Here is a 142,835-nt window from a genome sequence, read left to right as displayed (position 1 = left end):
GTATTATCCCCATTTTACAGCTGAGGAAACTGAGGCAGATAGAGGCGAAGTGACTTGCCCAGGGTCATACAACTAGTAAGTGTCTGAGGCTGGATTTGAACTCAGGGTCTCCAGACTCTGTGCACTATGGCGCCATCTAGCTGCCCTATGCGAAGGTATTATAGTGGCGGTAATGTTTTCCTAAGGATGTCTGTGTGGGAAAGATGTCATAGCAGCAACGGCACTATGGTGATGATGTCTCTGCGGCAGCATGACCTGTAGTGACGATGTCGTGGTGATGACATCACAGAGTTGATGATGTCACGGGGTGTGGCAACCTCACCATGGCATAATAAGGCACTCCCTAAGCAGCAAATACCATGGTCCTTGCAGCTTCTTGGCATTCAGGTCTCCATAGTGGGGAGGCCATTTGGGGAGCCCTCCCTAGGGGACATGGAAGCAGATGCTGAGCCCCTGAGCCGAGCCTGGCCAGCCGATTGGCAGCCGGAAAGAGCCTACTGTGTGTTGACTAAGGCAGGAGAGGGGGAGAACACAGCAGCCCAGCCTCAGATTGCATCCTTCTTTTTCCCATCAGCCTCTGGTCTTTTCATTCTCCCCCAGAGCAGAATTCTTCTCTAATTAATTGCAAAGACTCAATTATGTTCCCTTCTGACCTTTACTGTTCTATTTGGATTAATAATTTTGGTGGGAGCTTTGAAAGCTGGTGCTGAGGCCCCGGAGTGGGGAGTGGAGAGTTACACTGGGGACTGTGTTAATATTGACTTAAGATGGGATCCTGTTTGTTGGGAGGGCAGGCAGGAGGTTCAGCTCCCCTAACTCCCCTTTTCTCTACTTCAGAGAGATGGTCCCCCAGACAGGACCTGAGGCTTTGAGCAGCCCAGCCCTCCATGTCTGTTCTGCATTAAATAGGAAGAGGGAGCAGAATGACCCCAGCAGGGTCAGCAAGAAGTCCTAGTGATGCTGGGGGGAGGGGGAGCATCAGATGGGAAGGACCTGGGAGGCCAGTTCCCTGCCTCTCTGTTCCCCTCGATTCGATTTGCCCATCTGCTTGGTGGATTCTTATGGCATCATAAGATCATAAATTTAGAGCTGGAAAGGACCTTACCCCTCACCAAGGGACCTCAGCCCAACCTCTTCATATTACAGAAAAGGAAACTGAGGCACAGGGAGTTTAGGTGACTTTCCCAGAGTCACACAACTAAGATATGAGGTGGGATTTACATATAGGTCTTCCTGATTCCAAGTCCATCTCTGTCCATTAAAGCACCTCCTAGGTCGTATAATTTATTGATTATATTGTTGGTTAAGTAAAGTCATAGTTTCCAGGAGTGCCATTTTCCATGGTCTCTTTTGGTTCAGACTTCTTTGGGCTCAGAGAACAGTCAGAGCATGGCGAAGGGCATCTTCCTCTACCTTCCTCCTGAATTCCTCCCAAGTTGCCCATTCTGCCTAGGAGAGCAGAGCTTGGTTGATGGTTCTGTCCTCAAAATTAGAAACAGCTGCTAGTGGCCTGGAGTCAGGAAGACCTGAACTCAAATCCATTTCAGACACTTACTAGCTGGGTGTCCCTGGGCAAATAACCGCACCTCAGTTTCCTCATGGAAATAATAACAGCACATACATTCCAGGGTTGTTGTGAGGATCAAATAGGTTAATATTTCCAAAGTGCTTGGCATAGTACCTGCTACAGAGTAGGTGCTTAATAAATAAATGCCTGTTCCCTCTTTCCCTTCTCTGGGCTCCTCCCTCTCAAAAACTCCATTGTCCCATCATCCCCTAGGCTCTGTCCTGAGATGGTCCTCCTCCTGACCATCTCCTGAAATCCCCTACTCCCCTTCAAAACTCAGGTACCAACCTACATAGAGCCTTCCTGACCCCTTCCCCAGCTGTTGGTGCCCTTCCTCTCGATCCACTTTGAATTCATTTTTCTCATCTAGTCTGTATATACTGATGTGTCTATGTTTCCAGCCCCCATTAGAATATGGGCTTCTTCAGGGCAGCAAATGTTTCCCTTTTGTCTTTGTATTCCAAGCACAGAGCCTGGCATGCAGCAGGGGATTAATAAATGCTTGCTGATTGGAAATGGGCTTGGCCCTTGCTTGAATTCTATCCTCCCAGGCCTCCCAGAGCCTCTGTCATTCTAGAGTCAGTCAATCAGCATTTATCAAGTCCTTGCTACATGGTAGGCACAGTGCTAAACACTAAGGATACAAAGAGAGACAAAAAATCATAGTCCTTACCCTGAGAGAGCTTCCATTCTAACAGAAAGAATATGCACGCACTGACATATGGATAAGAAAAATACAGGGTAAAGTGGAAATAAGCAATAGAAGAAAGGCAATAGCCTTTATGGGGCATCTTACAAAAGGTGGGTTTTTAAAATAATATTTTATTTTTCCTCAGTTACATGTTAAGACAATTTTTAACATTCATTTGAAAACAATGTGTGAGTTCCAATTTTTCTCTCTCCCTCCCTCACTTCCCCTGTTCCTGAGACATTAAGCAATTTGATATAGGTTATACATTTTCAATCATGCAGAACACATTACCGTATGAGTCATATTGTGAAAAAAGCTACAGACCCAAAGGAAAAAAACCCAAAATACAGAAAATGGAAAATAGTCTGTTTTGATCTGCATTCAGTTTCCATCAGTTCTTTCTCTGGAGGTGGATGGCATTTTTAATCATGAGTCCTTTGGAATTGCCTTGGATCCTTGCACTGCTGGGAATAGCTAAGTCGATCATAGCTGATCATCATACAATGTGCCTGTTACTGTATACAGTGTTCTCCTGGTTCTGCCCACTTCACTCAGCATCAGTTCATGTACATCTTTATTGTTTTTCTGAAGTCCACCTGCTCATTGTTTGTTATAGCACGCTAGCATTCCATTACTTTCATATACCACAACTTGTTTCGCCATTCCCCCATTGATGGGCTCCCCTCGATCTCCAATTCTTTGCCACCACAAAAAGAGCTGCCAGAAAGATTTTTGTACGAATAGATCCTCCCCCCAAATTTTAAAAAATCTCTTTGGGATACAGACCTAGTAATGATATTTTTGATTGGGACTTGAAGGAAGCCAGGAGGCTGTCCCAGAGTCCATTCTCCCAAATACTCATCCACACAAGAGAGGGAAATGATAATAGCTCGGTCACTCTGTCACTGCCAGTGTGAGCCTGAGCACTTCACATAACCTCACTGTTTCCTCATCTCTAAGATGAGAGGGTTGAGTGAACTGGCCCTGAGGTTCCTTCCATCTTTACCTCTATGATTCTACGTATGTAACTTTGAACAAGGTCCAAGGTCTCAGTTATGTAATGAGTGAAGGTTTGAAGGATGCTCTGTTTTAAGTGACCTCATTCTAGTCTCTCAGCAACTCTGTATGGTGGGTGCTATTGCCATCCTCATTTTACAGATGAAGAGACTCCCTTAAATACAAAACCTTCTGTTAACAGAAAGAACACAAAACCAGACACTTATGAATAGGAGCTTTCTTGGAAAATCCTTATCAAAGAAGCAGAGATGTTGTGCTTTCTCTGAGGTGCTTTCCTAACTTGCAGTAGCAGTTGAAAGCTGGGGCTCCAGAGGGTGGCCACTCTCGTAGATTTCAAAGGTATAATCTGTGGGTTTGTACTCCTAAAACTCTAGTTCATGAGCCCCCACCAGTAAGCTTACCTTTAATAGTCAGCCAGTTGATCATTTAGCTCAAAGCAAAGGCATTGACTAAAATAACATAGTAACAAAAGTAGCTACAAAATATTCCTCCCTCTCATAAATCTGAGGTAATATACAAATAACTTCCATGGCAAGAGTGGTCACAAATTCAGAGTACTCTGGTAGTAAGGCCTCCTCATGCTACTCTTGCCTGGACTGTTTGAGTGAACTGCTTAGCTGGGATCCTTGAGCCTGTTCCTCTTCATAGGTCAACTCTCAACTGTCAAGGCTGGTTCTTTCTTCTCTGCTCCAAGTGGCTTTACCACTTGAAGCTTCCTTCCTGGCATGTGGTTCCTCTCTGTATTTATGTCTCCACAGAGAGTGTGTCCTCTGCTCTATGCTGGATAAATCTCCATGGAGCTGCTTTTTGGGTAACTGTATTATTAAAAACTATGGTTGATGGGACAGTAGGAGGGGTGGGAGAAATCCAGCCCTGACCTCATTCCTCTAGTGGATGCACATGTGTCCCACTCCCCCAAACAGTGGCCTGCCTGAACTGCCCACTCCTACCTGAACCCACATAGTGAGCTACCCTTTAAAGGGCCAATAAGAGTGCTGACAATTTTAACCAGCCAAGGATGGCTGTTCCTTCCAAAGCAATCAAGGAACTCATTCACATTTTGTAAAGGGATAAAGAGTGATACATATATATTAACACCAAGTTTCTTCCTTTTATCTTCTGTAATTATATTCTTGGCCTGTGAGGCTGGTCAGGGAGCCACAACACCCATACCCCTCATAATAATAACCGACATTTACACAATGCTATAAGGTTTGCGAAGCACCTAACAGTTATGACTTCATTCTATCCTAACAACAGCTCTGTGAGGTAGCTGCGAATGTCCCCATTTTAGAGATGAGCCAAGTGAAGCCAAGGTTACTTGCTTACCGTCACATCTACCACTTGGCAGGACCTGGATTCAAACCTTCTTGTCCAAATTCGGTGTTCATTCCCTTATTTGTTTCCTAAGTACATATAAGATCTGGACTGATCTAGTGAAATCTACTCTTTAACTACCCCCTCATGGCCAGAATGGGTCCTGCCTCCCCTTCCCTGTCCGGCCATCCAGATCCCTTATTGATAGATCAGGGAAACAAAATATTCACTTGTATTTCTTCCACAGAGGGAGAGCAAAAGGCTACCCCCCTGACCTTGCAAGGAAGGAGACCCTCCCCTTGGGAGGTTTAATCTGGTTGCCCATGGGATCTAGTCCCAGCTCCATCCTATAGAAGGGGCCAACTCATTCATCTTCAGCTAGCCTGGACATTTTTGTCCTTATCTGCACAATGAGGATATTGGAATAGATGGTCTGATGTCAGTTCCAGGTCTAGGTCTGTGAGCCCATGGTCTCCTCTCATTCTCCTCTTCCTCTCTTTCCTTTTCTTGCTCTGCTCTCTCGCAATTCTGACCCATGCTGACTCTTCCCAGTGCAGAGACCAATAGAGGTGATCTAACTCTCCCACTCCACCCACTTCCTTCCCATTACCAAATACTCCTTTTTTCCCCCTCCTGGGACAGGTCTCCCTCTTTACTTTCCTCCTCAGGTATGGTCTAAGGAGGTGAGTCACAGAACCCCAGAAGTAGAGTTGGAAGCCCCTTCAGCAGAGATCTGTACAATCTACAAGCTGACCAACAGCTGCCTCCCACAACACCCCCATTGGTGGTCACTTGCGTGAGGTCCTCTCCACCCATGGAGAGCCACCCCCTTCTCTTGTGGAGGCCCATCCTACTTAGGTCCTTTGGAAGTTTGTCCTTATCTGGAGCCAGAATTTGCACCTCTGCAACATCCCTTTCCCAAGCCTAGGGAGGCCAAGCAGAGCTAACTGATGCTTTTCCCGCACAGCAGTCCTTTAAATATGGGAAGACAACATCATGGCCCTCCTGAGGAGTCCTTTCAACCTGAGTCTTCGATGGCAAGACATGCAGAGGTCCTTCAGGAAGAGTCAGACAGGACTGAAAATGATGGAACAGCCACAAAATGTGGCCGCCTCTGTGCCAAGTACTGGAGATACCAAAGCAGCCTCTCACCTGCATGGAACTTTCATAGGGGCTGGGGAGAAAAGAATGATGGGGTGGGGCTGGGGAGACTAATAAGTATACAGATAAATACACTCATATAAGAGGAAGGGACTCTACCTGTGATTCTGTAGAGACAGGGAACTCCCAGGGGAGGAAACTCCTTTCACCAATGCAGGCCTGCACCTTTCCTACAACTTCTAGTCACAGAGAGAGGTCGAAAGGACTGAGAGGTCCAGTGTTATAGGATGTATCCCCGGGTCCCAGATCAGCTCTCTAGACACATGACACTTTGCCTCTCCAATCTGAGCAGGTCCCAAGTTGTTGTAGCTCAGGAGGATCAAGAAGGACTTCCTGGAGGGTGAAGCTTGAGATTCTAAGAGACTGAGGTAAGAAAGCTGGGAGGGAATGACTGAGAAAAGGCCTGGAAGCTGGAGATGGCATTTTATATACAGGAAATAGCTACAAGGCCAAGCTGACTGGGATGTAGGAGAACATGAAGGGGAATCAATGTATATAATAAGCTGGTGAGGGAGGGGGGATGCAGGAGTCAGTCAGTGAAAGGCTTTAACTGACAAACAAATGGCTTTGTCTGAGATTCTGAAGGCAAAAGGGCACTGTCAGAGATTTCTGAGCAGGAGAGGAGCACGGTTAGACCCATGGTCTAGGCACACTAACTTGAAGGAATCTCTGAAATCAGTTTCTCCAGGCTGTATGCTCAACCATAACTGTACGAGACACCTTTCTGACTTAAACCTTTCCAATTACCCTACTCTAAGTGGGTCATAGGAGACTTAAGGGCTAGGGAAGGATCCTGGATTCCGGGAGACCTGGGTCTAAGGGAGTTGAATGGATGGATAGGAGAGATAGATAGGTGTATGGATAAAAGAGGTGGATAAATGGATAGGTAGATAATAGATACAAAGATAGGTGGGTTGATAAATAGGTAGATAGGTAGGTAGGTAGATAGGTACAGGGATAGATAGATGGAGATAGGTCAATGAATGGATTAAAGGATAGAGAGATGGATAATAAAGATAGGTGGTTGGATGGGTAGATAGATATAGGGATAGATAGTTGGAAAGATATAGGTGGATGAATGGATAGATAGTTAGATAGATAGATAGATAGGTAGATAGGCCTCTCATTCTGGACTTATTCAAGCTAGAAGTCCTCCCAATCAAGGGTCTGAGCTGGAGGCTCTTCTGGGCAGGGAGGGAGGGCATCCTCTGGGGCTTCCAAGTCTGTAGTTCATTCAGATGGAAAATACTTACAGAGAGTGAAAGCTTCCCCCCAATTGAATAATAGAAGCTGAGTGGGGAGGCTTCAGGGATTTAGCACCCCCTTAGTAGGATCCTCCTCTTGGGGGATGACTATGATGGAAATGAGGCATGATGGGGCTCACAAAGATGGTGATGGTGGTGATGATGGCAGTGGTGACACAAGCTCATGACAAGGTTGTTGAAGAGGATGGGGCTGACAACAGTTGTCATGGTGGTGGGAAGAGGATGACAGCAATGAAAATGGCCATGGTGGTGATAGTTTTGGGAGTAACAACGATACCACTAATGGTGATGGTGAAGAGGGTGATGGTGACAGTGTTGAAAATTGTGAGGGGGAAGATGGTAGAGACAACACGGTGAAGGGGGCAGTCTGGCAGAGCAGTAATGATGAGATTGACCATCATGCTATTGGATTAGAATCAGTTCAGGGGGAAGACAGAAAAGACAGATTTCTTGAGAGCCCAGAGAAAGGGTCAGGGAGAGTATGGATGCTGGTGTTTGGTCAAAAGAGATTTCTGGATAAGATTTGCCTCCTCTCAGCTCCCGTGACAGCTCTGGACAGTCTCTTCTGGGTATGCCTCCACCCAATTGTGCCTAAGAGTGTACCCCAGTTTTGGATGAGGTTAAGAGGAGAAGTTCAGCTCCCCTTGCCCCAGAAATGGGGCCCCAGACCTCCTGATGCTGGCAGCAGCAAAGGCAGGGAGGCTGGCATTCCATCTCCATCCTGATCCAACATTAGGAGCAGGCGGCCAGTTCCTGTATTCACACCTGCTCAATATCTGGGAACAGCATCTCAGCTACCCTTCCAACTTGGACAGCTGTGCTTTCAGGATAGTTCATCAAGCTCAAAACAGGCATTCAGAAGATGCCAAGGGCATTCCAGGGGTGGGGGGAAGTGGAGGACAAATGCCATAGCCCTGTTGTCCACGTGTGGCAATGACTGTGGGGCGACTGCCACCTAAATGCATGTCCCACATCTTCCTGGGTAGAACCAGCCCAGAGGACTGCATTGAATCAGGGCCATGTGGTAGACATGTGCCAGAGGTCTCTAAGAGACCTGACCATTCATGGATCTGAACTGTAGATACTGGATCCTGGGGTCTAGGCTTGACAAACAGGTGCTGTGACCTTACCTCCATAGCATTTTCTGGTAATTGGTATGAACATTTGGCCAAGTCTTCCTGCTTCCTGGCTCCGCCTTTTCACACTGGTGAGCTTCCCTCCTCCTAGCCCCACTGTTATTCCTTTCCTGGTTCCAGCATTACTAGCATCTGGTATAGTCAACCATGCCAGAGAAACCTGGGCCCCATAGTTCCCTGCCTCTTTCTCCATCCAGGTCTTTCTCCAAGGGAAGCTGTTGGGGTTCAGAGCTCCCATTTCTTTGCCAAAGATTGGCTGGTCAATTCCCTCTCATAATCATCTGCTAATTCAAAATGGCCCATCCCTTCCTTTGCCAAATCCCTACTACACCAAGGTCAGGCTGAGGGCCTCAGTTTCCTTTTCTGTAAAATGAAAGGATTGGTCTTGATGGCTTCTAATACTCCATCTAACTCTACATCTATGATTCTATGATCTCAAAGATGCTAAGGTCATTGGTCCCTTAGACACCTAAAGTGGAACTGAGAAAGCCCCAGATTTTGAGTCAGAATCAATCAATCAGCACTTATTAAACACCTACTCTGTGCCCGGCACTATGCACTTATTAAGCACCTGCTCTGTGTCAGGCACTATTCTAAGTACTGGGGATACAAAGAAAGGCAAAATTCACCCCTGCCCTCAAGGAGCTTATAGTCTCATTAAGGAGGCAATATGAATAGACATAAATAACAACATCCATTCTGAACCTGGGGTAGGATTTGAGGCCTTGGACCTCTCCCAATGAGTTCTTCTCTAAGCTCATGAATAAACACATTGGTTTCTGGGGGAACTTGGCCTTTCAAGAGAGGGATCTGGCTCTTCTTCTCTCTCTAACTCTCTGGCTCCCCCATCCAGGAGCTCAAAGGGAAATCACTGAAAGCTTAGGTTTGCCTCATGTCCAAGAGAGAAGAAAACTTCTGTGTACCAGGTAGATTAGGTGTTGGTTGGACAGCTCTTTCTTGCCTCTATTATAAATGAAATGCTTAAAACACATGAAGATGTATTGACAAAGACTTGAAACATGGTACAGTAATTAATAACTACCATTATAGTCTCCTGGGAGTTTACTACTCAAAATATGGGGCCCTTAGTGACACCATGGATTAAATATAATGACCTTCACTTGACTCTATACTATCCAACCAACTCCCTCAAGGTTCATGTCTTCTGGCAAGCCAGGCCAGGCCTTGGGCTTATCCTTGTTGGTGGTTGACTTCTCTTTCAAGAAGCATTATAGTAGCTATAGGGTACAAAACAGGGACTCCCTGAAGAACCCAGCAACTCCTAAACTCCAGAGATAGCCACTCTCAAAATGTTTTTAATTCCTGTTTGATCACCTGTGCTCAGGAAAAGAAATCCAAAGCAGAGGGGGTGGCCAGAGGCTCTAAATGCCATGTTTAAGCAGGTACCGGATGTGTGTATGTGGGAGTGAGGGAAGGCTACCCTCCTTCCTCCACGGGAAGCCCCAGAGAGAAGGTTCCAGGACACACATTCCAGAGACAGGAAGAAAGGAGGAGAGTGGGTGCTGCCTCTCCTTTTAGATTCTTCTCTGTGGGCAGTTCTTTTAGTGGCCAATCCTCTTTGAGCCATCCCCATTCTCCTGCTCCCATTGCAGGGACTGAGGGATTGCTGTATCATCCTTAAGTCCTTCAGTACTGAGCTAGAGTCCGTTAGAAGTGGCCCAAGGGAGCTTAGCCCAATGGAGTATGCTTTAAGTAGGATGAGGGGTGATGGAGGAGGGAGACTTATTACCCTGATTACATAATTATATACAATACATACAGAGGAAGAAGGAGGTCATTCTAGGGGTAGGAGGGGAGCACCAGCAGCTGGTGGGGGATAAGGACAGACCCGATGCAGCAGGTGGGAATGGAGCTAAACTTTGGAGCAGAAGCTGAGTTCTGAGGGGTGCCAATGAGATGGGAGGAAGGGCTGAAAGGGAACGGAAAGGCACAAGAGAAGGGGATGAGTGAGCATCCAGTCTAAGATGTGCTACTTTGGAAATAGCATTCAGGGGAAGGTAACCAGGATGGTGACTGACATTCATGCCGTATGAGTATGTGTTGAAGGAACTGGGGAAGAGAAGACTTAGTGGAATGTGACAGCTGCCTTCAAATGTTGGAAAGGCTGTCATATAGAAAGGGGATTAGCTTTATTTTTCTTGGTCCAAGAAGTTGTGAAAAGGTAGATTCAGGCTTAATGTAAGGAAACACTGCCTAATGATGAAAGTAATTCAAATATGAAATGAGTTGTCTTGGAAAATCATAGTGGCAGAGAGTGCTGGGCCTAGAGTTTGGAAAACCTGATTTCAAATCCTGCCTTAGACACTCAGACACAGCTATATGACCCTGGAAGAGTCACTTTACCTCTGTCTTCCTCATCCATAAAATGGGGGTAATAATGACCTATCTCACTAGGTTCTTATGAGGATCAAATAAGATAATATTTGTAAAGCACTTGCCACAGTGTCTAGCACATAATTTTTTAATTCCCTTCCCCTTTTCTTTCCTTGGATCCTAGATTTAGAGCTGAAAGGAACCCAAGAGAACTCATTTTATAGATGAAAAAACTGAGTCTCAGAAAGGTGAAATAATTTACCTAAAGTCAAATGACTAACAATCGGAAGAACTAAGGTTTGAACTTGGCTGCTCTGATGCCAGATTCTTTGAATCTTTCACCATCATACCTTGCCTTTTCCTAGTGAGTTTTATATCACGAGATGTATTTTTATCTATCCTCACTCCCCACTTAGCACCCACAGACTGCAGTTTGCATCCCTAAGAAAGGAGACTCCTCGAAAGTTCAAGATATCTAAAGGGGCTGTACTCCTAAAAAAATAGCTCACAAGCCCCCACCAGTGAGTTTGCCTTTAATAGTCAGCCAGGAGTTGTAATTAGCTAAAAAAGGTATTTACTGAGAAGGCATCATATGGACAATATAAATCCCATAAACCTAGGACATATTTTCCCACAGTTATGCACAACATCAATAGGAGGAGTTGGGGAGGGGTCCATATAGATAGAATACACCAGTGGAAAGTTACACATATAGGGGACATACATGGCCCAAGCAATTCACACCTCTGGTAATTAAGGGCTCCAAAGATCTTTTTCTCCTCATAGTGTCCTCATATTTCTTCCCCTGGGTGTAGCATCTGCTGGATAGGTCAAGCAGATGGACTCTCTTGTCTTATTCCTCTCCACAGTTTGACTCCTAATGAACATGGCTATTTTTCTTTCAATTTACAAAACTCTTCCTGTCTTATACCTTGACTGACTATTTCTTCTCCTTATTGGGTGCGGTGTCTCCTACTGGGGAAATAGCTCCACTTAATATACTATGGCCCCTTGTGGGAGTGGAAGAGAGAAAGAGAAATCCCCTTAGGAGCAGATTTCCTTAAGGGTCAGGCTCTTTTTCTATAGATGGCTCTCTTCTTTGCTGCCAGACATCACATACCTGAGTTATCTCTTGCTCATTTCCTAAAGCATGAATGTTTTGGTTTTTAAGGAACTACAAGAACCCTGGCTCCTAGACAGTCAATGGCTGGCTATCCTTGAATTCCATCAAGCTTGCCTGAAGAATTTCTTCACACCTCATAAAGGAGTAACACAATATACCTTGGCATTTTGTTTGGGACCATAACACTTTGTTGTCTCTATTACTTGACTTTATTTTTTATAATTTCATCTTCTGGGCTGGATGGAAATGAACTGATCAAGGGTCCCCTGATCCATCCCCTCTACTAATACATTCAAGATAAAGTTGGATGACCAATTGGTAGGATATAGAGAAGATGATTGGACAAGATGGCTGCTGAGGTCTCTTCCTACTCTAAGATGATGCGATTTGTCTCCTCCTCCTGGCCTAGCTTAGCATCATGGATTTGTTTCCAGACACTGAGCCTTCAAGGTGGGAGGTGAAATCCATTAATCCATCAGCAGGTAATTTAATGAACTTACAAGGGAGGGCCCAAGGCCCAAGGCCTCCTCAAAGAACAGCCATTTCCCCTCTTCTCTCACCCCAAGGACTAAGCAAGAATTCGATTCCATTGTAGATCATTGCCTCAACAGACCTCAAGACCACAATGTGCCCCACACCTGAGGGCTTCCTCAATGGGCATCAGTACATTACACACTCAGTCTGCCATCTAGAGGCCAAAGTCGATCTCGGATCCAAGCTGGATTCTCTTAAATGAATCACAAGCTTAGTGGTTGTTTCTGCCTGGCATTGCTTAAAGGCAGTTTGTTAGGTGGCACGGTAGATAGAATGGACCTGGAGTCAAGAAGACCTGAGTTCAAATCTAGCCTCATACCCTTACTGGCTGTGTCATCCTGGGCAAAACACTTCACCTCTGTTTGCCTCAGTTTCTCCAACTGTAAAATGGGGATTATAATAGTAGCCACTTTTCCAGGATTGTTGTGATGACAAAATGTGATAATATGTGCAAAGTGCTTTGCACCCCTTAAAATGCTATGTAAATACTGCTGTTGTTATATGGACTAGTTTCCTCCCTCTACTTTTTAAAGCTTCACCCAATTTCACCTCCACTCCAGCTGTCTCTCCCTTAGCCCGGGTCCTGACAAAACTTGCTTCTTTCTGTCTGAGTCCTCAGCATGATCCCTGGTACTAAGTCTAAACTGTCCTCTCTCTAGCTACCTAAACCTTCAGGTTGATAATCTACAAAGAGAACACAGACAGGGGCTTTCTCACCAACCCTGGATCTTTTGTTTTATTTATGTACATGTCATGTTCCTGTAAGCTCCTTGACAGTAGGAACCATTTCTTTTTATTTTTTTTCTTCTGTCTTTGTATCCCCAGAGGCACCTGGCACATAGTAGTCATTAAATAGATAATAACATAATAGATAATAAATAGATAATAACTTATATAGGGCAGGAAGAGTTGAGTTCAAATCTGATTGTGTGACCTTGGGCAAATCACTTAATCCACTGGAGAAGGAAATGCAGACCACTCTAGTATCTTTGCCAAGAAAACCTCATGGACGCTAGGGTCCACAGGGTCATAAAGAGACACATATGACTGAACAACAGGAGAATTTTTATAAAGCATTACAGTTTGCAAAGCACTGTACATGGTATATCCTATTGGACACAACAATTCTGTGAGATGGTTATTATTTCTCACTTTACAGATGAAGAAAGTGACACTAAGACAGATCAAATGACTTGCCCAGGGATACACAACTTGTAAGTGTCTAAGACATGATTCGAACTCATCTTTTTTTTTAAAAAAAATTATTTATTTATTTGTTTTCAGTTTTCAACAATCACTTCCGTAAGTCTTAAATTTTCTCCCCCTCCCTCTCCCTTCCCTCCCTGAGATGGCATGCAATCTTATATGGGTTCTCACATACATTCTTACTAAACACATTTTCACATTAGTCATGTTGCATAGAAGAATGGGAGAAAGCATGAGAAAACCAAACAAAACATAACACAAGAGAAAGGAGTCTGCTTTGTTCCGTGTTCTGATTGAACTCAGGTCCTTTTAACTCCAGGCTTAGTGCTCTATCCACCCAGCTGTCCATGCTTGTTGACTGAACAGCTGATTGATGAAACTCAAACCTGCCCCTTCACCAGTTTCTATTACTCCTTATTGATGACCACCTAGGCTCAGCCAGAGCAGATCTGGTTCTTTGTTTTTCTATGACCTCATGAGAAGCTGTGTAACAATACAGTTCTGGGTTGGAGTCAGACCAGCCTGGATCCAACCCTTCGTTGGACACTTACTAGTTTTGTGACCCAAGTGGATCTGTCATTTAACCTCCAAGCCTCAGATAATTTGTCTACTAAATTTTAGGTAGGTAGCAAGTCAGTCTCTCATTAAAACCTCATGACAGCACTTTGTGGTGGGGAGGAGGGCAGTTTTGTGATCCCCTTGTTACGGGTCGTGAAATTTCTAACTGGAAGGAACCTTAGAAAAATAGTTTCTATTTCCCTGCCCAGGTCAGTGCTAAGTGATAATAAGCTCCATTTGTTTTTCTTGGACTCATCTGGGTCTTCCCTCTGGACTCCAATGAGGCTTAGCTCATGGGCTGAAGCTTCATTAAGGTAGGCACAGAGCCCAGCATCAGGACGGCAATGGTCCCATTGTGCTCTCCTCTGGTCAGGTCATGGCTGGATTGTTGTATCCAGTTTTAGGGGAGAAGGGGCAGAATTTGGAGAGGTCGTTGACAAACTGGAGCTCCTATAGAGGGGGGGATACCAAAACAATAAGAGAACTAGAGAAGATGGGACCCATGAAGACATGTTGAAAGCATTGGAGATGGTTAGCCTAGATGAGATTTGTGAAGAAGGGAAAGCTATCTTCAAGGCACCTTTTGTTAGTATTCATCCATCCATCCATCCACTCAACCATCCATCCATCCATCTACTCATCCATCCATTTAAGCATCCTTCCATCCATCCATCCACTCATCCTTTCATCCATCTACTCATCCATCCATCCACTCATCCATCTATCCAACCAACCACTGATCCATCCATCCATCCATCCACTCATCCAACAATCTACTCATTCATTCATTTTGCAAAAGTAAGCCTGCTGACTCTGGATGAGGGCTCAAATTGAAGTCCCACAATTCACTACTTTTCCAGAGAGGTCTTCAGGCAGAAGCTTGTCATGACTGTTGGGGTGGGGATTCCTTTCATAGATGAATTGGACCAGATGGTTGCTGAGGTCTCTTACAACACTCCAATTCTATGTCCTTGGGAAAGTCATTTCTGAGCCTTCTCTTGCTCTTCTATAAATTGAAAGGATTGGTATGGGTGATCTCTGAGGTCTGCTCTAGCTCTCCATCTTTGATCCTAGATACTAATGGTTTTTACAAAAACCCTTTACATACAGTAACTCATTTCAGCCTCTCAACAGCCCCACAAAGTATCAACCAATCAACATTTAGTAAGCATTTACTATGTGCCAGGCACTGGCTTAAGAGATCTAAAGAGAGGCAAAGGATACTTCCTGCCCTCAGAGAGCTTACAATCTAATAGATAATTATCCTTATTTTTAAATAAGGAAACTGAGGCTGAGAGAGGTGAAAGGACTTGTCTAGGGCCAAACAGTTAGGAAGTGTCAGAGTTGGGATATGAACCTAAGTCTTTCCTAGATCTAAGCTCTGTACTCTTTTCAGTACATCATACTACCCCTGATGTACAGGGCACAGCACTAAGACCTTGGGGCATAGTGACAGTCCCTGACCTCAAGGGTCCTGGGAGGAGAAAATCCTCCACCTGTTCATTCAGCAAGCCTTTAATAAACACCTACCACGTGTCACACATAGAGCTAAGCTCCAGAGGGAAGTAAAATCAATCCCCACTGGTGGAGAGTATTCTGCTGGGGAGAACAATCCATATAGAATAAATGCAAAGTAATAAGGGGGACCAAACAACCATGGGAGAGGGTCAGGAAAGATCCTTGAAGGGAGTTTGTGATTCTAAGAGCATCTAAGTGAGGAAACAGTGTCAGAGAAGTAGTCTGGGCAAAGATTTGGAGATGGAGATGGAATGTCACATCAGAGATAGTAAGGAGACCATTTTCACTGGCACTTAGTATGTGTGATATGAAACAATAACTCCTGCTGGCTGGAGATTGTGAAGGTTTTTAAATGCCAAATGGATGAGCTTTCTGAGAAACCCACTGATGGCAAGGATAGCACACAGGAGGTGGGCCAGGGGTGACAATGGTTAGCATTTGAGTATGGCTGATGGGGAAGGGACACAGCAGCTCTAAGCTTCAGCGGGCCAGAACAGCTGGTGTTTAGGGAGGTTTTTAGAGGGTCTTTCAAACAAGGGCACTAGGGAGCCATTGGAACATCTTGAGCAGAAGAGTTACGCAATGAGACCCATGTACTACAACATAAACTAAATAGTGATGGAAGATGAGAAGAACTCTAGACAAAGCACTCAAGAAAAATTTGAGGAGAGGGAACATATTCTACAGTAGGACCAATGACTGTATTCTGAGCCCCTTGCTACTCTGACCCCAGCTTGTTGTTGGGAAAGGGGTCTAGCCACCCCTAACGGAGGAGACACAGAAGCTGTTCTTATGTCTAGAGTTTGCTCTACATGCCAAGTTCATTGGGCATCTGGTTTTAGAAGGGCATAAAGTAATGAGAGGTCCCTAGATGTTTGACCTTGGGCCATTCACTTCTCCTCATTAGCTCTCCATTACCTTGTCTTACTGATGAGAAGGTTGGTCCCTCTTTAGTGCTATGTCTATAAGCTGGGAATGCTGCTTGAAGGCTAGGTACCTTCCTCAGATTTTTGCTATAAATAACAGCTCAGGGGATGCAGGAAGTCAGAGGACTCCAAGGCTCATCATGGCCTTTCCCAGCCTCTACTTTCAGCCTCTACCCACCTACCTCCTCACCTGGTACTTTCCCCAATTTCCTTGCATCTGAGATCTGGAAGAGCTTGGAGGTGGGGCTGGGGTGGGGATAGGAGAGGAGAAGCTGGTAGCTTGGCAAATGAAAATGTTTGTCTACTTGGGCCTTCCTTCACCATGGATGTAGGGCATGCCCATGGGCACAGTGAGGTGCCTGTTGGCCCATCCTTGGCTGGCATTGCTGCACACAGGTGAGCAGACCCAGGCTTGGGAGAGGCTCAGCAGTGACAATGGGCCTTTGTTGCAGGTAGATTTGGGGGAGAACCGGGTGCTCTGGGGCAATGAGTCACAGAGCCTCCCCTCCCAAGTTGGGGATGGGTTTCACTCCATTCCGAGGAGATAACATCGGTTTTGCAACAGCAGACATGTCTGTCTCTCCCACATGCCCCGAAGCTGTGGCTCTGACTGCTTTTAATTCAATAAGCCGTGTCAGTAGGGGGAGGCACAAAGGCTGCTGTCCTGGGTACCCCACTTGCCTTCTATGTCAGCCCAGGATGCAAAGTGGGCTGCCAGGACTGAGCTTCCAGAAGCCTCCTCATGCAACACTCAGAAGCAAGACCTGGAGGGATGCTCAGGCAAGAGTCACTCTGTGCTTCTGGGAAACCCACTGAGGGCAAGGGTAGCATATAGGAGGTGGACCAGGGTGGCAAGGATTAGCATTCCTTCATGGCTGGTGGGGAAGGGACAACAGGAACTCCAAGTATCATGGGGACAGATGATAAGGATGGCTGGTATTCAGAGAGGTTTTCAAAGGGTCTCTTAACAGCCCTATGAGGTGGATTCTACAGGGCTCAGGATCCCTGTTTTACAGAAAATAAAACTGAGTCTCCCCAGCCATATAGAGTTATAGAGATCATTGAGTCCACTCCCATCATTTTTATGGGATGAAATTGATTCTCATTGGGGGCAAGTGACATCCCATTTGATTCAAGGCCTTTCTGGCTCCAAGTCCAGAACTCTACCCATGATACACATGGATGGAATAAAAGGATGAGATCGTTTTGGAGCTGAGGAAGGCTGTTTGGAGTTGAGGAAGGCTTCCTGGTGTAGGAAATTGGATTTGAATTCTGAGAACCTGGACTTGAATCCCAGCTTTGCTTTGTTGTAGCTATGTGACCTTGAGCAAGTCACTCCTCTGAGCCTTAGTTTCCTCATCTGTAAAATGAGGAGTGGGCCTAAATGGTTTCTCAGGTCCCTCTCAGCTTCAAATCTATAATTCTCTAAATTCCAAGTTCCCTTCCACTTCCCAAATCCCCTAATTCTATGATCCTGCACTTGCTTGACCTTAGGAAAGTCTCCTGCCTTCTCTATGCCTCGGTTTCTATCTCTGTAAAATGAGGATAATTGAATTGGATGATCTCTATGGTTCTTGTCAGTTATATTGTCTTATGTGACTGGAGAATCCAGGGTTGGGGGCCAGCAGAGTTTTGAGGCTGAACTCTAGGGACTGAATAGTGGCAGCCTAGGACTGCCCAAGGTGAGGAGGAGGATGGAGCAGGTGTGAGTCCTGTGGTCCTGGGCTGGCCTTAAAGAGGAAGCCATTCTGAGCCCAGCAGAAGGGGACAGTGGTGATGACAGAAAACCCTTGGCATTTGACCCTCCTCTCCTTCCCTGGCACTGTGTGTTTGGGGAAGAACAGCTGCCACTGGCTGATGATTTGAGCTGAGAGCTGATGATGTGCTGGCTTGACCTCTCTGTTGACCTCCAGTCTCCCATCTCCAAATGCCATTCGGATACTAGAAATGCATGTCCAGTAGACAGCTTAAATCCAACATGTCTAAAATAGAACTTAGTCTCTTTCTTCCTGACTCCACTCCCTCAATTTGCCTGTCACTATTGGGAGCACCACCATCCTCCCAGTCCCCGGGCTCACAATCCTCACTGTCTCTCACCTCCCATATCCAGTCTATTACCAATGTCTGTAGATTTTGCCTTGTCAATATCTGTCCAATAAGCTTCCTTGTTTCTTCTGACACTGCCAACTACTCTTGGACAGACCCTATCATCTCTTTCTTGTTGTTCAGTTATGTCTGACTCTTTGTGACCCCATTTAAAGTTTCCTTGGCAAAGTTATTTCCTTCTTCAGTTCATTTTACATACTAGGAAACTGAGACAAACAGGATGAAGTGACTTACCCAGGGTCTGAGTTAGTGTCTGAGGCCAGATTTGAACTCATGAAGATGAGTCTTCCTAATTCCAAGTCCAGTGCTCTAACCACTACCTCACCTAACTGCCATTCACCTTCCCACTTCAGGCCTGGATTATTGCACTAGCTGCTGGGGGATGGGGGAAGGGGGCAAAGTGTCTGCCTGCCTCACTCTAAACCATCCTCTATTCAGCCACTAAAATGATTTTTTTAAAAAAAGTGCAGTTCTGACCATGTCACCCTCCCCCCACCCTCAATCAATAATATCCAGGGGTTCCCTATTGCTCTAGGATCAAATATAAAATCTTCTGTATTCAAAGCCCTTCATAACCTAGTTCCCTCCTATCTTCCCAGGTTTCTTATACCTTATCCTCCACAGGGTCTTCTTTGATCCAGTGACACTTGGCTTCCTGGCTTGTTCTACCAACAAGGCATTAATTCCACCTCTGTGCTCCTGGCGTTTTCTTCTCTTTCTGTCTCCCCTGTCCTCAACTCCCCAACCTCCTTATCACCACCTCCTGCCTTCCCTAGCTTCTTCAAGTCGCAACTAAAATCTCATGTCCTGCAGGAAGTCTTCTGTACTCCCTCTTAATTCTAGAGCCTTCTCTCTGTTAATTATTTCTTGTTTATCCTGTTTACAATTTGTTAATTTTTATCAGCATGTCATCTCTCCTTATAGACGGCCAGCTCCTTGAGGGGAGGGGCTATGTTTTGACTCTTCCTGTGTCCCCAGTGCGGGGCACATAGTAGGTACTTAATAAGTATTTATTACTGGTTTCTGAAAATAGCCCAGAAACAAGTCCTTTAGCTATTCAGATGATGTCAACTGAGCTCTCTCTCTCTCTTCCTCTCTCTTTCTCTCTGTTTGTCTCTTCCTTCTCTCTGTCTCTCTCTCTCTTCCTCTCTCTCTCTGTCTGTCTCTTCCTTCTCTCTGTCTTTCTCTCTCTTCCTCTCTTTCTCTGTCTGTCTCTTCCTTCTCTCTGTCTTCTCACTTTCTCTTTTCTCTCACTTTCTCTCTCTCTATCTCTCTGTCCTCTGTCTCTGTCTCTGTCTCTCCTCTCACTTTCTCTTTCTTCTCACTTTCTGTCTCTGTCACTCTCTTTGTCTCTGTCACTCTCTTTGTCTCTGTCTCTCTTCTCTCTGTCTCTATCTCTGTCCCTCTCTGTCCCCTCCACCTTCTGAGTATAGAATCATAAATTTGGACCTTGAAGAGGCCTAAAAGATTGTCTAGTTTAGTTTCATTATTGCACAGATAAGCCCCAGAGAGATTAAGTAATTTGCTCAAGGTAATGAGTGTTGGATCTGGGATTTGAACTCAGGTCCTCTGACTTTAAATCCAATATTTTTCTTCTTCTTCTTTCCAATAGTGATCCCCAGAGCCATAACTAGACATGAGAGCCCAGCACAGTCACCACAAACCCTGAAAATACAAGACACCAGGTAAGTGGCTCAACTGTGCTTTCTCTTGAGGGAGGGGGGAAGAGGGTTGGGTGGGGGAGGAGCCCACCCAAGTCTGTCATTTGGTAGCTTTTTACTTTAAGTAATTATTATTGCTAAGTAGGTGCTAAACTCTGTGGTTTATACTTGTAGAAGGACTACAAAGATTATGATCACCCTCTAAATTCAGTGCCCCTGGGGCAAAGCCCCAGTTTCCTGTCCTAGTTGTGTGTCTGTGGTTCCCTCCCCTCCCCACTTTCCTCTCCCAAATGCACTCAAACACAGCTTTTTATCTCTGTGTGGATCAAATTGGTCAGTGTTTAGGGGAAGGTCATGAGACCAAGGGCATAGATTTAATCCCATGTTGACTAGTTAATTTCATTCCCTTCCATGGTCACAAACTGAACTGTTATCTCACACCCATACTGAGCCCTGGCACTTACTCTGGTTCCTTTGGGAACCCTGACCCAAATCGTAGGCTGAGTCTTAACCCTGGATCCAGTCAGAGCCATGACTTTGTCTGCTGACCCTGGCCCTAGCCTGAGCTAGGCTCCTAGTTCTGGCTCCACACTCAATCCTGATTCTGGCTACAACCTGAGACTTGAGCCTGACCCGGACTCCAGCCCCAGATTGAACCCCCATTGGCCCATTTGAGTGAGCTCAGCCAAGGGCCATGTAGCCCAGGCACAGGGCCACGTGGCTTGTCAGGTTCAAGGGTGAAGCGAAGGCTCTCCCTGCTGGGAAGCCACTGGAGGAGTCGCTAGTTGGAATGCTCTCTGAGTGGCAGCAGTTTAGCCTGGGGCCTTAGTCCAGGGAGGGGGAAGTCAGGGCAGAGGAATAAACAGGAAAGTGGACGTCAGAGGATAAAATAAAAATCTATTTCTGAAATGAATTGTCTCCAAATGGTGCCGCACAAATCCTTCTGTTTGTAACCAAAATATTTCCTGCAACCCCACGTCCCAACAGATTCAGCATTATAGCCAAAGCTCAGCCCAGGAGCTTCAGCCCTTCCCCAGTTGTGTAGTCTGCTTCTTCCCTCTCGAAGGTCTTGAGGATGACAGGTTTCCCAGCATTAAGAAGGAACCCGCTAAAGAATTTCCCAGAAACAAAGACTTCTACACTCTGGGAGGGCTGACGGGAGAGGCTGTTTTGGGAGGTCTCAGGATTGTGTGTCCAGACTGGGTTAGATGAGTCTGCCAGGAGGCAGGAGGATGGACCTGCTGGCACCTGTTGGGCCAGCAAGCTTCAGCCTGATGGTCATGGACTCCCTAATCGGAGCTAGAAAGGACCCCAGAGGTCATCCAGAGCAGTCCCTTCATTTTAGAAAGCAGGAAACAAGCCAAGGAAGATGAAGGGACTTAGTCCAGAGCAGTTAATAGTGCCTGTATTCCTGGAAACTATTTTGCTGTCTACCTTGTAACTATTTTGTATTTACTTTTCAGTGGAAATGTGGTTTCCACCCAATAACAGAATAAATGTAGCAAGGCAACAAATTATATGAAAAAAGAGCCAGGGTTTTTGTAACTTAGTAACAGTTAAAAATGGGATCTGGAAGCCCTGAAGAGGGTAAGCCACTTCAGGGCAGGACAGTGTCAGTTTAGGCTTTGATCCTCAGAGCCTGTCAGTAGCACAGTAGGTGCATAAAATGCTTGTTGAATGAATGAACAAATCAATCTGTCCGCTAGTATTTAGTAAGCACCTATGATGTGCCTGGCACTGTGCCAGCTGCTGGAGATACAAAGCCATAGAATGAAACGAGGAATTGTCATTCTAATAGAGGAGACAAGTACATTTGTGAATATAGCTAACATTCTGTTTTATCACACTTAATTCTCACAGTCTTGGAAATAAGTGTTATTATTAGTACAATTTTACCAATGAAGAAACTGGGAGTCATAAAGTTAGTAAGTGTCTGAGGGAGGATTTGAACTCAGGTCTGCCTGACTCTATGTTCAGTTCTCTTTCAACTCTGCCACTTGCAGAATAAATGTGATGAGAATAAATACAAGTGAATAGAAGGGAGTTGGTCCTTTTCCTCTGGTTGTTCCCAACTTATCCTGCATACATTTGCACATAGTTATTTGTATGTAGTCTCCTTTATTGGGCTGTGAACTCCTTGAGGATACGTCTTTCTCTTTGCATACCCAACATGCTTAGCAAAGTACCTGGCATATTGTAGGCACTTAATAATTGCTTGTTGACTTGTCTTGGAAAGAACATTAGCTTTGGAATTGGAGGCTCGGGGTTCAAATCCCACCTCCAATGTCGACCACCTGCAAGACTTTGGACAAGACACTTTCAGCTTTAGATCTTTGACTTAGGTAGTTGGAATGAAACCCAGATCTTCCGACTCCAAAATCCAATCCTTCAGTGGGGAAGAGAATGGCATCCAAAGAGAATTTCCCATGGGGAACCTTAGGAATGGTCCAACCCAAGTTTACTGACTAGTGGTGACATGATCCCTCCCCCAAAAGCACCTATTCCTCTGTTTTCTAGACCTAGGATCCATCTGCTGTGTCTAAGATGTGGATCTCAAATCCCTGCTCTAGACATGGGCTCAGAATTTAGAGTCTGAACTGTCAACAGCCTGGCCCTTCACATTAGCTAGTCCACTGTGTAGTGACTGCATGTAACGAGAGGCATTGTGATTCAGGGATCAGAGTGTTTCATCTGAAGCCAGAGGCCCTGGGTGTGATTCCTGAATCTATGACTTCTTATCTTGAACAAATTCTTCCACTAATCTCAGTTTCCATTCTCCTCATCTGTAAAATGAAGACATTGAAGTAGAGGACCTTAGAAGTTCCTTCTGCCTTTAAATTTATGATCCCATCATCCTAATGAATTTCCTGCGTGACACCTGGGCTCTGCCTATCGGCTCTTCCTACAGGCTGAGAAATACTCACATTAGCAGAAGTGTCTGAAGTGACTGAGTGGGCCATCCAGGGTTGACCCTATATGGTAGGTCTTGGGGAGGGGAAGTTTTTAGGTGAGGAAAAACCCTGTAAATTCCCTTTCTCTACCCTGGTCTGCTTGCTGTGCCAAGGTGGTACAGAGATCGGTGCTGAGAACCCTCTTCCCCTCAGCCTACTTAGGAATTACCATTCCCCTCCCTTCCCTCCCAAGGGTCTCATCCATAAGCAAGACCAAGGAAAGCAGTCAGGATGAGCACCACTTCCCCAGTGTTCATTCATTTTCATTGATATTTAATTTTTTTTAATGAACAAACATCTATTTCCCCTCCCTCCCACCTCTCCCTCCACTGAAAGTAAAAGCTAAACAAAATAATTGTAATAAATACATGTTGTCAAGCAAATTAATATTCACATTGCCCATGCCTAGAAAGGCCAGTCTCTGTCTTCTTCTGCACCCTGAGTCTTAACAGAGACCATAGTGTAGGAGGTGGGGAGTATATTTCATAACTGGTCCTCTGGAAGCATGGCTGGTGATTGTGTTCATCAGAGTTTCTAAGTCTTTTGAGGAAGCTGGTCTTTACAATTCAATGTTCATTTACCAAGGGATGGAATGAAAGACAAAGGCCTTTCTGTCTCTCTTTGTCTCTCTGTCTTTCTCTGCCTCTCTCTGTGTGTCTGTCTCTGTCCGTCTGTCTGGTCTCTAACACAATGTCTGGAACGCAGGAAGTGCTTAACAGATTCTTGTTGGTGGATTGATTCTGAGAGAGTCAGAATTCAGAAGGACCTGAACAATGCTAACAAAAAGTGAAGAGGTTAAATCTTCCAGGCAGGTGATGACTGGATGGTAAGGTGCGAGTCATGTCTGAATCAACAGAGTACAATAAGAGCATTGATTGTGAGACCGAACACTGAACTCAGAGAATTGCCATATGACAGAATCACAAGACCAGAAGGGAGCTTAGATCCACCCATCAAGTCATCCTCACATCTGAAAAAGAATCACCCTTTTACAATATCCCGATAGTTGGGCGATCTGGATTTTACATGAACTACAATAAGGGGAACATGATAAATACCTAATAAATGTTTATGGACTGATGGTTGGTAGGTTGTTGTCCTCTGTTCTTCAAGAGGACCAAAATGACATCACCATGATAAAGTGAAGTTTCAATGTGTATGACTGTGACTGATCAGACCAATACAAGCTGAGAATGCTCTACCACAGATGGGGCACTGATAGTCCGTGTGAACATTTGGAGTGGTTACTCCAAATTTGCACATCCTATGTCTCCTTTGTGCTGTTTCAATTCTGTTTTGCTCATAGAGCATAGGACCCTTTCTGATGGGGGCATGCCATGACAAGTGGTCCTGTGCCAGTGTCTCCCAAGTCACACAATCAAATCCAAAGTTCTTGAGAGAGACCTTGAGAGTGTCCTTGTATGGCCTCTTCTGGCCACCGTGTGATCGTCTGCCCCACGAGAGTTCTTCATAAAATAGCCTTTTTGGCAAGCATACATTTTACATTCGAATAATGTGGCCTCACCATCAGAGCTGCGCTCTCTGAAGCATAGTTTGAATGCTTGCAGTTTAGTTCAAGCAAGGACCTCAGTGTGTGGTACCTTGTCCTGTCAAGTGATCTTCAGAATCTTCAATATGGATGGATGGATGGATGGGTAAATTAATTAATGGGTAAGTAACATTTCTATGATCAGAGCTAAGTTCTTGGGGTGGGATGCTAAGAAGTCATAGGTGGTCCCTTGTTTTAAAGAGTTCATAATATAATCAGGGAGAATCAGATAGAGTGCTATCACTTGCTGTGACCATTAGAAAAGTCAGTTCCCCTTTCTGAGCCTCAGTTTCCACTTCAGTAAATGAGGTCTCTTTCAGCTGCAAAGCTAGGATTCCTTGATCACTGTGGATGCTCTTTCAGCTTGAAGGATCTCTGAATCTCTGATTTGAGTGTGGAACCCTCCCTGTGAGGGCCTATCTCTATGTTCAAAATAGTCTGGGTGCTTCTGCCTGTGCAAAGTCCAGTATTAATGAGCCTAGTTCAGTTTCAGTCTCACAGAGGAATGAGTGGGCCTCCCCTTCCCTCCCCCACCGCCCCAACCCCTAAGCTTGGCCTCTCCTCCAGGCAGGGGTCTGGGATCTGGGCTGCCTGGGGTCAGGGTCACTTATGAGGGTCAATTCTCAATTCCAGCACTTTCTATTTCTTGACATTTAATGATTCAATTTATGTTGAAGTGAACTAGTCTCCCCATGTGGGTTCAGTTAAAAGCCCAGCAGCGCCCTCTTTTGTCCAGAGAGAGCATTACTCAGCCCTGCCTCTGCAGACCTGGTAGGGCAGGACCTTCTGATGTCATATAACACCTGGGAAAGGCCAGCTTACTCCCATCCCAGCATTCTCTCTGCTTATGATGGAATAATAAGAGCTGATATTGTATATTGCTTTAAGGTTGGCAAAGGGCTTTACAAAGATAGCCTCATTTGATCCTCAGAAGCTCATGATGAGGGCAGGGCTATTTTTATTTCCATTTTACAGATGAGAAAACAGAGGCTCAGGTCAGTGAATGAGTTGATCCAAGGTCACACAGCTAGTGAATATAGAAGGCCAGCTGGGAGATGTCTTCCTCTTTCCCCTTCACCTCCATTCTGTCATCATGTACTCTCTCCCTCTGCCCCTTGACCTCTCTGCCTCTATCCTATTCTGGTGTATATGTTTTCCTTTAAAAAAAAACAACTGTGAGTGACAGTGTACGTGTGTGTGCATGTGTGTGTGTGCGTGTGTGTGTGTGTGTGTGTGTGTGTGTGTGTGTGTGTGAGAGAGAGAGAGAGAGAGAGAGAGAGAGAGAGAGAGAGAGAGAGAGAGAGAGAGAGAGAGAGAGAACACTTTTCTTGGGACCTTTATCAGATCTGAGAGGCCTGGATTCTTCATGGCCAAGGTTTTTTATGCCCTCAGTGCCCAGGAAGCCTTGATCAGTCACATCTTGGAGACTGCTTTCCTGTCTTTTAGTTAAAAACAAACCCTGCTTACAAAGCAGGAACCTGGTAGATGCCACTCTTACTAAAATAACTCTCTCTGTATGAAAGAGGAAAGAGAGATAAATTTACTGCTTTCTTCTCCCTACCTGCCCTAATGGGCCAATCAGAAGGGCCTTTAGTAGGGCTCTGTGTCATGTCCGCAATTAAAGAGCCCGACTTCCTAAGTGGGGTTGAATTAGCCTTCAAAGTGCCTGTTTTTGACCCTCTCTCTCAGAGGAAGAATTTAATTTTGTTTTTTTTGTTTTAAATTAAATGTATTTTTTCAATGAACAAAAATGCATTTTCTTTCTCTTTGTTCTTCCTTCCTCCAATTGAAAAAAATAAACCTTTGTAGCAAAACGTATATAGTCAAGCAAACAAATTCCCACATTGGTCATGTGCAAAAAATAAAATAATAGCTAACATTTATACAGTGCTTACTATGTACCAGGCCCTGTGCTATCCATATTAACTCATTTGACCCTCACAACAACCCTGGGAGGTAGTTGCTATTATTATTTCCATTTTACAGATAAGCAAACTGAGGCAAACAGGTTGAGTGACTTGCCCAGGGTCACCAGCTAGTAAGTCTAAGGCCAGATTCGAACTTAGATCTTCCTGACTCTAGGCCAGACACTCTCTCCACATACCACCATCTGCCATCTCATTTGGTACACTGAATCCTTCAGTTTTTATCAGGAGGTGGGTAGCATGCTTCATCATTAATCCCCTGGAATTGTGGATGGTCATTGCACCAATCACAGTCCTCCGGTGTTTCAAAGTTATTTTTACAAGTTCAAGTATAAATTATGATTCTGGTTCTGGTCACTTCACTGCATCAGTTCATACAGAATCTTCCCAGGTTTCTCCAAAACTGAGCTCTTCCTTCCTCATTGATTGCATTGAGCTTACAGAAGAATAATAAAGCATTTTGCTGAAGATATGAGTTGGGAAAGATAGGGACTGAGTTTGTACATGAAACTAACAAGGGTGAACACCATTTTATGAGTCTCAACTCTATACTTCTTCACCTCTTTAACACTAGCCTTTTCCCCTTCTTTCCCCACCCTGAGTGTCCTCTTCTCTCCCACACCAACCCCTCTTCCCAGTTCCCCTTTATGTGTTGTCTTTCCCTATTAGAATATGAACTCCTCAAGGGTAGGGATTATCTTGACTGCTGTTATCCTCCAAACCCCCAAACCCATTGGTATGACATTCTCTCCTCATTGATGGAGATCTGTGCTCTGCCTGACATAAAAATGGCCTGAAGTTGGTAAGAGAAGAGAGATCTGGTGTCTTCAGTCTTTGCAGGTTATTTTGGCTTCCAGTTTTGAAAGAGAAGATGGGCTATGCCAACCTCTCTTCAGGTCACTGAAAGAAGAAAGACTCTGGGCGAGAAGCCAACATGTCAAATTTCAATTGTCTCCAATCCCAGCTTACACATTAGAGGCTTTGGGGAATTTCCCTTTTGGATAAAATATGGGACTCTCCCTCCTGGTTGAACTGAATTACTTCATCCCAATAGGAGAGCTCCTTTCTGTATTGTCTGGTACGTAGTCTCCTATGTATACTTTCTCTAATTTCTGTTTTGCTATCGACTTGGATAAATGGGTTTCTTTGCTACTTGCAAATGAGTTCATTGTGGAATTGGTATTTGAAGGGAAGGAATTTAAACCTTGGATACATAATGTGGGGCCCTCCTTCCTATTAAGGAAAAGTGATGAAGAGTACAGATTGAACCTAAAATACAATTTTCCCTAGACCAACAATACTTAAGAGAGCAGACTGATAAAATTCTAGCCCAGTACTTCCTCTCTTTGAGGAGAATAGAGTGGCCAGACTCTGGACCTAGTCTCTTGCTTCCTCTTCTGGAAGAACTAAACAGCTCCCTTGGAGAAGAGTGAGGGGAAGACAGGCTTTAGATATCTCTTCTTGCCTCCCTGTGAGCCACCTTCTGCTATATCTGTATTTCTGTCCTCAGTATGAAGTTGAGTATCAAATATGTAGGAAATACTTAAAAATACTTTCCCTTTCTAGAGTGGATCTGAGAAAACTGCTCCCTCTCAAGTTCCCTCTGTGCAGAAAAAAGATGGAAAGATGGAATAAGGCAGGCACTCTGGCTGAGCTTGGAGGAAGAAAAGCCTAGCCTGGAGAGCCCCTCTCAGATCTTTGAGCATTCTGTGAGAATCAGTACAAGGCTTCCCATCTGTTGCTTGTGCCTCACTCTCCAACCACGACTGGCTCGCTTCCTTTTCCAATTTCTGGGAGGGACCTGTGACACCCAATAATCCAAAACGACAGTTAATCCAATCATTGCTCTGGTCTTTGGAATTCATCACACATACACACGTATATATTTTCTTTTTGTTTGAAATTTCCCTTCCTTATTAGGAATTATTATAGTTTCCATGAGCTGAAATGAGGAAGAATTTATCTTTCCTGAGCTCAGAGTGTTGAGCAATCCAGCAAAGGGGTCCAGAATTAAGAATGTGCCACAGATAATCCTCAAAGTAGATAATTACATAAGTACTTAAGAAATGCTCTATCCATCTCTCTCCCTTCTCCCCCTCTCTTTTTCTTTCCCCTCCTTTTCTCTCTCTCTCCCCTCACTGAATTATTCCTCACCCTTAATGTCATAGTATCAAGACCCTGGACCATTCATTCAACAAGCATTTATTAAACCCCGACTGTGTGCCACTCATTGTGCTAGACATTGTAAATACAAAGAAAAAAATTAACCAGTCTTTGCCTTCATGGAGTTTCTATTCTACTAGAAGGAAGTAACATATTTGCAGATAAATGCAAAGTGCATACAATGTAAATACAAATTATTTGGGGGTCTAGAAAGAAGGGTACTAACGGTTTGCTGGGGAGGAGGGGATCAGAAAAGGCCAGGTGTAGGAGGCACCTGGGCTGAGCCTTGAAGGAGGGAAATCCCTTGGGGATCAGGCTGGGGTCGGGGGAGAGGGTGCTGTTCGGTGTCCAGGACAGACACATGCTTACTTTCTCCCCCAGGATCCCCAAGGGTTCCAGAACACTCTGACTTTCTCTTCTCTTTGGCTTTGGACCTGGTGAGTGGAAAGCCTATGTGAAGCTTGGTCTGGTCAGGCAAGAAGGACAGCAGTTCTGGTGGGCCTAGCAATCCTCCCTCCACCCTGGCCTCATCCTCTGGAGCAGGCGGATGTTACCAATTTTCATGTTTATATGTGTGTGTTCTGCCTCATTTCTTTGACAAAAGACAAAGCAGGTTTGATGGTGTTTGAGGGGTCAGGAGTTGCACATAGAGGCAGCCTCCTGCCCGCCAGCCCCTGATTAGCAGGGGTGCGGCCTTGCATGCTTTGGGCAGAGGACAATGAGTCATGGGTTAGGGCTGGCCGGCGTAGGGGAGCCAGGCCTGAATGGACTCCCTTGGGAAACGGTGGTTCTGGAGGGCAAGGAAGGGGAACTTGTCCAGTTGAGGCTGGGGGGCTGGTGCTCTTTATGGCCCTTGTCAGTGGGTTTGGGGATGGAGGTGGGAGACCTGAATAGATCTGGGGTTGGACAAGATCCATTACATGGGTGTGGCGCTATACTAGAGTCCTGGAATACAGATGCACAAGTCTCTGCCCTCAAGACACTTCCATTCTCCTGGGGGTAGGATACAACCCATATATATAGGTGAGTAAACACAAGATGTATAAATGTAGGGAAATTTTGGTCTCAGTCTCCCAGAGTAAAGCCTGCTGTAACTCCATCTCTCAGAGTTCTAGCAGTATTAGTACCCCTGAATATAGTTCAGGTGACTTATTGTAATGCTATCAGCTCAAGCTCCCATTCCAGTGTGTTTTCTCCACAGCGAGCATCAGTATATTAGCACTCCAGTTCCATTTAACCAGTTCTCATCAGTTAGATTTTCCAAAAGGATATTTACTGAGAAGTTACTACAAGAAAAAAAATACAGGCACACTTTTCCCTCTACCACATCTATTCCTAGGAAAATTGGGCTCAGACTTCATACAGTTTTCCATAGTATTTGACCCAATGGATTCACTTCCAAATGAGGCATGGTAGATGAGATCTCTGCTACTGTCAAACTGAGTCAAGAAAGTTGACTGGGATTTTGCTCCTTATTGTCTGACTTCTAGCAAATTATCAGCATAGACTCCAACTTCCAGGCTCCTGGTGTTTCTTTCTTCACCTCTGGTGTCCTTCATATAAAATAGGTTCGCTACCCCTGGATTGAGCAAACACACACAAAGGAAAGAGCAGAGGTCCATATCCATGACTAGATGTTGGCTTTGGATGGGGAAGGGCCAAGGCATCCCTTCATCCAGAGGCTTCCAGTGTGAAGGAAAAAAAAGAGTAATAGCGAGGTTTTCACTGCTGTGTCTGGTTTCTGCCTTGTGAATGGACCCCAGTTCTGGGGATGGGGCCAGTCAGTAGCCCCTCTGTCTATGCTCCAAATAGGGGAAAAAGAGCCTCCCTTATACTCCACAATGGCTCTTCCATGTGGGGATTGCCTGCAGTTAAAAACAAAATAAACTAAATTCAAAGAAATTGTATTTAGGTTGGGGGTGGGGGAAAGGGAGTCATTGGAGAAAGTAAGGGAGGCTTCTTGTAGGAGGTAGTCCTTGAGTATGGCCTTGAAGGAAGTTAAAGTTCCATAAATCACAGGATGACAGATTCAGACCTGAAAGGGACCTTCAAGATCATTGAATCTCATTTTATAGATAAGGGAACTGAGTCCCAGAGAGTTTAAATGTGTTGTCCAGACTCACATAGCTAGTAAGTATCTGAGGGAGGGTTTGAACTCAGGTCTTTCTGGCTTCCAGTCCAGTTTTCTATTCAATTAAGTCACTCTGTCTTTGAGAGGCAGAGGGGCAGAGTGGATAAGGCACAAGAGTCAGGAAGATCTGGGTTCAGATCCTCCTCAGACATTAGCTACGTGACTGTGCCCAAGTCACTTAACTCCTCTTTACCTCAGTTTCCACATTTGTAATGAGGAGACCAGATCCTAGTGGTTTCCAAGGTTCCTCCCAGCTCTAGATCTGAGATCCTTGGAGAGACGTCAGGATGGGCGGATCAGATGGCAGCACCCAGGCTCCATTCTTCTCCTTCCTGACTAGGGTCTTTGGAGTGGCTATGTTAACCATGCCAGGACTGGAACATGTCAGGCTCGCAGCAATCCCTCCCCTACTGCCGTCAAAGCATCATTGCCCCTGCTTTCCGACCAGACTTCAGCCATGAACCTTCAAAAGGTAGGAATGTTTCTTTTTCTTAAAAACTTCTGAGTGATCTTTATAGAGGTGGGAGACTATGGCTGTGAAACATGGCAGAGACAATCAGGCTCAGTTGGTGGGTTGTTTACATTTGACAAACTGCTTGTTTTTATCTCTTTTTAAAGTTTTTGTTACAAGGAAGATTCATAGGTAGGGACCAGGAAAGAAAGTTACTCAGAAACTACAGAGTTGAAAATGCAAAAGTTAGGACAGTTAGGTGGTTCAGTGGTCAGAGCATCAGCTCTGAAGTTGGGAGGACCTGAGTTCACCTCTGGCCATTTCCTAGTTATGTGACCCTGAGCAAGTCACTTCACCCTGTTTGCCTCAGTTTCTTTATCGTAAAATGAGCTGGAGAAGAAAATGGCAAGCCACTCCAGGATCTCTGCCAAGAAAATCCCAAATGGAGTCACACAGAATTGGACGCAACAGAAACAAAAGTTGCCAACAAAAAGTTTTGGGTTTTTTTTTTAAGAAAGCAACCTAAAAAGCAATCAGAGCAAGCTGAGGATGATGCTCCTTTGCTTTAGCTCTCGTTGCCCTCTGGACAGGACCCTGCCTCATGTTTCTTTCAGAGACCTTTTATTGTATGGAGCCACAGAGTATTTCCTCCCTAGCCTGTCCTCTGTGAAGGTGTAGACCTTGCAATCCCAGACACTGGGCCTGAAATCAGAGGGAGACCACAAAGTCAGAGAGCCCCAGCATGGCCTATTTCCTCCGCCCCACGTCCTTGCTCCAGGCAGGGCTCTGAGCCCTTTCCAAGCTGTGACCTCCCAATCTCTGCCTATGGAAGTCTCTCTCTTAAAGACCCAAGTCTTTCTTCCAGAAGTTCCTCCTGACTTGCCCCTTCCCATCCCCAGGTGACAGCAATCCCTTCCTCTTCAGATTTCTGAATCCTGGATGGCTACTTGACATACCTCACTTCCCTCACGTCGTGTCTCTTTAGCCTTTCCTATTATTAGACTCCGATCTCTTTGAGAGCAAGACCTGTGTCTTCATAGGTCTAGTATTGTCCATTTAGCAATGGAAGGGATCTTAGAGGCTGATGAAGACAAACTCCTCCCCTTTTACAGATGAGAAAACCGAAGCCCAGAGAGGTTAGCTCAACTGTGTTTCTTAGCTTAGCACAATGATTGCCTTGTATAATGTACGCTCTTAATTAATGTGTGTTTAGTTGATTTAATCCACCCTCCATGCTTGATTATTAGGGCATCCCTGGACTCCTATTGGATACCCCTCTCCTTCTCCTTCACTCCTCCCTTGGGTTCTGAATTCCTTGGAGGATGAGGCCCTGATGAGGCGCCAGCCTGGACTGAGAAGATAGACAAAGCTAAAGCTGGAGCATGCAGGCAATCAGAGACACAGAGGGCCGGAACACAGAACGTGGGACTGGCCCTTCCCCGCCTGCTCAGGCCACATGTGTTGGGCTTTGCCCTGGCCAGGAGGCTCTAGGGGTCAGGGATGGGGGTGGGGGCAGGGAGCTGGTCAGAGAGCCTGACTTTGATCTCCACTGGTCCCTTCCAAGGATCTGGAACCAAAGGAGACAAAAATAAACAGCCTGTCAGGCCCTGCATAAGGCAGCAGGACCCCTCACGCATGGAGGGTGGAGGCCAGAGGCCTTCTCCAGACCTTTGATGTGCAAGCATGAGTGTGTCTGGACATATGTGTCACTGGCATGCGCATTGTAGAGAGGCCCTGCTTCCTTCATTGAAATGATGTCATACTGCAACTGATCTATGCTGACAGAGTCTATATAGGTATGCTGTGTCATGACTAAGCTCCATGAGGGCAGGGATCATGTCTAATTTAATCTTCAATCAACCACTAATTGAGAAGCAGCCTTGGACTTGGAGGAAGAATTAAGTTCTAATCCTGTCTCAGCCATTTACTAGTTGAATGACCCTAAGCAAGACATTTATGTCTCTGTGCCTCAGTTTCTTCATTTGTAAAATGATGGAGTTGGACTTGACAGTCTCCCTTTGAGTGCTAAGTCTAAACATGGATTCACCCTCTGTTATGTGTCAGGCAAGCCACATGCTCAGCACTGGAGACACAAAGGAAGAAAGGAAACGGTCCCTGTCTCCAAAGAGCTTTAATGCTAACAGGTAGAGAGTGAAGATGTATATAAAGAGATCTAAGATTGATTTATTGTTGCTGAGTCATTTCAGTCGTGTTTGACCCTTTGTGGCCCCATTTGAGGTTTTCTTGGCAAAGATACTAGAATAGTTTGCCATTTCCTTCTCCAGCTCATTTTACAGATGAAGAAACTGAGGCAAACTGGGTGAAATGACCTGCCCAGGGTCACACAGAATTTGTTGTTCAGTTGTTTCCATCATGGTTAACTCTCCACGACCCCATTTGATATATTTTTCAATTTTTAAAAGCATTTTTTTTTAAATTTTGAGTTCCAAATTCTGTCCTTCCCTCTCTTGTTCCCTCCTTCCCTTCCTCAGATGGTAAGCAGTCATATATAGGTTATACATGTGCAATTATGTAAAACCTTTCTGTATTAGTAATTTTGTACAAGAAGACTCAAATAAAAGAAAAAATGAAAGAAAGTGAAAAATAGCATGCTTCAGTCTGTAGCCAATCAATATCAATTCTTTTTCTGGAAGTGGATAGTAAGCTTCCTCGTTAGCCCTTTGGGATTGTCTTGGATTTTACTGAGAATAGCTAAGTCATTCACAGTTCTTCATCAGATAATGTTGCTATTACTGTGTATAATGTTCTCCCGGTTCTATTCATTTCAGTTTGCATCAGTTCGTGTAAGTCTTTCCACGTTTTTCTGAAATCATCCTGCTTGTTCTTCCTTATAGCACAATAATATCCCATTACAATCATATACTACAGCTTGTTTAGCTGTTTCTCAGTTGATGAGAATCCCTTTGATTTCCAATTCTTAGACACCACAAAAAGAACTGCTATAAATATTTTTGATAGGAATAAGTCCTTTTCCCTTTTTTGGGGGGATGTCTTTGGAATATAGACCTAGCAGTGGTATTGTTGAATAAAAATGTATGAACAGTTTTATTGTCCCATAGTTCCAAATTGTTTTCTAGAATGGTTGGATTAGTTCACAACTCCACCAACAATGTGTTAGTGTCATTTGGGGTTTTCTTGGCAAAGATACTGGAGTGATTTGCCATTTCCTTTTTCAGTTCATTTTACAGATGAGGGAACTGAAGCAAGCAGGGTAAAGTGACTTGCCCAGAGTCACACAGCTCATGTCTTAGGTGGGATTTCAACTTAGTTCTTCCTGACTTCAGGCGCTCTGTGCACTGCAAAATGAATACAAGGCAGTTTTGGGAGGGAGGGCACCAGCAACTGGAGGAACCAGGAAAGCCTTCACATAGTTTATGCTTGAGCCGAGTTTTGTCTAAGCTTTGTATCCTCCAAAGAGCTAAATGTGGATCTTGACTTTATTCTTTGTGACTTTGAATGTCCACTTCTCTGGGCCTCAGTTTTCCCACCTGCTAAATGAAGGAGTTGGAGGAGATCATCTCTCCGGTCCCTTCCAACTCTCAATGAATGAGTCTGATTCATCAATGTCCGTTGAGTCGGATTGAATTCATTTAGAACCTCACTGACTGCATTCCTCCCATTGCTATGGGTCTATGACTAGCATCCCAGCTCTAATTAACCACACACTTAACCCTGGGTAACTTTTATAAGGGGACATTTACTTCAAAGACAGAACCAGAACAAAGTACAAATATTTTTCCCAGTATGTTTGGGGTGGACTCTCCCTTATACCACCTCAGGCTCAGGGGAAGTCAGCTCAACACCAACCTCAGTTTCTCCGTCACAATGATCCTACAAATTCATGTGCAGTCCAGATGTGACATGACATCTGGATAAATTCTCCTTCTGCTGGGGTCCTGAAGGTGACTCTCAAAAGTCAGTCCTGGCTCCTTGTGGAATCAATGCTGTGTTAGCTTCAAAGCCCAGCCTGAATTCTAGTTCCCAAATTCCTGTGGTCTACTCTCCTCTCTGTTAAAACACCCTTCATTTAGAATGTAAAAGAATGAATGAAAAGTCCAAAGAGGAGCCATTTCTTAGGAGCCATATGTAGTTTTTTACTGAATGATGCAAGAGAGTCCTTGAGTTCTCCCAGGTGTCAAGGGAGCAAAGAGAGGAAAAGGGTGAAAGTTGACAAGCTTTTTTTGAATACTGCCCAACCCCTCACCCCCTTTATCACAGCTTCTTAAGCCTTCCTGTTCTCCCATGAGCAAGCTTCTCATATTCTCCATGTAGAGAGGTTGCATTGTTCATGTAAGTGGATGGGGTCTTTTGCATTGTTCCAGGTTTCAGTTACAAAAATAACTTAATACATATAAGCTCTATAAAGATTAGATAAAAGTTAATCTCTAAGGAGTAGCGCTAATCATGAAAATCTGCATGCATAATCCTACCCAACAAGCGTTTATTAAGTTCTTACAGGTGTGAAGATATGAAGATTTTTTTTTTGATCAAATGGTTCTTGCCCTCTGGAAACTGGCATACTACTGGAAAGGACTAAGAATGACTACTTGTATAGTCAACATTGGAGTGGCTGCATAAAGACAAGCCCACTAACATACTGTCGATGGAGCTGAGAATTGGTCCAACCATTCTGGAAAGTCATTTTGGAATTACGCTTCCAAAAAAGTCATTACAATGTCTGTGTCTTTTAACCCAGAGATTCTATTGCCAAGCATATACTCTAAAGAGGTCAAAGACAGAAAGAAAGTCCCCATATACCTCAAAATATTTGTACTAGCCCCCTTTTGTGGTAGCAGAGAAATGGAAACAAAGTAGGTGCCCATCAATTGGGGAGTGGCTAAACAAGATGTGGCACATGAAAGTAACAGGATATCATTATACTATAAGAAATAATGAATATGGAGAATTCAGAGAAGCCTGGGAAGATTTATATGAACTGATGCAGAGAAAGGTGAGCAGAGTTAGAACAATAGACACAAAGCCTACAATGATGCAAATGGCATTTATTAATTTCAACTATCTGCCAAGCTCTGGGCTGATTTGACTCTTACTGTGTTTCATATTGACTGTATTGGGAAGTTAGGTTGTCCAGTGGGTAGAGTGCTGGGATTGGATTCAGGAAGACCTGAGTTCAAATCGGACCTCAGACCCTTCCTGTGTGACCCTGGGTAAGTCACTTAACTTCTGTCTGCCTCAGTTTTCTCAACTATAAAATGTACCTTCCAAGGTTATTGTGAAGATTAAGTGAGATGATATTTTTAAAGCACTTAGCACACTGCCTGGCACATAGTAGGTGTTTAATAAATGCTTGTTCCCTTCTCTTTTGGTCTACCAAAATTTAAATACTCTTGGTAGAGATGGAAAACAGTCATTTCTCAGCACCATGGCCAGTGATGAAGTATACTTCAAGCTCACAACCTCTCCCTCCTCTTCCTCCTCCTCCTCCTCCTCCTCCTCCTCCTCCTCCTCATAACTAACATTTATATAACCCTTACTATACATGGCAGCCACCAAATGGAAGATTTTTGGGTTGTGTTAAGAGAAGTTGAGTTTCCAGGACAAGGGAGGGAATAGTTCCTTTTTCCTCTATCCCCATCAGACTACCTCTGCTCCTATTATGGTCAGTTCTGGGGGCAAGATTTTAAGAAGGATATTGAGAAGCAGGACAGTGTCCAGGGAGAGATGATTAGAATGGGGAATGGCTTTGAATCCAGGCCACATGAGGATCAATTGAAGGGACCAGTGATGATTAGCTTGGAGAAGACTCTTCTCTGGTGGGGGAAGTTGGCTGGCCAAGATCTATGTCTTCAAGGATTTGAAGAGTGAGCGGTCACATGGAAGGAGGATTCGATTTAATCTTTGAGAACAGAGCCAGAAACAATGGGTGGAAGCTAGAGAGAAGCAGATTTTGGGCAGGAAAAACCTGCTAGGACAGCTGTCCCAAGTTGAACAGGCAGCCTCCCTCAAGATAGAATGGGTCCTTCTTCACTAGAAGACTTCAAACAGAGGATGGATGACCACTCATCAGGTATATTGCAAAGGGGAATTTTGGTTAGCTATGGGTTAGAGAAGGTGGCCTTGGTGGTCTCTCCCAAATCTGACATTCTATGATTCTGCAATTATTAAACCAATTCACTTGTCTTTGATATTTGAAAGATCATGGAAAACAGGAGAGGGGCCATAAGGCTGAAGAAAGGTAAAGTATGTCCTAATTTCCATAAAAGGGAGGATGATAGAATCAGCAATGATAGGGCAGTGAGTACGGCTTGGATTCCTGGGAAAATTTGCATTCAAATCATAGAAGAGATGATTAGTGAGCACCCTGAAAAGGGAGCAGCAAGCACCAAGAGCCAGCAGGGCTCCATCAAAAACAAGCCATTCTAGACTAAATGCAATGACTTTTTTGACAGGATTGCTAAACTGGTAGATGAGGGTAATGTGGATATAATTTATCTAGATTTTTGTAAATATTTTGATAAAGCATTTCATTCTATCCTTGTGGAGAAGAAGAGATATAGATTAAGCAGTAATACAGTCGGATGGATTCCAGGCTTCATGGAAGCCCAGATTCAGAGACTGATGGTTAACGGTTTAATGTCAACATGGAAATAAGTCTCCAATGGAGTGCCCCAGGGATCTGTGCTTGGTCTTATTCTACAGAACATTGTTGCTATATGTTGGTTGGGCACCTAGATGGTGCAGAGGATAGAGTGTGGAGCCTGAAGTCAGAAAGACCTGAGTTAAAATCTGGTCTCAGACACTTATTAGCCCTATGACCTTGGAGAAGTCCCTTAACCTTGTTTGTCTTAGTTCCTCATCTGTAAAATGGGCTAGAGAAAGAAATGGCAAATCACTCTAGTATCTTTGCAAAATAGGGTCACGAAGAGTCAGACATGACTGAGATGTCCAAACAACAATAACAAAATCAAAATATATTGGTTTAATAAAGACATTGATAACCCGGAGAATGTCCAAAAGAGGACAACCAGAATGGTTTGAGTCAATGTCATATGAGGATTAATTGAAAGAGTGGAGATATTGAATCTAGAATACCAAGAGTGATTTGAAGAAGAGATTTCCTTTTGCCTATGGATTATACTAGATGGCTGCCCAGCTGCCTCCCATCTCTGAAATTCTGTGATTCAGTCTATTTGAAAGTTTTCTTTAGGTTATATTTCTCTGTGCCAAGCCCTCTGGGCACTAGAAAGATATAGCATCCTCCCTATCCACCCCATCAAGATTGAAAAAGAGCAGAACCCTACTGACCCTCTTGATACCCTGCTGCTTGCCAAGGTCCCTGCCTGGGCTGGGAGTCACGCATGACAACTCTTTTGAAAAAACCTCCAACAGTCTTGCACAATATTTCACAAGGGAAGAGTGGGAAACACCCTTTGAGACTATACACCGTTCTGGGAATAAAGCTATTTGGGTAACTTTTAGAGGAAAAATCCCCCAATAACAACCTCGTGTGAGGGTCCTGGGATGATAGCTTGAGAGCCTGGGAGAACCTGGGAATGGAGGATCTTTTGACTCTCAATCAGGGCTCTCTCTACCATCCCACACTTCCTGAAATGAATCACCCACATTCTCTTTCTCTTCAACTTTTGGGTGAAGGGAGTGGGGTAGTATTTGGAAACCAAACTGGTGTTGAATGGGTGTTCCCTGCCAGGGGAGCAATGGGGCCCCTAAGGCTTCCAAGGGAATGGGAATCCTTGAGGGAACCCTTTGCTCTAAGGTCCTTGGACCTAGGGCCAAGCTAAGGATGTTCTAGCCTGAGAAGGGATCACTCAGTGAAGGGGCTGGGCCTTCCATCTCTCCCTGGCTTGGTTTCAGCCCTTATCACTCTCAGGCCTTTGGGTGATTAGGAAAGTGTTGGCACAGACAAGATGTTCTCATTCCTTCTGCCATAAAGGACAGATGGATGTTTAATTAAATCCGTAGTCTCCCCTCCCCCCTGCCCTTGTCCCCACCCCAAGAGAATCTCCCTGGAGAAAGCTCCAAGGGAAGGAATCTGTTGTGATTCAGGGTTCAGTTACTGGACTGGACAAAGAACTGGACTTGAGCTGCTGAACTCTATTAAGGGTGCGGCTTCCCTAACATTGTGTCTGATGGGGCCTCATTGGGTTGGATGGGTGTAGTAGCTTTTGACATTGGCACCACTGATTGTAGAATGGCTGGGCTTGGTGTTGCTGCTACCATAACAATTCCTGTAGACTTTTGTATAGAATGTGTGCATCTTGAGGTCAAGGACTATCTTTTGCTTTTCTTTGTATCCCTAGTGCATGGCACAGTGCCTGGCATGTGGTAGGCAGGCCCTTAATAAATAATTTATTGACTGACTGCCTAGTGTTGGTGCCCATCTACCAAGGGGCTGTTATAAAAAGGATTCCCAGTGTGTTCATATACAGGGCTGTGCGATGGGGGGATTATCAGACTAGATCACCTCTAAGTTTCTTTGTGGTACAGCCAGGGAGAAAGGTAAGAAGGAAGGAAGGAAGATGGGGAAGAAGCATCTGAAGAGGGGTGAGTACATGGTCAACCTATATCAGATGCTTGCTGTCTTGGAGAGGAGGGTAGGGAGGGAGGGAGAACAATTTGGAATGCAAAATCTTATAAAAAATGAATGTAGAAAACTACCTGTACTTGGAATTGGAAAAAATAAAATGTTCTTTAGAAGAAAAGGGGGGTGAGTAGATAGAAATTGTTGACTCACTTCTCTTCCTCACTAAGGATGGAACCAAAGGGGATAAACCTTTACCAAAGTGAAATTAGGCCCAAGTAAGAACTTCTTTTGGACCACTGGGGTTGTTTGGATTCTAATGGCATCCCAATGCCTAATCCCTGAATAATGAGAAGTGAGGGAAGGAATGGATGAGCAGAAGATAGATCCCTTAGGTACTTCCCTGCCTGGAAGGATCTGGAGGTTGGGGAGGGCAGAGACATTTGGAAGAGGAATTTGGTTTGTGGGAAATAGAATTTTTATTACTTTTGGTTTTATTTTGAATATGTTGAGTTTGAGACAGAGAACACCTTAAGGGCAGGAATGATTTCCTTCTTGCCTGCCTCTCTCATGTCTGAGCCAAGTGCTTGGGGCCTGCTGAATGAATGATTAGTGATTGATATTGGAAAGGTATCATTCAATGGAAAGAAACCTGGATTTGGAGTCAATGAACCTAAGTTGAGGTTGTTCACTAACTGTGTTACCTTGGGCTAGTCACTTCACCTGTTTGTCCCAATTTCCCCAACTATAAAATAAGGATAATAACAATACCTACCTCCCAGAATCACATGAGATGGTATCTGTAAAGTACTTAGCACCATGCCTGGCATGTGGTCAGTGCTATATCAATGATAGTTTTCACTACTTATTACTATGATCTGCAAGGTATGGGAAGGGTAGCTGATTTGTCCAAGACCAGGAGCTGCCTCTGCTTCTTTTGTGTTAATTTGTTCCTGTTCTTAGGCAAATTCACATTCCAGGGTAGGCTGATGAGACTGATGAGGTCTCCCATCAGGGACCAGATGCAGCAGCAGGAATGGCCAAGGACAGAGAAAGTCCCACAGACAGATGTGCCAAGACAGCCCCATGGTGATGATGATGGCTTTAGGGAAGCAAAACCCTGGTGGTAGATAGAGAGAAGGGTTGTCTGTGGGTTCCTGCAGGACCCAGAAGGGATGCTCACCTAACAAAGGGCTAGCTTTAGGGGAACATCATGATGTCTCCACAAAGGAAGAAAAGTGGATTTCCAGTGCAAAGAGTTCAGAGAGATCTCTTTGCCACATGTGTTGTCTATGCATGTGGGGAGTTTGAGTTCATTCTCCCCAGGGACCTTGTGTATCTAAGGGTCAATGGGCCACCCCCAGTTTGGGTCGAAAGTTTTGTACCAACTATTTTTACCTCTTTGTAATTATCTCTCATTGTCAGGAAGTTTTTCCTTGCATTAAGCTGAAATTTGCCTCTCAAAATCCAAACCAAGGTAGTGAATTTCCTATTCCTGTAGGAATTCCAGTACAGCCAGGGTGGGTGGGTAGGTAGGGAGGTAGTATTTGCTGAGGATGTTACTAAGAGAATTCTTGGTCAAGCATGGTTTAGACAAGGTGGCTTCTGACATCAAGGCTAACTGAGAATCTAAAACCTATTATAAGGTCCCAAACCAACCAAAATAGATGGGTTTAAAAATATCCAGTGAAACGATTTTTGTCCCCCACCCTACCCCTACACTTCCTGGCATGAGGTTTGGCTGTTAGTATAAATACATGAGAGTAAGACCAAGCTTAAGCCTGGTTGTGGGCAATTAGACATTATATTGTGAAGTAGCATCTGTGATACATGGAATAAAGTGTTGGATCTGGAGTTGAGGGAGGCCTGGGTTTGAATCCAACTTTGGACAGTTATCAGTTACACAGCTATATCTCAGGCATATCTTTTGTGTTTTAATTCAGCTGAAGTGAGGCCCATCCTGTACTCAGTGTATTAATAATCTAAGTGTTCACATGAAAGCTGGGGGACTTTTTATGTATTTGGTAAAAAAACTTGATATGACACAGATTCTGTTTTTTTCAGGGGAATCCTTGGATGGAGCTCAAGGTGGGGTGCAAATAGAGGCAAATTCTTATGTTCATGGAAGAAATCCAAGCCAAAAGAGAGACTGTTTGTGAGGGGTCTCCAAGATCGAACCCAGTCTTTGTAAATCCAGAACTTCAGTTTGGGGTCATTGGTTACAATTATTTGTATGGGAACGGGTGTGTGAGCCCAAGCCAGAACCTGAATGGTCCCGGGAGGGGAGCCAGACAGGAATGGGAAAAGAAATTTCCCCGGCCTCATCTTGTCATCGGAAGCAAGTGAAACACAAGATTGCTCACCCCCAGGATACATTTTTTTAAAATGAAAAAAAATCATGAACCAAAGCATAAATGCTGAACAGTAAATTAGATTTACCCTGAAAATTCCATTCTCATTATCTCCCGCGACATGAACAACACAAAGAAATCGTGATTTTTATCTCTATTCCACCCCCTTTAAAGTTTTCCTCCAAAAAGTGTGGGCCCCTTTCTTTTCCTTAACGGATGTCCTGAAATACACTCTGGCTGTTGACAATTGGCCTAACCTGTTATGAATTATACTCTTTTCTTTTGTTGTTGAATAGTTTACTATCTGTGTTCATCCTTTCTTTCTTTCTCTCCCTGCTATCCCCCCATCCCCATTGAATTGACTGTATCATCTCCCTTGGGTCAACCAGACATCCAACCTCAAAGGCAGCACAGTCGTGGGGAAACTTCCATCTTTCAGGCCTGGCCAGGGCTGAAGCTGTCTATTTACATTGGATCCTCTGGCCCAGAATCATTTCTCAGTAATTTAAACTCAATCATCCAATTCAAATGGGAGCAGTCCGCTGTTGAACACGACAGGCTGTCTCCTGAGGAGACAATAAATCCAGATGTGAGGCTGCCAGAGGAGCGCATTTGTGCATAATTCATGGTGCCTTCCAGCAAACTTGACCGAAAGCAGAAAAAAAAGAGAGAGGAAGGAAGAGAACCTACAGGCAAGCTGCTTCCTTCAGATTAGGAACACAGGCTGGGGCATGGGGTATTGGAGGGAATTCACCCATTCGGCATGTCCCTTGGCCCAATATCCTGCCTGAGTGGTCCTAACGGGATTCTTAGTGGGTGAGTGGGCAGTCTTTCATCCCAACTCATTTGGTAGATTGGGCCATGACCTATGTGAAGCATAGGAGAGGAGGTGATGGTCCCCAAATGGGACTCTCTTCCATGCCAGGAAGCTCAGATCCTTTCCAGGGGATTTTCTATGTTGGTGAAACAGGATGGTTGTCCCCAAGGGCTAGAAAATAGCACCTACCTATGCATCTCTCATCCTAGCCCTCAGAGTGGGGGACCAGCTTGGGCCCAGATCCAGTTCTAGGATTTTCATGCCTGGGGCAAGTTCACAAAATACCACATAAAGTATCTTCAGATAAGTTGTGTGATGGGAGACAGACTGTAACATTAATTAGAATTAAAGCTCTTCCCTGCCCATTAATAGACCTCAGACACCTTTTGTTAATTGCTAATGAGGCATTGGGTCACTGAGGGTCATGCCCTCTGGTTCTGAAAAGTGTGTGTGTGTGTGTGTGTGTGTGTGTGTGTGTGTGTGTGTGTGTGTGTATTATACTCTGAGATGAGGTTTTGCTTTGGGGGCTTAGTTTTTGGAAGAAGGTTCATGTTCCACAAGAGACTCTGGTTAGCCATTAAGAAGCCTCCCAGCGTTGAAAACCCAGATGTTGGTGCTCCTCTCTCTGGTAATGATGTATGTGTTGCCTATGATCAGACAGTTGGAAGCCCTGTCTGTAAGTGTTTCTGTTTGTAATTTCTGCTTGGAATTTCTGTCTGCATTTTCTCTAAGTTCAGGGTGCTGACTTTTTCCCCTGAAGTGGATGATTCATGTGCTTGATTTAAAGTAATTGTTGACTGCTCAAAAGTTGCTTTCCTTTTAGAAATCTAAGGTCTAAGAACTCGTACAGCAGGCCCTCCTGTGTATGCCAGGGTGCTTCTTGTTACACAGATGATGGGACAAAGGGAGGTTGATTGCTCCTAGGTGGGGAGTGGTGGGGAAGTCAGCCTGGGCTATGACAGCCAAGGCACCTGAAGAGAGTGTAAGGCAAAAAGACCAAATCCCTTCATCCTGGTCAAGGCTGTGATGGAGCCCCTGGCAGTGGATGCCAGCCTGAGTACAGAGGGCTGCAAAGCTTTGAGTGGGATTTATTTGGGCAGGGCTTTCTGAGGCTGGCTAAGAGGGTCACAGAGGTCTAAGAAGCCTTGGAACTTGGCATCAGGCAAATCTCATGCATGAGAACATCTTAGGACTTTGTGGAGGGTGACCAGAGCCTCCACAGACCACATCTGCTCCTGGGAAACAGGTCCAGAGAGCTGGGCAAAAGCTGATTTACTGGCTCTTTCAGCACCTGGGTCTATGATGAGCTCAGGTAAAGGATCCTTAGCAGGTCTGACAACTAATTGATTCAGCTTAGCAAAACTAATCATTCACTTTTAGTAAAATATTGATTCTTGTAAGATAATCAACGCCCATGAGAACCAATGGGGTGGGGAAAGGACATTGAATTCGAGACCAAAATGCCTGGGTTCTAATCCCTTCTCTGATAGAAAAATCACAGAATCTCAGAGCTGGAAGGGACTTCAGAAGTCAACAGATCCAGCTCCTACCTGAACAGGAATCTACTCTTCAATACCCACAAAAACCTTTCATAAACCTCTGCCAAAGACTAGTGAAGAACAATTTGCTGCCTCTTTTTCCACTTTGTTGAGTCGTTTCAGTCATGTCTGACTCTTTGTGACCCCATCTCGAGTTTTCTTGGCAGAGATACTGGAGTGGTTTGCCATTTCCTTCTCCATTTTACAGATGAGGAAACTGAGGCAGATAGTGTCCAGTAACTTGCCCAAGGTCACACAGCTAGGAAGTGTCTGAGGCTGGATTTGAACTCACAAAGATGAGTTTTTCTGGCTTCAGGCCTGTGCTACCTAGCTGCCCATCCCTTTTCCACTTTGGGACACTTTAATTATTAGGAATTTCTCTTTTAATCAAACTAAATCTTTGGGGCAGCTAGGTGAAACAGAGGACAGAGTGCTGGGCCTGGAGTAGCAAGACCTGAGTTCAAATCCAGTCTCAGACACTTACTGGGTGACCCTGGACAAATCATTTAACCCTGTTTGCATCAGTTTCCTCATCTGTATGATGAGCTGGAGAAGGTAATGGCAAGCCATCACCCCAAAAGCTCATGAAGAGTCAGACACAACTGAAAACATGATGAAAAAAATCTTTGTTACATCCCCTCACTGCTCCTGGCTCTACCCTCCTGGGCCAAGCAGAACCAAGGACAGCCCTTGAGCCCTGTGAAGCCCACTCTCCTGTTCCCCTTGGAAACTCTCTCTCTCTGAAGCCTAAACAAGCCCAGGTACTTTAGCCAATCCTGACATGGCCTGGTATCAGCATCTTGGCCATCAGTCTCTGGGTCTCTATTTTTTCTCATCTATACAATGGATTCTTTTAAATATTCTTTTCATTTTGATATTTCATGTTCCCCATCTCTTCCAACTCAAACATCCTATGATTCTAGGTGTGTGTGTGTGTGTGTGTGTGTGTGTGTGTGTGTGTGTGTGTGTGTGTGTAATTCTCTACCCCCTCCCAACTTTAATGTAGCCTTCTCTAGAGGAGAATACTTTTGGGGAGGTCAGTAATAATTGTTCAAATTTATCAGTCAATCAGTATGTATTAAGGGTCTACTATTAAAGATGTACACTGTGCTGAGTACCAGGGATACAAACATGAAAAACAAAGACAGTTCCTTCCCTTGAGGAGTTTATAATCTAGTGGAGAAAGACAATGCAGAAAAGAAAGTTGAAAAGTTGGGGGGGGGGGTGAGGGGAAGATGGACAGCAGGGGCTTGGCAGAGAAGCCCAGGACGGAAAATGAAACAAATAATGAATAAAGGAAAGGCAAACAGATAGTCCTATGATGATCACAAGCAGGACTCGGGTAGGGAGGGGGATATCTCTTTGTCTTAGTCTCTCCTGAATGTGTGACTTGGGACTCTCTGCGGGACTTCTCACAAGGCGAGGGGCACAAATCTCTTCTTCCCCACCCCCATGCTGGCCCCTTCCTCAATTTTAGGTGAATTAGTATTAGAGCTGGAACAGACTAGGTTGTGATCCTGTGACGTGCAAAAGGCTGATTGCGGAGACTTTCATCAGCCGCAGCAGTCAGTCAATCAGTCAGTCAGTCTACAAAACGTCTGTTAAGCTTTCCTATGTGACAGGCACTTTGCAAGGGCTGGCAGTGGGAAGGCAGCTTGGATGATCAGTCAGTTTAGCAGTGAATCAAACCATTGGCTGAGACACCATGTCCTGCAAGCAAAGGATCGACTCATTCATGGACTGGGCCACACCCTGAAGGAAACTTGGTGGAGAAAATGGGAGTCTCATCACTTGGTAAATTTGAACCCATTTTCCCTTGGGATGAAGGTGGAAGAGGATGGCGTGTTCTCAATGTGGGAGATTTTTCTACTTCAGTTCTTGCTATAACTTTTCACTTAATATCCTACTGTAAAACTGGTTAATGTTTACTATTATGTTTACCTATTATGTTAACTATGTTAACTAGTTAAATAGCTAGCACACTATCAATTGATATTGAGTAGAGATCAACTGGTCAAAACATGATATTGGGACAATAATCATGTGGGATTAATATTGAGGAGACCATGCCAGATGGGGGTCTTATGTGTGATTGTACTAAAGACACTCATCGCCTAAATCTCTCAATACCCTTAGAATCTGGAGAGGTCACATGATCTATTAATGTGGGTTGGAAAAGAGTCTATAAGTGACAGGTTGATTAAAATTTATTTACACAAAATTAAAATTTCTTAATACATAATTTACATTAATTTGTCTGTGTCCAAGTTGTGTACTCCATTAGAATATAAGTTTCTTGAGGTTGGGGACTTCATTACTGCCTTTTGCATCTATAAAACTTAGAACAAATCTTAGACATGGTAGACATAATAAATGTTTGCTGAATTAAGTATGGGGAAAATTTAAGTGAAAAAACCAGTCTTTGGGTGGGACTTTCTGTCTGAATGACCCACGCCATCCCTGTACATGTGATGACTGTATTCTTCCACCGATCCCAGGGGTAGGTTTCTCTGTACTAAGTTTGGATTAAACATGAGTGTTGTTCCCATACTGGAGTTCTTTCTGACTTTTTTTTAAATGGATGGTTTCTGAGCAATTTGATTCCTTTTCCCAGATTCCTTGGTGGGCCTTGGGCTTGGGTTCGGTGAGAGGTTAGGAGGACTGCTAGCCAGGAGACATTCCATTTCCCTTAAATGCTGGACACTGCTAGAATTGCCAGTTACCTGGGGCTCTGGAAATGCGCTTCTTCTTAGCACTCCATGGCTGCAAGGCAGCCTCAGGCTCCCACCCACTGTGGAGAGGTAAGGTCAGAGCAAGGGCCAGAGAGGATGGGGAGCCCACATCACTGATAGACCTGGAGGACCTATCCCTACAGACAAGCCCAACTGGGAAATCCACAAGGCTGTTCTCTCCAGATTCTTGAAACTAAGTGGATCCAACAGAAAATGAACCATCGGTATTGATGATGGTGATTGTGCTTTTACTGTGGGTTTAAAGATGGAATCTATGTTCCTTAGACCATGAGAAGCAGTAGGGGGTCAAAGAGCCAGTCCTTGATTAATGAAGATGGCAGTGTGAGGCAGTTGGCTCTTACTCTAAAGCCTACTGGCCTTGTGACCCGAGGCAAGTCAACCAACCTCTCTGCTGCCCATTTAACTAATTAAGACTACAAAAAACTAGACACTTGCTCAAGCTTCAGGGATGGAATGAGTTTCAGCACCAGATATTCCTATTAAATCACAGTCAAGATGAGGGGAGAAAAAATAAAGATTCCAATTATATAGCCTAGGAGATCAAGGCAATAAAATCTTTAGCCAGTCAGTCAGTAAACGTTTAGTAAGTGCCTATCATGTGCACTGTGTTAAGTGTTGGGGATACAAAGAAAGGGAAAAGACAGTGCCTGCCCTTAAGGAGTTTACTTTAGAATGTAAACAATTATAAACGAGCAAGAGACAGACAGGATAACATTGAAATAATCGATAGAGGGAAAGGACTAGCACTGAGGGGGAGTGAGAAAGCTTTCCTGTAGAAGGTGAGATTTTGCCTGGATTTGAAGGTAGCAGTGAAGGAGGCAGAGATGAGGAGAGAGAGAATTCCAGGTATGGGAAAAGTCCATAAATAGGGGAATATTCTATTTACTACCTTTATTTTTGTCTCTTACTTCATAGGAGATAGAGCAGCTGTCTACAGTGTGGGGTGGTGGAGAAAGTCCTAAATTTGTAGTTGAGAGACCTGTGTTCAAATCCATTCTATCTCATTCTCCAGTGGATAAGTAGCTAATGGATATTTTTTAAAAAGTATTCTCTAAAGATTTCTAAACTATTATCAACCGTATGATCACAGACAAAGTGATGTTAAGAAGAAAGATATCCATAAAAATGAGACAGGATGAGTAGTACAGTGGATAGAAAATTGGCTGTGTGGTCTGTAAGTCTTATCTCTTGATTCTGAGAAGGGATCCATAGGTTTGCCAAAGGGGTCAGAAGACCCCTTGCTCATTTTGAGCGATCATAGATCTTGTGGAAGAGATCTGGGGCTTGGTATGATCCACAGAATATTGTTTGAAGAGGGTCTAGGCGCTCCTCACCTCTATTGATACACAAATGAGGTATAGTCCATGACACAGAGTAGAATTCTCCCATGCTTATGCCTTGCTTGACATTGCTAACAAGAGGGTAGTGGAAGAACCCTTTCTGTGGCTGCATTTCTCAAGGAATAGCCCATGATCCCAATGGAGGATAGCCTTTATTTAAAGTGGCATTTTATTCAATGGAATTTGATTTTTTTTTCAATCAATAAATTCAACAGGATCCTATCTTCTCTCCACCTTCCAGTCAATTGCATGAACCAAAGATGTCTGCTATGAAGACTGGGAAAACCTTCTATTTACCTTCTCCTATTGGCACCAAGGATCATCTTTATGAATGTTTGTTGTTCAGTCATTTCAGTTGCATTCAACTCTTCATGATCCCATTTGAGGTTTTCTTGGCAGAGATACTGGAGTGGTTTTCCATTTCCTGCCCCAGTGTCTCCATTTAACAGATGTGAAAACTGAGGCAAACAGGGTCAAGTGACTTGCCCAGGGTCACATAGTTAGTAAGAGTCTGAAGCCATATTTGAACTCAGGAAGTTAGATGAGTCTTTCTGACTCTCTACTAACTATAATGCCTCCTAATTTTTCCTCTTTATGAATACAAGTTGGAACAGAGGGATTTCTCATTTTCTTCTTAAAAACTTTGGTTTTGCTGTCACCTACATATTCCAATATTTCCTTCTCTCCCTCCCCCAGCCATCCCTTATAACAAAGAATTTTAGAAGAGAGAAAGGGGTAGCTAGGTGACACAATGGATAGGTCATTGGCCCTAGAATCAGGACCTGAGTTCAAATCCAGCCTCCTATATACTTACTGAGTATGACCTTGTCACTTAACCCTAATTACCTCGCCCCCCCCAAAAAAAAGAGACAGAAAAAATTTTATTTTAAAAACATAATCAACTAATACACTCACCAAGTCCAACATTATATGTAGTATTCTACACCCCAGAGTCCCCTCCCTCATTAAAGGAAAGGAGGTACACCTTTTTCAGCTCTAGGTGATGCAAAGGATAGAGCGCTGGGCCCAGAGTCAGGAAGATCCGAGTTCAAATTCAGCCTCAGACATGGGCAAGTCACTTCACCACTCTCTGCCTCAGTTTCCTCAACTGTAAAATGGAATGATAATAGCACCTACCTCTTAAAATTATTACGAAGATCAAATGAGATCTATTTAGAAGCACAGTGTTTGATAAATGCTTGTTTCCTTCTTGTCTTCTGGTCAAGCTCGACCATCATAATGTCACAACATTACATCTCTATTGTTTCATTGTTGGTTTTCTTTCTATTTACATTATTGTACTCAGTGTATATATTTCCCAGTTCTTGGAAGCACATGAAAGCTCCCCTTTTGCCCTCTCTTTTAGAAATATTAAGACACAAATATTTCTACAGGCTGAAATCCTTTCCAGACTTAAATGAATGAAGAAAACTTTATCAGTATTTTACCCAGCTGCTAGAATAACAATGTCCTGAACCAAATCCTCTGTCCCCTTCAAAGGTCTAACTGCTCTCTATGAGGAAACTGGGTAAAAGTTTAGGTAAAGGAGCTCAAACTCCAGGAAAATGGTTTAGAAGTAGGAATCAAACTTAGAACAGGACCACCTTTATCTAATTAAGAAGATTATCTTTCTCAAGGACAGTTGGGGGCACCATAAGGCATACAGCGCTGGACCTGGAGTCAGGAACTCATCTTCTGGAGTTCAGATCTGGCCTCAGACACTCACTAGCTGTGTGAACCTTGTCAAGTCACTTAACCCTGTTTGCCTTAGTTTCCTCATCTGTCAAAGGACCAGAGAAGGAATTGTCAAACCACTCCAGTATCTCTGCCTAGAAAACTCCAAATGGGGTCATTAAGAGTCAGATACGACTCAACAAAAACCCATCTCTACTCTGACCCAGTTGAATGGTCTAGGAAAATTATTCTTCAAGGTCCATTTTTAGCATCTTTAAAGTAACTATTGTCCTGTTGATGAATGAAAATTAATTCAAAATATTCACCTGAGCTCTGTAACTTTATCTAATTGTCTTTCCTTGGGAATATCATAAATTATAACTTAAGCATGACTCTTGCCAGGGAGATTTTCAAAGGCAGAATGGATTTCTGTTCCTTTGGATTTCAGATTTCCTGTCTCTAAGCAGAGATACTCAGAATTACAATCATATTAATTAATAAAATTTGCTTCTGCCCCAAACGCAGAGTACACCAGTTCTACAGCATGGCTCATACTTTTTTTCTTGCCCTTTTCTGAGTAAATTGCAGAGGGACCACGTAATGGGTTAGTGGGGGGAGAGAAGGAGGATGAGTTTACTTTAGAATAATTTCATGGTGCCCACCAAGAGAGGAATCACATGGTGAGAGTCCTTCAGGGATTCCTCTTTAGCAACCCTTCAAGAGCCTCAAAATCCAGTCTCCTAGCCAGAGAAAGAGCATTTTATGGGCAATGAACTCCAGAATCTAGTTTCTAGTAAGAGAATAGGGTTTCTTTGGCATGGCCAGACTTGGATGTTGCTTGATAGGAGACTCCAAGTTTGAGAGTTCAGGGATCTTAGTCTATCAAGAGGAGAATTTCTTGATCCAGAAAATCAATCAGCCAATCTATTTCAAGTAATTTTTTACTTGAATCTCTGGGATTCTCTAAGTAAATCATTATATCATCTGCAAAGAGTGATAACTTAGTTTCTTCTTTGGCTATTCTTATTCCTTCAATATCTTTATCTTGTCTAATTGCTACAGCTAACATTTCTAGTACCATATTGAATAATAGTGGTGATAATGGACATCCTTGTTTCACCCCTGATCTTATTGGGAATGCATCTAGCTTATCTCCATTGCATATAATGCTTGCTGAAGGTTTTAGATAGATACTGCTTATTATTTTATGGAAAGTTCCCTTTATTCCTACATTCTCCAGTGTTTTTAGTAGGAATGGGTGCTGTATTTTGTCAAAAGCTTTTTCTGCATCTATTGAGATAATCATGTGGTTTTTGTTAGCTTTGTTGTTGATGTGATCGATAATGCTAATAGTTTTCCTAATATTGAACCAGCCCTGTAATCCTGGTATGAATCCTACCTGATCATAATGTATTAATCTCGTGATAAGATGCTGTATTCGTTTTGCTAAAATCTTATTTAAAATTTTTGCATCTATATTCATTAGGGAAATTGGTCTATAATTTTCTTTCTCTGTTTTGTCTCTTCCTGTCAACCAATCTATTAACTGTAACTTAATTAATTGTAACATCATTAAGCATCTACTATATGCCTGGCATTGCACTAAGAACTAGAGGTTCAAATGAAGGCAAAAGAAAGTCCCTGTCCTCAAGGAACTTCTGATTTAATGGCTCTACACTAGTCCCGAGGTTGAAGTATTGGGCCAAAGACTATATAAGGTGTGTGAACAGCCAGTGAAGGTTGAAGCTGATGCCATTAGGTTTTGTTTTGCTTTTTTTTTTTAGCTTTTCTCTTTTCCTCTAACAATGTTGGTTTTGATCTGGCTAATGGTCTGACTACCCAGATAACTCCTTCTGACCTGGTTTTGAATCTAGACTCTTTCAGTTTTTACTCATTGACCTTGAGGAAGTCTCTGGGTCTCAGAGTTTCCTCCTTTGTAAAATAAGGGGGTTGGACCAATTGGCTTCTCAAGTTCCTTTTAGCTCTCCATGTAAGAAGAGCCTACTATGATTCTCAGACCTGTAATTGATTGTAATCTGTAATGCTCATATGTGTAATCAAAGACGAAGTTTTGGTTTTTGGTGATTTTTCTGGTATTTGCTGTGTCTAATACCTTCAAACTCAGTTTTGAAGAAAGTATACATGGTATAGTCTTGGGGGTCTTTTGAGCAAGCTACAAGCCTTTGAGGACTGAGCACTAGAAGAAGCTTAGAGGTCATCTAGCCCAACCTCCTCATTTTACAGATGGGGGAACTGAGGTCCAGAGAGGCTAAGGGACTTGCCCAAGGTCACACAGTAAGTATCAGAGGCAGATTTGAACCTAGGTCTTCCTGATTCCAAGTCCAGCACTTGAACCACAGAGCCTTATGTTCTTCTTCAGCATCCCTTTTACCATCCTCCCATCCTTACCCACCTTTGTACTTCAATCACCAAAGCTATGCTGATCTAGTTAAGTTCTTTGAAGAATTTTCTCCATCTCTTCATCACCTGCAATAGATATTGGTGCACATGTGGTAATTATCTTCAGGGTGGCCTTTTTTGTTCTTGTGATTGTGCTTATCATGAACTGTGTGATGTCAGATGACTAAAGGTCCCATGAAATGACAATTATGTTGAAACCAATTCTGCCAACTTCTGGTCTGACTCTCCAAGGAGAACCTGGGAGCTAGTCTGCTACGGCACTGCAAATCTCCTTCATCTTCTGCTTTCATTTATCATGAGAATATAAATATTTGTGCATTTCAGTCTTTCCAAAATTATACCAGGGTTCACTGGACCAAGATCTCACATTCAGAGTACCTAAAGTTAATGCTTCTAAACAGTCAGAAGTCAAATGATTCTTAGCAGTTTCTACCTCCATTTCTACTAATATTCAACCTTAACACTCTGAAAGAGGCCACACAGGACCCAGGGTCCTCTTGCATTTTTCTTTGCTTCACGGGTTGTACCAGCAAAAGAACTCATGACCTAGTGGACAAACAAGTGGTGGTAAGCTTCTTCTTACTTCATGAGGTTGGTCCAAGGACCATAGACTCTGTCTGTTGGTGGGACCACCCCCAAAGACTCTGCAGCATGGAAAAACCTGCCAGGGCTTTCTCTTTTCCAGTCCCCTCCCAATCTCTGAGAGTCTCAGGTCACCTCTAACCCACAATCAGGCATTCGAATTAGTGGTTGTGGGAAATCGAATGGAAACCTTTGAGGTTTCAGGCACTGGCATAAGCTCGAGCATTCAAGCTGAGTCTTGCTTCTATTTGGGGGGAAATGGAATATTTTAAAGTAATAATTAAGAGTTGTGCATGTAGTTAGGCATCTTGCAATTTGACTGTTATGGGGTTGTTTAGGAGATGGAGAGTTATGGCTTGTGGGTTGAGCAGACTGTCTTCAGTCTTCTTCCCCAAACCAATGGCGTTTGTGGGTGCCAGATTGTGAACAACACTAATATGCAAGTATAGTGGCTACCCTGGATCTAAGACCTTATAATCTTGGGTTCTGTTCTGTTAAAAATGAAAGATTGAGAGAAGAAAGAAATAGAGGAGAGAAAGAGACAGACAGGGAGAGACAGAAAGGGAGAGAGGCAGAGATTGGGGGGAGAGAGGAAGAGAGACAGAGACAGAGAGACAGACAGACAGAGGGGGAGGGAGGAAGAGAGAGACAGACAGAGACAAAGAGAGACAGAGAAAGACAGAGACACACGTAGAGAGGATGAGACAGAAACAAAGAGACAGAGTGAGAAAGACAGAGAGAAAGAAAGCAAAAAGACAAGAAACAGAGAGACACAGAGGACAAAAGAGAGAGACAAAGAGAGGGAGGGGAAGAAGAAGATAGACAAAGAGAGAAGAGGGAGGGAGGAAGAGAAAGGAGTGGGGAGGGGGAGAGGGATAGAAAGGGAGGAAGACAGACGAGGTGGGATACAGGCTCTGGCAGACTTTATTTTCCTGTAGTTGCTATGAACCACAAGTGTCTTTCAGCCCAAATTCTGGCAATGTGAGGGTTTATCCAGAATGTTCTCTGAGAGAAACATTTCAGATTTTCTTGCGTGCATGTCTGTGTGAGTGTGTGTGTGTGTGTGGTGATGGCGGACAGGAGGTGCACACTTTGATTCTATATAGTTTAAATTCTTTTAAGAATTTTTTTCTTTTCTCAGCAAGAAAGACTTTGTCTGTTTTTTGCTGGAAATTCCCATTTTGTAGTTCATAGTAGGAAAAAAGTTCCCGTTGGATTCAATGAATTCAGATTTTACTCCAGGGCTGCAGAGCTCCCTCCCATGGGGACTAAGTTAACTGTTAAATTTTTTTTTTTAAGTTTATTGATATTCTTTTTTCTCTCCACCACAATTATTTACTGATATTCCCTCTTCCCCATTGAGTTCAGAAGAGGACACAGAAACAAACAGGATAATTGTGTTATTAACTTGTTAAATTTAATAGACACTTTGTGAAAAAACAGATCAAACAGAAGTCCACGGTTTCATCTACAATCCCCTTTTATTCTTTGCACTTGGAAGTTTGTTTGCTGATGCTGCAGTTCATAATAAGAAAGATTTTTGGTAACAAAAAAGATACATGAGGGATCATAACTATATAGGGAATTATATTCTTCATGATCTGTTTTAAACGGCCAAATTAAGATTTTATAATCTTTTCTATTTGTAATGGACCTTAGGCTTTGGAGTGGACTCTCCCAACTCTCTCCAGCACTGACGGATCGTTCTCCAAAAGCTCCGGTGGGTGCTTGAGGACCCCGAGGCTCTAGCAGGCAGTTTTCTTTTCTTTCTTTTTTTTGAAAAATTTTATATTTTATTTTTCCCAATTACATACAAAAGCAATTTTTAACATTCATTAAAAAAACAACTTTTGAGTCCCAAGTTTTCTCCCTTTTTGTGTCTCTGCCCTGCTAGGAGACAGTTTTCTAATGCTATGCAGCTCAGGCTACCCCGAGTCGACTGCCCTGATGTCAATCATCAGTTAATATCTCCCCAACATAAGTTTGAGCACATATCCCTTCAATGTCAAAGGTGGATTTGGGGGAGCTGAGAGTGATCTGGTGGGAGTTGACATAACCAACCCCATTTTGTTTTCTATTCACCATTTGATTATGTGTTGCCCAAGCAGGGTTGGCTGCCTAGAATGTCTCTGAGGAAAAAAGGCTTTATTTTGAAAAGGAGGGCTTTGGTAGTTTATGGAAGTCTGTCCCTCTCCTTGAACTGATTAGCATTGGTGAATAGCTCTGCTCCCTTTCTTTGGAACAAATGATGAGCATAAACACCTTTCCACCCGCTCTGGCCACTCCTCTCTAATAAACACCTCTCCTCTTTTATCTAGGGGCTGCAGGGAGTATAGTGGTTAGAGCCTGCAGTCAGGAAGACCTGAATTTAGATCCAACCTCAGACACTAGCTGTGTGACCCCAGGCAAGTTAACTTAACCTAGACTACCTCAGGTTTTCATCTGTCAGATAAGCTGGAGGAGGAAATGGCAAACCGTTCCAATATCTCTGCCAAGAAAATCCCAAATGGAGCTCACAAATGAGTAACAATAACCTCTTTTATCTGATTTGACACATGGATAATAGATGGATATAAATATAATTAGTTGATACACATAGGGCCATCATCTCTTGGTGGAGTGCGTCACACTAAATGAATAAACTGCATTTTTTTCTTGTTCATCAGTCTCCTGTGATGGCTTATTGTTAGTGGCTAGTTAGGATTCTAAGAGAATTCAGGCAACACTGATAACCAGTCGATATTGCCTCTGGATCTCAATTAACTAATCATTAGCAGGCCAATGTAATTTTGGCCAATTGACATCAATTTGCTCTTACAAAAGCCTATTAATTAAGAAAATGTAGCAAGATACAAAATACAAAAACATCTCACCACCCCACGTGGTGCTGGGGCACACGCTCCTCTTTATACCTCAGTGCCCAAGGAAAGTAGACTAAAAGTGGTTATCACAAAGCAACTCCCCCAAAAATACTGGGGGAGAGGCCCCTCAACACCCATGGTCCCTAGACAGAGTAGCCGCAAACTTAAACCAGCAACTAGAGAATACTCTTCTCACAAAGTTCACTTCTTGGAATGGCATGCCCAGGTTGGAGGAATCAATCCCTTATTTGCACAACACGTTAGATATAGCTCAGTTGCTGGGTCTCTCCACTACTAAGCTGGGTCCCGCTCACCCTTCAGGGTGGTTCCCTGGACTCAGCTTCTCTGGTTACAGCAGATTCTGCAGTGGACTCCCATGGCTGGATGGCTGGTGGTTCTGACTTTCTGAAATTTACAGGGTTGCTGTGAGTTTTTTCCCCTATGAAATAGTATTTTATTTTTTCCAATTACATATAAAGATGGTTTTTTTTAACATTTTTATGAGATTTTGAGTTCCAAATTTTTCTCTAAGACAGCAAGCAATCTGATATAGATTATTCATGTGCAATCATATTAAATATATTTTCACATTAGTCATGTTGTGAAAGAAGAAATGGAACAAAAGGGGAAAACCATAAGAAACAAAAAACAAAGGGAGTGAAAATAGTCTGCTTCCATCTGCATTCGGACTCCAGAATTCTTTCTTTGGATGTGGATAGCATTTTCCATCATGAATCTTTTAGAACTGTCATGGATCTTTGCATTGCTGAGAAGAACTAAGTCTGACAAAGTCAGTCACCACACAATGTGGCCATTACTGTGCACAATGTTCTCCTGGTTCTGCTCACTTCACTCTGCATCAGTTCATAGAAGTCTTTCCAGGTTTTTCTGAAGTCCACCTGTTCATCATTTCTTATGGAACAAGGGTATTCTATTATATTTATATGCCACAATTTGTTGAGCCATTCCCCAAGTGATGGGCATCCCCTCAGTCTCCAATTCTTAGGTTGCTCTGTTTTCAATACTCATTTATGGAGGATCAAAGAATAATAAATACAACAGGAAAGAAAAAACCAAGCATGCTGTGTTTGAAGCCACCAGGATGGTGAGGGGCTTCTGCATCGAAAGACTTACAGTATTTCTTCCTCCTCACTCAAAAGCAGCTAGGAAGAGAGCAGCTAGGGAAGGAAGGAAGGGAGCCAGAGAGACAGAGAGGCAGAGAGAGAGAAAGAGAAAAAGGGGAGAGAGAGACAGAGGCAGAGAGACAGAGAAAGACAGAGAGGATAAGAGAGAGGGACAGATAGAAATAGAGAGACAGACAAAAACAGAGAAAGAGGAGACAGAGAGGTCATATTTATTAGAGCCTTTTGCATATCACTTAGTGCCATGTCACCAAGGGGTAAACCATTCAGAAACAGTCTGTTTGTCCTTGTGTCAGGACAGCAGAGCCCTTCTATGCACACTCCTGGAAGCAGGTACCCAGACCTCCCACAGGCTGGTGCCAGGCAGAACAGAGTGTACAACTGACAAATTGGGCCCTTATTGGTCAGTGCCTGAATACAATAAATAAATAGACACTGTTATTTTGGGTGAATTGGAATACAAGAGCAGAAGAGTGAGGAGTCAATAATAGGAGTGGTAGGGGTCAGCAAGGTTGTAAAGCCATGTGAAATGGCACATAGAAAGGTGACTTTACAGTCACGAAGATCAGGGTTCAAATCCTCTGACAAAAAATAGTTGTGTGCCTATAGGCAAGTCACCTCTAGGGCCCCAGATAACTCTCTAAGACTTAAGTTGCATATAATTTCATTGTCTTCATTAGTGGAAGGAGTTTTCACACAGGCAGGCCTGTACACTGATAAAATCAATGTTCTGGGCAAAAAACCTGTAACAAATCCCCTAAGCCGTTATTAGGCTTTAGTAAGTTAATTAAAATGAATAAGTGAAAAAAATATTGAATATTATTTGTTAAACGGGATGGCTCTGTTAGAGGGAAGAGGGGGCCAGATAGGTAACTTAGTGAATAAAGAACTGGGCCTGGAGTCAGGAAGACCTGAGTTCAAATCTACCTTCAAATACTTATGCAAAGGGCTATAAAACTGTGCACATAGCAATTCCACTTCCAGGGATGTAGCCCAAAGAGATCACAAAAAGAGGAAAAGGACCCACATGTGCAAACATTTAGAGCAACACTTTTTTTGGTGACAAAGAACTGGAAATTGAGGGGATGCCCATCAACTGGGGAATGGCTGAACAAGTTATGGTATTTGAATGCAACGGAATACTATTATGTCAGAGGAAATGATGAGCAGGCAGACCAGAAAAACCTGGAAAATCTTATATGAACTGATGCTAAATGAAGCAAGCAGAACCAGGAGAACATTGTACATAATTACAACCACATTGTGCAATGACTAACTTTGATAGAGTTAGGTCTTCTCAGCAATGTAAGGGTCTAAGATAACTCCAGAAGACTCGTGATGGAAAATGCTATCTACATCCCGAGAAAGAGCCTGAAAGAGCTGGAGTCTGAATGTAGAATGCAGATCAAAGCATACTATCTGCGTTCTCTCTCTCTCTTTTTTTTTGTTTTATTTTGTTTCTTCTTTCTTGTGGTTCATCCCATCGGTTCTAATTCTTCTTTATATCATGACTAATGTGAAAATATGTTTAATATGAATGTGTATGTAGAGCCTATATCAGATTGCATGCCATCTTGAAGAGGGGTGAGGGGAAGGAGGGAGAGAAAATTTAAAACTCAAAAGCTTGTGGAACTGAATGTTGAAAACTAAAAATTTTAAAAAGAATATTACTATTAGTAATTAGAAGGAGTGAGTATATGTAGACAGAGGGTGTGGATATAAGGTGCCTTTGATGGGATGATACCCAAAATTTATTTTGTTGCACTGGAAGGAGAGGGGAGATTGAATGGGATAAATTATCCCACATAAAAAAGGCATGAAAGAGCTATTATAATGGAAGGGAAGATGGGGGAGGGTGGTGGGCAAAGTTTAAAGCTTACTCTCATCAAAATTGGCTTAAAGAGGGAATAACATACACACTCAGTTGGATATAGAAATCTATCTTACCCTCTCCATTTTACAGTCTTTCCATGTGCTCACTTTCCATGTATCTCTTTGGGGTTCACAGCAACCCCTGGGTAGCAATGGGCCAGGAGCAGGAGTCAATACAAACACTTTTCACTGCTGCTCTCAGACCTTCTGGGAGTTCTCCTCTCTTGACGGTCAATCTGTCTTTAGTTATCCAGGCTGATTCTTCTTTGCTCTAAACTGGGGTCATTCCTCTTATCCAGTAGCTGGCTCGCAGTCTTGCTCCAATTCAATTCTAACCAGTCCATACTATGAACCAGGAACCATGTTACGTTCTGGAGACAAAGCAACAAAAAAAGAAATCTCTGTCCTCAGGGAGCTGACATTCTACTGGAAAGGGTAGGGGCATATATTTATGGTTGTTGTTTCAGTCATGTCCAGGTCTTTGTGACCCCATTTGGGGTTTTCTCAACAAAGATACTGGCGGGGGGGGTGGTGGTTGCCACTTCCTTCTCCAGCTCATTAAACACATGAGGAAACAGAGGCCAACAGGGAGCAAACGCACAGCTAAGTAAATGCAAAATATATGCAGAATAAATGCACAGTAATTTTAAGTGGGGAGAGAGTTGCTAACACCTGGAGGGAGATTGGCAAAGGCCATTGGTGAAAGATATCCAATATACAGCTTTAAGGTTTGCAAGGTACTTTACAAATATTATCTCCTTTGATCCTCACACTAACCGGGGAGGTAGGTGGTATTTTTATTCCCATTTTAAAGATGAGGAAACCTAGGCAGACAGTGATTGACTTGCCCAGAGTAACATAGCTCTTAAGTGTCTGACGCTGGATTTGAACTGGGCTCTTCCTGACTACTTCACTATGCACTGTGCCACCTATTTGCCTAACAAGAAAGCACTTGAGCTGAGCTTGGACACAGGGACTCCAAAGGCAGAGATAAGAGGCGAGAGCATTCTAGGCAGAGGCATGGTGGTGGAAAGTAGAATGGCATGTATGGAGGACAACTGATGAATGCCCTTTTGGCCAGAAATGAGAGAGAGAGAGAGAGAGAGAGAGAGAGAGAGAGAGAGAGAGAGAGAGAGAGTGTGTGTGTGTGTGTGTGTGTGTGTGTGTGAAGGGGACTGGTAATGTGGAAAAAGTTAGAAAAGATGGGTTACAGATGCCCCCAGCCTCTGCCTGCATACTTGGGGAATTCAATCTACCTGCTTATAAAATCTCTACACAGGCTGGCCCCCCAGGTCAGCACCGCCCTTCATTTCTATCTAGGAATGGTCACACTTTGGCTCTCCCCACATGACCCCACGGCCACCATGATCTACAACTCTGCGCTGCCCCTCTCTGGCAACCTCCTGCCCTTCTGTACCTCAGTCTCTCTGTGGGATTCATCCTCAACCTTTCCTCAATTAACAGTTACAGTTCTGTCTTGTCCTGGTTCCTTGTCTTTCCGATGGCTTCATTTTTTCCCCTTTCATGCTCTGGTCCTGAAGTAAACCAAGTCACAAATACTTTGTCCTCTTTCCTCGATTCCCTTTTCCTACCTTCCTTTTTTTTATTTGTACCCCCTCCCTTTATCTTCAACCTGGGATCACCTTCACTAGCCACATAGAGTATAGGAGTACAGATTTAGAGACAGAAGGGACCTTAGAGCTGGTCAATCAACCACCGAACACTTATTAAGCTCTTAGTAGCTATCAGGCATGCTTTCCCTCCTCAACTCCATCTTCCTGGCTTACTTCAAATCTGAACCAAAATCCTACCTTTTACAGGAAGTCTTTCATAGGCCCTCTGAATTCTGGTATTTTCTCTCTTAATACTTCCTATTTATCTTGAAAATAGTTTGCTTTGTTGTCTCTCCATTAAATTGGGAACTCCATGAGGGCAGGGACTGTTTTTTGCCTCTTTTGATATCCCTAGTGCTTAGTCCAGGTGCCTAGTAAATGTTTATTGATTGCCATGTGCTAAGTTTAGTGGATATAAAGAAAGACAAAAGTGTAGCCCCAGCCTTCGTGGAGAGACATGCAAACAACAATGCATATACACGTAAGATATATAAGGAAAGATATATGATATATATATATATATATATATATATATATATACATAATGCAGATACACGTAAGATATATAAGGAAAGATATATGATATATATAAGGAAAGGTCATCTCTGGGGGATGGCACTTGCAGTGAGGGTGTCCTTGGGCAGAAAGTAGTATTTCAGCCTTGGAAGCAGATGTAAGGAGGGAGGGCATTCCTGTTCTGGGAGACAGCCAGTTCAAAGGCAAGGAGAGAAATGGGGAATGGTGTCTGAGGAACACAGAATAGCCAGATGGTAGTGTATGTAGAGGGGAGCAAGGTGCGAGAAGATTGGAAAAATAGAGAGGCCAGGTTATAAAGAGCTTTAAATGCCACACAGAGGACTTTATATTTGACCCTGGAGGTAATAGGAAACTACTGATGTTCACTGAGGGAGGAGAGGCAGGCACATGATCAGACATATACTTGAGGAAGATCATCATGGTGATGAGAGGATGGTTTGGAGTTGGGGGAGATTTGAAGCAAGGAGACAAAGGAAAAGGTGAGAAGTGTCTGAATCAGGGCTGATATGTACAGGAGAGCTGTGGCATTTGGCTACAGATTGGTTATTTGGGGGCAGTGAGAGCCAGGACTCAAGTAGGGTATCAAAGATAGGAGGCTAGGTGACTGGGATGGTGGCACCCTTGACAGTAATAGAGGAGTTGGGAAGATGAGTTCTGATTTGGCCAAGTTGAAATGCCTAGAAGACATCTAGAAGACATCTAGCTTGAGAGGCCCAAGTAGTTGGTGATGCATGACTGGTGTTTGGGAGAGAGGTTAGGGCTGATTCTACTGACCTGTGAATCATCCAAATTGGAGATAACTGAACCTGTGAGACTACCTATGAGATCATCTATGAGCTAATGAGATTGGAGTTCCCATCCCCCACCTGCACGCTTTACATGAGCAATGGGCCAGTAGACAGTCTTGCTCAATCCAATTTGATCCAAAAAACCACTTACTACTATGCTATGTGCTGGAGTTGAGAAGTAGGACCAACAATTACAAAAAATTATTCCCAATTAATATTCTTAAGGCCATTTCCCTGATGAAGAGAGACTTCCATCACCTCTTGCTGCTAGGATAGAATATAAGCTATCTTCCTTTTGACTTTTAATTATAGTCTTTCATAATGTGGTTCCTCCTTCCAGGCAGTCTTCCTTGCTTCCCCTCACACATCCCACATTACAGGTGGCATATTAGTAGCTGTCTGTCCATGACTTCCCATCTCCTGCCTTTGCGAACTGACCTTCCCTGATCCCCTCAGTTATGAGCAAACAGTTCCCTCATCTTAGTACTTGGCATGTACTGTGTTTTATTTACTTACTTTTATTTTTAGTTACCTATTTTAGTTTCTCTAGGGGTAGAGAGGTCCTTGAGGACAGAGCCTTTTTGTGTCCCCAGTACCTTGAATGGTGCCTGGAATCAAGTGAATTCTTGAACTGAATATCACCCCTCTTCCAGTGATGCCATCTCCCTCCATGGCAGTCTCTAGAAATTGGCCCCTGACTTGGAGCTACAGGAGACTGGTGGGGCTCTTTAAGTCCCAAGTTATGTCTTTTAAAACAACCTCCCTTTTGTTTGTGCAGTATCCGACGCTGTAAAAATCGAGCTCCATACTTGGGTTGGAACAGCCACAATTAGGAGCTAAATTAGGAAATGAAGAGCGGCGAGGTTTCATTAGCCAGCTAAACCTAGGCTGGATGTCTTGGTCCCACCTCTGGAAGACTGTAAATACGGTATATGAAGAAGTACTATAAATGTCACACTGGGACCTGAGGATCTGAGCCGCCCCACCTAACTTGGTCAGTGCCTTCAAACCTGGAACAACCAAAATCCCCCTCCCCCAAGGTGCTGATTCCAAGAGGGTGGAAACCTTTAAGGGAAGGCTTGTTTTGTGGAAGACTTCCTAGCTAAATTCACTCTTTCTTTCTTGGGGATAATCACTTTCTATAGAAATCCTAATTTATTTTTCTGAATTCGTTTTCCGGCTTTTTTTTGGGGGGGGGGGGGTGTGTGTTCCGGGCTTAATTCTATATTTATCCCTTCAAAGGTAGGGGCTATTTTGTACTCTTAGCACAATGCCAGGCAGCTACGTCTGGAGTCAATCAATATACATTTTTAAAGTGCCTACTATGTGCCAAGCACTGTGCTAAGGGCTGAGGGTATGAGACAAGAGTTCCTTGCCCCAAGAAAGCTCACAATCAAATGCGGGATACAACAAAAATACACAAATACACAAAATATCCTGTATTCAAGATAAATAAGAAATTACTAAGAGGGATACTGGCATCGTGAAGGGGTTGGGAAAGGCTTCCTGTAGAAGGCGCAATGTTAGGTGGGAATTAGAGAAAGCTGAGGTCATCAGGCAGAGCTGAGAAGCGACAGCATTCTAGGCATGGGGACCAGGCAGAGATGGAGTGCCTCATTCCAGGAACAGCCAGGAGGTCAATGCCATTGAAGTGTGTAGTGGGGAAGACCTGTGTTCAAATCCAGACTCAAGATACTTGCTAGCTGTGTGACCCTGGGCAAGAGTATGTGCGTGAGAGTGTGTGTGTGTGTGAGAGAGAATGTGGAAAAAGTTAGAAAAGATGGTTTACAGATGCCCCCAGCCTCTGCCTACCTGGGTTTCCTTATCTGTAAAATGAGGAAATGTGTGTATATCTATCTATCTATATCTATATATCTATGTACCCACACGTGCATGTGTGTATATACACACTAGCTACTAGTGGTGGCAGTAGTAGTAGTAAGGTGCTTAAAAATGCTTGTTGAACCACTCCTGAAATTATTTTATATTTATTTGTGTACTACTGTTTATATTCCTCTAAGTAGAAAGTAAACCCCTTAAGGCTGGGTGCTCCTTTCAGTTTTTGCCTTTATATCTATCTCCAGGATCCCTCATCCCAGTGTCCTCACACAGTGACTTAAGTAATGCTTGAACTGGGCCCATCAACTAACCTTAATAATGTTAACCAGATAATACAGACAAGTAGCTTACAACAGCAGCTAGGTGGTGCAGCTTCAGACACTTATATGTGTGACTTGGGCAAACTCATTCATCTGTCTGCCTCAGTTTCCTCAGTCTGTAAAATGATAATAACTACCTCCTGTGGTTGTTATGATCAAATAACATTTGTAAAGCACAAAGTAGATGCTAAAAAAATGAGTATTCCTTTCCCCATCCCTGCCCTGGCCCCAGCCCCTTCCGCAAATTAGCCACTATTTTGAGCATTTAAAAATGCCCAACTTTCCAGTTTGCATAGTTCAATAAATGTGCCAATGTGAGTGGGATATTAAAGGTGCTCACACAAATGACCAAAGACAAAACCTGGGAAGGTGACCATATGACCCATAAGAAGGGGTCACCTGATTTCAAATCTTGCCTTTGACAGATGTTTGGGATGATCCTGGGCAAGCAGCTTTACTTCTCTCAGTGTGCTCATTTACAGAGTGGAAAGAGCAAATGCCTCGCAGGTTAAGGTGTGGCTCAAAGCCCAAGTATGGCACTGAAGTCACACAAATGTTGGTCAGCATCAATTTGATTATCTTGATACAGTGCTCAAAACCTTTTCTGTAAAACAAGGGCAGGAGAAAATAGGGACTCTAGCAGAAATGATGGATGGTTCATTTATGCATGCTAAGCAAAAAGTCACCTAGGAACTGTTAAAATACAGGGGAGCTGGTAGTTAAGTTTTGATACAGCAAAGGAGTGTTTACGATAGATGCTGTATTTTACAGCATCATCTCTCTCTCTATATATATATATGAAAAAAAGATGAAGTAATATTCCTGAAGTCCAGATGCTTGCTGTTTTAAGTTTAATGTTCTTATAACAGCTGGTTAAATATTTTACTAGACCCTAAAATGGCCTATGCTGTAAAAAAAAAAAAAAAAGCCCGACAAACCACCCGACCTATATCTATATGTATGTGCATATATATGTGTGTGTATAAAATAAAACATTTCCTATACTCCATCCGGAGATTTGAGAGGCAAAAGGCCACAATGGAGAGAGAACTGGCCTTGGAGAAGGAATAGGCTTCAAGTCTCAACACTGGCTTTGGAACCCTGGGCAGATTCCTTAACCTCTCTGTATTCTAGGTATGGTTCTAGGGCTGTATGTAACAAGGCCAAGAACTAGCCTTGCAGACAAGGCAACTCATGGAGCTCTGCATGGTCTCAGAATCAGATTCAGTCCCTATTGCCAGCAAATCAGGTAGTGAGAAGGGTGATGCTTAGCCAATGGGCCTTATGAAATGAATGAGAAAGGCTTTCCTCCTTTTATTCTTTCCTGCTTATTTCAAAAAATAGATCCTCAGTGGTGACTGACGTTCCCTTTGTACCTTAGGAGTCTTAGCTGTGACCAGTGACACAGACTACCACACTTTGCCTTCAGTAGTCATATCAATTTAAGGACCTATTTTCAGTACCTCGTGGGCAATCCCTGTGCAACCTGATTATTAAGGCCATCGGCCAATTCAGAGGGGAGAACTGAATGATGCAGAGAGCAGTTCTTAATTCTTATTCTTCTGCATGAGCTGGTTCTCCTGGAAGGCCTTGCATCAAGAGAACCCACTGAATGTTTCTCCTAGACTTTTGGAGCTTCCAACCTTCAGAGACTTTGGAGATACCACATCTCAGTTTACAAATAAGGGAAACTGAGGCCCAGAGAGGCAAAGTCATTTGCCCAAGGCCATTCAGACCAGGTCTAGGCTTCTTCTACTATACCATTCACTCGGCTCTGGAAAAGGGAGTTTTGAAAATTCTTACACTATTCTCTTTTATAAAGAAAAACAAAACTTGACATTTTAAGACAACACTGTAATTGTTTTGGAATCCTCATGATTCCCAATAATTGTTTCAAAATGAAAGGACTTAAACTTGGGTTACACCAAGTCTAGTAAGGTGATGCATACATAATTTTTCAGATAGTATAAAATACAAAGAAAAAATATAGTTAAATAAAACAGCTCAAAGAAATTTAGTGGTCAGTTGATAACTGAGGTTTGCCCTATTTTAATGAGAAGGACCAGGGTTCACTTTTCCCATTTGCCAGAGAAAAAGAAAAAGGCACCTGAGTCCACCGTCCAGGGGTCATTTCCTAGGAACCACTTTCTCTGTTGTTTAAAGGCAATATCGAAATGGGAGAAGGGTCTCTGCGGCATCTGGAGACCCTCAGACCCAGGTTAAAGATTTCAGATTCTTGCCTGCTCATCTGCCGACAAGCTACAAGAATAAAAGTGAATGCGGAAGAGAAAGAAATGCTTCTCGCCGCCTGGTTAGAGGAGGTTGTGACTGTTCACCCCTTCAAGGGAAGCCTTAAAAGGACAGCCTCTAACAAAAGGAGATATATGTAAACTGTTAAGATTAACGGATGGTTCCCAAATTCTTGCCAATTTAAATGGACATGCAGCAATTTGGGATTGTAAAATTCTGAACTAAAAACAAACGGTTCACCCGTGAATTTCAAGTTTTGTTAAGACAGAATAAAGAATAAAAAGGCTTTTCATTAAATACTCTTCAAATACTGGGAACCTCACACTCGGCTTAAGCTCCTCACTATACATATTTATAAACATATCACAGTTAAACACCGACCCGTATTTACTTTACAGCTCTGCCTTCCCCCAGAGACATTATGGCCAAGGGCTCATTGATAGTCTCACTCCAAAGTAAAATCCAAACTGAAGTTTTATCTGCCACAACAAATACGGCTAAAGTCAGATGCAAACGAATGGATTGAGGGAAGCTACAATTGCCTTGGCAAGAATATTTTTTGCCGCACGGTGTAAAAGGGGTCAAAAAGTGATTTCCTTTTCAGCCATTAAAATCATTTTTTCCCTCCAAGCCTCAGTTTTGTTTAGAATGAGATGAGGAAAATTTATTCAGCCCCACCCTGGAATATATACACTCTTGATTCCTTTGGCATAAATGACTAAAACAGAGGGCAATTTTAGTTACTGGTATTTTGACGTTTGTCTCCCTGCCTAGTAACAGGGCTGGGGAGGCTGGCCTGGCTCGGAACACGGAGGAGAGGTCACGTGAGCACCGTGCGCGACTTTCAATAAATAAACCCAAGAGATGACGGATAATCAACTACTTCTTCCCCTCCAAACACCAAGGCGGCGTCCCAGGCAGTCTCGGCCCGCTCCAAACGCGGGCTTTTGTGGAGCCTCGGGACGGCTGGAAGTCTGGGAGAGTCGGCGTAGGCCTCGGGGTGGTCCTCCGCCCGCCCCGTCGGGGGCCCGGGGAGCAGAGGCCTCGGGGCGCCGTCCTCGCCCGTCTGCCTGTCCGGGCAGTCCTCGGCCCTGTCCTCGGCGCCCGGGAGCCAGCGGCCTGTCCTCGGCCCTGTCCGCGGTGCCCGGGAGCCAGCGGCCTCGGCCCGCTCCGCCCGCCCCGGCTCAGGGGATGCCCTCGCGGCGCCGGCAGCACTGCGACGGCGGCACGTCCCAGTCGTAGACGTAGGAGAGGCGCAGGCGCACCTCCTGCGGGCACAGGCGGCCGTGCAGGGCCAGGCTGCGCTGCTTGGCGCGCATGTCGTCGGGGCTCTGCTTGTGCGTCACCAGGTACTGGTTGCTGCAGCCCCGCGAGCGGTACTCGGTGTCGAAGCGCGGGTCGTGCTCGCGCCGCACGGCCAGGGGCGCCAGCCAGGCGCCCAGCGACACGTCCTCGCTGCGCCAGCGCTGCAGCACGTCGCGGCTGCGGCTGACGAAGCGCACCAGGTCGGCCGAGAGCACGTAGCCGCCGCCCAGCGCGTAGGGCAGGTAGTGGTCGCAGAGCAGCCAGGCGGCCTCGCGCCAGCGCCCGCCCGCCTGCACGCGCCCGCGCCCCGAGAAGAAGCCCCAGTAGAGGCGCTGGCGCCGCTCCGGCTCGCGCGTGCGCAGCTCGTCGCGCAGGGCGCCCAGGCGCGCGAACGTGTCGTCGTCGGCCTTGAGCACGAAGTCGAAGGCCACGCGCTCGTCCAGCCACGCGAACATGGCCAGCACCTTGGCCGTCAGGTTCTCGTAGGCGTCGCGCAGGTGCGGCAGCAGCAGCAGGTCGCCGTGGCGCGCCTGCTCCCGCTCCAGAGCGCGCCGCTCGGTGGCCTCCAGCCCGGCCGTGCCCACCACGAAGCGCGCCCACACGTCGGCCAGCGGCCCGGGCCGCCCGGCGCCCGCCAGCCACGTGCTGCGGACGGCGCTCCGCCGCTCCGCGCCTGCGGGCGCGCTCACCACCAGCACGGCCAGGAACGCGCGCTCCGCGGGCTCCGCTGGCGCATGCGCCGCGGCGGCCACGCGCCCACCCCCCGCCGAGCTCTCGGGCGCGCACCTGGCCAGCCAGAGCAGCGCGCCTGCAGACAGCGCCAGGCCGGCCAGCGCTAGCGCCGTGCGGTGCCGGCACACGAGCCGCGGCAGGTTCATCGCGCCCTGCAGCACGCGGGGCTGCGCGCGCACCTCTTCTCCGCCGACCCCCGCGGCCTGCTCCGGGGAGGGGGCGTCCGGCGGGCAGGGGCTAGGGGCAGCGCGCGATGCTACTGCGCGTGCGCGAGACGGCCTCCCGCCGCCCCTGTCCTCCAGGGCCGTGACGCGCTTCGTTCCCGTGGGCGGCGCTGTCGCCTCTCTGCAGCCGTGGAGAGAGTGAGAGGGGCGGGCGCTCAAACTCGTCCGGAGGCCGGCGGAGGCGTGCCTCCAGCCGAGGGCGCTGAGGTGGCAGGGCTGAGGGGCCGGGGCGGGGCGGACCCGGGCGTCATGTGACCCAGGTGGTTTCCGCCGCCTCTGGCACGTGATAGCGACTCTGTCGTCTTGGTGTTTTCCGCCCGGAGGAAAGATGGCGGCGCGCGGGCTCCTTTGGCCGTAAGCGTCTGCGGCCGCTCGCCCCTCCCAGCCCCTTCCCTCAAGAAAGATGGCGGCCGCCTGTGCGGGCTTCCGTTGACGGTGTCGTGGACTTTGGTTCTGGCCATCTCGGGGCTCCGGGCGGTGAGTGACGGGCGCCCGCGGCTGGGCGGCCTGGACTTGGCGGGGGGACAGCGGGGCTCGCGGGTCGCGGTGTCACGGGCCGTCCAGGCTGCAGGGGTCCTGGTAGGAGCCCTCTGCCGACGGGGAGCTCACTTCCCAGTCACGGACCGTCGGGTTTGTGGGGGCTGGAGGGATCCTGGGGTCACGCACTGACCGGGCTGGAGGGGGTCATGGGGTCACCGACTCTCCCGGCTGGAGTGGGTCCCCCTCGCCCCCTCTCCCAGGAGGGCACCCGCTGGAAGCCCTCGGGCGATGGGGAGCTCCCTCCCTCCCCTCAGGGCCCGGCATCAAGCTGCCTCTTCTGCCCATCCCCCTCCCCAGCCCCCGCTTGGGGGTCTCCCCTTGGCGGTCATGCCCCCCTCCCCCCCTTAAGCTGCGGGCGGGGACCAGGTGGTCTGTTTCTCGGTACCCCGGGGGTTTGGCGCGGCGCCCAGCCCACAGTAGGCGCTTCCAAGGCTCGTGGACTGCCTCAGCGGGAGCCCCGGGCCCCGGGCCCGCAGCTTTGGAGCTTGGCGAGGACTCCGTCCTGGTGTGGCCCGATCCCTCCTCGGGTAGATGTGGAGGCCGACCGCAGGTCCCAGGACAGAGGCCTGGTTTTGTTTCGATGGCGCTTAAAGAGGCTTGTTTTTTTCACCTGGATCACAGGTGTTAGTCTGAGGGGACCTTGGGGTCTTCTAGGCCAAGCCCCTCAGTTTTCGGTTTCGGAAGCTGGAGCCCAGCGAGCTGAGCCGCGTGACTTGCCCGAGGTTACCCGGGGAGCTGGTGTCAGAGCCACAGTTGGAACCTGGATCCTTTGAATCCTGGGCTTTAGGTGCTAGGGTTCGAGATGCACAGTTCCCAGGGAGCGGAGGTGCTAATGGGTTCCAACTGATGTCAAAGTAAGCCCAAGACAGGATGTCTTAGACTGGAGAGACCTTGAACAACTGAGAGAAGGACCGGAAAAGATGGACCCTGGACGCAGGGAGTGTATGCAAAGGGTGTGGGGACAGGGTTGGAGTGGAAGAGGGAGTCTGACTGGATCCAGATTGTGGAGGCCCTGAAATACCAGGTGGAGGAAAGGGAGGACAGGGAAATCTGAATCCATCTCAAGTTATTGTTTTGGGATTGTCTTTGGTTTTTGAGTCATCTGTGTCTGCAGGTAATGGAGGGTTAGCTGTGATTCCTTTTCAGCTAAAGGAAAGTCTTCTTTAGGACCAGAAGTAAAAGGAAGTTGGGGGTTGGGAAAGAAATCCAGAGCCTTTTAATTTTTTTATATGGATTTGAGATGCAAAGTTAACAAGCAAGTTTACCAATTTCCCACCCCCACTCCCAAAATTTCCTCTGTTGATGAATTGATGACATATAGGCCTTACTCCCCCTGTTCCCAGGATTTAGGGAGAACTCCATCTCCTTCTCTCCCCTCCCTCCATCTCTTTGCTCCCCCATCTCCTGTGCCCAGGATGGGTCAGCTCAGCTCGAATGCAGAGTGGTGGCAGGGACTTGGGGCTGGGGAGTAAGGGATATATGTGAAACGGAGCCCCTGCATCTGAGGTTACCGAATGGAGGGCCCAGGGAAGGAGCCAGCTGTCTCCAGACCCCCTGGGATGAGTAGCTGTTGCCATGCTTGCCTTATGGACCCAAACTGGCCAGCATCCTTCTGTTCTGTTGTTGTGAGGGCCTGGACCTGGAGCAGGGTCTCTTGATTTCTTCAAACATTGTTCTTGGTGCCTGTAGGCATCATCTGTTTGGTTTGTGGAAGGGCCATCTCCACATAGGTGACTTCCAGCTGTGGTGATTGCTGTCAGCTCCTTCTGCAGCAGGGCTCCAAGCTCCCTGTGGTCCTTGAGCTGAGCTGCTCAGAGAGCTCCTGATGGACACTCATCTGAGTCTGGGCTTGACCCAGGCTGCTTCTCTCCCCAGTTAGCCTCTTGGCAAGGGTCTTCTGCAGCTGCCCTTCTCCGTTCTTTACTGACTGCTGAAGTGACCCTCGACCCCAGGCATTCTGATGCTCCCTTCCTGGAGGCCATTCCCCACTTGTTGGGTCCCAGCCTCACCCCTGACCTCCTGGAGGGAGAAAAACCTCCCTGACCCAGATGCTTCAGGGATGAGCAGACAAGCTCTTCTTACCTCCTTTTTATGGAGGCAGATCCCTGGAGCAGAGAGTCTGCGTTTGCCAAATCCATGTGTTTTGGCCTCCGGCATTCCTTGATTTCCATCAACCTGGGGCAGCTAGGTGGCTCAGTGGATGGAGAGCAGATTTTAAAACCAGCTTCAGGTACTTTTCGCTGTGTGATCCTGGGCAAGTCACTTAATCTCTCAGTGCCTCAGTTTCCTCAACTGTAAAATGGGAATGATAATGTCATTTACCTCCCAGGGTTGTTGTGAGGATCAGATGAGATAAATGTCTGTGAAGTGCTAAGCACAGTGCCTGACATGTACTGCTGTATGCATGTTAGCTGTTGTTATTATATGGACTGCTGGGAGGTGTAGGGAAAGGAGGAGGATGTCGGGTCTTTTCCATAGTTCTCTCAAATGTGAAAGTCCAGGAGTGAGATGGGGATGGGAGGCCAGGTAGAGTGGAAAGATCTTTTCTCTCTCCTGGTCAGAGGCTAGAGCCCCTCACCTGGGAAGGGTGTTATTTGGTAATTTGTCTCTGGGCCAGCTCTTTTCTCTGGCACAGCTGCACAGATAGATAAAAAGACCTTACTTTTCATGACCTGGGTTTCAGCCGCTTGTCCAAGGAAACTGGTTCCTGATCTGACCTCATCTGATTTTCAGTTCAAACCCTGACGTGCCCTACCACCAGGGCTCTGGGGGGGTAGGGTGGGAGTGGGGCTTCTGGAGAGGTCTTCTGGGGGCCCCTGCAGCAGCTGGCTCTGTTCCAGGTGAAGGGCCTGCTTTTTTTTCAAGTCCTTCCCAGCTGCCCTAAGTGACCATCAGGCTTGACCCACTGGGAGCCTAGAAAAAGATGTACTAATCTTCTGTTGGGCCTTCTGCCTCTTACCTCATCTGATGATCTCACAACTGCCCCTGGGACAAAGCAGGCCAAGCAGGGATGAACACCCCATTTATAGTTCAACTCAAACATCAGAATGATGAAGGAATACTTCCCCAGCATCACAGGGCCATTAAGTGTTCGATCTGGGACTAGAAACCTGATTTTACTTAAGCAAATTCAGAACTCTATTGCAGTTCTCCTGCGGGAACAGGACAATTAGGTTTGCTCTCTACTGGCTGTGTGAACTTAGGGATACCCTTATTAAGGTGGTAAGTTTATGTGAAAGGATTTGTAGGACCTGTGAAAGGCTTTTTGACTTACTTTCCTGCATGAAAAGTATACTGTACCATAGTCATCTAAGTAGTCAGCTCATTCTCTTTGATCACTACCTGGGTAGGTACCTAGCATTGTGCAAGTTATAGCAAGTGACACAAAACATCATGAAAGGCCCTATTTTAGAGAAAATTGTATTTATTTGTTTTCTAAACCAAACCTAACTGCTGATAGTTTGCTTTTGTAAATACTCTGTTCTTTTGAAGGGATTCTGCCTAGTTGTAGCAATGCTTTAAATAATAACGCTGTCATTAAACTACAGTGTGTGACAATAATAAATGCTAAGGTGCAGGTACTGAACGCTCAGAGTTTAGTGGAAGGAGAGATGACTATGAACTGGAGAGTCTGGAAGTCTCTTTAAGAAGGGGGACTTGCTGGGCCTTGAAGATTGGTTAGGATTCTGTAGGTGGAAAAGATGAGAGAAGGGTATTCAAAGGAGGGGGATTGGTGCTAACCAAGGCACAAGGTGGGAACCTGTGAGCCATGGCTAGGCCCAGTGGGGAGGAAGAGGAGGTCAGGGTAGAAAGGAAAGTTGGGGTCCTGTTGGTGAGACAGGCAGGCAGACATTGAGCATTTATTAAGTGCTTACTGTTTTCCCAGATGTAGTGCTTAAAGAGAATGGGATGAAAGGGACTAAACTAAGCATTTTTGTAGTGCCTATTGTGTGCCAGACATTGTGCTTAGTGCTTTACAGTTATTACCTCATTTGATCCTCACAGCAACCCTGGTTAGGTTAGTGCTATTATTTTCCCTACTTTATAGATGAGGACACTGAGGCATTTTGAGGTTAAGTGACTTTCCAGGGCAGCTAGGTGATATAGTGGACAGAGTGCTGGGTCAGGAGTCAGGAAGACTCATCTTCCTGAGTTCAAATCTGGCCTCAGACACTAGTGGTGTGACTATAGGAAAGTTACTTAACCCTCTTTGCCTCAGTGTCCTCATCTGTAAAATGAACTGGAGAGGGAAATGACAAACCATTCTGGTATCTTGCCAAGAAAAACCCAAATGGGGTCAGGAAGAGTCAGAACTGACTGAAATTACTTCCTCAGGGTCACACAGCTGGTGTCTCAAATCTCTTGGATTTGAACCTGTCTTCACGATTAAGCGCTGGAGATACAAATCCAGACAAAAGGAACAATTCTTGCCCTCAAGGTGCTTACTTTGGAATGGGGCAGAGTTAGCCCATAAAAGAGGTTGAGGGAAAGGCACCCCCATGGCAATGGTAGCAGAGTCCTGAGAGTCAGAATCAGAAATTGTTGTTTGTCCTTCATTTCTAAAGAGGACCATGACATCGGGAAACTGATGCCATGACATACAAGTGAATTAGATTGAAGGAGGGAGGGCTGTGCAAAGTCACCAACCTCACTCTCTCTTCTGGAGCCAGCTGGGTCCAGTGGCTAGACATAGATCAGGACAGTTGGAGAAAGACCTGGATGCAGTGGGAGACCTTGGACTTTTTAAGCTATGGTCTTTAGCTTGTCTCAGTTTGACTGCCCATTCATTGATTAAGGCTGGTTAAGAAATGAGCCAGGAAATGACTCCTTTTTTCTAATCACAATTAAAAAAAAAAATCAATGTGGGAGGTAAAGACCTTCAGGGTTTTTGGCCAAAGCAGAAACAACTTCTACTTACATTCACTCTCCGCCGACCGGACCCAAGCTGTGACCACTAAGTGGTATTTGGGCTAGAACCTATTGTTGGCCAATCAGTGAAAGCCAGAGTGATTTTTGGTTTACTTTAAGGCATGGTCTCTGAGAAAATCTACCCTGAGAAAGAAAACTAACCCCAAGATTTCTTGCTAAATTTACATTCCTTTGGGCAGAGCACCCACAGGTAAGGGTATGATACTCCACCTGGGCAGAGGGAGGAAGGGAAAAGAGAGGAAGGAGTGGAGCTGCCCAACTGGAACTGGCCAGTTGGGTTCCCAGTAGGGCAGCTCTGACTACTCTCAGGTGGTTGTTTGTCCTTTGTTCTTGAAGAAGACCATGACGTCAGGAAGACGGTACCATGACTTGTAAGTGGAATTGGATTTAAGTGAGGGAGGGCTGTGCTGGGTCACCAGCCTCACTCTCTTCTTCAGAGCCAACTGAGTTCAGTGGGCAGATGTAGATCAGGACAATTGGAGATGGCCCTGCCAGAATCAGAAATGGGAGGGGGATAGAGGATTGCCAACCCAGGCTTCTCCCAAAATGGAAACCTTACAGATTTGCCACTGGGAGAAGGGGGCTGGAGGGCGGTGCCAAGGGGGGAAGGTGGTGAAGTCTGGAGAGTGAGAAGCCGAGCCAGGGAGGGCCCCGGAGGATGAACTTTGTGGGGAGGACAAGGGGACAACATGATCTATAGACTTCAGAGGCCAGGAGCTCAGACAGAAGAGCCTTGGCCTTCATCTTCGCCATACGTTGCTGATCAGGAACCCCATCAGTGACGTCCCTGACATCAGTCCTCTGACCCCCCTACCTGCCCCCAGGCCATGTGCTCCACTTGGGGCAGCTTTGTTAGGGAGTCAGTGCCTAATCCTCCTCTTGGCAGCTTTTCCTTAGAACACCTATAATCCCTCTTTCCTGTAGTAGTAACCCTTTTATGTACTTATTTTAACAGTGAATAACTTTTATGCTTTTAAAAAAACATCAGTCATGTTCCAACATGCACTCTTTCTCATTGAATCCTTTATTAGAGTAATTTGAGCAAAATCCATGCCCCAAAGTAACTGTACTGATAATATTTCCAACTTGCTCCCTCTCTCTGGAGAGGGGTGTGGGCTGTTTCTTCTTTAATGGGACCACAGATTGTAGTGAGGAGTTGTTTTCACTTAGGTTATTATGGTGGATTGTATAGTTTTCTCTTGATTCTACTTGCTTTGGTCTTTCCATATTTCTCTACATTCTTCAAAATTGTTTCTTAGAGCAGTACATCCAGATTCCATTAGTTGTACAGCACAATCAAATCTTGGGCATGGATTGGGTTCCAGAGTCAAAACTCCCTTTGAAAATCCATTAGAGAAAAAAGGACTGCCATCCCTGCCCACGCCTGCTTCTGCTTTGCCATGAACAGGAGAGGACCCAGTGAATCAGAGGGAGCACGCTGCGGTGGCTGACTTCAGTCCAAGCAGAATAGGTGATGAGATGGTAGATGGTGCAGAGAGGCTAGCCTCCCTCCTGGGAGGAGCGCTCATTTATCCCATACATGCGGGTGTTCTCACACTGCGATGTATTTCATGGGGGTCTGTGAACTTGAATGGGGAAAAAAGTTATGTTTTTCTTTTCATTACCCTAACGGAACTTTAGCATTTCCTTCAGTTACTCAGTCATGAATGAAGTAATAGTGTTCTGAGAAGGGCTTCACTAGCTGCAGAGTGTTTGCTGACATAAAGCCCTGATGCACATGGCCTCTTCCACATTTAAATTGTTTCTTTCTCTCCTCTTCTCCCCACTTCCTGCATAGAGTTGAAATTCTCATGAGTTAACATGCACACATGCGGTTCCATGGAGCCGATTTAACCATTTCTCCCTTCAGTGAGGCACTGCCTTTGTTTGCTAGTGCTCTAAACTAGGAGACCTTCTATGTTACTGACCTCCTTGAGGGTGTGTATTGGTACCTGTGGATGGTGTGACAGCAGCTTAGTGCTGGTTCTTGTATATTCCAGATCACTGTACCGAAGGGTCTGGCCCATTTACAGCTCCACCCAAAGTGTGTTCCTGAATGTGCCTGTTCACCCACAGCTTGGCCAACACCACTGTTTTTGTCTTTGCATCGTCTTTGACAGTTGAGGATGAGGCGAAACTTCAGTTGTTTTACTTTGCATTTCCCTCTAGTGATTTGGGGCATTTTTACTGTCATGTTAATAGTTTACATTTATTCTCTTAAGAACTGTTTAAATCCTTTCACCATTTATCTGCTGGAGAATCAGCCCTTTAGTTGTTTAAAGGCAGCTCTCATTCTTCCCATGACCTGGACCTGGTCCCTGGCCTCCTCCCTGCTCTGATGGTTTTTCTCTAGATGACAGGTCACTGATTGAGCGCTGAGGGACTTCAGGGGCCCTTATACTATCCCCAGAATCATTTTAGAGATGATGAAACTGAGGCTTAGAGCAGTCAGATGATTTGCCAGATGTGTAATGCAGAGCTTAACTGGTCTTCCAGTCAAGTGTATTATTCACAGAATCACTGAATTTGGGATCTGGAAGGGACCTCAGGGGCTCTTGTGTCTAGCCTCTTTGCATAAGGAACCCTTACTGTGATGTGCCTGACCTGGGCGGGTGGGGGAGCAGGGGGGAGGCTCTTGCTTCTTTCTCCCTTGAAGCCACACAGAACAAGTCAATTCCTTGAAGACAGTTCTTATCTCCTCCCTCCTGCTCCCATCGGGAATCTTCTGCAAGCCTGACATCTCCAGTCCCTTTAATCCCAATGTGACTTGCATCGCAGTGCTTGCCTGTAGATCTCAGTAGGTGTCCCACCTCCTGGATATTAGGTTTCTGTTGACATAAAAATTGTCCAAGGGTTTGTTGACAGGTTTTGCTGCCTGTTATATGTATTGACACTTAGAGACATTTTAAAAGTGGTTTATTACATGCTGAACATAAGTCATGGCTAGTGGGTCCTCAGAAGCCTTTTCAGCAACCTTATGTGGGTGTTAGTTATTTCTGGCAGGATGGATACTATAGAATTCCACCAAGGGCAGTAAAGATTTATACATCAAAGAGCAGAGCTGAAGGGGAAGCTCTGTCTGCATCAGGTGCACTTGTGGACTGATCAGGAAACACTGGGGATTGAGCTAAAACTTGCAGACTAACCGTTAATACCAGGGTTGTGGTGAGTGAGGCAGTCATTAAACATTTAAGGGCCTGCTGGGTACCAGGCTCTGTGAGAAGTGTTGGGGTACAAAAAGCAAAAAAGACAGCCTCTGTCCTCAAGCAGTTTGTAATCTAACAAGGGAAGACAGTCCACCAGGAAGGGAGGGGGAAAGGGCAGGCTGGCACAGGTGTAGGTGATGGCAATAGCTCCTTCTTGACATGGAGGCTTGCAGGGAAAATCAGAGGAATCCCAGGGTAGTGCAGCTGGGGTAGAGACGAGATAGCCCAGCTGAACTCATTCCCTAGTGCCTGGAAGGCTCACCTTAATTATAGAGAGGCAGAAACTTCTGTCACTGACCTGAGCCCAAGTGACTGTGTGTGTTTGGGAGTTTAGAGCATCTCAGCTCAGTTCCCAAGGTGTCAGCAACTCATGAAGAATTAGTCAAGAGGGATTAAAGGTAATACAGAAAAACTGTCCTGTGGATGTTCCTGGAGATGAAGATAGCTTTTTTGGCTGCCACATGATCCTGCTTAGCAGTACTGAGCTCACAAACCACTAAAATCCCCAGATTTTTTTTTTTTTTTTTTTTACAGTGGCTGCAGTTTAACCATACTTTGGCTCCTGGCCTTCTAGCTTTGTGTGACCTTTACCTGAGATCAGCATGCTAGGTCTACCTTGAGCCAAGCCATTGACAAAAGTGTTAGGCACCAGAGGGCCAAGGCTGGATTCCTGAATCAGTCAGTTTGTAGCAAGTCAGGATCATGTATCATTTTTCTTTTGGGAAATTTTTTCCAAGTTCTTGTCTCAGAGGGGAAAAGGGAGGGGACTGTTGGGAGCCTGATAATGGAAAGAAGGTCTGGAGTAACTTATTTAGTCTGATGTTACAACAGTTAAATTAATTGGAGACAGAGATATACCAGTCACAAAATGTATTTTTTTGTCCGTACTTTTGGAAGAGCCTTTCCCTTATCTCCAACTGCTTGGGAAACCTTTTTCCAGGGAAATTTTAATGAGATTTTGGGTTTTCTTTTGAAGTGACTCTCCCTAATAGGTTTAGGGACTCTAGTTGACCCTCCCACCCTCAATCAGCACAATGTAGATTTTGGGCCTGCTGGGCTAGAATGAAAAAGGATGGGCTGTTTTGGGTGGGTGTAGAAATAGCTAAATCCTATAGCCAGAAGGGAAAGGGAGAGCATCTTACCACTCCCAAGTATCTCTAAATTTCTGGTTTTTGACCTAACATATGCATCTGCCCAAATCTGTAGGACTCCAAATCTTAAGCCACAAAAAAGTGAATTAATTTAAACAGCGCTTATTCCATGCCAGAAACACAGAATTTCAGAGGTGGGAGGGACCATAGTGGTCATGTTCACACTACATATCTTCAGTTGCGGGGCTCCCATTGTTTCAGAGAACTCCTAGCCTGTTCTCCTAGTTTTTCCTGAGCTGAAGCATACATTGCCCTCTTTGCAGCTTCCCCTACTGCCCTTCAGGCCCAAACTGCATGAGGCTCAGACCTGCTTTTGAGTACTTCAGAGGAGCTGCCATATCCCTAGTCTGTTAGGGACTCCATGAACTTGGGGGGCCCTTCACCGTTGTGGTCACCTTCCTGTGAGGCTCTCTAGCTTGTCCAGACAAGGTGCTCAGAAGGGAACACAGTCCCCAAGGACCAGACATAGGGGGACTGGCTTTTGTTCATTCTCCCTTATATGGCTTTAGGTGATTTTAGCAGTTCTACCCTACTGACTAATGACCTGGCAATCCACTAACATCCCTTTGTCTTTTTTAGACCAGCTTCTAACTGTGCTTCTTCATCTTGATTTCCTGAGCTCAGCATTTTTCTTTATTAAATCTCATCTTATTAGGTTCAGCGTGTAGTTCTAGCTTGTCACCCTTTTGGAATCCTGACTTATCTAGTGTGTTCTCCAGCCCCCAACTAGCTGCAGATTTTGTTTGAAGCTCTCTTTGACTTTATCCAGTTTACTGATAAAAAGGTTACGTGGCCATGGGCCATGCAGAGATTCTGGGCTCCCAACTGATGACGGGCAGGGCGGCTCCTTGAGGCTGGCCAGTCATTCCATTTGGAACCCATCTAGTTGTGCTTGCCCCTAGTCAGCATCTCTCCTTTTTCCTGTCAAGAGTAGCAGAAGGTAAATGGGAAGAGCAAGAAGTCTGAACTGCAGAGTGTGTCGTGACTTCTGACCAAGCTTGGCCCTGAGGAGGAGCAGAGAGGCTTCAGGCCTGGCCGCCGTGCTGCCCGATTTTCCTCCCGCTCTAGTTCTTGTTCTTAGGTACAAGGGCTCAGAGGCCCACCTAGCACATTCTGCCTTTGCCACCGGGGCAAGTCACCTTCACCTCTGCTGAAGTAGCAGGGGCTGAGAAGGGATCAGCCTGTGTTGGCAGAGGGCTTCCTCTCCTGGGAGATCTCAGGACGATGACCCCACGGGAGGAGGAGGAAAGGGAAATTATATAAAAACAAAATATGTCACTGTAACTTAAAAAAAATCACAACAGTGCGAGATACTTTATCAGGTGGCTTGTTCTGATCTGGGTAAACCATATTCACATTATTGCCCGGATGTACCAGCTTAGTAACCTGTCATGAAATGAAGTAAAATTAGTCTGGTATGACTGCTGTCTTGCCCAGGCTACAGGTGCAGTGGCCTCATATAGACCTGACCCCCAGCCCCCCAAAGTTGGTGGGCACAGAAGCACTAAATGCCTCCATTTTTCCAGCCTGGCCCTGTTTGCCCTGCTCCTTAGGCCCCTGGGTCATCCTTGGCTCTCGAGCTCACCCAATCAGTGTTGGACATAGGGTGGATGCCCATTCCACTGTAGCCTGAGTGCAGCTCAAGTCTCCGATGACCCACTAGCTTTGGCCTTTCCAGCAGCAGGGATTATGGGTATGTGCCAATGGGCTGGCCAGATCAGCCCTCCTGACTTATTGCTTTTCACTTCTTTTCTGGATGTTCCCATTATCAGTAACAGAGGGTAGCTGATCAAAGCTGACTCTTCAGATGACAAAATGCACTTGGGCTTCACTGTGGGTCTGTTGATGGGTCTCTAGTTGACCAAGGCTGCGGTTCAGGAGGCCAGTTTAAACTTTAGCTGGGGCCTTCTGAGAGCTTCACTCTTCTGTTTTTATTTTGGCAGTTCACTGGATCCTTCCTTGAAGATTCTTGAGCTCATATTAAAGAGCTGAAAGAAAATGGTGTCCAAGCAGGCCTTCCTCTGCAGCCTGGGCTCAGTCTACTTGTCCCTGCTCTTCGTTTTCCTCCTCATGGATGTTTATGCCAGACCTGCAAACAACTCGGCCTTGAAGGAGAAGGGAATGGACAAGGACGAGAATGAGATCCTGCCCCGAGACCACCTGAATGGTGTCAAAATGGAGATGGACGGGCACCTGAACAAAGACTTTCACCAGGAGGTCTTTTTGGGGAAGGAGATGGAGGAATTTGATGAAGATTCAGAACCACGAAGAAACAGAAAAAAACTCATGGCAATCTTTGCAAAGTAAGTCAGGAATAGGCCTTCTGGGCCTACCCAGATTTCTCAGTGTTTGCTGTGGCCATTGGAAATTACTGGGCTTTTTAGGAGAAAGAAAGAGCTGAAGGCTTGGAGTCAGGAGACCTGGGTGTGAATCCTCTCTCTGAGGATTCTGGGTTGTATGACTTCAGTGCACCATGTCACTCCCTGCTGAGCATCAGGGGACCTTTCTTGTCTGTAAAATGGGCATGACTGCACTACTCACCTAGTTGTTCTTGGGGTGGTGAGGAATGTGGATCACAAGCATGAAAGTGCTATTGATACTTGTGAGCCACTAAGAGGTCATGAATCCATATCTTGTGATGGTCAGATCACTGCCTCACTGGCAGACTACTCTGTTTCAGGGTACATTTGCTTTGTAATGCCTTAAATATTAATTAAGCTTAATTTACAGTGTTCAAGCCACTGTGCTAAGTGCTAGAAGCACAAAGTTAAAAACAAATCGATCCTTGCTTAGGGGGATAAAACATTTATCTGGAAAAAAACAAGAATAATAGTAGCTAGCATTTATATAGCACCTACCGTATGCCAGGATCTGTGCTAAACTCTTTTATAATTGTTATCTTATTTGATCCTTACAATAACCCTGGGAGGGAGGTGCTGTTATATCTCCATTTTATAGATGAGGAAACCGAGGCAAACAGTGGTTAAGTGACTTGCCTTGGATCACACAGCTGGTAAGTTCCCAAGGCACAAGGCTCAGAATTGTATCCATTGCCCTCTCTAGTTGCCGCTTAATTGAATTGACAAGTATAATGCAGAGTAATATGGGTAGAGAATCGTAGCCACTTAAGAGTATCAGAGCTAGGCTTAGAAGGGGAAGAAATGTGGAGAACTAGCTTGGAGGCTTCACAGAGGCAGAGGAGGAAAATGTTGAGTTTGGGGAAGAAATGCTTATCCAGTTTGGCCCAAATACAGTGTTTTTATAATGTGAAGTAAGACTGGATGGCCTTGGATTCTAGGTCCGGGAGTTGATATCTTATCCTAGAAGGAAGGGGAAAACCAGTGAAGGATTTGGAGCAGGGAGTGGACAGTCAGCACCTACTTTGTGCAAGGGGTGTGTGCTAAGCACTGGGGATGCAAGAAGATAGTCCCTGCCCTCAAGGAGTTTATAGTCTAATAGGCAGAGATCACAAGCAAACAAATAATAGAAACATCCTGTGTAAATGGTCCTGTGCCTTGTAGATTCCTGGCAAGTGAAATGATTGAGAGGGGCAGGCTCCCAGAGGAGACACAAGATCGAGCATAGTTCAGAGGCTCAGCCTGAGGAGGCAGAGGGCCACTTCTTTTGAGTGGCTAGAGCTAAGGAGGGAGCACTTGGATAATGTAGAGGGGGAGCTGAGGGAGGGCATTTTCTTAGTAAAGAAGGAGGCAAGGCCATCAGTCTTCTCTGAGGTAGGACCTAGCAGGGAGCAGTGGGTTTGGGTTTGGTTTGGGAGCCCCAGGGCCCTTAATAAATTTTTACTGAGTTTGTGGTGGGAGGTGGAGTAACTTCTCAGCTCTAGAGGAGAGTGATAATCTTATCAGAGAAAATTCGAAGGACTGATTGCTAAGCTCAGCTGATTTAGGGAACTGATTTTCTAGTGGAAATATCCATTAGCATTTAGCTGTTTGAGATTAGGAGCATCTGGAGGCAGCTACTGGCCATGCCTGAGAGGGAGGACTGGCATGCTCTAGATGGCTGGAGGGCATGACAAGTACAGACTCAGGGAATGGCATGGAATTTCTTTAGCTAGTTCTAGGGTCATGATTGTGAGGGAAAGAGTGAGGCCAAGGAAAAGGTGATAGGCGAGGGATGGCTAGGTGGAGAAGTAAGCTACCTGAGGGGATGGCTCAGAGGGTCCTCATGAGTGCTTATTGATTCTGCAGGATCTCTTTCTGCTATTTATACAAGTTCCTTGAGAAGAGGGACAATTTTTGCTTTTTTTTCCTCATTTGAAAACCTTGGCCTTATATTTCACTGAACAAATTGAGGCCATGCTCTGAGAGCTCCCTCTTTTCTCATCCTCATTTCCCATCAATCAGAGGCCTTGCTCACTCTCTGTACATTTATCCCTTCTCGCCAGGGCAGATCATCTGCCTGCCTGTGTGACTCCATTCTGTCTTTTCTAGATTTTTCCTACCGTCGTCCTCACTTTCTTACTCTTCAAACTCTCCCTGTCTGCTGGGTGTTTCCTTGCTGACTGTCGACGTGCCTTGATCTCCCTCATTATCCCCACAGGCTTTCATCCTAAATCTCTTCTCCTTTTGGTGGCTAAACTCCCTAAAAAGGCCATGTATAATTGGTACCTCCACTTCCTTTCCTCTTACTCTCTTTAATTCTCCTTTGACCTCATCATTCAGCCAAACTGCTCTCTCCAAAGTTACCAATGATCTCTTAAAAATTTTTTAAAAAATTGTTTTAAGAGGCCAAGATCCACCTTCTTTCCCTCTTATGCCAACCCTACTTCTCATAATTCAGAACACAAGAAAAACAAAAACCTTGCTATAAACATATATGGTCAATCAAAACAAATTTTGACATTGACCATGTCTCTTCTTCAGCATTCTTGAGTCCTTTACTTCTCTGTCAGCAGGTGGGGGCGGTTCATCATTAGGACTCTGGGTTCTTGGTTGTTTATTATCCTGATGTGAGTTCAGCACAGCAGTATTCTGTCACATTTATATGCCATAACTTGTACATCCAGTGCCCATCTCTCAGATTCCCATTCTTTGTCTCCTCAAAAGGAGCTGTAAATATTTTTGTCTATATTTAGAGCTTACTCTGCTTAGAAATAATCCATCCCTGAGTCTACCCTCTCTCTAAATGCTTCTTTGCTCTTATTACCCTGTTGAGTGAAATGTACTGCTGCACCTACTTGTATGTGCGCATGTGCTCTTCCCTCCTTTGACCAGTTTAGATAAGTGAGACTCAGATGTCAGCTGCTTCTCTGAACCCCTCCTCTCCTCATGTACCCAGATTATGTTCCCCCAGTATTTTCCTCTTCCCCTCCTTTTTCATTCTTCTCTTAAGATCATCAAAGCATAACAACTACTCCTAGGCCTTGTCTAATTGTACTGCCTCTGTGGACCTTGATGACGGGGATCAGAGGGGACACACATGTGTCCTCTCCCCATGTTTGAATGTAAGTAGTTAATCTTTGTTAAGTCCTTTATTTATGTTTTTTTAAATCACTCTCTTCACTCCAGCATTTGAATAATAGAGCTTCTGCACAGCTCTGGTCTTTTCATCAAGAATGCTTGAAGTCCTCTTGTTCATTTATCCCCCATAACATTATACTCAGCTTTGCTGGGTAAGTTGTTCTTGGCTGTAAGTCTGCACCCTTTGCCTTCTGGGATATCGTAGTCTGAGTCCTCTGCTCTCGTCCATGATAATACCCAGGGCATCTTGTAGCCTTAGTGTTATTATTATCATTATTATTTTTGCCTGACCCCTTCATTGTCCAGAATGTTCCTGGGAGTTTCTTTCAGGAGGTGACTGGTGAGTTCTTTTTGTTTTAATTTTGCCCTCTGATTCTCAGAGATCTGGGTTATTTTTCTTTTAAATTTCTTAAAATACTAAGATAAAACTATTAATCCATTAAGATAAAAAATTTATTTAAATATTGTCTAGATTACTTTTTTGGTCTTGGTGTTTAGATAGTCCTTATCTCTTCCCTGTCATTCTGTTTTCTAAGTCAGTTGTTATTGCTGTGATGTTTTCTTCTGTTTTCCCTCTCGGGTTTTGATTTTGTTTTAATATCTCTTGTTGCTTCATGAAATTATTGCTTCTGTTTGAACTACTCTGATTTTCTGAGTGATTATTTCTCAGTTTCATACTTCTTGTATGCAGCTTTCTAATTCTTTCTTCCATGGGTCCCTCTCTCCTAGTCAGTAAATGCCAGTGACTCTGTGTTTCTTTCGTTGAGTTGTTCCAGTTGTGTTTGGCTCTTTGTGACCCCATTTAGAGTTTTCTTGACAGAGATACTGGAGTGCTTTACCATTTCCTTTTCCAGCTCATTTTACAGATGAGCAAACTGAGGCAAACAGGGTGGAGTGACTTGTCCAGGATCACGCAGCTAGGAAGTGTCTGTGGTTACCTTTGAACTCAGAAATTCTGTACTACAAGCCTAGCACCTCTGCCGATACAGATCCCAACATGGGCTGGCTTTGGTGCTACAGCTGGAGTGGGTTACTTGGAAGAGGCTTCTTCAGAGGTCTCTGTCTCAGCTCATCCTCAGCACATGGGGCAGGGGCAGCAGCGCTCCCTCACCCTGGCTTTGGTGCTCGCTTTACTCCTCTGTCCGAGGCAAGAGAGCACCTGGAGAGGGTGGGTCCACATGGCCCTTGTCCCCTTTCTTGATCTCTTTGGGCTCTTGGTCTCACTGGTGTAGCCAGTCACAGCCTAGCGACTTGGGAACAGAGCTTGAAATTACTTTGAAATTCATTTTCGGTAAATAACCTTCTCTGGAAATTGAGGTGCATTGGATGTTTTTCTTGAAGAAAAAATTAATCTACTTCAATGTACCATTACCCCCTAAAATGGGAAGCTCTGCTCTGCTTTTACAGCTGCCAGCCTAAATCATATTACCCTCTCAGGTCATGTGCAGGCAAGGCCAGGTCAGAGGGCCTCTGTCCCCTGACTTGGGGTGGCCGTTGCCATGTCTTGGACAATTGTCTGTCATCTTTTCATCCCCTAGCATTTGGTGCATGTCCCCTTAGTTTGACATGGACTATGTAACTGTTCAGTGCACATTGGCCACAAGGTGGCAGTGTTTTCCCCTTAGCATTTCAAGCCAACAGCTTTTGCGATTTTTAATCTTTAAATGGTGGGGCTTGGCCTTGGAGGAAATGCAGAGGCATTTTCCACAGAAGGACCTGGCTTCCACTCAGAGGAGCCAAGGACTTTTATTGTTTTTTTTGTTGGAATGTGTACCAGCCAAGTAGAGTGGGGAAGGAGAAGCTGGGCATTTGAGCTGGAGAAATTTTTTGAAATTGTTATTTGTCACCTGTTATTTCTGACTATCCTCCTTACTCCTACCCTGGGAACTATCTCTTCTAACAAATAATTTTTAAAAGAGGGGAAAAAAAGAAACCCAGTCCAGTAAAACTGACCAGCACAGCAGTTGAGTGTGACAGTGTAAATGCAGTGTTTGGTGCCCCTTCTCTTCTCCTCGACCCTGGAGGGAGGGGACCTTTTTTTCACTTCTTTTTCAGGAACAGACTTGATGACTGACTGTGTGAGTTTAATGCTATGACCTTCTCATCTCCCTTAGTAAGGGAGAACTCTCATGGTGTGGTTTCTGAGAAGAGCAAAGGAAGGTGGTTCTCGGAAGGATAGGTAGTTCTCGTCACCCTCTCTTCATCTTACGGAAATGTTCCTTTGTTGCAGATAGATTCCCACACTTCAGCAGGCAGAGCCCCCTTTTCTGTCAAGAACGATTGGCCCCTACGACTACTAGGTGCTTGTTGGATTTTACATGGGACGGCAACACTTCTGGTCCATCCTGTGTTTGCTTTGGAGTCAATTTCTGTTCCATCCAAGAATTTCATTTGATTCTTACTGGCTCAGCAATTCCCTTGGCCTCATTATCCATCTCTAGTGGTATAAGTAGAGATGGACAGATGCCAGCCTAACCCATTTGTGATTTAGAATCTCCTCTGCAAATCCCCAGTGAGTGATCCTGCAGTCTTCACTTGGAGACTTCTAGTTTGTACCACATGATACATGATCAGGCAGGGCAGACTTCTACCTGGACGTTGGTGGTGAGCTTCAACATCAGTCCTCTGGACCTGAGGTTCGCTGGTGGATCAGAGTTCTTGGGCCTTTTGGGTCTGTCTTTACGTTGTAGTCATGTGGATTGTATGTCACCCTTTGTCAGTTCATACAAGTCTTCCCAGGTTTCTCTGAGGCCATCTCGTTCACCATTTCTTATGGCCACTGTCTTTGAGTAAATTCACATACCATAATTTGTTCAGTAGATAAACACCTTCCTAGTTTGCAGTTCTTTGCCACCACAGAAAGAACTACTGTAACAAGTTCTGTGCATTTTGGGTCCTTTAACTCTTTCCTCTCAAGACTGTGCTTTCTCACTACTTCAGGTACCCACTACCACCACCACCACCATCATCATTGTCATCATCGATAACATTTTTATAGTACTTATCAGGTGCCAGGTTCTATGCTAAACACTCTTGTGGAATCCTCACAACCACCCTGGGGGGCAGGTGCTTTACTATCCCCACAGAGCTAAAGTGATTGGCCCAGGGTCACCCAGCTGTAAGGCCTGGGGCTCTGTGCACTGCAGCCCCCTTTTATGTAGAATGCTTACTCCTCCAGGGCAGGGACCCTCTTGCTCTGTGTTTGCATTTCTAGCACTTGGCCTGTGCCCGGCACAGCTGCTTAATACGTGCTTCTTGACTGAGAAAAAAACCTTAAAATACTATAGAAACGTGATTTATTGTGAGGGAGAACTTCAGGAAGTTCCGTTTACTTTGTTGAGAAGTTTTCTTTGTACTGATGATAGAAGTTGCTGCTAGACTAGACAGATGGGTCCCTTTTCCATGTGATTGCCCTTCAGACAAATGCAGAGTCCTCCTCATCTGGTCCCTGGTGTCTCTCCCTTGCTCCTTGGGCTCTTCCTTCACCCATCACTGAGTCCCACCCTCCACATGCATGTAGTCTGCTGAGGGGAGGGAGGTAGAGCATCGTATCTTGGGCTTTCCCCCCTCCATGGGCCCCAAAGCTCCTGGCCAGATTACAGCCCATCCCACCCATCACAAAGGAGTGTCTGTCTAACCATAACCACCTTGTCCTCTAAAAGCTTATTTTTAAAAATCTCCTATTGGGTATTTGATTTTTCTCTATTAAGTTTAGTCTCCCCAGCTCTAGCCCACAGTTCTAGCTTGGCTCATGTTTGTCACTCCGGTTGCCATCTGTAGATTTGATAAATCTCCCACCAGGGTCTTCTCCTGAGTCACTGATGATAATATTGACTAGCACAGAACCAGGGAAAGGTTGTTGGGACGCCGCCCAGGAGACTTGCTATCCGATGGCCGTCAAATCATCGACTCCTCCTCTGAGGCTCCAGTCACTCAGCCATTTCTCTCTGGATTCACATTGCTCTGTCTCTGCCTTGGCCTTTTGATGATGGATGGTCCAGCATTTGATGAAATCGTGGCCGATCATGGCTGTGATAACCTCCTGATCTTCACAGGATCAAATAGCCCTCTCATAAAAAGAAATTAACTAGTCTGCTATGCCGTATTATTTTTAAAATCCTGCTTTCTTGGTGCTTCCTGCTTTTAAAGTCATTTCCTAAAGCACCTTCTTGGTTGAGAGGACCCTCTCTTTAGCCATATGCCCATTGATGGGCGCCCATTTTGCCTCCCATACTGTTTCTGTTGTCAGCTGTTCTGGATGGAGCCATACTGGGGATTATGATCCCCACTCTCCTTCCCAGTGTTCTCAAACTGGTCGTCCAGCAATGTGAGGGAGCCAGCCATCTGTCGCATTCATCAGCTGGCGCTGTAGGTCCTGCTTAGCTGTTTTGAGATTCGGGCCGTTGGCTTTTGTGACTCAGCCGCTGCACCTGCCAGCTCTTGTCATGCCTCAAGAGAGTTGTCCACACTTGGGGACCTGAAGCCTTTAAAGGCAGTGCTGTGTTCTCTCTGACTCCAAGCTTTCAGCTCCCTGTTTGTTCTGTCTTTCACAGTACAAAGAGTAGTGTTCTTGGCAGAGAAAATGAGTGGAATCTGAGAGTGGCTCTGCTTTGTCTCCAACTTTGGGGGGGAAACTTAGTTTTGTTGAAGCTTTTTGTTCTTAAATCACAGTCATTTAAACGTAAACAACTTTGTCCAAACAAGCTGTAGCTGGAACAACTGAGAGAAGGCACTGGAATTAATAGGGGTTGGGGAAGGCTTCCAGTAAAAGATGGGATTTTAGTTGAGACTTGAAGGAAACCAGGGAAGGTAGAGAGCAGAAATGAGGATGAATATTCCTGGCGTGGGGGACAGACTGTCCAGAGTTGGGAGCTGTAGAGGATCTGATTCATGGAAGAGCCAGGAGGCCAGTGCAACTGGATAGAAGAGTACGTGATAGGGGTGGGGGGTGGGAGGGTGTGTAAAAAGTTTGGAAAAGTAGGAGGGGGCAGGTGACAAAGGGCTTTCAGTGCCCTGTGAGCATTTTGTATCTGGTTCTGGAGGCAGTAATCCAGGTATGAGTTGATGGGGGTCTGGGCTGGGGGAGCAGTGTCAGAGGAAAGAAGGGGGCAGATGAGAGAGATGCTGCAGAGATATCACCTGGCCTTGCACAGCTTGGAAGTGGGAAGTGAGAGATAGTGAGGAGTCCAGGATCAGTCTTGGGGGACAGGGGGTGGGGAGGGTGCTGCCCTCTCCAGTAAGAGGGAAGGCAGGAGAGGGGAGGGTTTGGGGGAAAAGAATGAGTTCTCTTTTGGACATAATGAGTTTTAAGATGTCTGTTGGACCTCCAGATTGAGATGTCTGAAAGGCATTTGGAGATGTGAGATCGGAGGTCAGCAGAGAGACTGGGGCAGGGAAGTAGTCTGAAAGGCATTTGGAGATGTGAGATCGGAGGTCAGCAGAGAGACTGGGGCAGGGAAGTAGATGTGAGAATCATCAGCACAGAGACATTAAATCCGTGGGAGCTGATGAGATTCCCAAGTGAAGTATGGAGGGAAAAGGGAAGAGGGTCCAGACAGAAAGTGGTTAAAATGTCCATGCCTTTTGGTCCAGACTTTCCTCTGCTAGGCATTGTGAGAAAAAGACGTGGGCGGTAAATATATATATGTCAATATTTACAACAGCATTTATATTGTAAGTTTATAATGTATATGCCAAAATATTTATAACAGTGGTTTTTAGTAGCAAAGAACTGGGACCAAGTAGACACCCACTGATTAGGGAATAGATGAAACAAATTCTGATCCATAAATGCAATGACCTGTTACTGCACTGTAAGAAATGGTAAATATGTTGAATAATCAGAACTGAATGCTGTGCATAGAGTGACCAAGCTTGATCCCAAGGAGGAGAACAAAAGGCACCTCCCTTCCTTTCTCATAGAAAGAGGACTATGGGTGTGGAACGCTGTATAATAGCAGACTTTGTTGGTTTTACTTAGTATTCTTAAATTAAATTTCCCCCTTTTTAATTTACAAGTGATAATTCCCTGAGAAGGAGAGAGGCCTGGAATACATTAGGAAACATGGTGCAGTAAAAACAAAACCTAGCAGTGGAAATGGTTTAAAAATAGAAAGACGCCCTCAGCACTGATGGCCAGGTTTTGTTCGTTTTGAGCCTTACCACTCTTAACGTTTATTCTTTCAGTCTGTCCTTGGCCTCCATCTCCTGTGTATAAAATCAGAATTGGTCACACATTCTCTCTGAGTCCGTATTTCTTTCTTTAGACAGCTTCCTCCTTTTTCTCCCTAATGGAATTATCTCTATCTGTGTCTCCAGAATCTGTGTCTTAAAGTGGGGTAGGGGATAAGCATTTATGACATACTTGTGCAGAGCCTGTGCCAAGCACTTCCCAATTATCATCTCATTTGATCCTCATAATGACTCTGGGAGGTAGGTGCCATTAAGATCCCCTTTTTACAGTTGAGGAAACTGAGGCAGACAAGGGTTAAGTGACCTGTCCAAGGTCACACAGCTAAGAAGTGTTTGTGGCTGGATTTGAACTCCCATATCTCCCCACCTTGAGGTCCTGTACTCTGTGTGCTGTGACACACTCTAGCTATGTCTTTCCTTAGCTGATGTGGAGAATTGTAGGCCTTGGGCTTCTCTACTTGTGTATAATGCTCTGAAATAGAGTCTCCTCAAATCTGGAGTGGGTATCCACCCATGCCTCCTCCCTGTGAATTCTGAAATGGGAGCAGCCACAGGATCACCCTCCAGAAGGCTGTCAGTTCCTGTAAGGCGGACTGTGTTTCATTTGGTGTTTGTGTCCTGGGTCTAACAGAAGCTTACTGGTTGATCCCCACTAGGGGCCCTGCTTTCCGTTTTAGGCACCAGGTCTTTTCTGTTGGTGAAAATCTTGTCCAGAACATCCCTTTCCTTTGATCCCTCCTCCTTCACACAGACAATCCAAGAATGTGTTTTTTTGTTTTCAGTAGGTGGGGCAGAGAGCGGGTCTGGTTGGTTCTGGTTAGCCCAGAGAGCAGGGGCACAATGGATGTAAATCGTGGTGGGCTCTTGCTTCACATGGTCAGGTTGTGATTGTTTCTTGGTGACCATGTGTATGTGAATTCTCTCCTTGAATCTGTCAGTGTAACCATGACTCTAGAGCTATAACAACCCTCACAGCGATGGGAGCAAAATGTCCTGACTCCAGGTACTTGGCTAGATGTTTAATGGCATATTTGAAATGTCCTTTAATTTGTGGTAAAAGAAACTGAGGTGAAGTCTTCAAAATTTGACTTATACTGTATTTTTCTAATAGTCTGTTTTTAAAAGTTTGTTGTTCAGTTTCAGTCATATCCTACTCTTCACGATCCCTTCTTGGGTTTTCTTGGCAAAGTTCCTGGAGTGATTTGCCATTTCCTTCTCCAGCTCATTTTGACAGATGAGGAAACTGAGGCAAACAAGGTGAAGTGACTTGCCCAGGGTCACACAGCTAGTGAGTGTCTGAGGCTTGATTTGAACCCTGGTCCTCCTGACTCTAGGGTTGGCGCTGTCCACTGTGCCACTTGGTTACCCTTTTAAACGTTTAGTCTGTACCTTGACTTTTGCTAGAACAACTTTGTATATTTCCTAAACATTGCAACTGGAAAGAGGCCTGGGAGAACAATTTTATTTTTCAGTGTAGATAAAAAAATACAACCCCTAATTGATGAATGAAGGAATGAGGTCCACTTGGAATCCTTTAATCCTTAATTGTCATATTCAAAACAGTCCCTTGGAACTTCTCTCTGAGGGAATTTATGTTAATTCTATGAGTTTTTGACCTTTGCCTTCAGAAGCCAAGTAGATCCCTGTTAGCGGGGTTTGTCTGGTCATTAGCAGAGCTCAAAATGACAGAATATTCAAAATTCAGATTGAGACTTCTCATAAAATCCAAGTGAGTTGGGTCCCTAGTATAACATGCCCATTGTCCTCCCCTGCAAACTCCCTTGTCAGAAACTAGCCCACGGCTGCCCCCCCTGCCCTCGCTGACCAGAGAGACCAGGCAAGGCTTCACAGCCTTCCCAGGACTCCTCTCTCTGTGGCACACCACTGCAAAACTAACCTGAGAAAGCTTTACAGTGATACTGAGTTCAGCCTGTGTCCACAGTTGTGGTTGAGTGGGGTTGGTAAGTTAGGAGGAGGATGTGAACATTGCTTGCTGCTGTTTCTCTGTTGCCTTAAATTACTAAGGAGACTCTTGTTCTATTGCGGTTAAATATGGAATTTACTTTAAAACCATTCACTGAATGTCTTCTCATTGAGAGTGAGCACAGCATTGTGGCCAGAGGGCCAGCTTGAAGGCAGAATCACCTAGGTTCAAGTTCCTTCTTTGGTATGTGACAAGGACAAATCACTTAGACCACTAGGATCGCTCTCAAGAATATAGAAACTGAGAAGTGCCAGCCTGCATTGCTAGGGGCTTCCTTATAATAATAACTAGCATTTTACCTAGCTGGGCTTTCCATTTGTCATCTCATTTGGTCCTCACAAAACCCTGAGAGGTGGGGGCTGCTGTTATCCCCATTTTACAAATGAGAAAGCCACGACTGACAGGTTAAGTGACTTGCCCAGGGGAATGCATATAGGAAGTAGCTCAGTCTGGATTTGAACTCAGATCTCCTGAGTCCAGGCCCAGTGCCCAATCCACTTTGCCAGTACAATACTAACCCAGTGAAATCACAGGTCCACTCCCCTTTTCCTTTTTTTAATTCCTCTAATGCCATAATCAGGATTAAAATGGGAAGAAGAATGCAGTTTTATGGAAAAAAGCATTATCTAGTAAATTCCAAGTGGTTCCCTGTCAGTGCTATGAAGGTAGTTTTACACTGTAATAACTTACAGCTGTGTGTGTGTGTGTGCGTACATGTGTGCTGACATTAAAAACAGAGGCAGGCTAATACAATTTGAGAAAAAGAGAAGACTGGCTATAGATGTGACTCTCCCCATCTAAGGACAAGCCTGATCTATTGTCTGCTGACATTTTAACTTTATTCGTTACAGTCATGTGTGGTTGGCCTTGGAATTTTTTAGGGGTAATGTGACTTTTAGAAAGGAACCAGAGACGTTGCTAAAGAAATCCCCTCACTTTCTGCCATTATTTGACAATAGAAAAAACAGTTAAGGTTTTAGAATTAGTTCTGACTTGCTCTAGTAGTGTTAGCATCAAAAGTTGACTTTACCTTCATGAAAACACTGCAGCTCCAGGCTTCGGTGCTCTGGTTTTATTTACTCAGAAACTCCATTTTTATCATCTTACCCAGTTAGGTGTAATCCTCTACAGAACAGACCTAGCTAAAAGAGAGTTGACCCTCCTTTTAAGCTGTGCTGAAGAGGCCTAAATGAATGGCATCCTGTGGGTGCTGAGATCATTGCCATATGTGGGGAGATATGCCGCAACACTGGAGAACAAAGACTGCTGATTTTCAAATAAGGGAGGAGCAGGGTATTTGCAAAGTGAAGGCCATTGAATTTGACTTTGATTCCTGGCCACATTCTATCTAGACTGTATATTATTAAAGGAACAGTTAGAAATCTGGAGAAGCGATCAATTGTTGGTCAGCATGGCTGGATCACGAATAGGTCCTGTCACACTAACCATGTTTCCTTTTCTGCCCAGGTTCCTAGATTGGTAGGTCAGTAGGATGCTATCTATATAGTTCGCCTCACTTTGAACAGAGCATTTAACAGACTGTCATGCAGTTCTCACCTTGCATACCCATCTCGGCAGGCTTCAGCCAGGCTCACTTATCTCCCCATCTTTCTATCTCCCCAAGCTCCTTGATTTCCAGTACTTGAACCATCGTTAAATCTGGGAAAGAGCAAAAGAGCTTGCCAGTCTGCTGTCCCTTCCATCTGGCTGACTGGAGTCAGCATTTTGAGTGGACGGGTGCCTTCCTTTTATTCCCAGCCCCAACACACTCCTTTTAGCGCCTTTCCTCAAAGCCCCTCTTTGGAATGTTGTTTGAGCAGCATTTTGCACTCTGAGCCACAGTAGCTGCTGCTGCTGCTCACCTTTAGGTAAGTCAGAGGACTCCAGACACAGAATCAGACCCAGCCAAGATGACAACTTGTATTTATTACAAGGGCTTTGCTTCTTTCTTCTTTTTCCAGTAAGAGAGGGGTGAGGAGGGTGAGGGAGGGGATAGGGTAGTATTAAGCAAAGGAGAGCCACCAAGGCTGCTTTTTTTTCCTTTTTTAAACACAGAGTAGAACGGACGGTAGGCTTTGAAAGCTACAGGTTAAATGTATTATGCACTTAAAAGGAAAAGCTGGCTCTGCATTGAGAGAGCCACAGTCCAAATGTTACAAGTCATTTTCAGTTCTACCGTGTATATGGAAATATCTATTTTATTTGTTATTTGTTAAGTGAAGGCTAAAATCCTTATTTTGAAATCACATAAGTGTTGCTGGGATAGGTAGTATTTAGAGAAGCCGCAGCCAGGCTTACTGGGGCCCTAGAACCCTGTTGTCCTGGGTGGGCAGGGCCCAGTCAACAGCAAGGTGGGCAGGCCTTCTGGTGCTTCCTTAGCCCCCAGAAGCCTTTCAGACTGTCTCTCCTCAAGCTTTGTCCCGCTGTTTGTGATGACCTGATGCAAGGTGGCCCCTCTCTGGCCATGGCCAGCCTCTTTGCACATGCCCTTCTCCAGTGCCCTCCCCTCTTCTCCAGCAGCTTTTCCCAACCCATCTCTTATTCTGTCCCATCTTCAACCTCTGTCTTTGGAGGAGTTCCTCTCCTATTGCCTTCAAACATGCCATCTCCCCAGCCCTCAAAAGACTTGCCTCTGCCCTTCCCCCTCCCAGACTCACTGAGAAAGTGGTCTTTCCTCGGCCATTGCCCTCTCCCTCAGCACCCTCATCATTCAAGTGAGCATCCCTGCTGAAGATCTGAGCGATTTCTTCATTGTCATAGCTTCTTCCAGACATCCCAGATACATCTGAGGCTACTCCCTCCATCTTTCTCCTCCTGGGCTCTTTTCAGTTGGTCAGTCAGCACGCATTTCTTCAACAGTTCTTGGGTGTGTTAGGTACAGTGTGATTGGTCTTCCCTCCATGTCTGACCTGACCCTCCTCTCCTGTCACCTCACGTCCTACATGTGGGACGTGCTCTCTTCTCCCCGCTGCTACTTAGAATCCTTAGAGTCCTTTGAAGGCATTGTTGCAGCATCACTCTTTCCCTTCCTCTGGCTTCTGCCCTCTCCCAAACCACAGTAGCTTGTGTTAGTTTTATTCTGTATCTACTGAAGTATGGTCTTATCTCTACCTCTGGGATCTGGACCTCTTGATAAGGAAGGACTATTTCCTCTTGAATATTTGTATCTTCTGGGCTTGGCACCTTGCTAGGCAGATCACTGCATCACTGCCCTGGAGGCTATCTAGTCAAGTCTTCTTTTTACAGCTGAGGAAACTGAGGCATGAGGCTGGTAAGCACATTGCCTACTAAATGCCTGCTAATTGATTGTTTATTGTTTGGATCATTTGGGTTAATTGATGAACTTTTCTGCCCTGACTCTGCTCACCACCCTTACTTTCCTAAACAAAACAGCCTCCCAGACCATTGTACTCATGTGTATAGAATGCCTCTGTTAGACTGTAAGCCAGGGCTTACGCTTTTGTATTTGTACCTGCTGCCCTTAGCATACTTTAGGTCGAAGCTTTTTCATTCATTTGCTTCTAGCCAGCCCTAAAGAACACTCATTAAGGGATTCTTATCAGATTGGAAGGTCTCCAGTAGAGGGCTCCAGGGGTCTTCTCTTGAATCTCTGCTGTTCACCATCTTCCTCAAGGACTAGAAGCAGAGCACAGAAGGTATGATTTTCCATCTTTCACATGACATTAAGTGAGAGGTGTAGCTGACACATTGAATGGTGGTCATGATCCAAAACTACCTCAGCAGGCTGAAAGATTGAAACAGTTAATAAGAGTACAGGTAAAATTCAAAAAAATCAGGTTGATGAATATCAAGCTGGAGAGATGTTAGGTGTTAGGTAGCAGTTTGTCCAAAAAAGATCCTGGTAGTCTTCATGGACTTCAGCCTTAGTATGAATCAGAGTTGCAATCTAGTAACCACAAAATCTAATAAATACCATTGTAGACTGCATTAAGAGAAGCCTCAGAGCTAGACCTAGGTAGGACTTGGCAAAGCCCTCTGTGTACCAAGATAGGGGGTGAGGGCCTAGAGGTCACTTTGAGGGCAGAGAAGAGGGTGAGAGGGAGGAGTATGTCCTGGCTTCCCAGGGAATCAGCACTTGGGTCTTGGTAATCCTGGTTTCTCAGCTCCTCATAATATCAGTAATGGTGCTGGGCATTTCTCTGGTGCTCTGAACTTCATGGGGCCCTTGGCTTTCATTTGCTTTACTTCTATCTCTGTCTTTTTGTGTGAGTGGTGTAGACACATGTGTGAATAGAACAGTGTCACCAGACCCTGCCCCTAGGGGCCTAGATCCTAGAGGGGGAGGCAAGTCATCATCATCATCATCACCGCCTAGTCATCCCCAGGGTTTAGGTTTAAAATAAAGGGCAAGGAAGCAGGTGGCATTTTTTCTTAAAATTAATTTATTTGTTTTCAGTTTTCAGCATTCACTTCCATAAGTCTTTAATTTTCTCCCCCTTCCTTTCTCCTCATTCCCTGAGATGGCTTGTAATATTATATGGGTTCTACACATACATTCTTATTAAACACATTTTCACATTAGTCATGTTGTTTAGAAGAATTAAAATGAATAGGAGAAACCATGAGAAAGACTAAACTGAAACAAAACATAACACAAGAGAAAATAGTCTGCTTCATTCTGCATTCTGATTCCATAATTCTTTCTCTGGATGTGGATGACATTTTGCCTCAAGAGTCCTTTGGGAATGTTTTAGGTCCTTGCATTGCTGTGAAGGGCTAAGTCTATCAGAAACAGTCGTTGCACACTGTGGCTGTTACTGTGTATAATGTTCTCCTGGTTCTGCTCCTTTCACTCAGCATCAATTCGTATAAGTCTTTCCAGATTTTTCTGAAGTCTTCCTGTTCATCATTTCTTATAGCATAAGAGTATTCCATTGCATTCATATACCGCAATTTGTTTAGCCATTCCCCAATTGATGGGCATTCCTTCTTTCTAGTTCTTAGCTCCCACAAAAAGAGCTGCTATAAATATTTTTGTACGTGGTGTCTTTTCCTATTTTTATGATCTCTTTGGGTTACAGCCCTAGAAGTGATATTACTGGGTCAATGGATATGCACATTTTTATAGCTCTTTGGGCATAGTTCCAAATTGCTGTCCAGAATGGTTGGATCAGCTCACACTTCCACCAGCAATGAATTAGTGTTCCATCTCTCTCATATCTTCTCCAACATTTATCATCTTCTTTTGTCATGTTAGCCAATCTGATAGGTGTGATGTGGTGCCTCAGAATTGTTTTGATTTGCATCTCTATCAGTAATGATTTAGAGCATTTTCTTATATGACTATAGATATCTTTAATTTCTTTCTCTGAAAACTGCCTGTTCGTATCCTTTGACCATTTATCAATTGGGGAATGACTTGTAGTCTTGTAAATTTGACTCATTTCTGTATATATTTTAGAAATGAGGCCTTTATCACAGACAGTAGTTGTAAAAATTCTTTCCCAGTTTTCTGCTTCCCTCCTAATCTTGGTTGCATTGGCTTTGTTTGTGCAAAAACTTTTCAATTTCATGTAATCAAAATTATCCATTTTGCACTTCATAATGTTCTCTATCTCTTGTTTGGTTAAAAATTTCTCCATTCTCCATACACTATTCCTTGCTCCCCTAATTTGTTTATAATATTGGCCTTTATACTTAGATTATGTACCCATTTGGACTTTATTCTTTTGTACGGTGTCAGGCATTGATCTATGCCCGGTTACGCCACTCCAGTTTTCCCAGCAATTTTTGTCGAATAAGTGAGTTCTTATCCCAAAAACTGGGGTCCTTGGGTTTATCAAACAGTAGATTGTTATATTCATTGACTACTGTATCTTGAGTACCTAACCTATTCCACTGATCTGCCCCTCTATTTCTTAGCCAGTACCAAGTGGTTTTGACGATTGGTGCTTTATAATACAATATAGATCTGCCACCTTCCCTAGCATTTCGTTTCACTAATTCTCTTGATATTTTGGAACTTTTTTCTTCTGGATAAATTTTGATATTTTTTCTAGCTCTAGAAAATAATTTTCTGGTAGTTTGATTGATATGGCACTGAGTAAAGTAAATTAGAATTGTCATTTTTATTATATTCCTTGTTTTCCCAATTGCTTAGATCTGACTTTATTTGTGCAAAAAGTGTTGTAATTGTGTTCATATAGTCCCTGGGTTTGTTTCGGCAGGTAGACTCCCAGATATTTTATAGTGTCCACCATAGCTTTAAATGGGATTTCTCTTTCTATCTCTTGCTGTTGGGCTTTGTTCATAATATATAGAAATGTGGATGATTTATGTGGAGGAGAGGCCATTTCTAACAGGTGTTCTGCCCTGGCTCAGACGGAGGACCCTGTTGTGGGGTGATCAGACCTTTATTCACCTTCTGGCCTTATCACTACCCTGTGATCTGGGGCATGGCCCTTCCTTCTGGGGTCTCTCTTTCCTTACCTGTAAAAAGAGAGGCTTGAACTCGGGGCATTTGTGAAGCTGCTTCCTCCTAAGTATCAATGGCATTGCCCTTTCTCTTGCCAACTACCTTTAATAACACCATAGTGTCTCTTCTCTAGTTCCATTGGCTTTGGTGTGTCTTTGCAGGGTTGATGTGAATAATGACAGAAGGATCAGTGCCAAAGAAATGCAGCGTTGGATCATGGAGAAGACAGAGGAGCACTTTCAGGAAGCTGTCAAAGAGAACAAGATGCACTTCAGGGCGGTTGATCCTGATGGCGACGGTAGGCCCTTCCTGCCCCCTTCCTATACCCTGGTATCCACTGCACCTTATAAATGCCCTCATGCTTCCTGCGAGGTCACAAAAGTCTTCCTAAGCCAAACTACACATTTTAAAAAGCAAAAACGTGACAAAAGAACCAATCCCCCAATACTGGAGTACGTAAAGCAAAGGACAAATGATGCTTGCTTTCCTAGAAATGAGTTAGCGTGATCCTCTTTGTGCCTGAAAAGGCGTTGGGCCTGCACGGAGATCTGACTAGTGGGAAAGCATGTCCATGCATGGGACCTTAGACTCTAAGGAAGATTGCCACCCCTGCTGACCCTGGAGAGCCTGGCTCAGTCACGGACCACTAGCGAGGTCTAGATCTGTTAGATGGATGCTTTCCTTTCCCTTAACTGCACAATGTCCTGGACCCAGGAGGTGGCTGGGAAGTGGACCAGGCATGCCTGCTTGTATTTACCCTTCTAATGTGATGAGGGTATCTGTTAGGTCAGGTCAGACTAAGTGTGGGACTTGGTTTCTGTTCCTCGAAGTCCTGAATGTGACTATTTCGGTCTTGTAAGAAGAACTAGCACAATGCCAGGTCCATAGTAAGCACTTAATAAATACTTGTCAGAGTCATTTCCCACCTGTCATATTAAAAAGTCTGAATACAGTTGGTTTGAAAATATGAACTAGGAAATGGCCTGATATTGTTTGGTACCATTTAGAGTAAATATTTAAAAAATAAATTTGATAGATTCTACTGCAAGCGTTCTTCTAAATGTTTTTTTTTTTAAATAAGGGATTTTTACTATACACATTGACTGAAGTTATATTTTAAAAATAGCAAGAAAATCCAAAGAAAGAAAAGAACTGAAGAAAATAATCAATAAAGGACATAGATGCTAACAATTTAAAACATTTTATTTTTTAAAATAAATTTTGTTCATCATTTTGTTTTTATAGTACTTACATTTATTGAAGTATCTATTCTCTACTCTCCCAGAAAGCCATCCCTTTTAACAAAGAATAAAAAGAGAAAAAAAGGTTCAGAAAAACTAACTGATCTCATGAAAAAAACCTGACGTTATTTGAAGTGTCCCCTACCCATGGTCCCTCCCCTTTGCCAAGAAGTCAGGATGGAGTGTCTTCTCATGTCAGTTCTGTGGGGCAAGCTTAGCTGTTACTTCCCAGCATTCCATTTCCATCTTTTTGGTCGTTTCTTTCTCTTGATCCCATTTGTGGTCATCATGTACCTGGTTTTGTGGTTTTTCATGTCGCAGAAGTTCAGATCTTCCTACGTTTCTGTAGGCTTCACATTCATGATTTCTTACAAGGCAATAATAGTGTTACACTCATAAGCCACAGTCCCTGGTCACTTGGCTTCCCAATGTTCTACCACAAAAATGTTGCTGTGACTATGTTAGTGTAAGTGGGACCTTCTGTCTCTGAACTCTGGGGAATATGTCTGGCAGTGGCATATCTTGGTAAGAGATTGTGGGCACTTTAGTTACTGTTTTTAAGCATAATTCTTAATTATTTTCCAAAATGACTGGACCAATTTACATTGCAACTCATGGCAGATTAGTGTGCCTGTCTTTTTAGTGCTCCTGAAACATTTGAATATTCCTCTCTGAGTATTTTTGTCATCTTTGCCAATTTGTTGAGTGCGTGGTGAAAGATCAGCATTTCTCTATTTCTCTTAAATTATTTGGAGCACTCTTTTCTATGGTTATTCATAGTTTGCAGTTTTTTTGGGGACTGTTGTTTATGTCTTTTGACCACTAATCCATTGGGGCCCAGAAAATGATGGGGTGGGACTTTGTCTTATTTCTTTTGTTATTTATATATTTTGGACATGAGGTGTGGAAAACTTTTTATGTCATACAACTTAAAATATCTGTTTTGTCCTCTGTGATCACCTTTGTCTCATGTTAAGAAGTTTTCCCTTATTCACAGCTGTGACATACAGTTGATCTGATTCTCTTTCAGTTTTTTTTAATCATGTGATCTTTTGTATTTCACATTTGTGGTTTTTTTGTAGTATATTGTGTAATATGTTAGTCTAAATTAAATTTCTACAAATCTATGTTCCAACCACTGTTGCTGAAGAGGCCAGAGTTAATCAGTTCTATGAAGACCTATACTATCTTCTAGAAATAACACCAAAGATTCTATATTCATCTTAGGGAACTGGAATGCTAAAGTAAGAAATCAAAAGATAATTGGAGGTGCAGAGCCAAGAGGACGGAGTAGAAAGATGAGCCTGTAAAAGCTCTCCCCCATAGCCCATAAAATACTTGTAAAAAATGACTCTAAACAAATTCTAGAGCAGCAGAAGCCACAAAACAACAGAGTGAAAGAGATTTCCATCCCAAGACAACCTAGAAGGCCGACAGGAAAGGTCTATCACACCTTGCGCGGAACAGAACACAGCCCATCCTTGGCTGCAGCAGGGCAGGGACAGGACAAGAAACAGGCCTCAGGGGGCGGAATCCCTGGTAGTGGCTGTGGTTTCCAGATTGCTCAACCCACAAACTCCAAAGATAGCTTCAAAGGTCAGTGAGAAAGCTCTTTCACCTGGGTGAGAAGGGAATGTGGTCTAGCCCCTCCAGCAGGCAGCCATTTTTGGAGCCCTCTGCCTAAAGCCCCTGGGGGAACTGAGCAGCTGATCTGGATCTCAGCTCTGAGCGGTGGTCTTGGGGTGAGGAGGAGTGCTGGTGTGGTGGAGCTGGAGGCAGTTGTGGAGCGGGAATTCTACTCTCAGATCCTGGGCAGAAAAGTTTTTAGTTGCTCCCAGACCAGCGCACAGACCAGGAGAGGAATAAACTCCTCTCCCTTGATTGTGCCACCTTGGAGGAACCAAGAACTTACAGATCCCTCAAGTATACCTTCCTCTTGACAAAGGACTCAAAAGTCAAGTAACTGGCTGGGAAAATGCCCAAAAAAGGGAAAAAAATAAGACTACAGAAGGTTACTTTCTTGGTGAACAGATATCTTCTCCCATCCTTTCAGATGATGAAGAACAATGCTTACCATCACAGGAAGACATCAAAGTCAAGGCTCCTGCATCCAAAACTTCCAGAATAAATATGCAATGGTCTCAGGCCATGGAAGAGCTCAAAAAGGATTTTGAAAATCAAGTAAGAGAAGTGGAGGAAGAACTGGGAAGAGAAATGAGAGCGAGGCAAGAAAATCATGAAAAGCGAATAACAGCTTGCTTTAGGAGACCCCAAAAAATACTGAAGAAAATAACCCTTAAAAACAGACTAACTCAAATGGCAAAAGAGGTCCAAAAAGCAAATGAGGAGAAGAATGCTTTAAAAAGCAGAATTAGCCAAATGGAAAAGGAGGTCCAAAAGCTCACTGAAAAAAACAGTTCTTTAAAATTAGAATGGAACAGATGAAAGCTAATGACTTTATGAGAAATCAAGAAATCACAAAACAAAACCAAAAGAATGAAAAATAGAAGACAATGTGAAATATCTCATTGGAAAAACAGCTGACCTGGAAAATAGATCCAGGAGAGACAACTTAAAAATTTTGGGACTACCTGAAAGCCATGATCAAAAAAGAGCCTAGACATCATCTTTCATGAAATTATCAAGGAAAATTGCCCTGATATTCTAGAACTAGAGGGTAAAATAAATATTGAAAGAATTCACTGATCACTTCCTGAAAGAGATCCTAAAAGAGAAACTCCTAGGAATATTGTAGCCAAATTCCAGAGTTCCCGGGTCAAGGAGAAAATATTGCAAGCAGCTAGAAAGAAACAGTTCGAGTATTGTGGAAATACAGTCGGGATAACACAAGATCTAGCAGCTTCTTCACTAAGGGATCGAAGGGCTTGGACTATGATATTCTAGAAGTCAAAGGAATTAGGATTAAAAGAGAATTGAAATAACAGGCAAGTTTGGCCTTAGAGTATAAAAGCGTAGCAGGGCAGAGACTATAATAGGGTTTTGTCAAGATAACTCATCTTCAACAACTGAAAGGTGATTCTGCACATGGACATCACCAGATGGTCAATACAGAAATCAGATTAATTATATACTTTGCAACCAAAGATGGAGAACCTCTATACAGTCAGTTTTAACAAGACCTGGAGCTGACTGTGGCTCAGATCATGAGCCTTCTTATTGCAAAATTCACTCTTAAATTGAAGAAAGGAGAGAAAACCATCAAACCACATAGGTATGACTTAAATAACATCCTTTATGAATATGAAGTGGAAATGATAGATAGACTTAAGGGATTAGATCTGGTAGGTAGAGTACCTGAAAAACTGTGGACAGAGATTCGCAATATTGTATAGGAGGCAATAACAAAACAGTCCAAAGAAAAGGAAGAGTAAGAAAAAAAAATGGCTGTCTGATGAGGCTTTAAAAATAGTTAAGGAAAGGAGAAAGGAAAAGACATATCCAAATGAATGCAGAATCCTGGAGACTCATAAGAAGAGATAAGATTTTCTTAAATGAGCAGTGCAAAGAAATAGAAGAAAACAGTAGAATGGGAAAGGCAAGAGATCTCTTCGAGAAAATTAGAGATATCAAGGGAAAGTTTCATGCAAAAATGGGCATGATAAAAACCAGAATGGTAGGGATTTAACAGAAGCAGAAGAGGTGGCAGGAATACACAGAAGAAAAAGGAAGATCTTAATATTAGCAATAACCAGGATGGTGTGGCTGCTGATCTAGAGCCAAACATCCTGGAGAGTGACATCAAATGGGCATTGCTAACAGTAAACTAGTGGGGGTGATGAAATTCCTGCTGAGCTTTTTAAAACCCAAAAAGATGCAGCTGTTCTGTACTCAATGTGCCAGCAAATCTGGAAAACTCCTCAGTGGCTGCTAGATTGGAAGAGATCAGTTTACATCCCAATTCTAAAGAAGGGCAATGCCAAGGAATGTTCAAATTACCAAACAGTTACTCTTATTTCATATACCAGCAAGGTTATGCTTAAGATTTTGTAATCTAGCCCGTAACAATATGTGAACTGAGAATTACCAGAAGAGCAGGCTGGTTTTCGAAGAGGCAGAGGAACTAGAGACCAAAATGCCAACATTCACTGGATTAGGGAGTTCCAGAAAAACCTCTATTTCTGTTTCTTTGACTACAGTAAAGCCTTTGTGAAGATCACAACAAAATGTGGCAAGTCCTCAAAGAGATGGGAGAACCAGATCATCTTACTTAACTCCTGAGGAACCTGTATGTGGGCCAAGGAACAATGATTAGAACTGAATATGGAATAACTGATTGATTTAGGATTGAAAAAGGAGTACGACAAGACTGTATATGTCACCTTATTTATATGCAGAATTTATCATGGGAAGTAACAAGCTGGATGAATCAAAAGCTGGAATTGTGCTGGCTGGGAGAAGAAATATCAACAGTCTCAGACATGGATACCAACTCTGATGGTAGAAAGTGAAGAAGAATGAAAAAGCCTCTTGATGAGGGTGATCAAATAGAATGTAAAAGCTAACCTGAAGCCTAACATAAAATAATAAAAAAAGCCCTAAGATCTTGGCAACTGGTCCCATCATTTCCTGGTAAATGGCCCCAGGGGGGTGGGGGGGGTGGAATCATTGTCAGAGTTGATCTTCTTGGGCTCAGAGATCACTGCAGGTGGTGACTGCACCCACAAAGTTAAGACATTTGCTCCTTGAAAGTAAAGCTATGGCAAATTTGGCAACATACTAATTTATAAAATTAGCAAATTAAGTCTGTTCCTAAGAATTTTACAAAAGAACAAAGCAAAAAAAAAAAAAAACCAATAGAAAACAGAAGAAAAAAGATATACAAGATCAGAACAGAGAAGAATTCATTTTTTAAAAGTGAAGAGTCCTTGGTTCTTTTTTAAAATTGATTTATTTTTAGTTTTCAACGTTCACTTCCATAAGATTTTGGGTTTTGAATTTTCTCCCCACCTTCTCCTCCCCCTTCCCCAAGATGGCATGCAGTCTGATATTGGCTCTACTTACACATTCATATTTAAACGTATTTTCACATTAGCCATGATGTAAAGAGGAATTAAAAACTGATGGGAGGAACCACAAGAGAGAAGAAATAAAACAACAGAAGAAAAGGAGAGCAAATAGTCTGCTTCCATCTGCATTCAGACTCCAAAGTTCTTTCTCTGGATGTAGATAGCATTTTCCATTGTGAGTCTTTTGGAGTTGTTTTAAATCCTTATGTTGCTGAGAAGAGCTAAGTCCATCAAGGTCAGTCATGACACACTGTGGCTGTTTCTGTATATAATGTTCTCCTGGTTCTGTTCACTTCACTCAGCATCGGTTCATATAAATCTTTCCAGGTTTTTCCGAAGTCCACCTCCTCATTTCTTATAAGCATAATAGTATTCCATTACATTCATATCTCACAGCTTGTTCAACCATTCCCCAGTTGATGGACAGCCTCTCAATTTCCAGTTCTCTGCCACCACAAAAAGAACTGTTATAAATATTTTTGTACATGCGAGTCCACTTCCCATTTTTATGATCTCTTTGGGATACAGACCTAGTAGTGGTGTGTGTGTTCATCCTTCATTGCCGAAGAAGACCATGCCATCAGAGAAATAATGACATGACTTGCTCTTGACTTTGTTTTGAGTGAGTGAGGGCTGTGCAGGTCACCAGCTTCACTTCTCCTCCAGAGCCATCTGAATCCAGTGACCAGATACTCAGGATGATTGGAGTGTCACAGGATGAGGCAATTGGGGTTAAGTGACTTGCCCAAGGTGACACAGCTAGTGAGTGTCAAGTGTCTGAGGTGAGATTTGAACTCAGGTCTTCCTGACTCCTGCACTGGTGCTCTATCGACTGCACCACGTAGCTGCCCCCAGTAGTGGTATTGCTGGGTCAAAGGGTATGAACAATTTTATAGCTCTCTGGGCATAGTTCCACACTGCTCTCCAGAATGGTTGAATCCATTCACAACACCACCAACAATGTCTTAGTGTTCTAATTTTCCCGCATCTTCTCCAGGAAATATGTTTGCATAACTTCACTTGTGTAATTGATATCATATTGTATTCTTTCTCAACGGGTGGGGAATGGCTGAAGGGAAGGAGAGAATTTAGAACTCAAAATTTTAAAATATGAATGTTAAAATATATTATTGTAGTCTTTTTGGTAGAAAATTTTATTTAAAATTTTTATGTCAGTGTGCTTTAGTAACGTTAGTCTATAATTCTCTTTCTTTCTTTGATCCTTCCCTGGTTTAGGTGCTAGGACTTGTCTCCTAACAGGAGCTTGATAGAATATTTTCTTTCTCAGGTTTTTGAGAATAATTTGTGTAGCATAGGTATTAATTGTTTATCATGCAAATCCATCTAGACCATTTTTTTTCCTTTGATATATTTTTTTACAGTTTATTTAATTATGTTTTCTGAGACTTTTAAGATCTCTATTTGATATTCTCTTCATTTGAGTATTTTATGTTTTTGTAAATAATACTCTCCTTTAAAATTTTAATTTTTGCTAGTAGTACGTTCTATGTGCTGTTCATTGGCCATCTGTCTTGTTGTGGCAGCCCAAGGACCACTGGGGCTTACCGTCTGCTCTACACCTGAATGAACTTTCCTCTTTGTGTTATCTCTTCTTGTGACTGTGTTCATTCATTGAGAGCGGAGAACTGTCTTACTTTTCTATTTGTATCCAAAGCACTTAATGCAGTGCTTGGCACACAGTAAGCTCTTAATAAATGCTTTTTCATTCATTCTCATAAATCCTTTATTTTCTGTTGTGTTTTTTACCTTTTTTTTAAATTTAATTTTTGATAACTCGATTTTCCTCCTTTTGTGATCAGGTTATCTGCCTTATTGATTTTTATTAGCCTTTTCAAAGAACCAAGTTTTTTTTTTAATCTTATCTTTTACTACAATCTTTGTTTTTTAATTTTCTTTTAATTCTCAAGATTTCCTCTTTTGTGCATATATTGGGTTTATTTCATTTTTCTACTTTTTAAATTGCATACTTAGTTCATATTTTTGTTTATGTATATTTTCAAAGAGATAATTTTTCCTCTAAGAACTGCTTTTGATTCATCCTAGAAATTTTGGTATGTTGTTCATTTTTTAAGGTCTGTGTATGCCATTTCCTTTCTTAATGAACTTCTCCCTGTGTCAAATTCTCCCTTGTATATCAAGAAAAACCGTTGAGCAGAACCAGCCAACGTCATGTCTAATCTGGCAGCTTTAGCAGCACCCTTCCATTCCTGTAACCCCTCACTCCCACCTCCCTACCCCTGAAAGAAGAGGAGCGTTCTGCCATTGACATAGTCCAGATTGGCTTTTGCACTAAATCTGAATTCAAATATATTTTAGTGTTATTTCCCTTTATCTTGTAAGAGGAGTCATGCATTACCTGTGTTTGCTTTCTTCACTGGACATTCCTTCTTTCTCTGAATTCCTCATCTCACATGGCTCAACATGAACCCTCTCTAGATTGACCTCACTGGGCCAGAGGCTGTGAAAAGCTTAATAACTTCCATGATTTCAGATTGTTTTTCAGAAGGGAAATTCTGAAATCAGTTCAGAGTTCCAGCAACAGTGGGTTGAGCTGTTTGTCTTCCTCCACCTTGAACTGTTTGCTTCTTTTGTCATCATTGGTGAAAGGGCAGAGTTGTTTCATTTTTTTTCTTATGAACTATTTGGAACATTTTTTCATTTGGTTGTTAATTTCTTTTGAAAAATGTTCCTGTCTTTAAAAAATTTATCTATTGCAGCATGACCCTTAATTCTCTATATTTGTGACAGTTCTCTTATGTATCTTGTGTAGCAAACTTTATTTAGGAATGTTCATTGGTTTTTGACACACAACCTGACAGCTTCTCCTTTTATTCTAGTGGCGTTGATTTTGTCTGTACAAAAGCTTTACAATTTTACATAATATAAATAGTCTGATTTGTCTTTTGTGGTCTCTTATTTTTGGGTTGTCATAAAAGCTTCCTCTAGCCATGCTGCCTTTTTACCCCTTGGGTTCATTCAACTCCTTAGTATTTTCTGGGGTGGTGTGCCTGTAGAGGGGGTACGCTGAGCTGACTGAACTTCTGGGGAAGGTAGAAGCCAACGTGGTTTCTTACTCATCTGCTTTTCTCCACCACATCACACACATCCCACACCCCACTTTACCTAAAAGTAAAATTGGGCTCAAGAAAAGTATTTTTAAGGTCTTTGTTCAGAGAGAAAATAAACTAGTTAAGTATTTGGGAAGACTCCCCCTATAACTAAAGTGAGTATAGGACAGGACTGTCTTTTACATAGGACTGTGCTATCAAGGTCTTACAGATGTACCAGAGGAGCGTAACAAAGTATTATTAAATATTCTAATGTGTTTGATGTGTTTTTTTAGGCCGTGTGTCTTGGGATGAATATAAAGTGAAGTTTTTGGCAAGCAAAGGCCACAATGAAAAAGAGGTTGCAGAAAAGATAAAAAACAATGAGGAACTGAAGATTGATGAAGAAAGTAAGTCCACAAGAGCCCTGTAGCCAGCACCAGGTTTTTTGGGTTGCAGTGCTTCCTTCTTAGGCCATCCAGAGTGCTGGGAGGGTTTTTGGTGCAGTCCTGGTGGAGCATTTGCTTTGACTTGAAAAGGGGAGAGATGTACTGGGGAGGGTGGTGGGTAAAACAACTGCCAGATGTGCAGGGCCAGGGGTGGTAACTAATTTGCAGATGTGTAGTGTGAGGGGGTGATGGGTAACTAACTGCCAGATGTGCAAGGCTGAAGGGAAACTAACTGCCATATGTGCAGGGCCAGAGTGTGTGTGTGTGGTAACTGACTTTCAGATGTGCAGGACCTGGGTGAATGAGTGGGATGACTACCAGGAGTGCAAGGCTAGGGTGGTGGTTTACTTCTACTTTACTTCCAAGAGCGAGTGGAGGAGTTGAAGAATGGTTTTTGAACTTGGTCTCTCTTTACTTCGAGTCTACAAGCTAAAGAATTATTAAAGCTAAAACCTCATTCAATAAATTCTCTGACCCTTCTCCCTGCCAGGTGTTTTCCTATTCTTTTCCTGAAACTAAGGAGATGCTGTAGTCTTGGGTGGTCTATGGTTGTGTCTTATCATCTTGAAAATTAAGAATTCTTTCTTATATCCGACTGAATCTGTTTTGAATGTCTCCTGTATCCCAGACAGGATAGAGAATTTATCAGATGATTTAAACCTCAATGTCACAGTTGACTCCTGGTGATTATGTGGGGACCCATGGTTCTTCTACATAAATGTACAAAGTAAGAGAAATAGGCAGGATATCTTGGAGTCACTAACTGAGGAGGCAAGTTGTGAACATGGCCATGGGAAGGAGAATGCTTAGTTGGATTACGGAAGTAGAGAAGGTCACGTATTGAGAAGATGTATTTGTGTGAGGAATCTGGGGCTCCGGTGCGGAACGAGGTGGAACATGGTCAAGAACATTTGGCTGAGGATCAGTGGGGGCAGAAACTGAAGTGCAGCTATCTTGGGAATACAATACAGGCTGCCGAGACAGAGGGAGGACATTGATGATGAGTTTGAAGAGCTCACAAATCTGGCAGAGATAGCATATAATAAATAATGAGGGGAGACTTCTCCTTCAAAAATCTCTAAATATCTTCTGTCAAAAGCAGAGCAGTTGATAAATGTGGGCTTAACAGTAGCTGCTGTGCTGCTGCCTGACGTTTACATCATGCCTCAAACTTAGTAAGATATTTTATATCTATTATCACAGTGGAATTGATTTCATTCTTCCAACGATAGGAGAATTATCCAGGGTCACTGCTCTTCTGGCTGGGCCTGCTGCTGACTGATAAGGAGCACCTCGCTGCTAATGTGGGAATGAGGAAGGCTTTGGGGGGAGTGAGTGACTTCCTCATCTTCTCTGTCAGTTTATGATAGAGGAATATAGGAAAGCTGGACACTGTCTGACCTCCCCTGATTTGTAAGGATTTCTAAAGGGAACATTGATCGTACAAGGTCTTCTTTAAGAAGAGGTCCTATAGGACTGACCTAATCTCCTTTTTTGACCTTACTTAAGCTGGTTGGGCAGCGTGGTGGAGAGTCTGCTTAGATTTCAGTAAAGCAGTGGATAGAGTCACTTGTGTTCTCCCTCCAGACAAGCTGGAGAGGCATAGGCTGGAGCCCCCAAAGTACTCAGTAGCAGATCCTGATCATCTTGTGCAGAAGGACTCTCCTGAAGTGTCACAGGAATCTTTCTTGGGGAGGGAGGAAGTTCAGAACTTGAAATGTAACAAAAAGTTAAATTAAAAAAAAAGAAGAAAAGTTGAATCATTAACATAGAAGAAAGCCTGGCTGGTGTATTTTTCTAATATAGAGAGGACCCCACGCCAGGCAGGACTGCCAATATTGTTGTGACAGGCCCTGAAGATCTCAGCGGGCTGGAGTAAGGGACTGAATTGCACAGAGTGAAATGTAATAGCCGTAAATATGAAGTTTTGTTGTCAAGTTCAGCAGATGGCTTCACAGACACAGAGAGTAGGGGGCATATGTAGATACAGTATATGTGGAAAACTTCTGGGGGTTTTAATGTACTCAGTGTGAGTCACCAGTGTGATGTGGCAGCCCAGAGGGTAAATGGGACATGTGCCTGCCTTCCGAGGAGTAGGCAGGGCTCTGCTCAAGCACTAGGAAGGGACCAGGCCTACTGTCTTCTCCCCTGCTCAGACCACATGGGCATGTCTGTTTGGGGCACCACTGTTTAAGAAGGAATGACCAGAGGGGAGAGTGACCAGGTGAAAGATCGGGAGTCCATATCATATGAGAATCCCTTGGAGGAGTTGGAGAGGTTTAGATTGGAAAAGAGATTTGGGGCAGGGGAGGAGGTGGGATGGCCATGATGACTGGACACAAGGCCTTCAGGTCTTTGGAAGGACTAGCCTGACCTCAGGGACACGTGGGAGCAGTCAGTAGATATTACAGAGAGGCAGGTCCAGGCTCCTCCTAGAACTATGCCTTAGATGTGGGGAGCTCCCCCACCCTCACTGGGCAGGGTTCCTGCACCCTCACCAGGGATCTTGAGGAGTTTTGTAGAAGGGACTCTTATACAGCTACTGCTTGGACTTAAAGGCCCCTGAGGTCCCTTCCAGCTCAGGTTCTGTGTTCCTTTGATCGACGTGTGGATTAGTCATTTGAAAATTGGTTGTTTTTTTACCCCTTATTCATCAAAAAGCCACCAAAATGCAAATTTAACTTAGACTCCTCTGCAGTACAGGTATTTTCCCTTAGTCTTAGGACCATGTGTATAATTTTCCTTTACAGGAATGCTGAATTGGCTATAATGGTATATGGCATTCATATCTGTGTTTGTCTGACACTCATTTATGTATGAGACCTTGTGCCTAGCACTGGGCCTCTCTGGAGGATACCAAACTCTTTGCACACATTCTCTCATTTGAACCTCTCAGGTGTCCTATATGAGGGGTTCTCTTGTTGGGGAGGACCCTGCAGTTCATGGCTCTGACATCTAGTAGGTAACATGTACCTGGGGCTTCCTGATGCTGCTCCTGACACTGCATTCACTCTGCCCTGGGTCCCAAGTAAGATGCAGGAGCTGACAATTTGTTAAGGGGCCAGGACAAGGGCACAGAGTCACAGGAGAGGTAGAATGAGGGGATGGGACAGGGATTCAGGAGAGTCCTGTGAATCCAGGGCTGGGGCGATGGCCCTGCAGTGGAGCCTTGGGGGCAGTGCCTTTGTCTGCGTTGTGAAATGACTTCCGAATCTTGTTTTCATGATTTTTATCCCTGTCTGGTCTGTTCAAAGTACAGCAAAAAAAGAACACTCTGATGTATTTTTCATGGAAATTCTTCTAGTCTGTCCTTTTGCACATGAGAATAATCACGGTAAGAAGAGAATCGGCCTTGTATTTCCTCGTCAAATTCTTGGGTAATATGACTCAGCGTTGGTCGTGCAGTTTCCACTTAGTGAGAAAGACAAAGAAACAAGAGTTTTGTCTCCGTAATCAGAGGAAGGTGCTGTGGCGCTGTCAGGGTCTGAGCGAGGACTGTCCCCAAGCTGTTGCCAGGTTATTGGTGACGTGGATTAAGACTGACCAGGGAGAGAGCGAGAGAGAGAGACATGCGCACACGCACACACACACACACACACACACACACACACACACACACACACACACCACATGCACGTACACACACCCCTCACTCTCCTCCCCCCACGTACATACCCTGGAAGTTCACTCCCACTCCCCCACCCCTGCTCTTCTCCCACCTGTAGCATGTTCACTCTGCTCACAGTCACTGTCCCTGTAGCCCTTTCTTTTTATTAGATTCAGTGGCTCCTCTCAGCCTCCCTTTTCAGGAAAGAGCCCCTCTCCTGGCTGCCCAGACTTTGTCCTCCCCTCCTCCTCTGTTCTTTCTCTAGGTTCTCTCCCCCTTTAGATGGACATTCCTTGCTTATATTTGTATTTCCATCACTTAGTACAATGCTTGGCACATAGTAAGCGTTATAAACACTTGTTAGCTCACGTGAGGGGGCAGCAACACAAACAGATCTTGAGTTATGTGTCATGTGACACCCAGGGCTGAGGTGGCCGCGCTTTGGCATCAGACTTCACCTGCAGTGCCATGTTCTCTTATGGGCAGGAGGGACATTCATCAGCTAGAGAGTGCCCAGAGAGGGGCGGCCAGGACAGTAAAGGTCCTTGAGCCTGTTCCCAGTGAGGTCAGTTAAAAGAAGTAAATCTATTGTGCCTATCTGACATCTGCCATGTGAAGGATAGATTAGACTTCTCTTTATCTTGAACAGGTTCCCTTAAAACCATGGAGTATCTAGCATTAAAAAAACTTCCTCAGTGCCATTGTTAGGGGCAGCTTTGTCTGAAGAGTCACAGATGCTCTGCTGGTCTCCAGCCCCATGGACAGTCTGAGTAGCTCCTTCAGGTCAGGGCTTCCTGCTACACTGAGTCATATTTTGTTCCATCGCCCCTCATTTAGGCCTTCTTGTTTCTTGAGGTCATCAGCAGACTTTCAGAGGCTTAGGCAGTTGGTGGATACCAGGCTTGGAAGGCATGGCACTTGCTATGCTTGGTGCTTGATTTTGGTTTTTAAAGCCACTTTCTAACAGTGCCATCTTTCTGGTTCCAGTTATTAGTGGTAGTTACCTAGACTGGCAGTTCCCAAACATTTTGGTTTCAGGACTCCTTTATACTCTCAAAAATGATTGAGGACCCCAAAGAGCTTTTCTAAAATGTGGGTTATATCTGCTGTTGATAATGACCATATTAGAACTTACAATGGATCAGTTTTTAAATATTCATTTAAAATAATAAACCCACATGTTGAAGTATATGAAGAAATCATATATAGTTTGAAAAAAGAAGTTGAGGCAAATAATATCTTAGTATATTATAAAAATAGATTTGATCTCTTGGACCCCCTGAAAAGGTCTCAGGGGCTTGGGGATCCTTGGACCACACTTTGAGACCAGCTGGACTAGACACCAGTTTTCCTGGGCCACTTGAGGTGCTGGTGAGGCCTGCTGTCTGGCAGCAGCTACTGTTGTAGTTGGGACCTGGCCACTAAGAGCTTAATTAATGTTTTACTTGAATTGGCTCGTGCCAGGGTGGGAAGCAAATGACACTTGAATTCCAAGCAGATGTTCTCTTCCTTACGTTGTCTGGGGATGCAGGGATGCACATTACTCCAGACACTGGAGCAGTCATGTCTTCCTTGCTGGGTCAGAGTTGGAAACCCTTTTCATTGAGGTCATTGATGTTTGGAAGGCAGTCATCCTTGTCTGATAGAGTTCTGTAGTGGCTGCTGGCCCTCCTTTTCCCAGGAGGTGCGTGCTAGCCTCTGACCTTTGACCAAAGTGCATGCAGCTATGGCATGGTCCTTGAATGGTCTGTCTGCAGCTATTGAAGTGCAGTCTTAGAAGGACCAGCAGCATCCCTGAGCTTTCCGGTGGCTCTGAGCACTGTCTGTCTGTCTGTCGCTCTGTGGCCACGAGAGAATCTGAGATTGTGGTGAAAGACCATCCCTCCTCTTTCTCTTCACTTACTTTGCTTTAAGTCTGGCCAGGAAGTCTTTACTAAGTGCCTTCTGCATGCCAGGCATTGTGCTAGCTGATGAGAGCAGAGACAAAAATAAACAATCCTTTCCCTCAAAGAGCTTGTCCTGGTGCTGAGGAGGGAATCATAAATCTAGCTGAGAAGGTCTGGATTAGGGATCAGGGTGGAGGAGACTAGAGAGAATGTGGACTGTCCAGTGGATCCTGTGACCTGCAGAGGCATCCTCGTTGGGAGCGGGGAGGATGGGGGTGTGCACCTTGGGGATCCAGCCTCAGGCTAAAAAAGTTGTGTAGCTTTCTTTTGGTGGACCCTTATTTTTGACTCAGCGTATTTAATACGGCACCGCTATGGCAGGACCCTCCTCCCCCTACCCCCATTTCCCTAGTTTTCATAATAATAAAATATTATGACTCCTCTGACTTAAGGTGATTGCATACTTTATTTATTCTGCACATTAAAGGATATTTTTGTAGGACAGGACAAGTCAGTACTTCTATTTTTTCCCCATGTAAATGTGGGGAATGTCACATGGGATTATGTTGGGACGGTGACATTAACTTTAAAATTCCAGTTCGATCTTTTTCTTCTTAAAACTTGTGTAATCAGAACTCCCCAGAAACATCTCTCTTCAGCTGTAGAAAATTAGGGTGTTGAATGTGTGGTGCCTGTGATTATCTGTGCTAATGAGATGATGTCCTTTTTTTTCAGCCCTGGAAGTTCTCGATAACCTCAAGGATCGCTGGTATCAGGCTGACAACCCACCAGCTGATCTGCTGCTGAATGAGGAGGAATTCCTGTCCTTCCTCCATCCAGAACATAGCAGGGGCATGCTCAAGTTCATGGTCAAGGAAATTGTCCGGGACTTGGGTATGTGCTTCACCCTTGCCCAGTATAGTGAAAGGGCTTGCTGCAGGTCACGGGCTTTGTGTGGGTCAGGGACTCTGTATGAGTTAGGGGGCTCTGTATGGGTCAGGGGGCTCTGTGCGGGTCAGTGGCAGCGAGAGCCTCTGGTCAGACCCAGCAGCTCTTAGGTAGAGAGGAGACAGAGCTGGTGTGTGGAAATTGGTCAGAGGGACTTAAGAGAGAGAGAACAGAAAGAGATGAGGGTTTATTTGGTTGGTTTTTACTGATATGACTTCTGTTTCTTGATCATAGTCCAGCCTTGTTTTCGCCTTCTATGCTTCCCTTGTAATTTGGGACGCAACCTCAATGCTGTGACACCCAGAACTGACAGGAAAGGCCCCCGGCCTAGCCCCAGCTTCAGGGGCAGCCTCTCCCCCTACTCTCTTGGGCCAGAGTGGTCTTAACCATGAATGCCTTTCAGCCTTGTTTTCAGTTCTCTTGTCTTTCTCTTCCTCTTGGGGTCAGTTAGTTCACAGGTGTCATTTTATTCAAGTTGTCTCTGATCTTGGACTTCCTTAATTTGTGTAGCTCACAAGTCAGAGATGTGGAGAGACAGATTTCAGCATCTGTGGTGGAATGAGTGGCTTTCTAAAGTAGTAGTGAGTTCCTTGACACCGGAAATATTTAAGGAACAAGATCTCTTACAGCTTTGGGTAGAAAGTTAAAGTAGGAAATCTATCAATGAAACCATTTTTAACTTTCAGATTTTATTATTGTAGTATCCTCTGTAGAAAAGTTTCCCTGAAGTTAAAAAAAATTTTTTTACCTGTGTTTTTGTGGTAGAATTTATTAACAATGTAAATTTTGTGGTTTACTTTAGGGGAAAAAAAGTTGTTTTTTTTATAATTCACTCTCAAAGGGAAACTGACTGCAGGTTCTCCCTCTTCCCTTCCTTTAATCTTATATCTTTGAAAATGTTTTCTCTTACATTTTTTGTTTTTTGTGCTCTTTTTGATTCTGATATTTTCTTCATTTGGTTTATTTTTCATTCCTAACTCATAAAAGCTGGGCCCACTCTAATTATATGACTTTTTCCTGGACATTTTAACACAATCATGTAAAACCTAGTTTTGGAAATTCAGGTGAGCTTAGGAATTTTCCCTTCCTAGGCAGCTGTTTACGAATCTTTTCAAGGCTCTCCCTTACTCTCTGTCTCCCTTACTTCTTGCTGGGGAACAATTATTGTATATACTATACATACGTACACACACACACACACATGTACACACATATACACATATGCACACAAATACACATATATACATACATATATATGCGCATATATACATACATATACATGCGCATATATATAGAATTAGGTGCTGTTACGTGTGAAAGAGGGTTGTGCGACTTCCCTTTTTTGTAATTTCTTATGTTTTCCTACCCTTAAAGCATTGTGCCCTGGCTGAAGGGCAACTCATTACCTCTGCGTTGTGCCTTATAGTGCTCAAGAATGAGTCTGTGGAGAAACTATTTTCTACATAAAAACAGAGATAACTTTCCCTTCTTTGATGAGACTAAAACTGTTCTTTTGTTTAGTAATACTAAAGTTATACAGCTATATATCTGTATGCATCTATCTCTAATCTTATTTGATTTTAACTAATGACAAAGAGTCATTTGGAATCTTACTTACAAGTCCCTGGAGGGCTAGGCCCATGTCTCACACAAGTTTGTATCCCACAAAGGTGCAGACCAGTGCCTTGAGCATAGGGTAGGTTGAGTTAGGAAGGAGGAGATGCTTTTTGGACTTGAGTGATCAGCACAGGCTTCCCAGGAAGAAGTGATTCCAGTGCTGGCCTTTCCAGAAGAGGTACAGGTAGCCAGGGAAAGGGAGGGCTTGCTAGCCAAGTCGTGGAAGTCAGAATGCCAGGTGTAACTTGGAGGGTTCCTGAGTAGGTCCTCCTGGAGGGGAAGATTCCTGTAAGCTAATGGCAGGAGATGAGGTTCAGGAGAAGATTGTGACCCATGGATAGAGAATGAATTTTTTATGGTTGGCCAAGGAGCTTGGATTTTGTCTTCTGGGCAGCAGGAAGACTTCCCTTCATTAAGCATTTATGAATGCCAGGGTGTCAGGCATTTATTTTGTAGAAATATGTCTGTGGACCCATGAAGATGTCGTGTTTGATGAGATTCCTGAGAATGTAGAGAGAAGAGGGCCCAGAGCAGAGCCCGAGGAGGGGGATCCAGCAAGGTTGACTGAGAAGGAACAGTCAGAGGGGTGTGTCGGAGGAGGGAGGAGGAGGGAGCAGGACCATCACAAAGGCAGAAGGGAAGTGGACTGTGGGGGAGTGGTCCAGGAGTGTCCAGTTCTACGAAGAGTCAGCAGGGAAGCAAATTGAGAAAAGTGTCTATGTTTTTAGAGGAACGCTTATTGTTTGGCTAAACTCAGGTCCGTTGGGGGGAAGGAGCAGGATGCGGGGCCTGAACTCCCACTGTTGCCTCTGACATCACTGCTGGGTGACCTTGGGCAAAGCTTTGAGCCTCTTCTGTGCTAGATGGCTTCAGACTCTGAATCTAGGACCTCATGACGAATGACTTGAAGGCCTCTGGGGTCCCTTTGAGCTCTAGATAAACCCTCCTGTGATCAGTCAGGTCTTTAGATGGTCTGCACGCTCGTCCGGTGCACTGGAGGGATACAGAGAGCTTATTGAGGTGGGCAGGGAGGGCACAGGATATGCATGAGTGACTCAATCCAAAGGAGAGTCACTGAGTGGGAGGGGTGGCGCTCTCTGGAGTTCTCTGGGCACGGCCATGACTGTCGTGGATGCCCTTCGCTTCCTTCCCTTAGGATGTCTGTTCTTGATGACTCTTCATTCAGTGGCACCTCACATAGTGTCTGTGCTTAAAGGTCCTTCAGCTAACATAGAAATTTGTGTTTTGGCTTGTTCCAGGAGAAAATGAAAGTTTGATATTTCCTCACACTTAGATGGTTTTTGTGTGCTTAGGTCTGAATATCTCTGCTGTTCTGGAGGGTCACTTGCAAGTCTCTCCTGCCTATCGTTCACGTGCCTTCTTTTCTTCAAACCTCTTTTCCAGACCAGGATGGTGATAAGAAGCTGGTTTTGTCTGAGTTCATTTCTCTGCCTGTGGGAACAGTTGAAAACCAGCAGGCCCAGGACATTGATGATGACTGGGTGAAAGACAGAAAGAAGGAATTTGAGGAAGTAATTGATGCCAACCACGATGGGATTGTCACCATGGAAGAGCTCGAGGTGAGGTCCACGAGGGGCAGGCCTGACCACTGTCAGACTGTGAGGGCCTCTCAGGCCAGAATAACCCACCACTTTGGGGGCTTCCCATAAGCCTCTGTTGGGTATTTCCTGGCGTGAAGAGGGCCTGATGGGCATCCTCCATTCACCTCATTTGCATTCATTTCATTCATTCAGTGCCCAGAGTGCCAACAGTTTTTCCTCAGCTTCAGCCTCCTTAGGGTCAGAGACTGGATCTCATTGATCTGTGTATCTTCCTTCCTAGTGTTGAGGCACATAGAGCAGTAGAATGCAGGATGTGCTGTTAAGCAAAGGATGAAAAATAACTTCTTTTCAGTTCCTATCATTCTTCTCCAAAACCTGTTTGCTATTCCCCAGAAATGAATGGCCACCCATTCCATCCAGCCTTTTGCAGGTCCAGCTCTCAGAATGAATCAGCTTTGGTCTGGGGGACCCCTGCTCTCCACTCCCCAGAAGTTTCTTGATCTTGGATGTGTCATAGTTATCCCTTTTGGTCACAAAGATTGTGTCCTGACTCTTTGGCATTGCTTACTTGACACATTTTGTGTTCCACACCCTCCTGCCCGGAAGCTGCCATGGATGGGAAATGCTGGCTGGCGTTGTGCTCCCCACCAAAGTCCTTCTGGTCCAGCCTGGCACCTCAGTGATGGGGGAGGTCCATTCCCATACCATTTCCTGTCACCATTCTGTGAAATATCATGCTCTGTAACAGGAACTGTTTCCTCCTGGGAAAGTCTCATCCTTCCTAGTTCAATTTTCTCATCTGCCCATCTTCACACTTCTGACCTGAAAACCCAAGGATTGGTCTCTAAATTAGCCTTTGGGTAGTCATAGGTTTTAAGTAGGGGGCTGGTCAGTATTTGAACACCATCCTCCATAGTGTATGATGTTGTTAAGTTCCGAAGTGGTCTGCTCCCCAGATCTCCCTAGTATAGGAGATGGTCAATGAGTATCCTCCCTCTGCTGGTGTAGAACCCCAACCCTCCTGCCACTCAGGACCTTAGAGAGTTACCCTGGACCCCTGAGGGGCCATGTGATTTGTGCCATGTCCCATGGCCAGGCTGTGGCAGAGGTGAGCATTGTACCTGAGGCTTCCTGAACGCCATGGCCTAGTTTACCACCCTGCCTCACCAAAGTGTGTTGTACTCTTGGAGATCTGTGTTATAGATATATATGTTATATGTAGTGAAGGAGGAGAGGGAGGGAAGGGGAGGGGAGAGGGAAAAGTGAACAGAGGGAGAGGAGAGGAGAGAAGACGTTGTTTATGATCTGTTAAGTTTTAAAGGCTGTGTAGTCCAGTGCTTTGGCTGTGGTATCCCTCATTGAGAGCAGCTGCTTCTCCCTCTGCTCTCAAGAACCCGGGACTCTGGGAAAATTCACAAGGCTCCTCAGTGCCCACAGCTCTGAGTAATGCAGTTCTCCCTAGTGCTTGGCTTCTGTAGAAACGAGGGAATAGTCACTCCAGTGATTAGGTGTGTCTGACTGGCTTAGAAACTTTTTCCTCTTGCGTCCCTCATAGTGGGAGTGGTGCCTGCCCTTTACAAGAAGCATGCTCGGATGGTGAGAGTCAGGGCTGGCAGCGTCCCGTTGCTACAGCTCTGCAAGGTGTGGTGGGTGTTTCCGGGCCCTGGGGGCCTGGGGCAGTCTGCGCAGGCCCAGTGGTCAGGGCACCCCCCCTTTCCTCTTAGAATAGAGGATTGGACCCAGGAGTTGGGGACCAGGAAAGCTCTGCCAGGCTGTGTGACCTTGGACAAGTCATTTCATCTTTCTCTGATATTTCACAGACTAATTTTACAGATGATGAAATCACATCTCAGAGAAGGGTTCTGCTCGAATCGTGGTCTCTTCCAGCTCTCAGATCTTTGGTTCTCTCCTTTAAGGGGACTCCCTAGAAGAACCTCACAGTCTGGGGTGTGCAGCAGGCCAAGTCTCCAATGCCATGTGCCCTGACTCCCTTATCACTCTGGGTGCAGAGGTGCTTTGTGAGGGTTTATTACATTGAATTGGCAGGGCCAAGCTGGACGCTGTGTTTGGGAGAGGAGCAAATGGCGGGGCTTCAGTTATGAGGAAGAACTCCCCTGGCCACAAAGAATAAGCTGGTGTTCCCTCAGATAGAGGAGTAGGAAAAGCCTGGAGTCTATTTCTGGGAGGTCTCGGGCATCAGTCTTTCTGACCTTTTCCCTTCAGCCTCTGTCCTGTGGCAAGAAAGGTGGAAAAGTGAGTAGCAGGATCTGGACTGTGTGAAGCTTTGGTTATGTGGCGAAGCGGCCGGGTTGTGTGAGCCCTTGTTCCCTGGGCATTCCCTGTCTTAGGTGCATCAGGACCAAGGTGACCTTGGGAGAGTCAGGCCGGCCCAGCCATGCTCAGAACTGTGGGGCCCTGTTCGGTGGGCATTTTAGAAGGCCTGGGCACAGGGAGGGGCATTATATAGACAATCCTTCCCTGGAAGGATGGAGGCCAGAGGCTGGGGCCACGAGCACACAAAGTGCAGGACAGACCTAGGGCTTATCAGGAAGTCAGCAAGTACAAGACTGATACAAAACAAACTTTGGGGTGGGTGGCAGGCTGGCCATAGCAGCTGTGGGCATCAGGGTAGGATTTTCATGGAGGAAATGGCCCCTGAGGTAAACTCTGGAGGAGACCAAGAGGAAGAGGGGAGCGGGAGGGCATTCTAGGCATGAGGTATGGCCTGGGCAAAGGTGTGGAGATGGGAGATGTCAGATGGAGATATTTGGGAACACGACAAAGGTGCCCATTTGGCAAACAGTTTGTATTTGACCTTAGAGTAATCGAGAGGCACTGCTGTTTTGGAGCAGGAGAGTGAGATGTGCTTTAGGAATATCATTCTGGCAGCTTACAGGAGGTAAGCTGGGGAGTCATGTGGGCCATGGACTCAGAGTGTCTAGCCGAGGCTTGTGAGAGCTTCCTGAAGACCCAGCCCTGCAGGCCAGTCACCCTTGAGGACCATGGAACAGAGAGAGGGCATTCAGTGTGGGGATGAGGGGAGACACAGGCAGGGAGCAAGGCTGGGAGAAGGGGATAGACAGACTGGTGTTTTCTTTGAGCCTCAGGTTTCACATGGAAAGGAAAGAGAGTTCTTTTGTTCGCCTTCTGGTCAAGGGTGACATGTCAGAGGATCCCCTCTGAAGGAGGAGTTTGGGTGGCTGCAGGCCCTGGAGGGAGAGACACTGGCTTCCTGGGCCCTGCCCCATGGGTGCCTTGGGGAGCCTCCTCTGGGCAGGGGGTTGGGGGGAGACAGGAGATGGCACATAGTGGGCATCCTCTGGTTGGTGCCTTAGTTTGTCCTCTCCAGCTCTTGCTCCAAACTCTTTGGGCCCTGTGCTCTACCTGCACTGGTTTTCAGTGGGACAAGAAATGAATTTACAAAAGTTTTTTGGTGGCCTTTTTTTTTTTTTGTGGCAGTTCTTTGCGTGTGATATGAAATACTTACATGATGGGACTCTGAATAAGAAGTGGAATAATGTAGGAGATGCAGCTCCAGACTAGTAAGAAGATAACCCTGAGACCTGACAGCATCATGGCAGCTGACAGGTGGCATCCCCTGCCTAGCTGCAATAGGTTGTTGGTCTGACAGGTGCCCATTATTAGTCAAAACTGTCCTTCCTTTTGAGGTTCCCGCAGTGAGTTCAGCTTTAATCTCCAGCCTGCTGCCCTGGCTAGCCACCTTCTGCAGCTCTGACAGCAGGGGGCTTAGAGGAAACACTCAGCTTAGAAAAGGACTTTTTCTCATATTACTCTTGTTTGGGAGACTGGGAAAGGCCATTTGTGAGTAAAAAATGTATTTTAGTGCCACTGAATGCCGAAAACCTAGAGGAGGTTTGGTGTGTCAGGGAGCTGAAGGGGGTCAGGACAGGGTCCTCACCTCTGCTCTCTCCCCGCCCTCAGGCTCTTCTGATGATTTATTTCTTGTAGGAGTACATGGACCCCATGAATGAATACAACGCCCTCAACGAGGCCAAGCAGATGATAGCAGTGGCTGATGAGAACCAGAACCACCACCTGGAGATAGAGGAGATCCTGAAATATGGGGAGTACTTCACAGGGAGCAAGCTAATGGACTATGCCCGGAACGTTCACGAGGAGTTCTGAGGTGTGGGCCCTTCCAAGGAGCTCGCAGCACCTTCTTGCGCTCTCACCCTGCTCCTGCCCCACTGACGAGAAGATACAATCTCTTGCTGCTATTTGTGTTGTGTGCGTGTGTGTGTGCGTGTGCGTACACGCCCTCACCTTGTTCTGAGACAGAGCACCTTCCGTCCACCCAGAACTCTAAACATGGCTTCCGTTCTCTTGCAGCCCGTCCCAGCTCTGTGATGCAGTGGCCACTCGCAGTGGTTTTCTCAGAGCCAACCATCATCTTCTCAGCCAGACCCCTCCTTTGACTCATGACACACACCTGTGAAATAGCTGAGTGGGATTGCGGGTGGACGTGGGGGGCTTCTCTGTGGCTTAGAGCAGAGCAAGCTGTGGAAAGGAAGAAGCAAGCCCTGGGGCCAGCGCTTGACTGGCACGAAGTTCAGGGATGGGCATTCACAGCTCAGTGTAAGTGACCCAGGTGGGTCCATCAGGTGCTCGCAGCACACCCTGTGGTGTGGAGTGCTGGGGTAGGAGTGGGGCCTGCCTTGGAGCGCCCCAGGCTTAGCCCCAGAGCCATGGGAAAGGGACTTAACGTTCATGTTTACTATGGTGGCCTTGAAATGAGCTGATCCCTGGAATTCATCCGGGCTGGAGGGTCTCAACTGGACAAGAGCAGCATAATTTCCACTGTTATTTTTTCTGGAGTGATCCTTGGGGCGTGCTTGGGTGTGGCCAAACCCTGTATGATGGAGGGCTCTAGTTTGGAGGGGACGGGCTTTTCCTCCTTGTCCCTGATGACGAAGCCGTCCCACTCAGAACAGACCCATCAGGTCGCTTCAAGACACTCAGGTCTGTGTTGGCCTCCCCTGCCCTTCCCATTACATTATTTTGTCCCAGCGGCGTTTTTCTTTTTTCAGATTTATTAAAATTCGCCTCTGAAAGCTTGGTTTGTTGTGTTTATTGAAAGGACATGGGGCTAGAGGTTCTGGGAGTGACTTGTCTAAGGTCACACAGGCAGTAAATGGCCAAGGTGAGGCTTGAAGCCAGGTCCTCAGATCTTGTCCTTTTGTCATTGTGCCACCCTGGCAGTCACCCCATGCCACCCTGGCAGTCACCCCAGACCCCACTGGTAGCTGCTGTCATTGACATGAAAAGGAGTAAGTTTGCCAGAGGAAGTGATGAATCATCGTTTTGGACCGCACTGTGGCTTGTGTTGGGAGGGTGTGCTAAGAGTCTCCAGGTGTGGATGGGGGGACCAAACTGAAGAGGGACCCAACCCTTCCCTTCAGTGATGTGTCCCTGAAGAGTGGGGAATATATATATTATTGAGAGAGCAGAAATAGATGCTGCTTGCTTTGCCACAAGAACAGCCCTGTCAAAGGTCCTCAGTCAGCCAGCATCTATTAAGTACCTACTATGTGCCAGGCCCTGTGCTGGAGCAGAGCAGATTTAGCAGGGTTGACTTGACTTGCCCGGTGGGCGCTCCTCCTCTCCATGATCATTCTTACCCACATTTCCCTAGGAGTCCTCCCAGGATCTTCCTGGTCTTCAGAGGCTTTCTGGCCTTTTCCATCTCTTGGAGTGTGCCACTCAGTACGTATAGCTGTCTGGTTGTTGCCTCCTCAGGATGTGATGGTTTTTTTCCATTCCTTCCTATCCTCAGTTGCATCTTTACTGCTTCTCCTCACTGGTGACGTGCTGCTGCCTGCTTCCTCACACCCAGCATCCGCCTGGGTTATTTCAAGTCATCTGGGTGCCATGAGTCATAGCTAGGGTATCAGCCTGGGCAGGACTGGCCCTGGAGAAGTGGGCTTTTGTGTTGGGGAGCACATGAGGATCCCTGAAAGGATTTTAATAGACAAGTACGTACGTGCCTGGATAGGCAGCATGCCTATCCAGGTGTGTGCCGTGTTGTGATACAGGAATGTTCACGTCGTGCAGAAGTTTCATTTGGCTTATTGGCTGTGGTACACAGTCCACACTTACTAAGATCCTCCTCCCAGGATTGTGTGTTCTGATGGCCACAGAAACTGGACCCCACCTGGGACAGAGAGGCAGGGACTAGCTGCATCATTCACCCTTGGACAGAAATCCCATTCAGTCATGTTGCTACCCTAGGACCCCCTCTCCCTTGCCAATTGTCCACAGCCTCCAACCTCTTAATTAAATCGAGACTGTCAACTTTAGGAAGCCCGTAGCTTCAGCCCATTGCAGAAAAGCTGCATGATACAGAGGGTGAAGTGCTGGATGTGGAATCAAATGGGTCAGAACCTGGCTCTGGACACCAGGTGTGTGAGCAAGTCCCAGGCCCTCAGAGGCCATTTAGGGAGTGCTGGCCCCATCCACAGTATCTCTCACTAATTTCCCTGAGTGAATCTCAGTTTCCTGTCCTTCCTAACAGAATCATGAGAAGCAAGTGAGAGCTTTACAAACTGTAATGCACTTTATCAATGTCATCTATTAGCAGTAGGCACATTTTAGGTGAAGGACAATGTCTGTCCCACCACTGACCAGTTTCCCATTGTAGATGTGAATTGTTGATTGTGACCAGGACTAAGTTCCATGGCAATTCTTGGGTTTTCTCTCACTAACTCTTTCCAGAGGGCCTGTAGAGACAGTATTTTCCCCCTCCCTAACAATATCTGCTAAGACAGCTACTTGCATTAAATGTGACCGAGCTAGAATCTCCCAGCTGTCTGGGGGCTTGCTCCCCACATCACTGAAAGTTGATTCTTGTGGTATACCTAACTGTGAGTAGGCAGAGTTTGCATAAAAATAGACAAGGGGAAAACTTTGTCCTTCTTTGAGTTTAAATACCTAAATTTAAAGGGCTTTAAAATCAAGCTTTGGTTTTTGCTAGTATTAGCTGTAACCAAACCATTAAAGGTCCTGGGTGTGAACAATACTTGGCTTCCAGTTATGTGGACACAGCCAAGAAGACTCACAGCCAGGCTTTCAAATTGACTCTGTCTTTATACATCTATGTCCAACTCTGATTATTGAAGAACTTCAGCCTCTGTCACAGGCCACAGGGGAAATGAAGCCACATTCTGTAAGAGCATGTGATTTTCACACAAGGGGGGACATGGTAGTTCTCATCAGGGCAAGAGCCCTTTCTCAAAAGAGGCCGTCAGCCCCAAAAATAGAAATGTGAACAGAATAAGAATCCTTAAGTTGACCGTTGTTCTTGTGTGAGACTGTTAGCCCTGCCTTATATTTAGTAGAGTTTCTGGTGATGGAAAATACTTCTGAGTACTGGTGACACCTACCCCTCAGAGCTAGACTGCAGCAAACATCCCTGTCCTCCTACATGGTACAGGGGATAGGGTGATGGGACTGGGGTCAGGAAGTTGTTGTTTAGTTGTTTTTCAACTGTATCTGACTCTTTGTGACCTCTTTTGTGGTTTTCTTGGCAAAGATACTGAACTGGTTTGCCATTTCCCTCTCCAGCTTATTTTACAGATGAGGAAACTGAGGTCAACAGAGTAAAGTGACTTACCCAGGGTCACACAGCTAGTATGTGCCTGTGGCCAGATTTGAACACAGGTCTTCCTAATTCTAGGCTCTGCACTCCATCTGCTGTACCATCTAGCTGCCCAGAGTCAGAGGACCTGAGTTCAAAAATGACCTCAGGCGTGTGTTAGCTGTGTGACCCCAGGCAAGTCACGTAACCTCTGTCTAATCTAGGTTTTTCAAATGTGGAAAGGGTATGATCCGCCCTGCAGGGGCTCTTGTGAGGATCAAGTGAGATAATATTTGTAAGTAGTGGTGGGTGCATAGTAGGCATTTAAGGAGTGCCTGTTCCCTTCCTATTGAAATGCATCTTATTAGATGCAGCCCAGCACTCTAAAATCCTGATTCTGGCATCCATTATGTTATCTATCCCCAGCCCCAGCTGTTTATCCTTGGGCCAGTTATCTAAGCCACTGGCACGGATCCCTGGGGCTTCCCACTGGACACCTTCTGTGCTGACACTGAACCGTTAACTACTGCTCTCTTTGACCCTCTGACCTGTTCTGAGTCTATGCCTGCCCAATCCATCTCTCCACGAAAATAACTTGAGATGCTTTATCAAACGCTTTGTTAAAATCTAGGTAAACTGTGTCCTGAGCTTAGGAACCCTGCTCTGCCCCCAGAACTTCTAGAACCTGGTGTGAATGAAAGAATCCTAGGTCTGGAACCAATAGAATCCTCAGAGACCGCCTAGGAAACAGGCCCAGGGAGCCTGGTCACTTAGCAGTGTTGTATCCCCAGCTCTTAGCACCCAGGCCTGGCAAACACTAGGTACTCATAAATGCTTCCTGGCTAACGTTATCTTGATGCTTCCCCTCTCCCCACAAGTCATGACCACTATCACTGCACACGCACACCCCAAACCTATTCTGCATTCAGTCTGCACAGGGCCCACAGACCGCCTGTTGGTCAGAGCACAGCACAGAGCACAGATCAAATGGCGTCACAACGCCAACATTGAACCAAGGGAAGTTTGCCCGAGCAGGTGGGGACTGAGGCTTGTACATCAAGAAGCCTGATTTCCCTTCACCTGTAGCTGCTCAGGCCTGGGGAGGGAGCGGGGATTTCCAGTAGCTACCAGAGGAAGAAAAAAATACCCAACTAGGGATGAAACCAAGGAGGAAAGGAGGGTTATTTTTTCAGGGCTGGGTGTTGTTTTTCTTTAGTAACATATGTGAAGGTACAACATGCTTCTCATTTCTCCCCACCCTCTCCTGCCTGGAGTATATCCTCATGGGCAACAGTGACATCTGAACTCCTAACAATCCCTGCATTCCTAGAAGAGACCCACTGCTCAGACAGGATGTGAGTTAATGACATTATTTTATTATTATTAAAAACTTTAGAAATCTCTTATTTGATCCTCACAACAACCCTGTAAGTGCTATTATCATCTTTGTTTTACAGATGAGGAAACTGAAGGAGCCACAAGTTCAGTTATTTTCATAAGTGAAAGACTAAAAGCAGAGATGATCTCACCGTTCCCAAGTCACGTCCCCGTGTGGTTCCACAAGCTGCCTCCATCCCTAGAACACCCTTCCTTTCTCCCATCTGCCTAAGAGAATCTTTTTCTTCAATCAAGGTTCAACTTGGGGGTCAGCCTTTCTTGGTTCATTCAGTTGTTAATGTTCTCTTTCCCCTCATGCTGCTACACATGCAGCAGCATGTGTGTGTGGTCCCAGGACTGTGCCATGCTTGTTATAGATATAGATATGTGTATTGTACACATATGTATGCACATGTATACATATATGTATATATTTGTGTGTGTGTGTATTATATATATAAATGTATGTGTGTATATATATACACATATATGTATATGTAACAGTGATTTTTACACTTTTCCAATAATTTCATAATTCCAGGGATATAATCTTACTTTACTCACAGAAACATTGAAGAGGTTGGCATGTCAACTCAAGTCTACCCTTCATGAAACAACCCAGCAGTGAGATGAAAAACATTTTTGTTCATGAGAAGTTGGGAAGACTTTTGCCTTGGAACATATGGGAAAGGAAGCAGGAAGACCAGAGCGAGCCAAGCAGGTGATGATGTTCTTGTGGCTGTCTCCTGCCCATGTCCCATAAAAACTCAGCCTCTCTTCCTGCTTCCACTGTACAGTTTCCTTTCCCAGTGTCTCGGGATGACAGAGGATAGATGGCAAGGCTAGTTTTTCACAACAAAGGCTAAGACATAAAAATAGGAAGCATTGTAGATAAGGGAGCTGACCACTGAGTGAATGGACAGCTGTCCTCCACATGGAGTTGGAGATTGAAGCCTCAAAGATACCAGGCTCCAGGTCAGAGAAGATGAGATGGTGCCAATACTTGTAAGTCAAAATATATATGCTGTCCCATGAAAATTCATGGCAAATTGGTATTGGTCTGATGGGATCCCAACTGACTCATCAAGTCTCCATCTCCAAGACTCTTGGCTTTCTAAATCCTCAATTTAAAATGTTCATTTAGTAAGGGTCGAGGAAAAAGGTGATTAGTGGTGTTTGAGGCATATAGAAGAGGCTACTTATTGACCCTGTAATGTGCCTGATGTCGAACAGAACTCCCAAGGCTTGTCGAAACAGATGACCACTACCCACTTCTGATGAATGGGAGAGGTGTAGGAGAAGGACTAATGTCCTGATCAAAAACAGTAGTCAGAAAGTTAGAATCTGTGATCTGGGGGCCATTGAGTTCTACCTGTCTTGTCTAACCCTAACCTTTCCTTGTTTTTGCATCCCCAAATGCATTTCCATTCATTCATTATCTTAGGCAAATCACCTCCTTTTTTTTTGAGTGGGAAGGGGGTGGGTCTCCATTTCTTTCCCAGTGAAGTACTTGATTGCTAAGGTCCCTTCCATCTCTGAATCTTCCATTCTCCATGGTGAAACCTTCCCTGACCACCCCCAGCTGGATTGGAGGTGCAAGGGTCTGCATGTGCACAAACACATGCAAAATAGATGCAGAGTGATATCTGGGTCAAGGCCCCCATAAATGGTAGGGGGTATCTCAGGAAAGACATGAGGTAGCACCTGAAGCTAGGGAAAGCTTCACAAATGCAGCCCTTGAAGAGAAAAGGAAGCCTTGCCCCAAATCCCAAATCCATCCACTTTCTTCTACTTTATTTCCCCCACATACACACATACACATAACAAATCAATGCACTACACTTCTCTGTCAAAAAAAGTAATGATGCAGGGCTTTCTGTGGGAAGAGTTCAGGGGGTTTTAATAAACTCAGTATGAGTCAGCAGTATGATAGGCTCCCCCTCAAACAACGGATATGACTTCAAATTATATTGAAAAGTCTCGTGCCTATAACTAGGAAAGTTCTGTCCTACTGTCCTCAGTGTTGCTTGGCCCTCATTGGGATTTTTGTGTTCTTTTTGATCAAGGAAGGGCATTGAGAGTGACCAGAGGGGAGGGTGACCAGGATACTGAAAGACTTTGAGTTCATGTTATATGGGGATCCCTTGAAGGCACTAGAGATGTTTAGATTGGGAAAGAGAAGGTTTGTTAGGGGGAGGTGTGTGTGAGGTAGACAAGATGGGTGGACATGAGAACCTTCAGGTCTTTGGAAGAAGAATTAGCCTGGCCTCATAGACAGATGTGGGAGCAGTCAATCAGTAGCTGTTACAGATTGGCAGGTTTAGGCTGTCCCAAAGTAGAATTCTTGTGTCTTTCCTCCATTGAGTATATCCATTTTATCCTGAGTAAAGCATGTTTGTACATAGTGGCATACATGTTGTCTCCTCAATTAGACAGTGAGCACCTTGAGACTTGGGACTGTCCTTTATCTTTCTGTGTTCCCTCAGTATTTAGCACAGTGCCTGGCTTGAATAAATGCTGGCTGACTGACTGGTTTGAATAGGCTGTCTTGGATACAGTGGGCTCTCTGTTCCTGACTGAATGTTTGTAGAAGGGATTCTTATACAAGGATTGCTTGGACCAGTTCCCATTCAGGTTCCAATTGCAGGCATGGGGGAACATAGCCTGTGCAAAAATCATGAGGATAGGAATCTCAAATATAGGCAACTGTAAGAAAGTTGGCTTGGATAGTGATCTAGTGTTTGATAAACCCAAAGACCCCAGCTTTTGGGACAAGAACCCACTATTTGACAAAAATTGCTGGGAAAACAATATGGCAGAAACTAGTTATAGACCAACAACTTATAGCATATATCATGAAAAGGGCAAAATGGGTACATGATTTAGATACAAAGAGTGAGCAAGGAGAGCAAGGAATAGTTTACCTGTCAGATCTAAAGAGAAGGGAAGAATTTTTGGAGAGGTGTGAGAGAGAGCATTATGAAATGTATAATGGATAATTTGTTTATATTAAATTTAAAAGGTTTTGTACAAACAAAACCAATGCAGGCAAGATTAGAAAGAAAGCATAAAGTTGGGAAACAATTTTTATAGCAAGTTTCTCTTGTAAATGCTTCATTTCTCAAATATATATAGAACTGAGTCAAATTTATAAGAATACAAATCATTCCCAATTGATAAATGGTCAAAAGAAATGAACAAGCAGTTTTCAGATGAAGAAATCAAAGCTATCTATCATCAAATTAAAAAAAATGCTTTAAATCACTATTGATTAGAGAAATGCAAATTAAGACAACTCTGAGATACCACTTCACACCTATCAGATTGGTTAATATGAGAGAAAAGAAAAATGGCAAATGTTGGAGGGGATGTGGGAAAATTGAAGCACTAATGCATTGTTGGTAGAGTTGTGAACTGATCCAACTATTTTCTGGAGAGCAATTTGGAACATGCAAGGCCAACCAAACTATGCATACCCTTTGATCCAGCAATACCACTACTAGGTCTGTGTCCCAAAGATTTTTTTTTTAACAAAGGAAAAGGACATATACAAAAAAATATTTACAGCAGCATTTTTTGTGGTGGCAAAGAATTGGAAATTGAGGGCATGCCTATCAACTGGGAAATGGCTAAACAAGTTGTGGTATATAATAGTACTGGGATATTATTGCTAACTAAGAAATGACAAGCAAGGTGATTTCAGAAAAACCTGGAAAGACGGATGCAAAGTTAAATGAGCAGAACCAGGAGAACATTGTATACAGTAATACCAATATTGCAATGATCAACTGTGAATGACTTAGCTCTTCTTAGAAAAACAGTGCTCCAAAACAATTCCAAAGGACTAAAAAATGCTGTCCACATCTAGAGAAAAAAACTAACGGAGTCTGAATGGAGATCGAAGCATACTATTTTCACTTTATTTTTTTCACGTTTTTTTTCCTTTTGGTCTGTTTCTTCCTTGACAACATTAATATGGAAATATATTTTACATGATTGGATGTGTAACCTACATTACATTGCTTATAGCAGGGATGAGGAACCTGCAGCCTTGAGGCCACATGTGGCTTTCTAGGTCCTTGGGTGGGGCCTTTTGAACGAGTCCAAGTTTTACAGAACAAATTCTTTTATTAATGTGATTTGTTCAGTGAAATTTGAACTCAGTCAAAGGGATACACTTGAGAACCTAGAAGGCCACATGGTTTCCCACAGGTTCCCTGCCCCTGGTTTATACCACCTTAGGGAGGAGGAAGGAGATGAAGGGAGAAAGGGAGGGAGAAAATTTGGAACTCAGTTTAGTTGAGTTCCCTGCCCCTGACTTATACAAATATAAGATTTAGGACTCAAACCCCTGACTTATACTGTCTTAGGAAGGAGGAAAGAAATGAGGGAAGAAAGGGAGGGAGAAAATTTGGAACTCAATTTAAAAAATTTGAATGTTAAAAAAGTGAGAAAAATCTTTAAAAATTAAAAAAAAGTTGACTTGTCTGAATGGTACAGTTCATGGAGGGGAATAATGTGTAATGAGTCCGGAAATTTAGCATGGATCTCAATTGTGAAGGTCTTTTAATGCCAAAGAAAATGGTATTTGAGCCTTTGGACAACAAGCCACCAAATCTTGAGTAACTTGGCCAGCCTTGGGCTTTCACGCTAAGTTTAGTGACTACGTGGACACTGTCTGGAAGAGGGGAGTCCCGGGAATACAGGGAGTCCAATTAGGAGGTTATAGAAATAATCCAAGGGAGAGGAGATGAGGTTGTGAACCAGAGGAGAAGCTTCATGAGGCAAGTGGGTTGGATGCCAGAGTTGAGGTGGAGGCAGAATCAGCCAGACTCAGTGGCTGATTGGAAGTCAGGGCTGAGAAGCAAGGAGTAGAGGATGATGCCAAGATTTGGAACCCGAGTGACTAAAGGGCAGAAATAGGAAAGTTAAGAAAACCCTCTGTTAAATGAAAGGGGATGGCACTGACCTCCAAGTGCCCTCCTGGCTCTTCATTGATGATGCTGTGAACCCTTGCAGTCCTTCTACTGTCCATAAATTGGAAAAATTGGACTAGATTATCTGAGACTCCTTCTAGTTCTAAATCTCATATTTCTGAGATGGATAACTACTTCAGACTGTCCACTTCAGGCCTGACAACAGAAACATTTTTTATTTAATAATTAGAGCTACCCCAAAATGAAACTGGCTGCTTTAGGAGGTATAGCTGTTTCCTCACTTGAAGTTGTCACATAGACTGTTGGAGATATTATAGAGGTGGTTTCTAGACACATATGGGTTGGACTGGATTGGCTCCAAAATTCCCTTCAGCTCTTGAGATTATGAGCACATTGAGCTTAATTGAAGAGGGAATACAAGGAAATCTTACATGGGTGCTGGAGCTTTGATGGAATCAGCATATGAATCAGCAATTTGATATGGCATCTGAAAAGGCAAATACTTTCTTAGGCTGAAGAAGCACAGTGAACTAGGTCTGTATCCCAAAGAGATCATAAAAAAATGGAAAAGGACCCACATGTACAAAAATATGTATAGCTGCTCTTTTTGTGGTGATCAAGAATTGGAAATCGAGGGGATACCCATCAGTCGGGGAATGGCTGAACAAGTTGTGGTATATGAATGTAATGGAATACTATTGTGCCATAAGAAATGATGAACAGGAAGACTTCAGAGAGGGCTGGGAGGCCTTAGATGAATCTATGCTGAGCGAAAGGAGCAGAACCAGGAGAACATTATACACCGTAACAGCCACGTTGATCAACTTTGACACACTCAGCTCTTCTCAGCAGTGCAAGTATCCATGACAGTTCCAAAATACTCATGATGGAAAATGCTATCCACATCCAAAGAACTGTAGAGTCTGAATACAGATTGAAGCATACCGTTTGCTCTCTTTTTCTTTCTGGTGGTTTTTCCCTTTTGTTCTGATTCTTTCACAACATGACTGATGTGGAGATATATTTAATTGTACATCATACATTAATTATATAATTAATTGTACATATATAACCTATTTCAGATTTTATGCCATCTTAGGGGAAGGAAAAGGGCAAGGAGTGAGGGAGAAAAAATTTGGAATCCAGTCTTATAAAAGTGACTGTTGAAATCTATCTTTACATGTAATTGGAAAAAAATAAAATGCTATTAAGAGGGAGGGAGAATGGCCCAGTGGAAGGAGAAAGAAATTTCTGCTTAAAAAATAACTGTAGAATGTGAAAAAAACAAAAAGAATTAAAAGAGGCATAGTGTGTTCCGAAATAAGGAAATGACAGTCTTGTATTCTCTACCCTGATCGGATCACGTAGGGAATATTGTGTTTCATATTTAACAGATGGGGTTTATAAACTGTTGGTAATCTAGAGGAAGATCACCAGGGTGGTGATGGGTCTCTAGTTCATGTCATAAAGGCAGGTTGAGGGAACTAGGCGTGTCTGTTCTGGAGAAGGAAAAACAGAGTACGGGAAGATGGAGGGGACACATGAGAGCTGTCCTCAAGTGTTGGGAGGGACCTCGATAAAGGAGGGACTTGACCCAGGCAGCTCCCAGGTCCAGCTAGGACCTGGAGCAATAGAGGCAGTTAGAAGTCAGTTGAGGCTTGGTTTTAGGAAGTTTCTTTCTCACGCATGGAGAGGAGAGAGCAGAATCCTCCTTATACAATCTTCAGACAAAGATGACAGACCCCCTCTCAAGTATGCTGCAGGAGAGTGTGCATTTTCCAGGTGCAGAATGTGGTAGGGGGCCTCCGCAGTTGATCCAACTGAGATTCTGTGATTCTGTGAAAAAACAGCCACCTCAACATCCGCCGAAAGGGGTTTTCCCTTGTGAAGGAGGAAGGGTTTTGGCGTCCTGAGCTCTCAGTGCAGGCAGAGTCCGTGGAACAGAGGGAGGCAGGAAGATGACTGAGTGGTGTCGGTATCCGTGGAGGCCCGTGATACTCATCTGCCTCCTCACTGCCCAGCTGCACCTGGCCTCTCTGCACCAGTGTGGCAGGAACTCCTACAGCTCAGCTGGCAAATGCTGCCAATATTGTAAACCCGGTGAGTCCTGGGGTAGAGGGGAGCAACCAAAGCTGGGAGGGAGGGAGAGGGACAGCCAGGTCTGGGAGGGAGGGAGGAAGGGCTTCATAGAATTACAGGGTTAGAATTGGAAGGGACCTCTAAGGTCAACTAATCTAAGCTGAACATTTTGCAGAGGAAGAAACTGAGGCCCAGATAGGTTAAAGGTCTCACAGGCAGTAATAAGCAGAGAGGGCAGAATTCAAACTGAGGTCATCTGATTCCAAATCCTGAATTCTGCACCAGAGAGTAAGAGAGAGCGAGAAAGTTGAGAGGAAAAGTTGACAAGTATTATTAGGAGAAGGAGGAAGGGAACAGACATTTAACCAATACCTTCTGTGTGTCAGACCCTACACCAAGTGCTTTGCAAATATCTCATTTTATCCTCCTAACAGCCCTGGGAGGTAGGTGCAACTATGATCCCCATTTTACAGTTGGGGAGACAGAGGCAGGCGATTAAGTGACTTGCCCAGGGTCACACAGCTGGTAAGTGCCAGATGGGCTTTCAACTTGACTCTTCCTGCCTCCAGGCCCAGACCTCTATGAAACAAGACCTAGCTGCGCGTATGTTTTATATGTATGTATATACACCAGATGTATATACACCAGGTGCCAGGCACTGCTCTAAATGTCAGGAACACAGAGACAGGCAAGAGACTGTCTCTGCTCCCAGGCTAAGCGGGGAGGCAACATTCCATCAACTGTGTACAAATAAGACACACAGAGAGGTAAACTCAGAGGGAAGGAAGCTTAAGAGATTAGGGACCAGTCATTTAACTGCCTTGGACATCCACATCCAGCCTTCTGAGGCAGCATGTCATCCTCACCCCCGTTTTGTAGATGGGAAAACTGAGGCTCAGACTTGTACAAGATCACACAGTTATTGAACCCAAGTTTCTGACTCAAAAGCTGCAGGAGGCATTTTTATATAACACTTAATATGTGCCAAATACTATGTGAAGAACTTTACAAATATTATCTTATTTGAGCCTCACAGCAACTCTGGGAGGTGGGTGCTGTTATCCCCATTTTACAGGGGAAAGTGAGGCAGACAGAGGTTAAGTGACTTGCCCAGTAGGTGTCTACAACTAGTAGGTGTCTCAGTTGTGACTTGAACTCGGACTTTCCTGACGCTCTATCCATTACGTCACCAGCAGCCTCCATGATACAAGGATGCCACCCTCTAATAATTAGTGTTTAATGTCATTTGGCATGGGCTGTCCCTTCTGTGAGGCTCTGATTTAGACTCGATGCCCACTGGTCCTGGCTGTGGGCCGTCTCATCTCTCACCAGTGTGTTGGGTTTGGGGGCTCAGGGAGGCAGTGGGAGAGGCAGGGGGGTGGAGTGCTGAGCCTGGGGAGGAGCCAAAATTCCTGTATGATTGAAATGTGCAGTGGGTGAAGTCTGGAAAGGTGGACCTCGGATAGACTTTGGTGCCAGGTCAGAGGAGGTTGACCTGAGGCTGGATTGGCCCGTACCAGACTGGTGAGCTGAGGGCCATAGATGTAGAGCTAGGGGAGACCCCAGTGACCAGTTAGTCCAACTGGCTATTTTTTACAGAAGAGGAAACAGACTCAGAAAGGGGAAGGAGCTTGCCTGAAGCATTGGAGGCAGGATTTGAATCTAACAAAATCTAAAACACATCTTTCCTCATACTGTACTTTCTCCATGTATCTTCTTCTGCCTCCACTCCAGCTCCATAGTTAAAGCTGATCCACAAGGATTGTTCAAGTTTTTTTTGTGTGTCCCTAGCATCTCTCATAGTGCCTGACACATAGTAGGTTCTTAATAATGCATGTTGAGTTGGAAGGATAATTCCAGATGAGGCACATCCCTGAGGAGAGAAGAGGCACCAATAGCTGGGGGCTCTGGAAAGGCTTCCTGGAGGAGATGATGCCTGGGCTGAGCCTTGAAGGAAGGCAAGAATTCTGAGAAGCAAAGATGACAGCACATTTTCCCACGCGTGACTCGTGCAAATGTGTGGATGTGGTAGATGACGTGTCATCTAGGGGACTAGCTGGCAGCCCAGTGTGGCCAGGGAGGAGTAGGGAAGTGGCTGGGGGTGGGGAGAGGTGTTGAGATGAGAAGCTGCCCCTGGTACCAGGTAACCATCTGACAATCGCCTTGGCTCCCCTGACGACGCTACAGGCTTTGAGATGGTGAGTCGCTGTACGGATAAAGAAGACACTCAGTGCAAACCCTGTGCCAAGAGGCTCTTCAACGACGGCTTCAACTATCACTTATGCCAGTCCTGCACTCAGTGCAATGTCGGTAAGGGCTAGTCCCACCCCTCCCTGGTGCTCCCCTCCCCTGTGCTCCCACCCCTCCCTGTTGCTCCCCAGTCTAGAAGAGAATGCCCTGACCCTGGGCTGAGAGAATACTTGTCTCTTGTCTTGCCTGTGACCCAGCTTCCTTACCTCCCTCCTTCCCTTGGTAAGTCTATGGCCAGGCCTATGACTCAGTGCTTAGGGAGCCTTGGGGTCACTCACCTTCTTCCATGCCTTCCTTGGCCTTTATTCATCTACCCTAGAGCTACCTAGGCCAGGCGCCTTTGGGCCTGGCCATCACCCCCATCACCCCTGGCCTCCCCCAGTCCAGCTGTCTCACCCTCAGTGTACCCAAGAGTGATATCAGATTTTCCCCAAAAAGGTTTGTCTAGAAATGGAAGTCAATCAATCCTCTGAGCCTGGGAATCTCAGAAAACCCACCTAATTTGACCCCAAAGGCTGCTTCGCCCTAATCTTTGGAAGCCACTCTTTGGATGTCTTATTGGTCTTCGTCGTAAGCCTGGTGCTTCCCAAAGATGGTGGCCATAACCAACCCGCCCCACACCCACTCATCCTATCATGACAGACTCATGACCTTGAGTGAAATTCTCCCCCTCTCTGGGCCACATCTCCCTGCTCTGTAAAAGGATGGTCTTGTTTGCCAGATCATCTTCCAGAGCCTTCCCAGTCATGATTACATATTCTGAGTCCCCACTCAGCTGACATCCCCTGTTCTAAGGCCCTCCTAGCTCTGAGGTTTACTGTTCTGAGATACCATAGTACTCTAAATCCTGTGATTGTATGACTGGAAATTAAATTTCTGGCCAGGGATGTTGTCTTCTCCCACTTCACCATGGTGTAGACATGCCCTTAGGTTCTTGGATACGATGGCAGTAGAATGCCCTGCCAACCCTGCAGGTTCTAACATTCTGGGCAGACTTTGGCCTCAGGCTTGGGGCCCAGTGAGCCTTCTGTCTGAGAAAATCTCCCTTCTAAGCGTGAGGAGGCTTTCCTGGAAACCAAAAGATCTAAGCCATGGTGTCGATTGCCCTTGTGTGGTCATGATGAACATGCTCCACAGCAACACCTGTACAGTGCTCTAGCTGAGGGGCATTGTGTGAGCTGAGGCCAGGGGACAGGTAGGAGCTTGGTGGGGCCAGTGAAGGGGGCATCTGCCCCCTCCCCCCCCAAACAGGGCTCTTCTTCTCCTCTCCTGCATCATACACTGGTGCTGGACAGGCATTCATATATCCCTCCCATGAATGTTGGGATCAAATGAGGTTGTGTGAGGGGTATTTTGTTAACTTCTAAGCACACATTAAATGTCAGTGCTCAGATAAATCTCCAAAAGATGTTGGAGGGCAGGTGATGAGCTGCATTGGTGAAATTTGTTCTCGTCTGGGAATTCCCTATACCACTGAAGTCTTGTCTTCCCTTTTCTCCATCCCAAATTCATACCCTCCCCTCCAAACCAAATCCAACAATTTTTATTGCTGTTGATTATAGTCATTTCCAACTCTGCAGGACCCCATTTGGGGTTTTCTTGGCAGAGATACCAGCGTGGTTTGCCATTTCCTTCTCCAGCTCATTTTACTTATGAGGAAACTGAGGCAAACAGGGTGAAGTGACTTGCCCAGGGTCACACAGTTAATGTATTTGAGGCCAGATTTGACATCAGGAAGATAAGTGTTCCTGATTCCAGGCAGTCTATGTGCTGCACCACCAAAACCAACAATAACGACCTAAAACATCTGTCGTGATGAAGCAAGAAGACCACTCTGCAAGACCACCTGCTGAGCAGGAAGAGAAGGGGGCTGAGAATTGGAGGAGCTCTCCCAACAGGGTCACCTGGGATTGTAATGGGGGAGGGGTCATAAGAGAGGAGGGCAGAGTAAAGAGAGGGAGTTTGAGGCAGAATATCTGTGTGTGCACGTGCATGTGTGAGTGTGTGTGGGTGAGTATGATGAATGGCAGTCTCAGGCTGGAAGTGCTCTCTGGAGCCCCAGAAGTCAACCCAGGCCTGAAAAGACCTGGTAATTCTGATCTGTTCTGGTAGTTAATGATTTCAGTGATGGGAAGCAGTCACCCCAAAGAGGTACACCTTGTAGCTGGGGAGAAAGAAATGTACCTGCTCCTCTCCTCTACCTCCCCTCCTCCTCTCTTCCTTCTCTTCTCACTCCTCCTCCCATCTCCCTGCACTCAGCTCATGGCCCGTGAGAGTCAGGAGGTCTCAGTAAATGCTAGTTGAAGGGGTGTTGAACGAATTGCTGTGGAGCTCTCTCACAAGTGTTGTACTCGTTTCTCAATCACAGAGGCAAACCTCAAACCCCAAGGGATCCTCAGAACTGGGGGTGAGAGGGCAGAGGGACAGCCCCTGCAAAGACAAAGCACAGTGTGGTATATGTGTGTACATGTTTTGTGTGTGTATCTGTATATAGCTTGTATCTATATTGAGCTTTTAATGTTTACAAAGCACCTCATTTGTCCTTACAACAACCCTGAGAGGGAGGGGCTGTTATCATCCTCATTTTACAGTTGGGGAAACGGAGGCAGGCAGAGGTGAGGTGACTTGCCTAGGTTCCCCCAGCTAGGGAGCATCTGAGGCTGAGTTTGAACTTGGGTCTCCCTGACTCTGGGGTCAGAGCTTTCTCCTCTGCTTTCTCCTCCCCATCATTAGCTGTCATAGTTTGATACATTATATATGAGGGTCAGTCCTGAACTAGGAAAAAGAGCCTTGAGCTGTACTCCCTTCTGTTCATTTCTTTAAGGTGCAGCCCTATGTCAGGAATTGTAGAGGTCCGTGTTCCTGCGGGGGCACTCCCCTCCCTACCCCCATCCTCCTTCCCCGGAACTCCCTGCATTGACTCTCCCTTTTTGTTTCTCCTGCTGCCCAGGGAGTGGGAGCCAGATCTTCAAGAACTGCACCTCGTCCAGTGACACCGTGTGTCAGTGCACCCCAGGGACTCAGCCTGTTGAAACCTTCAAGTTGGGAGTGGGTGAGCAGCTCCTCTTTGCCCCACCCAGTAAAGGTCTCCCCAAACCCCAAGTCTTCTCTTCCCCCCCAAGGGAACAATCTGTGAGGGACTTGGGGTGGGGGATGGCATGGGTTGTGGGGTATGTGTGTTTGTGTGTGTGTGTGTGTGTAGGCTGTGTACATGTGAGCCAATATGGGGGCATACTCGTGTGTGGATGCATGTGGACACGTCTGTGTAAGTGGGTTTATTTGTGCAGGTGAGTGTACAGGTGTGAGGTTATAGATGGATTTGCATAGAAGAGGATGGGGAAGTAGGGGAGTGTCATATCTCAGGTGAGGGGAGCCCAGCATTTCCTGAGTCCCAGCCTGAAGAATGCTGAATGAGTCAGGGATGTGCACCCCTGTCCTCTCCCCCTTCCCACCCCTCCCCATCATTTTCTGTTTCCTCCTTCCCTTTCCTATTTCCCCCCTCCTCTTCCAGAGTGGGAAAGCAGCAGAGAGGGGAAGTCACCCCACGAAGCATGTAACCCTCACCTTTCTCTGCCCAGGACTAACCACTAAGCAAAGCTTTCCTTGTCTTTGGTTCCAGACTGCACCCCATGTCTCCCAGGACAGTTTTCCCTAGGAGGAAACACCTTGTGTAAACCGTGGACCAAGTAAGTAACTAAGAGCTGGGAAGGGATAAGGGGACCCAAACAAGACCCCAGCCAGCCCTGAGCTCCTAGCACAGGGAGGGAGGGGGAAACTGAAGGGAGCCCCTCCCACCCCTGCTTCAAATGTTCACCAACACCTCCTGGATTTCAGGGGCCTGGGCAGAAGGGGCGGGGGGAGGGAGGGACTCCCTGCATTCTGGGCCTGCCCCTACATTCCTACCTCCACTCCTACCCCCAGCTGCACGGCCATAGGCAAACGTACCCTACGAGCTGGCAGCAGCAGGACCGACACTGAATGTGAAGATGCCAGGTCGTCACGGCCACCCCGAAGGCCTCCAACGTCTGTCCAGACCCCAGCCACCACCTCCTCCACAGTGCACTTGAGGATCACCACACAGAGTGTGGTGTTGAACACCCTACAGCCCCACCCTGACAAACCCTGGTGTAAGGATGCACCTCTAGCCACCTGTGCCTTGGCCCCAGCTCTCCCTTCCATCCAAGCCTCCCACCACGTGCTAGCTCTCCAGGGCTGGGGGACAGACGCCGAGCTCCTGGCATCAAATCCTAGAGCACTGCTTTGACCTCGGGACTTAGCCTCCTCCTTGAAAATGAGGGGTCTTGGCGGGTGGGTTCCCATGGCGACAAGACCCTACCCTGCTCCCCCCAGGAAGATCTCCCCAGCAGCTTAGGGCCTCAGGGGCTGGGATGGAGGCCGCCTCCATCACCGCTGCCTCATTGTCTTGCAGCCCCGCTCTCAGTCATCTTCCTGGTGCTACTTCTGCTCCTGCTGTTTGGCTTGGCTATGCTCATCCTCGGCATCTACTTGTCTAAGAGGCAGCTACCTGCAGTGTGGAAGCCCCAAGGTGAGTCCGCGTTGCTCCGCTCTTTCTGTCTTCTTTCTCATCACCTTCTGAACAAGCTCAGGGGAACGGGGAGAGAGGACATAGTTGAACGTGCACACAGATAGTAGCATTCCAAGGTAGATGGGGGCGGGGAATTGGGGTCCTGTGGTTGTCAAGAGCTTGGGTGGGTGGTTCCATCAGCCTCTCTCGATGTACCTTTGGGGTGTCCTCTCTACCTGCTCCATGGCCAGTGCCGTCTTCCTCCACCCTCAGGGACACACAATTTCCGGATGCCCATCCAGGAGGAGCACCAGTCCAGTCTAGCCAAGGTCTGAGGCTATGGAGACCCCAGATGGAGGCCATCCCTCCCTCCTTCTGTTCTTCCTTCCCCCCAGCCCATGTTGGCTGGACCTGCTGTGGAAAGGCCGGGGCCTCAGGGGACTCTCTTCATCCAGCTTTTTCTCCTATCCTACCCCAGGTCCAAGGTACTCTTTCAGCATCCCAGACTCCTAGACCTCATGGGGTTATTAGGGTTTCCTCTGCACCTCTTTCTGAAGGCAAACACTGGTGTTCATTGCATCTAGAAGCTCATCTGAGTTCTAGGGGACTTGCATCTCATGGCAAATAGATAGATTTAACCTCAGAATTGAAACTCTCAGAATCAAAGAGTTGGAAGGAACCTCCAGGGTCATCTTGTCCAATCCACACCCAGAGAAGTCCTCACTTTGACATGTCCAACCAGTGGCATCTGACCTCTGCTTGAAAGTCAGGCTTGACTCCAGTTGACTGATGGTTTCTCCCCCAGTGGAAGGAGCACAGGCAGGGGTCTTGGCTCTCTCACTTACATTGTGTGGTCTTAGGAGAGTCCCTTGGACTTTTTAGGCCTCAACTTCCTCTTTTCCAAAATGAGATGACCTTGAAGGGGCCTTTCAGCTGTGCTTATGGACCTTCTGAAGAGTGTTTAACCATTTTGCAAAAGCACAGATGTGGGACATCTCACACAGAAGGATTCCCAGGGACAGAAATCTAGATGCTCCAGGGGCTAAAGAAGGGTAGGTGGTCAGAGACTATCCTGTCTCCTTTCATCTCTCCATGCCGAAAGGAGCCCCGTGCCTGCTTCTGTCTTCTCTGGTCTGAGTGTAGACTAATTTCACGGCCCCATCTTCTCTGCTGACCTGGTGCAACCCCAGTTCAGAAGAGGAGTATTTCTGGTCTCCCTTCTTCCTCCTCCTTCTGTTCCCATGATCCCCAGAGTCCTGGGCCAAGCCCTCATGCTGATTCACATTTCCATAAAAGAGCCTTCATCCTCTTCATTTCTCTCTATGGCCCTCACCTCCTCCCATTCGAAAAGGAAATGAGAAATGCCTGGTCATTATTCCCTGGGCATTGTCCCACTTTCCAGACATGCTGCCTCCTCCCTTTCCTTGGACCTACCCCATGTATTGAGTCTCTAACACTCTCTCTCCCATCACTTCCCCCTATGGCTGGTTACTCTCCAGCCCTCCCTCCTACTTCCCCATTTCTGGACACAGCCCCCACTCTCTTTGGTAGCAGAGTGCTGAGCTGCTGGATGTGGGGGAGGGTGACCAAATAATGCAGGCTTGTCTGCCCTGGATATTCACCCCTATGGGGTGTCCTGGCCTGTGGCCAGAGCCACTTCTGGTGAGCTGAACTTACCCCTCTGAGGCTGAGTGGTGAAAGCTGGGAGCAGCCATCCTGGAGCAGTGCTGACTGTGGGGGCTGAGCCTCTGTATGTGGTTTATTGTATAAATTCTTGGGCTCGTAGGCAGACCTGGAAACTGAGGAGGGCCTGGGGGCTGTTTGGCCAGTGGGGTGGGAGTGGAGGAACAGAGAGGGAGTGGGAGAGAGACAGAGACAGAGACAGAGAGACAGAGAGAGACAGACAGAGACAGACAGAGACAGACAGAGAGAGACAGAGAGAGAGAGACAGAGACAGACAGAGACAGACAGATGGAGGGAAGA

The 142,835-nt window shown here is 45.0% G+C and overlaps 3 protein-coding genes across 7 annotated transcripts; 2 read left to right on the top strand and 1 right to left on the bottom strand.

Annotated features, from left to right (window-relative positions):
* Positions 1–67,572: 67,572 nt before the first annotated feature.
* On the bottom strand, positions 67,573–68,692 carry B3GALT6 (beta-1,3-galactosyltransferase 6). Its single transcript, XM_072608452.1, has one exon. It carries the CDS (start codon positions 68,690–68,692, stop codon positions 67,694–67,696), a length of 999 nt encoding a protein of 332 aa, XP_072464553.1. The 3' UTR covers positions 67,573–67,693.
* A 421-nt stretch (positions 68,693–69,113) lies between these two features.
* SDF4 (stromal cell derived factor 4) lies at positions 69,114–123,162 on the top strand. Of its 4 annotated transcripts, none has more exons than XM_072608448.1 (7): positions 69,114–69,247; positions 80,540–80,899; positions 98,847–98,983; positions 108,318–108,431; positions 114,699–114,857; positions 117,933–118,108; positions 122,060–123,162. In XM_072608448.1, exons 2-7 carry the CDS (start codon positions 80,595–80,597, stop codon positions 122,234–122,236), a joined length of 1,068 nt encoding a protein of 355 aa, XP_072464549.1. In that variant the 5' UTR covers positions 69,114–69,247; positions 80,540–80,594; the 3' UTR covers positions 122,237–123,162. The 4 variants fall into 4 exon arrangements, with proteins under 4 accessions (XP_072464549.1, XP_072464552.1, XP_072464551.1 ...); XM_072608450.1 differs by lacking the exon at positions 69,114–69,247 and adding an exon at positions 69,285–69,349; XM_072608449.1 differs by lacking the exon at positions 69,114–69,247 and adding an exon at positions 69,311–69,400.
* Positions 123,163–123,232: 70 nt separating this feature from the next.
* TNFRSF4 (TNF receptor superfamily member 4) lies at positions 123,233–142,165 on the top strand. 2 transcript variants are annotated; one of them, XM_072608454.1, is made up of 9 exons: positions 123,233–127,039; positions 127,142–127,329; positions 127,603–134,098; positions 136,265–136,387; positions 139,278–139,379; positions 139,947–140,013; positions 140,249–140,454; positions 140,757–140,873; positions 141,126–142,165. In XM_072608454.1, the coding sequence occupies exons 3-9, from the start codon at positions 133,957–133,959 to the stop codon at positions 141,185–141,187; spliced, it is 819 nt and encodes a 272-aa protein (XP_072464555.1). In that variant the 5' UTR covers positions 123,233–127,039; positions 127,142–127,329; positions 127,603–133,956; the 3' UTR covers positions 141,188–142,165. The 2 variants fall into 2 exon arrangements, with proteins under 2 accessions (XP_072464555.1, XP_072464554.1); XM_072608453.1 differs by lacking the exon at positions 141,126–142,165 and having other exon boundaries at positions 140,757–140,983.
* The last annotated feature ends 670 nt before the right edge of the window (positions 142,166–142,835 follow it).

The sequence above is a fragment of the Notamacropus eugenii genome, chromosome 5, assembly GCF_028372415.1.
Source record: "Notamacropus eugenii isolate mMacEug1 chromosome 5, mMacEug1.pri_v2, whole genome shotgun sequence".
Classification (NCBI taxonomy): Eukaryota; Metazoa; Chordata; class Mammalia; order Diprotodontia; family Macropodidae; genus Notamacropus; species Notamacropus eugenii.
The sequence above is the reverse complement of the archived record's forward strand: the minus strand, read 5'-3'. Positions and strand labels throughout refer to the sequence as shown.

Bases quoted from the DNA above. Each gene is read 5' to 3' on its own strand.
- SDF4 (XM_072608448.1), top strand. From the start codon at position 80,595: ATGGTGTCCAAGCAGGCCTTCCTCTGCAGCCTGGGCTCAGTCTACTTG. The intron at 108,432-114,698 runs GTAAGTCCACAA...CTTTTTTTTCAG, and splicing joins ACTGAAGATTGATGAAGAAA to CCCTGGAAGTTCTCGATAAC. The intron at 114,858-117,932 runs GTATGTGCTTCA...CCTCTTTTCCAG, and splicing joins GGAAATTGTCCGGGACTTGG to ACCAGGATGGTGATAAGAAG.
- B3GALT6 (XM_072608452.1), bottom strand. From the start codon at position 68,692: ATGAACCTGCCGCGGCTCGTGTGCCGGCACCGCACGGCGCTAGCGCTG.
- TNFRSF4 (XM_072608453.1), top strand. From the start codon at position 133,957: ATGACTGAGTGGTGTCGGTATCCGTGGAGGCCCGTGATACTCATCTGC. The intron at 136,388-139,277 runs GTAAGGGCTAGT...CCTGCTGCCCAG, and splicing joins CTGCACTCAGTGCAATGTCG to GGAGTGGGAGCCAGATCTTC. The intron at 140,455-140,756 runs GTAAGGATGCAC...ATTGTCTTGCAG, and splicing joins CCACCCTGACAAACCCTGGT to CCCCGCTCTCAGTCATCTTC.